The sequence below is a fragment of the Schistocerca americana genome, chromosome 3 (assembly GCF_021461395.2).
Source record: "Schistocerca americana isolate TAMUIC-IGC-003095 chromosome 3, iqSchAmer2.1, whole genome shotgun sequence".
In the NCBI taxonomy this organism is placed as follows: domain Eukaryota; kingdom Metazoa; phylum Arthropoda; class Insecta; order Orthoptera; family Acrididae; genus Schistocerca; species Schistocerca americana.
In genome coordinates this window covers 274,270,085-274,414,263 of record NC_060121.1, presented here as the reverse complement: position 1 = coordinate 274,414,263, position 144,179 = coordinate 274,270,085, and positions in this window count along the sequence as shown.

Sequence of the window (144,179 nt, the reverse complement as noted above, 5' to 3'; positions counted from 1 at the left end):
TCTAGGAACTTAAAGTAAGATTTTGGAACATATATTGTGTTCAAATACTACGAATCACCTCGAAGAAAACGATTTATTGACAAATAGCCAACACGATTTCAGAAAATATCGTTCTTGTGAAACACAACTTGCTCTTTATTCTGACGAAGTAATGAGTGCTGTCGACAGTGGACGCCAAATTCATTTGATATTTTTAGATTTCTAGAAGGCTTTTGGCACCGTTCCTCACAAGCGACTTCTAGTTAAATTGCATGCCTACGGAGTATCGTCTCAGTTGTGGGATTGGATTTGTAATTTACCCTCTGAAAGGTCATAGTTCGTAATAATTAGCTAAAGGTCATCGAGTAAAACAGAAGTAATATCTGGCGTTCCTCAAGCAAGTTTTATAGACCCTCTTTCCCTGATGTACATAAACGATTTAGGGACAATCTGAGCAGCTCTTTTAGATTGTTTGCAGATGATATTATTGTTTTCCGTCATGTAAAGTCATCAGATGATCAAAACAAATTGACAAATGATTTAGACAAGATGTCCGTATGGTGCAAAAAGTGGAAACTGACTCTATATAAAGAAAAGTGTGAAGTCATCCAGGTGAGCCCTAAAAGGAATCCGCTAAAATTTAGTTACACGGTAAGACTCACAAATCCAAAGGCTGTACTATCAATACTGTAAGATTACAATTACGAATAACTTTAATTGGGATACAGTTATTAAATACAATAATAATGTTGTTGGGAAAGCAAATCAAAGACGTCGATTTATTGGCAGAACACTTAGAAAATGTAGTAGTTCTACTTTCTGGATTACAGCTGAGCTGTGTGCGATCCTCATCAGGTAAGATTGACGGATGACATCGAAAAAGTTCAAAGAAGGGTAGCTCGTTTTGTATTATTGCGAAATAGGGGAGAAAATGCCAGGGATACGCTATGCGAATTGAGGAGCAGACATTAAAACAAAGGCGTTTTTGGCTGCGGCAGGACCTTCTCACGAAATTTCAATCTCCATCTTTCTCCTCTGAGTGTGAAAATATTTTGTTGGCAACCACCTACCTAGGAAGAAGTTATCATTATTATAAAATAAGAGAAATCAGAGCTCGCGCGGAAGTATTTGTGTGTTCGTTTTTCCCGTGAGCTGTTAGAGAGTGGAACCATAGAGAAGTAGCTTAAAGGTAGTACAACGAACCGTCTGTAACGCACTCTGCGGAGTAATCACGTAGATGTAGACACTATATACCAATCAAAAACGGATATCAAGCAAGTGATGTACAAAACCTTTATAAAAATAATACCAGTTAGAACATAAATTCCTCTACATCCAATAAAAATGGCCTTACTGTTAAGTTATACACTAAAATCCTACTTCTAGGTGACATTTCATAACGTGTTACAAATTTGTTTAAAAAATATTATATCACCAATAGTGTCACCAAGCCGCTCTTTGTACTTAATGAGAAACCTCCAGGTAACAAATTTCTGAAATCTGGGATGTATGAAATGCAATGTAATATACGTCCGTGTTTTTATACATGACATGCAGGAAGGGAATTTAAGACATTCTTTCGTGACCACTTGTACAACAAACATGTTGAGGATTCATATAAAACAGGTTTTGCAGAACATCTCAAAATCGAGAAATGCAACATCCCTCTCCTCCAACCTTGTTTAATACGGAAACAACTACAACAGCTATAATATGACTCCTTTAGGTGATTTTGAAATATCTTAACATATCTGCCTAAATTGAAAAGATTTGTTGAATGACCACCTTGCGTTGAAAAGTAGATACTGTTTTGATTGTAAAGCATCTCTTATGAAATATGAAAATTTGCTCATGACTTTCAGATATTAGAACTACGTGCCTTGCTTGTTTCAAATCTGTCGCATGTAATGTTCTTACATACCTTATATATAATCTGTTTATATACGTCTCCATATGTTTGCACATATGTTCCTTGCTACTGGCACAACAGTTGACACGTATATAGATGTGATTCATTTACTATAAATTATTAATCTGCCATTCTATGTATACAATACTCACATACAATATGTACAGTTTTGAACATACCATAGCATTCTTCTATGAAGGCGATATTGACATCTACTAAACCAGTACTATGTAAGTTTCTTTTATACGTTATATAAATGTATAGCCAAGGTCTACAGATCTACAATATTCCTAGTTTTGTAGGCTTCTGAAGATGACAGCTTAAGTCGTCGAAAAATGGTAAAGCAAAATAAAAATATCTGTGTAAATGACGACTGAATTTTATTTTGGAATACATACTACACTTGCCGAGAAATAACAGGTTAGAATAAAATAATTACGCTCTGTAAGCAATCTTAAAGGTTAATCGCAGCGAGGCTTAAAGTACAATAAGTATCCCAACACCAGAACAGCATCTAAAGAGTTTATTTTATTTCCACTAAACGTTAGAGCAACATTTTGTGTACGCTCATCATTCGGTGCAGGGGAAAGTCTCTTCAGGGATTCTGGATAGTATCGGGTATGATCCCAATAGGCATGATAAAACGCCAAAGCCGATATTAACTGAAATACCGAGGTTTTAATTTAGAAAGTAGCATTGGCCTCCTTTTTGCATAATGGCATGTACACTTTTGTTTCCGCCCGTACCTCAGACGAAAACAGGAGAGTGAAATCCGTGTAACACCGCCGCTAGTCTTGAAAATAGTGTCGTGAGGAGTGAAGTCTACAAGTTTCTTCAAGTATGACATACCCAGATAAGTAAGTCGCAACGAGTGAGATAACGCAGTGGGTAGCACACCTGGACTCACATTCGTGAGGACGACGGTTCAAATTCGTGCCTGACCCTCCAGATTAAGATCTTCCGTGATTTCCCTGAATCTCTCCAGACAGATGCTGGTATGCCTCCATTGAAATTGCACGGCCGATTTCCTTCTCCATCCTTGACTTAATCCGAGCTTGTGCTCCGTCCCTACTGACCTCGATGTCGACGGGAAGTTAAACCCAAACCCTCCTTCTTCCAGATGAATCCACACATTGATGATCTGATCTCGTAGGACTACCAAATTGCCTGGACGTTGATTTCTACGTCTGATCCGCGGTTCCAAATATTCCGAGATATTTCCTATGGTATTAAATTCGGGTGATTAGCGGGCCAGCTGAGATGCAGTGGGATGTCCCAGTCTTTGTCAAACCTGTAACTCATATGTTCCACCCAGTGAACACGGCTGTTGTCATCAGGGAAAACTAAAGTATCTACAGTTTTTTTTTTTTTTTTGGTCATTAGTCTACTGACTGGTTTGATGCGGCCCGCTACGAATTCCTTTCCTGTGCTAACCTCTTCATCTCAGAGTAGCACTTGCAACCTACGTCCTCAATTATTTGCTTGACGTATTCCAATCTCTGTCTTCCTCTACAGTTTTTGCCCTCTACAGCTCCCTCTAGTACCATGGAAGTCATTCCCTCATGTCTTAGCAGATGTCCTATCATCCTGTCCCTTCTCCTTATCAGTGTTTTCCACATATTCCTTTCCTCTCCGATTCTGCGTAGAACCTCCTCATTCCTTACCTTATCAGTCCACCTAATTTTCAACATTCGTCTATAGCACCACATCTCAAATGCTTCGATTCTCTTCTGTTCCTGTTTTCCCACAGTCCATGTTTCACTACCATACAATGCTGTACTCCAGACGTACACCCTCAGAAATTTCTTCCTCAAATTAAGGCCGGTATTTGATATTAGTAGACTTCTCTTGGCTGGAAATGCCTTTTTTGCCATAGCGAGTCTGCTTTTGATGTCCTCCTTGCTCCATCCGTCATTGGTTATTTTACTGCCTAGGTAGCAGAATTCCTTAACTTCATTGACTTCGTGACCATCAATCCTGATGTTAAGTTTCTCGCTGTTCTCATTTCTACTACTTCTCATTACCTACGTCTTTCTCCGATTTGCTCTCAAACCATACTGTGTACTCATTAGACTGTTCATTCCGTTCAGCAGATCATTTAATTCTTCTTCACTTTCACTCAGGATAGCAATGTCATCAGCGAATCGTATCATTGATATCCATTCACCTTGTATTTTAATTCCTCTCCTGAACCTTTCTTTTATTTCCATCATTGCTTCCTCGATGTACAGATTCAAGAGTAGGGGCGAAAGGCTACAGCCTTGTCTTGCACCCTTCTTAATACGAGCACTTCGTTCTTCATCGTCCACTCTTATTATTCCCTCTAGGTTGTTGTACGTATTGTATATGACCCGTCTCTCCCTGCAGCTTACCCCTACTTTTTTCAGAATCTCGAACAGCTTGCACCATTTTATATTGTCGAACGCTTTTTCTAGGTCGACAAATCCTATGAAAGTGTCTTGATTTTTCTTTAGCCTTGCTTCCATAATTAGCCGTAACGTCAGAATTGCCTCTCTCGTCCCTTTACTTTTCCTAAAGCCAAACTGATGGTCACTTAGCGCATTCTCAATTTTCTTTTACATTCTTCTGTATATTATTCTTGTAAGCAGCTTCGATGCATGAGCTGTTAAGCTGATTGTGCGATAATTCTCGCACTTGTCAGCTCTTGCCGTCTTCGGAATTGTGTGGATGATGCTTTTCCGAAAGTCAGATGGTATATCGCCAGACTCATATATTCTACACACCAACGTGAATAGTCGTTATGTTGCCACTTCCCCCAATGATTTTAGAAATTCTGATGGAATGTTATCTATCCCTTCTGCCTTATTTGACCGTAAGTCCTCCAAAGCTCTTTTAAATTCCGATTCTAATACTGGATCCCCTATCTCTTCTAAATCGACTCCTGTGTCTTCTTCTATCACATCAGACAAATCTTCACCCCCATAGAGGCTTTCAATGTATTCTTTCCACCTACCTGCTCTCTCCTCTGCATTTAACAGTGGAATTCGCGTTGCACTCTTACTGTTACCACCGTTGTTTTTAATGTTAATAAAGGTTGTTTTGACTCTCCTGTATGCTGAGTCTGTCCTTCCGACAATCATATCTTTTTCGATGTCTTCACATTTTTCCTGCAGTCATTTCGTCTTAGCTTCCCTGCACTTCCTATTTATTTCATTCCTCAGCGACATGTATTTCTGTATTCCTGATTTTCCCGGAACATGTTTGTACTTCCTCCTCTCATCAATCAACTGAAGTATTTCTTCTGTTACCCATGGTTTCTTCGCAGCTACCTTCTTTGTACCTATGTTTTCCTTCGAAACTTCTGTGATGGCCCTTTTTAAAGATGTCCATTCCTCTTCAACTGTACTGCCTACTGCGCTATTGCTTACTGCTGTATCTATAGCGTTAGAGAACTTCAAACGTATCCCGTCATTCCTTAGTACTTCCGTATCCCACTCCTTTGCGTATTGATTCTTCCTGACTAATATCTTGAACTTCAGCCTACTCTTCATCACTACTATATTGTGGTCTGAGTCTATATGTGCTCCTGGGTAAGCCTTACAATCCAGTATCTGATTTCGGAATCTCTGTCTGACCATGATGTAACCTAACTGAAATCTTCCCGTATCTCCCGGCCTTTTCCAAGTATACCTCCTCCTTTTGTGATTCTTGAACAGGGTATTCGCTATTACTAGCTGAAACTTGTTACAGAACTCAATTAGTCTTTCTCCTCTTTCATTCCTTGTCGCAAACCCATATTCTCCTGTAACCTTTTCTTCTACTCCTTCCCCTACAACTGCATTCCAGTTGCCCATGACTATTAGATTTTCGTCCCCCTTTACATACTGCATTACCCTTTCCATATCCTCATACACTTTCTCTATCTGTTTATCTTCAGCTTGCGACGTCGGCATGTATACCTGAACTATCGTTGTCGGTGTTGGTCTGCTGTCGATTCTGATTAGAACAACCCGGTCACTGAACTGTTTACAGTAACACACCCTCTGCCCTACCTTCCTATTCATAACGAATCCTACACCTGTTATACCATTTTCTGCTGCTGTTGATATTACCCGATACTCATCTGACCAGAAACCCTTGTCTTCCTTCCACTTCACTTCACTGACCCCTACTATATCTAGATTGAGCCTTTGCATTTCCCTTTTCAGATTTTCTAGTTTCCCTACCACGTTCAAGCTTCTGACATTCCACGCCCCGACTCGTAGAACGTTATCCTTTCGTTGATTATTCAATCTTTTTCTCATGGTAACTTCCCCCTTGGTAGTCCCCTCCCGGAGATCCGAATGGGGGACTATTCCAGAATCTTTTGCCAATGGAGAGATCATCATGACACTTCTTCAATTACAGGCCACATGTCCTGTGGATACACGTTACGTGTCTTTAATGCAGTGGTTTCCATTGCCCTCTGCATCCTCATGTCGTTGATCATTGCTGATTCTTCCGCCTTTAGGGGCAATTTCCCACCCCTAGGACAAAAGAGTGCCCTGAACCTCTATCCGCTCCTCCGCCCTCTTTGACAAGGCCGTTGGCAGAATGAGGCTGACTTCTTATGCCGGAAGTCTTCGGCCGCCAATGCTGATTATTTATCAAAATTTAGGCAGTGGCGGGGATCGAACCCGGGACCGAAGACGTTTTGATTATGAATCAAAGACGCTACCCTCTTTTTTTCATATTGTTCGTTATTGATCGTTGTGTTTGGTCGTTGCGGACGCCGCAAGACATCCTGTACAAGTTCTGTGGGTGAATGTTCCACTCAGTTTTTTTATTACAGAGGCCAACCGGCTCTCTGACCGAACACGCTGAGCTACCGTGCCGGCCCCCTAGACCACGGGTACAGAGTCGTATCTACAGTGCATACACTGAAGAGCTAAAGAAACTGGTACACCTGCCTAATATCGTGTAAGACCCTTGCGAACACGCAGAAGTGCCGCAGCACGACGTGGCATGGACTCGACTGATGCCTGAAGTACTGCTGGAGGGAACTGACACCATGAATCCTGCAGGGCAGTGCATAAATCCGTAAGGGTACGAAGGGGTGGAGATCTCATCTGAACAGCACGTTACAAGCCATCCCAGATATGCTCAATAATGTTCATGTTTTGGGAGTTAGGTAGCCAGCGGAAGCGCTTAAACTCAGAAGAGTGTTCCTGTAGCCACTCTGTAGTAATTATGGATGTATGGGGCGTCGCACTGTCCTGCTGGAATTGCTCAAGTCCGTCGGAATGCGCAACGAATGGGTGCAGCTGATGAGACAGTATGCTTATGTGTCACATGTTAGAGTCGTATCTAGACGTATTAGGGGTCCCATATCACTCCAATTCCACACGCCCCACACCATTACAGAGCCTCCACCAGCTTGAACTATCCCCTGTTCACATGCAGGGTCCATAGTTACATGAGATTGTCTCCATACCGTTACACGTCCATCCGCTCGGTACAATTTGTGGAAGGGTTGTACTTTTGTCGTCTAGAACCGAGCGACCGCTACGGTCGCACGTTCGAATCCTGCCTCGGGCATGAATGTGTGTGATGTCCTTAAGTCAGTTAGGTTTAAGTAGCTCCAAGTTCTAGGGGGCTAATGACCTCAGAAGTAAAGTCTCATAGTGCTCAGAACCATTTGAACCATTTTGCACTTCTGTCGCGTTGAACGATTCTCTTCAGCTGTCGTTGGTCCCATTCTTGCAGAATCTTTTCCCGGCCACAGCGATGTCGGAGATTTTCTGTTTTACTGGATTCCTGATATTTACGGCACACTCGTGAAATGGTTGTACAAGAAAATCCCCACTTAATCGCTGCCTCGGAGATGCTTCAAAGTCACTTAATTCTTGATAACCTGCCATTGTAGCAGCAGCAACAGATCTAACAACTATTCCAGGCACTTCTTGTGTTATATTGCCTTTGCCGACCTCAGAGCCCTATTCGCCTGTTTACATGCTTTCGGCTATTCCAGTTCAGTTTCTTTGGCGCTTCAATATATATCACAAACATGTAGAACAAAAAGGAAATACTTGGTCACCGAGACTGTTCAAATAAACTACCATGCTCATGCTTATAGTTTTGAGTAGATAGGTCTATGTCACGATACGGAAACACGCTAAAATCATCACAGAACCACTTCAGGTCTGAACCAAACTCCCCACAAACTACGGATTAAACACCACGTTGAGTGTCTGTATCCTTGACACCTTGTATCACTTGCAAAGAGCCAAAATCGTGACTCATCACACCGCACTAGAGGCATCCAATCAGCTGCTGCCGCGCGGAGTGGCCGCGTGGTTTGAGATGCCACGTAGCGGGTGCGCAGCCCCTCCCGCAGGGGTTCGAGTCCTCTGTCGGGCATGGGCGTGCGTGGTTGTTCTTAGCATAAGTTAGTTTACGTAGTGTGTAAGTCTAGGGACCGATGACCTCAGCAGTTTTGTCCCTTAGGAATTCACACACACGCAATCAACTGTTGTCGAGTTTCTGCGTTGTCTGGTCCTTCAATGATGTATCGCTTTATGTGCCACTGTCAACAGAGGTTGTTTAGGTGGTACCAAATGTCCATTGCACACAATTATCTTTTCAAAGCTCGATCTGAAATTGGTCGTGATTCGCTGACAGTTTGTAACTGATAGTCAATGACAGGTCGTGACACTAGTCACAGGTCCCTTTAACTCAGGTTCCTTTTACCGCCACTATTTGTAACCCATCTTAAAAGACTGTGAGTGATACACCATTTCTTGCAGACACACTGAACAGTCCACGTAGATATATTAACAAAATGGGCTAGTCTCATATTCACATCCAAACACCATGTCTCCCTTATGCCTTTCTGTCACGCCTCTGTTGCGCCCCAGTTTACTGTGCGGAGTCCATACACCCGACTGACACATACAAAGCACTTTGGAAAAACAGTCATCCTGGAGACGCCAATTATTGTTCTGTGGCTTCGTCAAAAATGGTTCAAATGGCTCTGAGCACTATGGGACTCAACTGCTGAGGTCATTAGTCCCCTAGAACTTAGAACTAGTTAAACCTAACTAACCTAAGGACATCACAAACATCCATGCCCGAGGCAGGATTCGAACCTGCGACCGTAGCGGTCTTGCGGTTCCAGACTGCAGCGCCTTTAACCGCACGGCCACTTCGGCCAGCTGTGGCTTCGTCCAAAGATCGCGGAGCCACACCAGAATCGGCAACGCACATCGGTACCGCAGACATTAGCCATGTCTTGCCGCAATCCGCATTGGCGAATGGGAGAGGCTGATGAGACACACCTTCTCTCCCAGTGCAGCAGCCCCGTAGCACGGAGTTCAATGTACAGCGGACCTTGGAAGCGCTCTGCCCCAGTTCGTTACCTCAGACGAAGCAGTAAACATCATCGACTAGTACTAAAGAGCTATTCAAGATTCAAGAGATGTACTTTTGGAAATGTTGAACATTGTATGTTGAACAGTTGTAAATTATCAAGCACTCGTGTGACAAAGGATTGTATCAAGTTAAGTAAATCTTTTTATCATTCATGTAATGACGTGAAGTAACATTTCATATGTTGTAGTTCTGATGAGCCATCTCCCTGAGCAGTCAAAGAACCCACAGTTGTGGCCAGACGACTGAAGTTTCTCTGGTCATAATATATTCATCGTCCACTTCCGAAATTAATTTATTTTCCGTCATAAGGACAACAATTTCATTACGAAATTATCGGTTTCGGTCGTACTGGCCATCTTCAAATCATTAGACAGATCCCATAATTCACTGCAACCGCTGAGGAAACAACACTGTCAATCAAAGAAAAAGTATGGCTACGATGAGGAAGAAAATTAGTCTTACTCTAATACCGAGCGAGGTAGCGCATTGGTTAGTTCACTGGATTCTCATTCGGAAGGACGATGGTTAAAATTCGCGTCGCGCCATGCTGATTTAGGATTTCCGTGATTTCCCTAAATCGCTTCAGCCAAATGCAGAGATGGTTCTTTTGAAAAGGCACGGATTATTTCCTTCTTCATCCTTCCTTAATACGAGCTTGTGTTCTGTGCCTAATGACCTAGTTGTCGACGGGACGTTAAACACTAATTTCCTCGTCTTACTCCTATAATAGAACCCTTCCTGAAGTGGCCTCAGTCGATTTAGCAAAACCTCACATAACTTAAATCTGATTAAGCGAACTTGGTTTTGAATCCTAGATATCTTGAGCGCAAGCCCATTATCTTCAGCATGGCGCTGTCTCGTTTGTGTGATTCGTAACGGGAAGAAAGACTGTCATACATTTCGGCCTGTGACAGGAGGTGTGTTTTACGATGCCAGACGCTGCTGGGACTTCTCATTTGTTGTAGTACGTCGTGAAGTAGCTTTCAGGGTGCAAAATCGCATGTGGAATAAGAGTTAGACAGTCTGGACGGAGATTATGAATCTGAATCGTGGTCAGTGGAGCAGCTGAATATGGGAAGTGAGCATTGCACTTTGCACATGAATTAAACAGTAGCAAATTTGGTAGCATTGCAATAGAGAGGGAAGCAACAATCATAGGAGGAGCGATGAAAAGTAATATTGGGTTCTGGAGAAGGTTGTAAGAAGAGATAATGGTAATGTGGAAGGGTGAATCACGTGCCAGAGATTTCACTGCGAATAGTGTTGTGCAAAATTATGCCAATTCGAGAGTTACTGTAAGTCTACCCGTTGATGGTGTTGTCATAAAAAAATCTTGCGCTCATCGTATAATGTGTGCTAAATGCCAGGATGTTGCTCGTCTATCTTATTTCTTGCATATAAAAAATGTATTGAAGCCTGTAATCGATCAACTGTTATCACAACTCTAATAGGAATAACTGCGCACCAGATGGAGAAACACAAGAGTAGTTCCTTATTCCTTTCTCATAGCTGCGTTTTATTTTATTTTGAACTTCATTTCCAAGTTTAGCTTCCATTACAAAAGGTACTTAATGAATGTGTGCAAACTGACCTCAATGTATCCGTGGAAAGAGTGAGTCTATTTGACTCAATATCCAAGATCTATTATGCTCATATAATCAGAAGCGTTATAATTATATGAAATAAAGCACTTGTGGATAAACGTTTGTTCTATCGGTGATCTCCGCGAAACTTAAGTTTCCCAATCAATAACTAAAAATTATACGGAAAATTATTAAACCTTGACAAGGTATATTATGAAATAAGTTGTAATCTGGGATGCTACAGTTAAAAGAGAAGTGATTTAGAGTTTAGTGTTGGTAATGGAAGGTTCACGTAACTCGTGAGGAGGTACTGAATAGAACTGGGAAGAAGCGGAATTTATAGCACAACTTGACTAGAAGAAGGGATCGGTTGGTAGGACATGTTCTGGGACATCGAGAGATCACCAATTTAGTACTGGAGAGAAGCCTGCATGGTAAAAATCGTAGAGGGAGACCAAGAGATGAAGACAGTAAGTAAAGTCAGAAGGATGTTGCTGTAGTTACTCGGAGATGAAGTGGCTTGCACAGGATAGAGTAGCTTGGAGAGCTGCATCGAATCAGTCTTCGGACTGAAGATCATAACAACAACAACAATAACAATAGAAAGTGGCTCTGAGCACTATGGGACTTAACATCTGATGTCATCAGTCCCCTAGAACTACTTAAACCTAATTAACCTAAGGACATCACACACATCCATGCCCGAGGCAGGATTCGAACCTGCGTCCGTAGCGGTCGCTCGGTTCCAGACTGTAGCGCCTAGAACCGCACGGCCATTCCGGCCGGCAATAACAATAGAAGGAAACATTAAGAAAACAACAAATACCTTCATAATAGTTGATAATCTTGTGCAATGTAAGCTGGAGCAGCAAGCCTCGAGAACAACTATTTGTGAAGAACAATATATACAAATCAGTGGAAAATGAATGAACAATAGTATGTGATAAGATCAGTGTAAGAAACAGTTTTAAATTTGTATCAGAAGACTATGGATGTGGCATATTATGAAGTGTTTCAATTTAATGTAAATTCCACTGTTTTTATAATTTTTCTAGAACTTGTATTTTTGTATAAGATAATTTTAAAGGAAATCTACAAATCAGAAGTGCCAGGACGTTGCTCGTCTATCTTATTTCTTGTATACACAAAAATGTATTGAAGCCTGTATTCGATCACCTGTTACCACATCTCTAATAGAACAGTTTCGTGTTGTTGCCAGTTATCAGTCAACTAATCAGTTTTGTAAGACTGTACACCAATGAAAGGCGAAAGGTTTTAAAGTTAAAAATTATAAACTAAGAAATGTTGTTTCAAATCATGAACGTAAAATATAATAATACATCAATTTTGTTATCTCAGATTGTGATCTAGTTACTTTTATAATTATAATTCGTAACCTTCCTAAAAGTGTCTATAGTAATTCAACCACTACTCAGTGTGTTTGATGGAATTATTGTTGTTAATGTAATCCCTTTCTGTATAATACTTGAGCTAAATTCTAGGGAAAATGGTAAGAAATGATTTGAGGAAATGACTGTATGGTTAAGGATGCAGAGGAAACCAATTTCATTTTATTCCAATTGTTTGATTTTCAGCTTTAAACATGAAATCTTTCTGCTAAAAAGTTCAGAAGAATTCATGAATAAGGATTTTAAATGGTTTGGAACAATTGCTGTAAAAACGAAGTCCGCGTGCCTTTACCCATTACAAGTGCCGCATGGGGTTTTTTAGCTTTAGTTGAGCTTTCTGCTGAGAGGTTGCATTCCCTTCTGCGTCCAAACTTTTCCCATAGCCTTAAAGCGATAAGCCGGGACTACGTTAGGTACAGCCGGGTGGGGCCGATTGCTTCTCCCAAGAGCTGTTTCGTTTGAGTAGCAGGTGTTCTGCTCGTTGGCGCAACCGGTCGCTCAGCTGTCCTCAGAACTTGTTTAAGCTCTCAGTGGGCACCAATCAGACGGTAGTTAAGTGTCCGTGACTTTTACGGGACGCTATCCTCCCTGCCCGTGCCGAAGTTTCGTAACCCAGTTTCAGTACAAAACTTGCAGCATCGAACGTCCTTCTGAGAAGTGTTCGGAGACATCTGTGAAGTACAGACCGAAGGCAGGGTGGAAGTTGCAGACTGAGGGGATTCCTCAATTTAAACTCAATTTTCGTTACGTAGTATATTAAATTAGCATTTATTTCATATAAATCTGCTGCGGAACTCGAAAGTGGGTGAGCGAGTCTCTCTCTCTGTCTCTCTCTCTCTATCTGTGTGTGTGTGTGTGTGTGGGTGTGTGTGTGAGAGAGAGAGAGAGAGAGAGAGAGAGAGTGAGAGAGAGAGAGAGAGAGAGAGAGAGAGATGGAGAGATGGCTATAAATTCACTTCTACACTTAGTACAGAAACATTTTCAGTATTCATGTTTTGCCGGCCGGTGTGGCAGAGCGTTTCTAGGCGCTGCAGTCTGGAACCGCGCGACCGCTACGGTCGCAGGTTCGAATCCTGCCTCGGGCATGGATGTGTGTGATGTCCTTAGGTTAGTTAGGTTTAAGTAGTTCTAAGTTCTACGGGACTGAAGACCTCAGAAGTTAAGTCCAATAATGCTCAGAGCCATTTGAACCTTTATTCATGTTGCAACTATTCAATGTAAATTATTTATTCCTCTTGTTATTGCCCAGTAGTGACTCAGAAAATTACTTTTAGGATGATACTAAACTAAACAGAACAATTTATACAAGAAAAGTGTGGCGTATGAGAATTCAAGACAGAAAATCCTAAAGGATGGAAATGGTAACTGACAAATACTGACAAGCGTAGGAAAATATTCCAAAAATTGCATGACCTATCAACTAATTTCGAAACATAAACTCCATAAATGAATTTGCATGATATCTCCAGTGTGTTCTAAATTCAGCAAAAAGCATACTTCTTTAGAAATGGTACACAGCACATATGTTGAATGAAAATAAAATAAAACGAGATTTTGTAAGATTGTGATAAGCATCACATTTCTCGAGAAGAATAACGTTCTTATTGCAAACACATTAAAAATGTCCACGATATTTCTCTAGATCAGAAATACCGCTAAGATTAATTCCTTCACCGAATTTGAATTTCAACAAAAATCTGAAAGAAATATGTGATTGCTATTCCACACAAAAAAGCGGGTAGGCTCTGATAACCTCCTCACTAAGTCTACGCATACAGAATTCTCGTTCTGAAATCTGAAGATAATGTAAATAAAGACAAACTCACGTGGAATTGCTGCCTCTAAGCAATCCAGAGGCGTGCTACTAGATGTGATACCGGCAGGTTCGCTCAGCACGCGAGTGTTCAGAACTCAGATCAGAATCTCTGGAGGAGAGACGACGCTTTTTCCGCTATTGAGAAAATCTAGAGAACCGACATCTGACTCTCACGTCAGAGCAATTCTACTGCCGCCAACGTATATTCACGTAAGGACCACGAAGATATAGAGACTTTAAGGTTCGTGCGGACGCAAATGAACAGTTGTTTTTCATTCGCTCTGTTTGCAAATGGAACAGGAAAGGAAATGACAGTGTTTAACATTTTTTTTAAATGTTAAGGATAATAAGTTGCCGTCTCTTCATCTAAGAATAGATGATGAATGCAGCTAGCCGCTAACTTTGTGTAATGTCTTGTCTATATAGACGTGTATCTGTTGCCTTTAAGATCCCTTCACCGTCACACATAAATCTATACAGTAAAGTAAGGGCTTCCCATTTCTTGGCTGATCCGTGATAAGACAGGCGAAAAGTTAGACTAATGGAGGATTATTAGTATTATCTCTATTTTCATTCGCTCTCTCTCTTTCTCTCCTTTATCTATGTACAGTTTTTAATATAATATTTCATTACGTGAAATCAGCCAAATAGAATCTTTGGTGGAGTCCTTCGTCTTGGTAATCAGCGGCTGGCTTGCTGTAAGAGATCTTTACATTTATTATTACTGTTAAACACTGCATTCAGTCGGGAGAATCAATCGTGTGGACAATTTGTTTCTTTTACGAAAGATTGCGAATTCCAGATGTGTACGAAGCCTTTTTGGACGATTTAACACAGACTCGGTGATTGCAGGCTCTCTTCGACACAGCTGAAACCTCCCCACTAATTACAGGGCCAACGTGATCATCAAATGATTCAGAAAAAAACCCATTCGTTCATTCACTCCAGCACAAAAAAGTCACAAATCTTATTTATGAAGGAAATTGTGTATTAAATCCATCTCCATTACATGTCCAGATCTCCGGTGATTCCATGTTTTAATTATTTTCCGTTTACAGTCTCTTTCTCTTCAAACAAACCGCTAGCGGCACAAATGTTAATTGTCTCGCTTTAGCAAGAAGAAAAGCAAAATATGTATCTCTCAGAAACACGTCAATCCCGCAACAGATACTCCAGAAGCTGTCCTAGTTACCACTCTCACAACCATGGAGAATGCATATATGCATCTCTGTTATTTCAAAGAATAAATGCACTAGAAAATACTTTGGCGTCGTCGAGCTGTCGCCTCATATGTTACGAGAAAATCGGATCAGATACTTTTCCAAAGTGAATGAATGTGGATGGTTTGATTGACTATGATTAATTGGTGCGTGGTAGAGGGTATTTTCTGCGGGGACATTACAAGTGGTAGAAGGTACCCTGCGCCATACACCATATGACGACTCACGGTGAATATAAGAACGTCTAGATGTGGGTGATATCTTCTTCCGCGCACAATGGCCACTTTCTACGAGGTGCCTGAGAGATGTGTGTTGAAGTGTATCTGTTGAGTGTAGGTGACTATAATGGGTGTGAGTATAGTATGGTGCTATATTTGTTGCTTGATGATGATGATGATGATGATGATGATCAGACAAGGGAGAGGGAGAAACCCATTGCCAGCACGTAGCCCATTCCTATCGAGTAACACGAAGGGGACAGCTCAGCTTAACAACCCCATCCAGATTCCCAGCAACATTGTGATAAGCCTTCATTTTATGACACACCTCGCAATGCATATAAATATTTATGTAAATCGGGAAAAAATTAAATATTTGCTCTCTGCATGATGTAAACATTTACGCTGCACTTAATAACTGTGCATTTGATAAACAAACGAAAATATATCCTTTGATTGTAATAGAGAATGAAACACTGCGAATGAAAGACGGTGTGAACTAAATGGCAAATGGTGTTCCTACATTTTGGCCGAATCCACGTGTAATTTGAAGCATTTTCCGTGTAAAAATGACAGGAACATAACACAAAAAGTCATTTACGAAAGGGCACCATTGCGCTTTCACCAGTGCGTCCTCTAAGATGTGAAATAATACTCTTGCATATAATTCTGGTTGAATGTGACTGCCGCTATAATTATATTTGCAACCGACTAAATAATGTATCAATAATGCATCCTGCTTATGCTGATTTATTTGTGAAACAAGATATAGATGATCACTGGAAAATATACTTGTACGTCTGTAAAATGGGACACCTGAATAATAAAGGTTACGTTTGTCTCTTACTATTGGTCGTTAGTACTAATTTGTTGCCGGCCGGAGTGGCCGAGTGGTGCTAGGCGCTTCAGTCAGGAACCGCGCGACCGCTACGGTCGCAGGTTCTAATCCTGCCTCGGGCATGGATGTGTGTGATGTCCTTAGGTTGGTTAGGTTTAAGTAGTTCTAAATGTAGGGGACTGATGACCTCAGATGTTAACTCCCATAGTGATCAGAGCCATTTGAGCCATATTAATTTGTTGCACTATTCCGAAGGTATAATTAAGGCAGTTTGTAGCTCATTTACTGTGTGCTCCAGTGTTTTGTGAGTGAGTATCTGTACTTACAAGGGGCCATCGCTTAGTAGTAACGTGACAGAAACGTATGTTAGCGGGTCTCATTAAATTTGTCGGTAACGCCATGCAATAACGTCTCCCCATTGTCCATACGTCCGCGACGGTAGTAGATATAGTGTTACACACTTCTAACTTTCAGACCCGGTGCTAATTTCGCAAAGAGAGATGTGAGAAGCTAGGTCGTCAAAGCATAATCCACTAGTCGAGTTCGCGCAGGCGGGCAGTTTGCTTTGTTAACGTCGTCCATTAAAGCCCGTCAACTTCGCTCATGTGTCTGAAAGTGTCAGCTGGGCGCACAAGCAAGCGGTTCTGTCAGCGCACGGCGCACTTGGCGTTATGGCGTCGCCCGCGGCCTTATCTCACAAGCGTTACATACGATACAAGTCGAGGTGTGTGCACAATTCCGCTCTGTACCGGCCGTATTCTGGGGTGTATGTGGACTGACGGCAGCAGAAATGAGGGAACACTCCCATTGCAGTTCTCTTCCAGAGGTGGACCAGGGAACAGGGCTGGAATGTTAGTCTGTGCTTTTACGGCGCGACGTGTCACTTTATCTCACTGTGGGATGTAGTGCGACAGGTCGGCAAGCGCTGGCCATTTTCGCATGAGGTACAGACACAATGCGCCAACTAATTTCGCTGTTGCAATTTTCCAGGGACTATTCGGAATCAGACGTGACGTATGTCTCCATTGTAGTCAGACGATTGACGACCAGTCGGAATTGTTTCCTTTTCTAGTATTTACGAGGTACTTTCTGCTCCCTGCACATTCAAGGTAAATTACTAACGCTGTTACGCTCTACAAGATAGAGAAGAATGTTGCACACTAAATCACTTCGTCTTTTACGTAGACGTGGAATCAGAACGTATTCTATTCATTATGAGACCTAATCGGTTGATATTTTGAAGAATCAGCCTCAGTTCTTCAAAATGTTAGTCTATCACAGCTGCTGACGGGGCTGCAATATGCTAAAAATTCCTAATCGGTTGACATTACAAGCACTCAGTGCATAGTTAAGGACTTCCCGGTTGTGAGAAGATCAGTAAACGTCCCACTCGTTAGAGAATCGAAATACAATGTATAAAGCAGACACAAACTTCTAATTACTTTACAAATGAGTTTGTGTGTAAATACTTGTCATTAAGCAGGTAAGCGAGAAAAACTTCGGAAAGGGTTTGAAATTACTCTTGTACTTTCTTGGAAGATGCTAAGTGCTCTCAGTATCAAACACTGGATGGGTAAATTCTAGGTAATTTCATTCTTGCTTTCTTTCACTGGTGCCATGTCCCGTGCAGACGCAGGGTCGGAATTGTGAGGAACGGATTTGGCAAGGTTAGTGGAAAGGGGTGGCCGGATGCCCTTCCTGCCCCACCCCGTACTCCCCAGAATGGAATTAGTGTACCCCTGCTGTCTGAGACTAGTGTAATTCATGGAATAGTGCGAACGTGTTCAGATGTCTGCAAGTCGTGTAACTGAGGTGGAACTTGGGGGCCAGCACGGTATTCACCTAGTGGGATGTGGAAAACCGCCTGAAAACCACATCCATGCTGGCCGGCACACCGACCAACATCGGTAAATCGCCGGGCGGATTCGATCCGGGGCCGGCGCGCCTACCCGAGTCCAGGAAGCAGCGCATTAACGCTCTCTGCTAACCTGGCGGGTGGGTAAATTCTGGGTAATCTGTGCTCCGTTTTAAGCAGAAGCTAGTTTTCAACGCATCTCCATGTTTGTTGCATAATATCTCCTGGACCATGTGTCGTAGAATGATACTGTTTTGCAGGCACATTTAGAGCTATATTTGGGTACTGCCTGCAAAAAGTTACGAATACAGTTAGTGGTAAAGAAGTAACAAATTAAAGCGTCGTTCCTGATGCGGCAGTTGAAGTGATGAAGGGCGAAAATGTAGAAATCGATAAATTTCTTCCCTTTCTTCATTTTGGGGGGAGTGCGAAAGATAAAATTTTCTTCAAGTTTCGGAATTATGTGTAACGTTTGTTGGAACTCACTAAGTGCTCTCATTCTCTAATAACGGTTGAATGTAGTACGGGTAATTGCGCGCGGTGACTTAAGCTGCCTCAAGACATATACACCGTTCATAACTGTAATATTGTCTCCCTAAACCGTTACACATGCAACCTGCAACTGTTCTGGTTTCGGTGCCCGAGAACAGTCGCTTAGTACTATAAATGCACCACACAATACAGCAGACTTATTTCTTTTCGTCTGCTTTGAGATTTCCCTCCATTTTGCCTGTCTCGTACTAATAATTTCATCTCTATGTAACCACATGTTCGATAGATGATTTGAACTATTCTTTTATCGAACTGCCATAGAACGAGTCAGTTTACACGATACGTACAGGGTGACAATTATTGAACTATATGAAAAAAACACGTAAATTAGCTACGAAGTACGGCACGCACGTACTTCATTCAACATGTAGACCTCACTACACATATTCGTATTTAGGTTATGATACGCTCTATATGTCTGCCATCATTGGCAATGATGTGGCGCAGACGAATAGCTAAATTCTGCATGACCTGCTGAAGTGTCGGAACATCGATGCTGTCGATGACCTCCTGAATGGCTACTTTCGGTTCAGCAATAGTTTTGGGGTTATTGCTGTCACCTTGTGTTTAGTACAGCCCCATAAAAAGGTGTCGCAGGTGTTCAGAGCCGGAGAATACGGCGACCAATCGACGCCCATGCCAATGTCCTCTGGGCAACCCGGTGCCAGAATGCGTTCCGTAGAGTGCTCCTGCAGGACACAAAACACACTCCTGCTTTGATGGGGTCGAGCTCCGTCTTGCATGAACCACATATTGTCAAAAACAGGGTCACTTTGGATAAAGGGAATGAAATCGTCTTCCAAAACCTTCACGTACCGTTGGGTAATCACAGTGTCATCAAGAAATATCGCTTCGATTATTCCATGACTGGACACCGCACAACACAGAGTCACCCGTTGGGGTTGAAGAGATTTCTCGATCGCGATATGCGGATTCTCAGTTCCCCAAATACGCCATTTTTGCTTACTGAGAAACCCATTCAAATGAAAGTGGCCTTCATTGCTAAATAGTACCAAGTGCATACTAATTCCCACCGTGCAGTTTGAACGTCTTAATGCAAGCCGTCCAGAAGTTATGACGATTTTGTTTTATTTAGTTCAATATTTATCACCCTGTATATATGTTTGGTGTTAACATTAATAAGCCGGCCGCAGTGATGGTGCTTCAGTCCGGAACCACGCGACTGCCACGGTCGCAGGTTCGAATCCTGCTTCGGGCATGGATGTGTGTGATGTCCTTAGGTTAGTTAGGTTTACGTAGTTCTAAGTTTAGGGGACTGATGACCTCAGCTGTTAAGTCCCATAGTGCTTAGAACCATTTTTTGGACTTTCAAAAAAAAAAAAATGTTCAAATGTGTGTGAAATCTTATGTGACTTAACTATGAAGGTCATCAGTCCCTAAGCGTACACACTACTTAGCCTAAATTATCCTAAGGACAAACACATACACCCATGCCCGAGGGAGGACTCGAACCTCCGCCGGGACCAGCCGTACAGTCCATGACTGCAGCGCCTTAGACCGTTTTTTAACATTAATAAATACTATATGAAGATGGTATCTGTTCTCGAAAGAACAGATACCATTGATAACCTGCAGCTTCTCTAGAATGAAATGATAATTGCATCGAAATCCTTAGCTGCCGACAGGTGTTGCTGATATACGTCAATAGGGACAGCTGAAAATGTGTGCCCCAACAGGGACTCGATACCGGGATTTCCTACTTACATGGCAGACGCTCTATCCATTTGAGCCACCGAGAGCACACAGGATAGTGCGACTGCAGGGACTTATCCCTTGCACGCTTCCCGTGCGAATGCGCACACTTGTACGAACTCTTACGGGACTCGTCAGCTTAGTCTGGCGCGAGTAATGAGTGAATGGTTAAAAATCTATTAGGAACACTACGAATGTAGGTTGTGGACAGTTGGGAATGTGGGTCCTATTCATGAAAATACACTTAACAACTGGGGATTTTTTACAGGCTACCAGTTTTTAAACAGGAATTCGTCGATCTTATAGGAGTTGCCATTAGAAATAATTTTAGGTTTTATTTAAAACTTGCTTTGCGATCTGCCAGACATTTTATGTTATTGACCAAACGATAAAAAATTTTTATTGCTGCGTATTGCACTCCTTTTGCGCCGCTAAAAGATTTAATACTGGTTAATAAAGGTAATTTTTACCTCTAGTGATGTAGTTGTGGATATCACTATTCTTCTTAAACTGCGATGGATTATTTACGACGAATTTCATTACTAGAGTTCTGACCTATAAAATTTTTGAACACGGTACACGCGCAGTGCAACTTTATTGTGAAACTAGTCCTTCCACGCTTGTGTCTTTCATGGGGTGAATTTGGTCCTGACTTCATATTGATTATGGATGACAATGGACAACCGCTTCGAAATCCCGCATGTGGAGGAGCTCTTGGAACAAGAGGATGTTCGGCGAATGGACGAACCTTCCAGTTCCCCCCTTTTTTAATCCCATGGAGCACGCGTGGAATGCGTTGGGTAGACATATTGCATCACGTAGACTTGGAACCAAAGACCATACAGCAGTCGCCAACCGCGCTCTTGGAGGAATGGAACGACCTACCACAAGAACTCCTTACCAACATTGTAGCCATCATGGACGCTCGTTTCAGAGTACGCAGTGCCGTCCGTGGCGATCGCACAAATGGTTCCAATGGCTCTGAGCTCCATGGAACTTAACATCTGCGGTCATCAGTCCCCTAGAACTTAGAACTACTTAAACCTAACTAACCTAAGGACATCACACACATCCATGCCCGAAGCAGGATTCAAACCTCCGACCGTAGCGGTCGCGCGATTCCAGACTGAAGCGCCTAGAACCGCTCGGCCACTCTGACTGACGCGATCGTACATCCAATTAACAACCATTCCCCGCCGTCAATAATGTACAGGAGACCACCATAAATCGTGGTGGTCTCAACTAGTTACTGTCTTTAAATAAAAGTGTCATTTCTGTTTGTCTCATTACGTATTTCTTTCAGTTACCTTCTGTTCTACACTGTAACACTTCTTTCTACCTAGGGTTCAAGTTCCGTGGAGCTATGTCACTTGGCGGTGACACATCATACCGAAAGCTGCCTTCGTCCTTAAGTTTTACACACCACTGTATTTCATTTTCAGCTTTCATAAATTTTCTACTTTCATAGATAGTCGAGAATATTTTCACAGTTATCAATGAATTTTGTATATTTGACATCACTGTACATGTGGTGTCATATCCTGCCTTCATTTGATTCATTATTATATTTCACTCGCCTTCTAGTGAACTAATTACAACGCTTTCACTTAGATCATTTGTACTTTCTGTGAGATTTCCACTTCGCCTCAACCTGTCATATATTTTCACTAATCCTGTTCTTCATATATTCTTTATCAATTCAATTTATGTTCTCCGCACATGTACATTTTTCACTCCTGTATTTGGTTTCTAGATATTGGTCTAAATATGGTGCAGGACAGTTGACGTCTTCCCCTACATACGACCGCAATGCAAGTAATTTATGTCTTGTGGTTTTTGTAATAGCATGAAACCTGTAAGAGGACACAGGGATGCTGTCTTACCCTCATTTCTCTGCACCCTACACGGTCTTCCCCAGCAATTGTACTGCAATGAATCCTGTTAGTACAAGATTTACTCTGAAGTATAACAAACAAATCTGTTTACATACGATCCATCCTCTGACAAAAATTACAGTCAGAACCAAAATTGTGTGATGTAAATGCATTTTTGTACAGAAGATATTTCGTGTATTATTTCCAACATTAACATCCGCTATAGCTCGTACATTTAGGTCTACCACATTTATAGATGGCATAATGCATGAATGGTTAATTAATCTGTGAATTTTTAACGTATGTTTTATGTAATCTTTGTCTTCGTTATGCATAATAGGCATAATGACGTCTATTTTTGTTCCTGATTTTAACAAAATGTTAACTGTTGTGGCACTACAGCTGAATCATTGAAATGAACGTATTTATTTGTAACTGTTACTGAAATACGAAAGGTAGTGGCCATGTAAACATCACTCTTCGCTTTACACGCAAAAAAGAACTTGTCCGATCCGTAGATCCTTTTGTGAGATGTTCCAAATTATTTGGGAATAAAACTGTGGAAGAAATTATCCGTTTACGTCACACGTATTCTTTGTGGAGTACAACCATGCAGTATATTATCACAGAACTCAGGAATCAAGCGAATATTAATTTATCTTCTCCCCTGAAAATCATTGATATCTGTTTCTATATTATGACCGTTCCATGAACCATACTGAACATGTCATTAAATGAATGGCAGAGTAGCAAGACAGACGGTGAAAATGATTCGCGGAAGAAATGTAATTAAAGATAACAGAATTCACTGAACTCTTCTGTTGCAACAGTTTCTTGGATACAAGAATTTTTTTCGTATTCGAGATGTACTCACTATCCGTGATGAAAGGCGCTTACTAAATTATGGAGTAGCTCCCAAAATACCTACGGAAGCCATTCAATATCGGAAATGAATTAACGGAGAGCGTCACGGCAAAGGGAGTTTTATGAATTCAGGGGACAATCTGCATGACAAACGGGTACGCCACACGGATGACCCCAAAAGTGCGCCGATTATTCCCGGGAAAGCAATATTGCAAAATGGAAAGCTCTTCGTTGCTCAAATTGTTTGCTGATGTTATCTGAAATGGAGAAAACTCATTTACCGCGTATTTGATCACAATAGCCGATTAACATTCATTCTCCCCAGAGATTTAGAAGCGTCGATTAACAATATTTAAAACTGAAACGTCTTTGTGCCATTGGTATTCAAGAAAATTCACTTGGATATGCAGCGTATTTTTTAAAAGTATGTCTTACCGTTACAAAAGACATCTGGGGTCTTTCTTTGTCATTTTTCACGTATTTCACCTCCAGCCGTGGTCTGAGTACATGAAAAAATTGAGTGCCACCAACATCCGAGGTTCACGTTGAACTGTAGGTTACCTAATCTACATAAATCCTCGTACATCCAACATATCTCAAAAGACAATCTAGCGTTAAAATAATCCCTTGGTTTGATGAAAACAATGCCTTAAACTCAGTAAAATTATATAATTTTACTAGGAATACCATGTATATCTATTTACCCTTCTGCGTTAAGTGATATATGTCTCATAATTTGACTCTGGAGATAGACTACACATGAAACATTCTTTAATATGGGCTTAAAGGTTAGTAAATAACGGAAATATGTTAAACTCATCGCAGACATCTTTGTTATTTTTGGGGACATTTTAAAGTGACGAGAGACATCGTTTTTAAAGAATCGAGTTATCTCCCCAACATCATATTCGAAACAACAGATAAAATTTCGATCCCGCTCCAACTTTCACCTTTGATTTAAATCAATGGCCACTGGCAGTTAATCTCATCAATTCCTGTGTGTCTTGAAATTACATTGCCTGATATGGAAAAATGAAGCACCCAAAAGACAGCGTCGGTTGTCAAAGTAACATCGGGCAGATACACATCACTGGCCGGTATGTATGTCATTGGAGATGCAAATCTCTGTAACAGAGAGAACGGCCACCAGAGTGCATTAGCCTTATTCGTGATTAGTGTTGTTACCAGGCCTGGTAGGGTGTGTAAGGAGGGTGAACAGAGTCAGATGTTGAGTGATCGCTGTGCAGGACACCGAGATCCAACGTATACCTGGGACAGAGCGTTATCAGTAGCTAAAAGAGTGTGAATGGGGCCTCACTGTAAGTCTCCTTCGACTGGCTGGTCGAATCATCCAATATCAAGATTTGGGAGCATTGAGACTTGGCAGTGACGCCATTTTGGACTCTATGGGAACATGAGGGTAGACATACTCGCCACAAAGATTCCGGTCGATCATGTCTGACCACCACAAGGCAGAATCGCTATATCTACTCCGTGCAACTTTCTGTATCAGCCCACACAACTGGTCGGAGAGTGGCAGTACCCAGACCGAGAAATTACCGCCCCATGTATAGGCTACCGTTAACAGTACAACAATAACGGCTACGTTTCGAGAGGTGCCGTAACCAGAAAGCATGGAGTTTTTTTTTTACTTGCTGCTTTATTTTATTGACCCACCGTCTGATTGTCTTATGGTGGGCATTTTTTATGTCTGTAATTTATTGCTATAGCCTCTTGGGCTCTGAGACAGGCTGCGAGGTTCGACTTGGTCCCTTTATGGTCCGCTGGCTCCCGCCCCTGTCGCACCGTTGCCTGTACCCTCTACGTTGAGCAGGCTGTTCTCACTTTGTTCTATTGTAAGTGTGCAGCATATTTGTCACTCTAAAATCTAAATACAATGGAAATAGAAAGTGAAATATAAAAATCTTGTTTCTTAAGAAGAACAGAAAAGAAGGATACGAAAGAATAGTGTTGAAGTTTCTGCCACCTGGTTGCGGGTGGTGGCTAGGGTCTTGGAATCCACTTCAAGTCACTGACCCCCACCCAATATTTCCTCTCTATGGCTATCTTTATAATACCTAATCAGATATAGGGCGAATCAAAAGTCCTTGGACACCTTCATAAGGTGGAAGATTAAAGGGAAAATTGAATTGTGATGATGGGAACATAGGCTTGATGAGGGGCCGCAACTTTTGAACTGAATGTCGTTCATGATCGCCATCTTGAAATCTATCATCTTGGATTCAAGTCATTTTTTTTAAATGGGAAGGGGGGTGTATGACGCATCAAATAACACTCGCTTGAGCTCTGGAATTTAGTGGTGCAATTTATTTTTGTCTATCTTGTACAGTTTAGAGGTTATTAATGTTCAAAGCTGGGAAATTACCTTTATACCGACTGCTACAACACATGTTCTACGTGTTGCCCATCCCGAGACATGAGTCGGTATCAAGGTAAATTTGAACATTAATATATATATACAGGGTGTTACAAAAAGGTACGGCCAAACTTTCAGGAAACATTCCTCACACATAAATAAAGAAAAGATGTTACGTGGACAAGTGTCCGGAAACGCTTAATTTCCATGTTAGAGCTCATTTTAGTTTCTTCCACCTACGCTCAATGGAGCACGTTATCATGATTTCATACGGGATACTCTACCTGTGCTGCTGGAACATATGGATTTACAAGTACGACACAACATGTGGTTCATGCACGATGGAGCTCCTGCACATTTCAGTCGAAGTGTTCGTACGCTTCTCAACAGCAGATTCGGTGACCGATGGATTGGTAGAGGCGGACCAATTCCATGGCCTCCACGCTCTCCTGGCCTCAACCCTCTTGACTTTCATTTATGGGGGCATTTGAAAGCTCTTGTCTACGCAACCCTGGTACCAAAGGTAGAGACTCTTCGTGCTCGTATTGTGGACGGCTGTGATATAATACGCCATTCTCCAGGGCTGCATCAGCGCATCAGGGATTCCATGCGACGGAGGGTGAATGCATGTATCCTCGCTAACGGAGGACATTTTGAACATTTCCTGTAACAAAGTGTTTGAAGTCACGCTGGTACGTTCTGTTGCTGTGTGTTTCCATTCCATGATTAATGTGATTTGAAGAGAAGTAATAAAATGAGCTCTAACATGGAAAGTAAGCGTTTCCGGACACATGTCCACATAACATATTTTCTTTCTTTGTGTGTGAGGAATGTTTCCTGAAAGTTTGGCCGTACCTTTTTGTAACACCCTGTATAGTTTGGTGCTAGATAATTGTTGATGTAATTGGCCTTCGCACCTTTCTTGACCTGTTCTGAGCTGAAAGAGTTGGTTGTGTTGCAGGCTGCCACTAAGGGTCATCACCGTGATATGTCTCTAGTTCCAGCTCGTTATCAGAGTCAGTTCCGATATTCGATACAGTTTCGGCGTCGTCGTGACTGCTGGTTTCAGCGCTTACGTCCATCCCGTGGGCACTGTGCAGTCTTTGTATACCATCTTGCCTTCTATATGGTCTGTTGCGGAGCTATTCTGCTTACATGATCTTCGACGTTTCGTCGGTCAGTATATTTAGTTGTGACCACTGGTCAGAATTATGTGGTGTGGGGTGCAGTATGTTGTTAACGTTGTACTGATTTACGGGTAAAGTGTACCTTCTGTTTGTGCGCTGCCGGTAGAAAAAGACAGTGTGTTAGGGTTAACTTTCTTTCCGCGCAGGCTTCTACTTGTCTGTTGCAGACTCAAGCGACTCAACTGCGTCGGATAGGGGCCTTGACCTGTAAGAAAATGCACCATACCGCGGCTGGGGTCGATATGTTTTAGTTTCTGACTTTCCCTGATATCAGGGAAGAAATCGTATACTCGGCGGTCCTTATCACTATTCTCCCACTCACCTTGCCAGCTATCCACTCGCCATGCTCTGAGTTGGCGTTTTGTCTGATGGGGTAGATCAGCGATCTGCCGAACCTGGTCTAGTCTCCCAATTCTAAGCCAGTACTTAGCCGCACCGTATTTAATAATTATGTCTATCGGAAGACTCCAGGCATGACGCATAGTGCATCGACCGACGTTGTGCTGAAGGCCCCCGATAGTCGAAGCAGTATGCCTCTTTTCTCACGACGTACGGTGGATTTAATGGTAGACGGACTTAGTCTGCAGGCCCATGTGCTAGCGGCGAAACATAGTACTGTTTCGAAGAGAGCGCAATGGCATGTTAGTGTGACAGACAAGGATAGCCTGTATTGATCCGAGTTTAATGTTACCAGTTAATGAAGTATCTTTTCTGCTTTGTCTGTGAATATTCTTATGTGTTCGTGTTCATGTTTGTGTCCCAAATTTTAACTGTTGGGTTCCTGTGGAGGATCCCCTTCAGCAATGTACACGTTGTTTTATTTTCTGCTGCCTTGAGTTTGTTGTTTGTGCACCACTGTGTTATCGTCTGCAGTGTTCCATTGGCTCTTTCTTCTAGCTGGATACAGTTATTTGCTGATACCGCCTCTAGCAGGTCGTCAGCAGATACGACAACCATCTGTCTGATTATGTTCTTCGAGTAACTGTAGGAGCGGTTCTCTCATTTTGTCCCAGAAGATGGAGGCCGCAGATCGATCCATGTGAGCAGCCTTTAGTAATTCGCTTGATTAATTTCTGGTTGTCCATGTGTCAAACGACTGTTCTATTTCTGCAAGAGTCGACAATAGCATGGACTGCTGATGAATGGTGTAAAATTGGGTCCAGCTATGATTCGCAGTTTTGCACACTACCCCAAACGATTATGAACGGTGAATATGGCGGCGACCTGGGGAGAAGCCCCGTTTTTGTAGCATTTTAGAAAGGCACTTCGGTGTTACTGCTGGTGTCCTGGTGTGGGCAGCCATACATATGGCTGGCTCTGAGCCCTATGGGACTCAACTTCTGAGGTCATTAGTCCCCTAGAACTTAGAACTAGTTAAACCTAACTAACCTAAGGACATCACACACAACCATGCCCGAGGCAGGATTCGAACCTGTGACCGTAGCGGTCTCGCGGTTCCAGACTGCAGCGCCTATAACCGCACGGCCACTTCGGGCGGCCCATAGATTTGACTTTTGGTCACGGCTAGTAGTGACTGAGGGAGCGCTAATGGCACAACGGTTCGTCACGATCATTGTGCGTCCTCGTGTTATCTTTCATGTGACAGTGTCGTGATACCATTGCTGCACAGGACAATGCTAGACCATACATGAGACTTCTCCCTATGTACTGTGTCTGTGAGGTTGAGTGTTTCTGTAACCAGTAAGATACCCAGATCCGCCCCCGATAGAATACCTGTGGAACCAGCTCAGAGGTCAATTCTCCCCAAGCATTAGCCGGCCGAAGTGGCCGTGCGGTTAAAGGCGCTGCAGTCTGGAACCGCAAGACCGCTACGGTCGCAGGTTCGAATCCTGCCTCGGGCATGGATGTTTGTGATGTCCTTAGGTTAGTTAGGTTTAACTAGTTCTAAGTTCTAGGGGACTAATGACCACAGCAGTTGAGTCCCATAGTGCTCAGAGCCATTTGAACCATTTTTTTTTCCCCAAGCATTAATGTCCAGATTATCAAGGACTAATTTCAACAGTTGTGGGCAGCTTGCCCCTGGAGTGGATACAGCAACTTTATAACACCCCTCTGAACAGAATCAATATGTGCAACCAGGCCAGACTGGGTGCGACATCGTAGTGATAAGTACACCGTAAGTAGAAGAGTAGCTCCTAGCACTTGGATGACAGAGTTTGGGTATTCCAGCCCAACTCTGTGAACAACACAAACTCCTCTTCAGCTTCTATACTGACTGATTCACCTCTCGCGACATCTAGTAGTCAATTCTGCATTACGTAGTGCTGTCTGGTTACCTTCGTTAAAGTAGTGTATGCTCTGGCCACAGATGATTGGCGGCGTTCTATAAACTGGTTCATCAAAAGGTTTGACTAAATAATAAAAAAATTAATTCAACTAGCCTTTACTGAAAACTACACACATGTACAAGTACAAAAAATGGTACATAATTTGGATGTAGCCAAGGACATCGCTCTACGTGAAATACACCATGCCGGAAAAAAAATTAGCACACCCGGAAAAACGACTTCGATTTCGATGTGATGACATTAGGTGCCAACTGGGGGATTGTAGATAATGGTTTCAAAGTCGTCGGACAACAGGTAAGCGTAGTTACATACCTACCAGAGTTTACAGTCTCAAAGGGAATGCTCACAGTCGGAAGATTGAGTGTGGTGCAAACATGGGAAGTAAGGGGGCAACCACGCCACGTTCACATTCGTGCTTCCTACAGCCAATTGAGCGAGTTTCAAAGAGGTCAGAGTGTGGTCTTCCAAGCGGGAAGGTGGTGCTTTCGGAGAAATACCACACAAGTTGAACGTGCTGCGTCAGTTGTGCAACGATGCTGATATCAGTGGTCACGTGAACATCCTCGCACCTGTAGATGCGATTTTGGACATCTGCGCAGCGCAGATGCCTACCAGGATCATCATACTATAAGGGCAGCAATGGCAGAAGGTTATTAGCAGTGGAACTGGGCATGCACAACTCTAGCCTGTCTTCTAGTCACACCACAGACCGACGTGCACGGTTCGACTGGCGCCGTAAGAGGATCACTTGAAAGACGGAATTGCACGCAGTGGTCTTCAGACGTGAAAGCAGATTCAACCTGTTAAATCCTACCTTGACGTCAAATACGTGGGGTCTGGGAAGCGTACCTTCTTGGATCACTAGACAACATTCAAACAAATCGTTTTATGAGTTTTATTACGAAATGAAAAATGACAATACTTAACTCTGACAATAACACAGAAATGGCACAAGCAAAGGGCGACATGCAAATAAGAAATCTCTTCAGTCTGTACAATCCCTAAGCCGCTGGTCTTGAAGTGCCTAATCTTGGTTCTGCTGTAGAAGAAGTCGCGACCAGTCGGGAGCGGAGCTTATGTTCACTTCACTTAGAGGACGCTGCTGTCGCGTTCTCGTCCTAGAGAGGACGATGATTGTTGCTCCTGTGAACGAGAGGCATGGTCGACAGGTAGCATGATTTGCCCATATCTCTACTGTAGACCTCTGCAATGTGAAATGTCCGATACGCGATGACGTCCCGGCTGTTAAAACTTTCTAGCCCTGGCACTTTGTCGACCTTATGTCCACGGACGATGGCCACAGTTACCCAGCCGTTATGATGCTGCAAGGTATCACTGTTGCTAATACTACTGTTCAAAACTCCACCATAGAACACTGATGGACCATGCAGGACGGCTTGTGCACCTACATAGTTCTCAGTATTAATAGCAATATTGTCTATTGGCTTTATAAACTGTAAGGCGCGTACGTCTTCTTCTCTTATAATATCGCGGCATCTTCGGTGTGAGCGGTACAATGCTGTTGCTGAGCGGCTGCAGGAAGACTGAAGGCTTCTTACCAAAATCATTACTTATATAGACAAAACTGTTGCCTCTTTGAGCCCCTGGTTCTCGGTGTAGGCTTGGCGGTTGTTGGCTGAGATACTGGTCAGAAATTTTCTAAGTCCGAAGAGTGGATATCCCGGACACGTGCTGTAGTCTCACTAGCAGCATGCGTCTCATTTGCCTCGTCATATTTGTAAAGACAGAGCGATAAGCGTTTGCGTAACGACCAAGGTCAACGCTCACACAGAGCGCCTGGTGTGCGATAAGTTAAAACTCTCCTTTCGTGTTTATAGAGAGGACGCTAACCAGCGATCGGTACGTGCAGAATGTTGTTAGACCCGCTTCTTTTGTAGTTCCTATAACAGGATGGTGATGTGTTGTTCCAACAGGATAATGCTCGCCCACACACTGCTTCTGAGACTCAACGTGCGCTGCCAGACACGCAGCAACTTCCATGACCAGCACGATCTTGTCTCCAATCGAGCACATGTGGGATACTGTGGTACGAGAAGTGACCTGTGCGACTCCTCAGCCAACAACTCTTACAGAACAACCGGAATACAGGTGTAACAGAAGTGGCATAACGTATACCAGGACAGTATTCGCCATCTATACTATCGACTAGATGCCAATCAACACCTGCATTGCCACCCATGGTGGCTGCACCATGTACCAATATCTTTCAGCATTGGTCGCTCCTGGTATTTCAGAATCGCTTATGCTATTGATATGTAAATGTTATTATTTCGTGTACTTCAGATACACTATTGCAACAATATATCCTGAGTGAATTGGAAAGCTCTAAAACGTTGTAAGTACTAAACTTTTTCGTGCAGTGTAGAATGCATTAACTGTTGGGTTATCAGAACCGATAAACAAAACAGACAAGTTAACAGTCCTTTACACGAGTTTAATGGTAACTCTAGGCAGTATGTCCCGGAAGAGTGAATGAAATGATTAATAAAGGGAAAAAAACGAGAATGGGATGTGTGACACCGGAATGTGGCGGTGGCGATATGATTTTTGTCAGCCTGTCAGCGACGTGTTTGTACGATGCATGTTTTTTAAGTAAGATCCGTTTAAACATAAGTACACAACGAAAGGTTATTTCAAAAAAAGTAAATTTATTTTCAGAAAGTACAACTTCACTCTATTTTTCAACATAGTTGCCAAGTTTGTTGAAACACGTATCATACCTCACAACCAATTTTAAAATACCTTCTTCATAAGAACTTGCCGCATGCTCCGATAACCAAGAGTTCACTGCCTTTTTCACGTTGTCATCATCGTTTTAACGGTTGCCACTGAGATGTTTGAGGTGGAGGAACAGATGGTAATCTCTCGGCGCAAGATCAGGACTGTAGGGTGGGTGATCTAAAACTTCCCTGCCAAAACTGTCCAATAAATTACTGGTCTCACCTGCAGTGTGACGTCTTGCATTCTCATGGAAAAGGACAATTTCCATTAGTCAGCATGCCGCACCTTTTCTTTCTGGATCGCTCTGCGTAGCTTTCTCAGGGTTCGGCAGTATGCTTCTGCATTAATAGTGGTTCCTCGTTACATGAAGTCGACCAACAAAACACCGTGCCTATCCCAAAACACCGACGCCATGATTTTGCGCTGGGGCAGAGTCTGTTTGGCCTTCACCTTCACAAGCGAGCCTGTGTGTGCCTCCATTCCACGCTCTGTTGCTTCGATTTGGGCGTGATATGCGAAACCCTTGTTTCGTCTCCACTTACGATCTGAACCAAGAAGCTGTCACCTTCTTCGTGATAAGGAGTCCTGAACTTCATCGCACACTCAAATCTTTGTTTTTTGTGGTCCCCTGTTAGGAGTTTCGGGACCCAACGGGAGCACAGTTTCCTAAACTTTGGGTGTTCAGAAACAACGTTGTAAAGCACTGATCTCGACACATCAGGAAACTTGTTTGAGAGGCCTGTTGTTGTGAGCCGCCTGTTCTCCGAATTCTCGCTTCAACTGAAGCCACCAAATCATCTGTAATCAAAGAAGGGCTGTAATGTAATAAAATAAAATTTTTTATTATTTTGTGACTATTAGTGTAATGTAATAAAATAAAAATGAGTCGTGACTTATTTAAAAAAGAAAACACATTAATGCAATGGCTCAGCATAAAAGAGAAATATCTAATCTAGGAATATTATTAACAGTTTAATATGTTGTTTAATTTAGCCCAACGTGTATAAGCACTCAGTAACTAGCTCAGTTCCCAGGGTATTTACATAACCGTCGATAATTAATTGTCTTTTATTATTTCCCAACACTACGGATATTATTCCAGGTTCGTGAGAAGTCGTGTGCTTATTGCACCAGAGAATATTTGCCAAGTCTGTTGGATGTATACTACTGTAATATGTAACTTAAAATCGTGGTTTTGTCTCGATTCCCCAATATAAGATAACAAGAGTAGCATCTACAAATGAAATCCTGTAATGGAACTGGAATCCTGTGACCAGACCTTTTCTGCCTGGGATGTTACATCGTTATATAAAGAAAATCTGTAAATAAAATTGTTAAATTATTAGTAGCTGCCTCCAGTCTCGTGGGATCTGAAATAAAGTTAATTGTCCTAACCGACAGCACATCTAGTAGATGAGCTAAAAGAAATATGTAACAATGAAAATTATTTGTTAAGGCACATATCTACTTAAAGCAACACAGGTAGCACACTCATAATGCATTAACCACATACACAAAATTCTTTTGACAAAATAACCATTACATTTTTCGGGTTTTAAGCACCACTTACATTATCAGCTGGTACAGGAAGATGTGGTTTACACAAGAACGTCCTCTTAGGTCCGAATCCAAGCCGATAAGATAAGCGAATGACAAAGGAAAGATAGTTCATGCATAGAAGCGCAAGAGTCCATGGAATAACAGGTCCATTGTAGTTCTATCTCTTCTGCTTTGGAGTACTTGTCGATTATTTATAAAATTTATCGTAAAATTTAGTTTACATTTTTTTAACGCCCAGTCCACTCAGGAGAAACAGTACAGGGCGGCCGGAGCGGACCTCACCATGGACCTTGTCACAGCCATCTTTGGATTCTCATACCAACTTACGCACTTTGCTTTCACTCATAACAGTATCACCGTACACTCCGCAAATCTGTCGATTAATTTCTGCACCAGACAGATCCATTGCTAACAAAAACCCTATCACTGAGCGAACCTCACATGCGGCGGGCGAGTTGATAGTCTTAAGCCTTTTGAAATCACAGAACAGAACCGTAGAGGTTAGGTACAGAGCTGAAACTGAGCACAGTTGTTCCCGAGGCACGCCGGTACACGACGCATGCGCTCGTTGCGGTATGCGCGCGAACATACAAATGTAATGTATTGCGAATACATAGAAAGAAGGATCCTTTATTGTATGATTATATGATAGCGGAACAAACACTGGTAGCAGTTACTTCTGTAAAATATCTGGGAGTATGCGTACGGAACGATTTGAAGTGGAATGATCATATAAAATTAATTGTTGGTAAGGCGGGTACCAGGTTGAGATTCATTGGGAGAGTGCTTAGAAAATGTAGTCCATCAACAAAGGAGGTGGCTTACAAAACACTCGTTCGACCTATACTTGAGTATTGCTCATCAGTGTGGGATCCGTACCAGGTCGGGTTGACGGAGGAGATAGAAAAGATCCAAAGAAGAGCGGCACGTTTCGTCACCGGGTTATTTGGTAACCGTGATAGCGTTACGGAGATGTTTAATAAACTCAAGTGGCAGACTCTGCAAGAGAGGCGCTCTGCATCGCGGTGTAGCTTGCTGTCCAGGTTTCGAGAGGGTGCGTTTCTGGATGAGGTATCGAATATATTGCTTCCCCCTACTTATACCTCCCGAGGAGATCACGAATGTAAAATTAGAGAGATTAGAGCGCGCACGGAGGCTTTCAGACAGTCGTTCTTCCCGCGAACCATACGCGACTGGAACAGGAAAGGGAGGTAATGACAGTGGCACGTAAAGTGCCCTCCGCCACACACCGTTGGGTGGCTTGCGGAGTATCAATGTAGATGTAGATGTAGATGTACTATAGTTCGTTTGTCTTGGCGGTTCGCGCATGCCCGCCCAGACGCGGGAGATCGCTGCGTTGCCAGTTGTACGCGCCAAGAGAAGCAGCGCGATAGTATAGTTTGCAAACTTACGTTTAGGGGGGAGCGCGCAGTTCATGAAGTAAAACCACCATGGCCGCATTAACCCTTTCGCTGCTACATAGACGTGCTCCCCGCATTCCGCGCTTTGCGCGATTTTGTCATCACTGCACTGCCCGCCTGCACAGACACATGGTGTTTCGACTGCTTTGACACAATTTATCATTCGATTTCATAAAAACTATTTGGCCCTAAAATTTGATTTTTACACATCTTCTTGACTGATACCTTCACCCCATAAATGACTTAATTTTGTTTCGATGTTCAACGCAGTTATTGTGCAGCATTACATGTAGTAAACCATTGCACGAAATTTTGAAGAGTTTGCAGAGGTAAAAGTCCATAGCGTAATCTTTCCGTATGGTCGATTTTACTTGCCACTACAAATTTCAAAAAATTATATCCAAACGAATAAAATTCATGAAGTAAGACACTCCGATATTTTTTTAAATAAAGAAAATATTAAGCACCGAACGACATTTGAACTTAAAAACCTTTCACTTAGCAGTCAAACACTTTAACCATTACGCCAACACAGCTCTTCACTCGGTGAACCTCCCAGATGACTTTAAAAGATAATGCAAAATACTGACAAACACTATTGGTATGACTATGAATTACTCACGTTTCGGCGAAATACAATAGGAAATAAACAATTACTGCTGTTCTTTATTGCGAAAAAGTGGTTAGTGAGAATGATACAATCACCTTTCCTTGATATCGCCTGAATTAGGAGGCTTATTGCTTGTTTCATTTAATTAATTAATAGACTATGAAGCAATTGGTATAAAGAATGCTTTTTCCAAACTTTCTATAAAAGAAAGTCTGCTATCAAGACATTGCTTTTGTTCAATTACTTTTTTATGACTGAACGTTTCTAAAACTGAAGACACTCGTCCGTCCTCTGCACTGAAGTCGAGCTCTGGCAACATCGTTCTCTGTTCATTTGCTAACTGTGTTTTGTGACGTCAGATGGGCGGAACGAACCTAAACCCGGCCGCCGTCGTAAATGACGCGCACTATAGTGTCTACAACAAAATGGACCTTACTTAAAAAACACGCCTCGTACAAGAATGGTGTAGTATGACGCAACTGTACAGAGGCGCGTAACGCTGCGGGCAGAGCGTAGTCCTCTCTATTTCCTTCCATTTCCCCTGAGCGCCGCGGTCGCAGATTTACGGCCATGACAGACGCGGCGGGCTGTGTTTTCGCCTGTCGCGCGCGCGCCGCGTATCTGGCAACGCATCTCCGCTGCGACAAGCGGAGGATTTATCTGGTGACAGCAGCGCCAGCTGCTGCCTCCGCCGCGCGTGGGGGCTCGCCTCGCGACTTACCGGCAGCCTGCGAGGCGCGTCCGCACCCCGCGCCGCCGAGATTACAGTCTGAGCAGCGGCTGCCGCACGCTTAACGCCCGCACACAAGCGTGTAGTTGCGAGGAGACGGCTCCACTCAGCCGGGAGCACGCACAGTGTATCTTTCATGACAGGACACCTAGTTACACGTCGCCTGTTTACCGCCTTACACAGACAACAAAAATTTGTTTTCCAGTGTTCCATATAAACAGTGGCCGAATTTTAAAAAATTTCAAACTTTGTACATGGCTGCATCACCACTGTAGAGTGAAATCTTCTTGTAGAATCAGTAAATTGCCAATCAGTTGCAAATTGTAAGGTTTATTAAAATCCTTTTACCACGGTTTCAACGTTTTTGTCAATATCTCGTTACAAATCCAAAAACTTGTTCAGACTTACTGCATTACATTGTTGTGACCACAGAAAATCTTAATTTTTATCTTGCTTTTGTGACCATAACAAGAGCCAAGGCTCTATAGGCAACCAGCCAGCCGACATTAAGAAATAGTCCACCAGGACGTAGGGACAAGATAAGAGTGTTTGACTTCCTGCCAGAGAAAGCATGAATCAAACTTGCGCAATGGAAGATGCAAACACCAGGGTAATAATACAGCAAGAGAGAGTGTCAGTCATGTGCGGAAAAGACTCGTGTGGAACCAAATTAAGTTGTGTGCAGCTAGAAACGAAAGTGTCATGTGGAACCGAAGGCATTCTTGCGCAAGCCGACCAATTAGAAACGAGAGTGTCGTGTGGAACCATAGGCATTCTTGTGGAATCCGATCACTTAGAAATTAAAGGGTCGTGTGAAACAAATTAACTCGTGTGCACCCAAGTACATGAGAAACGAAATGAAAGGCCAGGCAGCGGAATAGCTAGAGGCAGAGATTCAGATGCAGATTCAGAGGCAGTGCCGGAAGTTTGGAGATTCTGCAGCGAGACGCCAGCGGGGCCGAGTAGGCCCATAGCAGCCGATACAGATGATAAAGACTTCAGCTACAAGAAGACGGTGATAGACTCTGGTGGACGTTCAGGAACTGCAGGTCACGTAGGATTTTGAGAGTTTCGTTGGAATAGCGTTGAAAGAGGCTGTCAGTCTTTGTCTCAATTACGTAGAGAGATTTCAGTGCTAACCAATAACAGGTGATTGCTTTGTACTTGTTTCTTATATGTACTGGCAATTAGCTTTGAAGTAGCAAGTCTGAATAAAAATAAACAATCTTACTAAGGGGTTTAAGGTCCAACACCTCACATAAGTATATGTGAGAATAAACTTGATAGAAGCTATCCAATCTTTTCTGCCTATTGTAATTCTGCAACCTATTTTCAGAAAACTTATTTGCTTCAAACCAAGGAGATTCGCTCCCTCTCGTCTCTAGTATAAAGGTTGACAGCGATTTATAACTAACCCATTGTCGTTAACGTCCCGATTGCGCTACGCAGTTCGCCATAACTTCATTCTGGTATAGTGAGGCTGTGCCAGGACGCGACAACATGTTGTGGCAGAGTTACTTTGAAATATAGCTGATAGGCGTCAGTCAAATACAAAATTTCACCTCCATAATACATTAAAACAGGTGCAATATGGTTGTGATCGTATGGTACTTCCTAACCAATACACAGCCACGGTACTACTGACACACACACACACACACACACACACACACACACACAACGCTTGCGCTAAGGAAGGTTTCTGGTTAGAGAAGGCACCAGTAGTATGCGCAAGGAGGGTGTGCCACAGTGACAAACTATATCATGCTAAACTTGCTTCAGAGGTTAAAATTATGACATTAAAAACAAGAACATATTTAGCTGTGTACACATTTAAAATTAATAAAATCGCAACAAGCAATAAGTTACCATCTAAAAAGATCAATGTGGTAAAAATAAATTACATAAAACTGTTTTTATATTCCGACATAATTGTCGTAAAGGAGTGTAACTATAATATAAGTTAAGTGTTTATTTGAAGCTACAATAGTGAAGCCATAGTCACAATACACAAAATTTTCAAAGAAAAGGGATTACATTACCTGTTTCCACGAACTACATCGTCATTTTCAAATGTAAAACGTCAGTTGGAGAATATAAAGTCAGAATTCCCATTATATATATATTCTCCAACTGTTGTTTCACACTTGAAAATGACGACGTATTTGTTGAAACCGGTAATGTAACACTTTTTTAAGAAATGTTTTATGTACTGTGACTATGGTTTCACTATTGTAGTGTCAAATAAACATTTAACACAAAACTGTGACTAGTCGGGCTTGACCTCCTGCAAGAATCAGAGATTTTTACACATCTTCTCAAAGAGATGGATCCATTGTCAATGAACGTGTGCAGCTCAAAAATAGAAATTTGCGAGATTGTTTCAGACACCTGTTCACGTTATAGTAGCAGAGAAATTGCCCGATCTTGACTATAGGATATGTTACTTTTCTAGCCTTTTAATGCTAATGTGTTCCTTCTTTCTTATGATGTAACATACATTTCTGGAGTGTTGATGTTCACAGTTTTCGGTATATGTTGTGTCTTCTAGCCTCCCCTACTCACCACCACCATCTCCTTCCATCCCCCTCTTCCCTTCCCTTCGTTTCCTCTACCCCCTTTCCTCTCCCCTTTCACCGTCTTCACCCTCTCCTTTCTCCGCCCTGGTTCCTGATGATGTTTGGTTTGTGGGCCGCACAACTGCGCGGTTATCAGCGCCTGTACAAAGTTCCAATTTTTACACAGTCCAATATTTTTTACCCAATCCAATCTAGCCACTGTCACGTACGATGATGGTGCTGGTGATGATAATGAAATGATGAGGACAACACAAACTCCCAGTCCCTGGGCAGAGAAAATCCCCAACCGGCCGGAAATCGAACCCGGGACCCCGTGATCTAGAGGCAGCAACGCTCGCCACTAGACCGTGAGCTGCGGGCGACCTGGTTAATGTTGCCATTGTGTCTATTTACACTATTCACAGTTTGGTTCGTTCGTCCTTGAAAGATCTTCTCTAATGATTGCCGTCATCTTCATGACCACCAATAATTGCCCTCTGAGTCCCTGGCTCAAAACCACTTCTGTACAGAGACAATAATGTTGAGTCATTTCCGTCTCTCTCATGTCTGGGAGACATACAGAGAAAATCGGGAACCATGGGAGAGGGAGGGGGGAGGAGGATGGAGACAGAGTTTTTAATGTAGAGCTTAATTCCCTAATAAAACAACAGTAACAAACTATCCAAATCTATCTTTTTACTTATATTTGGTATACCAACTTTCTTCGTGCAGTTCAAGTTGTCGTATTTCGTGTGTCTCTTCGAGATTATCGTGAGGTGGGTTGGAAGTCAGAATCACCTCTTATTACCAATAACTTAATAGGCCTTCTAGCTAATTCTTCCCATAAACTAATGCTGCAAAGACAATTTGAAAACACTGCTCATCTTAATTTTAACTTTTTTTTTAGAAGATCCTTTTGAAGGCGTTGATGTATTTCAAATGAAGTACGATGTCAGAATACTTCTATTCTATTCGGGAGGACGACGGTTCAATCCCGCGTCCGGCCATCCTGCTTTAGGTTTTCCGTGATTTCCCTAAATCGCTCCAGGCAAATGCCGGGATGGTTCCTTTCAAAGGGCACGGCCGACTTCCTTCCCCGTCCTTCCCTAATCCGATGAGACCGATGACCTCGCTGTCTGGTCTCCTTCCCCGAAACAACCAACCAACCTACTTCTATTCTGGTAAGTAGTTTCAAGTAAGACGCTGTTTTAATAACACTATGGCCGGCCGGAGTGGCCGTGCGGTTCTAGGCACTACAGTCTGGAGTCGAGCGACCGCTACGGTCGCAGGTTCGAATCCTGCCTCGGGCATGGATGTGTGTGTTGTCCTTAGGTTAGTTAGGTTTAATTAGTTCTAAGTTCTAGGCGACTGATGACCTCAGAAGTTAAGTCGTATAGTGCTCAGAGCCAATAACACTAATTAATCAAAACTTCTATAAAGATATATCAATAGCTTTCGTAATAGAGGATAGTTGTAATTAAACCTCACTACTTGAGAAGGCCCCCATGAAAAACGAGTGATCGAACGACAATGAAACAGTCTGAATACCCATAAGGTTAATACTTTCCCGCAAGAAACGAAAGTTTAATTACATCCACCCTGTACTTCGCCTAGAGAAATTCAAATTTTAGTTTCATAATCCTCTGATCAAACAGAATCGTGTGATATATATATATAATGAATTGTTTTATCTAATGATTTTTGTTTTGTATGTTCTTGGTCCTTCCACCTCGTTTCCACCCAGATTAATCGATATATTACGAACAGTATTTGTGTACGCGTAGAACCGCCAATTTTGTAATGGACTGCCAATGTTATTTGGCTGCACTGAATTATCTGTGTAATTGGCCATCAGTATAGTTAAAAATTAACATTAAGTTTAATGTAATTTTAAACACTAGCACTAATTCTGACCCAGGACGTTTATGACCCCATAGGAATAACGTCACAAAGCACTAGAATAAAAGCGGCAGCCTCAGCTGAAGGCAGCGCTTGGCAGAAGTAGCTATTGTGGAGAGAGTCTTGGCATGCTATTGAATCTTTGACAGTTCCACATGTACGTAAGTGACCAAGGTGACGCTGTATTGTCCTACCATAGCATGAAGCTGTTAACACGGATGCAGCGAGATAGTTGAGTGCAGCTTAGTAGTTTTGTTTTTATTGTGGAAGCCAAATAGACGTACACTACATAAGCTTTTCTTCGTTATTAGAAGTTAAAAGAACCTCAGTCAACTAGCGAAGCCGCGCACTTTGAACACTACACAACAAAGGACTACAAGATAAGTATGTCCACGTTATTAATGAGGTCCCATATTAATGTCACTGAAAAGTAAACTATGAATTTATTTCATTTTCTTGCACACTGGCTGTTTCGTTTGCACGTGTTACCACTGGCGACTAGTTTTTCACGTCACTGGGTGGGATTAATTTAACCCGCTTGTGTCCAGAACGCCCCATCCCATGTTGTGGTTGCGGAGCCATGCAGGCAATAGGTCACATATTCGTGGAATGTCCTCTCTTCCTGATCTTTCTGATTCTTTGCCTCTAATACAGGCGGACGACTCACGGACGGGGGAATTAGTTGTTCGTTTTCTGCGTGAAAGTGGTTTTTACTGGAAGATATGTTTCAAACTAGTTTTATGGCGGGGGCGGGATAGACACTCTTGGGGATTCTCTCACTGCATACTGGGTTGACGACTGAGCTCTGTGTAATCTTGATTCCCTATTCTGCAAAGTCTTTCTTAAGAAAGGCAAATTAAGGCTTAGCTTCTGTAAGGTGCAATATTTTTGTAGTTTACTTATTCTAGGATTGAAGACAACTGTGTAAGCTGCAATGACATGTTTCATATCGCAATATTAGCACAAAAATACACGCTTTTACACAGTTTTCAATGTGACAGCAAAAAACAGTTGTCAGGATAACGCATCTCGTCAACACCAAAAAGTGAAATAATCCTAAACACAGCAATATTATTAACTCTCAGAAGGTTAAATTATCCGAAACACGACAATATTAAAGTTTAAGCAGAAGTTTCTTTACAAAATTGCTCCTACACTTACGTTACGATGTTGGTCAGCACCTCGAATATCTTCCGATCCCGGTTCAAAGTTCGGTACTATTTTTAGGATGAAAATCAAGTCTACGGTGGATGGTTAGCTACGTGACAAATTGAGCAAAAGATTAGCCAAGCTGGGGAACCAACAAGTTTACGCCTCTGCACGCGGTATTTACCTTAAGCTGCGATGAGCTGTCGTCTGCTAGGCCGATCTCTTCCATTGAAAATCCTATAAAACTAATTACACCTTTGCTGAGTTTTCCAGTCGAACTTTCCCTATGTTTCTCGTTATGCGAGAGAACATGTACTCATTCCTAGTCTTTGAATGTAGCGATATACACATACATGGCTGGAGCAGCGTGCATATTATAACGCCCTCTCAGTTCTCGCAAGAACAATTAACTAGTTGGCTGGTTCGTTTATCCACAGATAAACCATGCTACAGCTAATTTATAGCTGGATATTAGCCGCTGTGAACGCAGTGTTGACACAATTTACTCCTCTGCATCGTACAGAGCGTTATGTGCTCCATTCTGCGCTTGACGCCAGTTCAGAGAAAACTCCCCGAAAATTTCCCTCTTGTCTTACTCATAGCCGAACTGTCCCCCCACCTGGGTTCTTTTGTTCTGCACGTAATGGCTTCTTTCGACCAATAGGAGTGTTCCTCTTATTTTGTGGAAACTCTCTCTACCAATCGCAAGGTCCCTACCATTAAATTGCATAGAAACTTCGGCTCTTTTCTCCTTCCTAGCGCGTTTCCGCCAATCGGACGTTTTGTGCCTGTTCCAGAGACCTAAATATGTACATTCTCTCTCTCACGTGTGTACCACTCACTGGACACATGATCGAAAATGCGTCACTGATCTTGTTTCGTATCCATTTGAAATCCCGAAACACAGTTTTGTAAAAGCTTTCTTTCCTGTCCTCCCTCAGATGGGCCGTTATACTCGCTCTCCCCATCTGAGTCACCTGGTCGATCGTTGAATCTCCGCCTGGGACACCCCTTTAAGTAGTTTCCTTGCCTCTGCCCTCGTCCCTCTGAATTCCAAACTAAAACGCCTCCCGCTGCTTGTTTCACCTTCCACTCGAACATGCATTATAGGAACGGTGTGTTGATTACCGTCGATTGAGTGTCATCCCTTTTTGCATTACATACTGATAGCCAAATTTGCTCATTACCGCCGAATTAAGTTAGGTGTCATACTGACGTTCCCGTTGCGATGTTCAAATGGTTCAAATGGCTCTGAGCACTATGGGACTTAACACCTGAAGTCATCAGTCCCCAAGAACTTCAGCCTAACCGACCTAAAGACATCACACACATCCATGCCCGAGGCAGGATTCGAACCTGCGACTGTAGCATTGCGATGTATAAGGCTCTCATGGAAGGTGCAGATCTGACGTTCATTTATTCTGCCAGCTAAAACCTTTTGCAAGGGCTGTAGGAAAGGGCAAGCGAACTTTATAGGATAGGAGATGATAAACGAGATGAGAGTGGAAATAATTTTAGAGTACTTTTTGATCGTTTGTAGTTGTTGTTGTCAAGTCGGCATGATACCAGACACTGCACGAATTCGGGGTCACGCTGCTAGGATCATAATAGACGTCGTATGCGAAAATTTGACATAAATACTCTGTAAATGTACGTGGGAATCTTTGCAAGACAGGTGATACCGCTCTCGCAAGGTTTCGTTGAATACGTTTAGATAATTGATGTTTGAGAGTGACCTGTTTTCCAGACGATCTCTGTGAAAGGCGCAGATCAGAGCGCTGCAGCAGCGACAGAGTACAATTTGCAAACGATGAATCAAAATGAGCAGTGATCTCTCTATAACAACTGTATTAGCATAACCACAGAAAACATGAATATGAATGGTTGTAAAGTAATTTGAACGACGTTCGTTCAAAAACTAATTTAGTGTCTACACTGTCGCTATGCATAAATTTGTAAATCTTGTCCAGCAAATCTAATTTAGTTTTTCTGTCTTATGCTTAAGATGAATCATAGGCCGTACATCTGAGTACATCCTTGTCCAACAAATCTCGTGGTCTAATGATCTAGATGCCGGCGATCAGTTAACCTCTACACTGTATTCCTTATTTGGCTTCGATTGAAGCCATCTTCTCTCTAGAATATTTAGTATTAATCGCTTATGTGGCGTAGCAACGAGACAAATTGTTGTGAAATACGATCTGCAACGTAATTAAAAGATAAAATATGATATAATTAGAAAGGAGCTTCTTGCAGTATCATAGAAATCCTTTTTACTATTCAGATGTACTAGACAAAACATATTTCAGATTCCTAAAGAAATTACCGATAGAGAATAAAACTTACACAGAGCTGGCACATGGAAGCAGAACTACGCAGCATTTCAGGCGCCAACATAGAAACACACTATCCAAGCTGCATATACACTACTGGCCATTAAAATTGCAACACCAAGGAGAAATGCAGATGATAAAAGGGTATTCGTTGGACAGATATATTATACTAGAACTGACATGTGATTACATTTTCACGTAATTTGGGTGCATAGATCCTGAGAAATCAGTACCCAGAACAACCACCTCTGGTCGTAATAACGGCCTGATATGCCTGGGCATTGAGTCAAACAGAGCTTGGATGGCGTGTACAGGTACAGCTGCCCATGCAGCTTCAACACTATACCACAGTTCATCAAGAGTAATGACTGGCGTATTGTGACGAGCCAGTTGCTCGGCCACCATTGACCATACGTTTTCAATTGGTGAGAGATTTGGAGAATGTGCTGGCCAGGGCAGCAGTCGAACATTTACTGTATCCAGAAAGGCCCGTACAGGACCTGCAACATGCGGTCAAGCATTATCCAGCTGAAATGTAGGGTTTTGCAGGGATCGAATGAAGGGTAGAGCCACGGGTCGTAACACATCTGAAATATAACGTCCACTGCTCAAAGCGCCGTCAATCGGAACAAGAGGTGACCGAGACGTGTACCCATGGCACCCCATACCATTACGCCAGTATCACGATGACGAACACACGCTTCCTTTGTGCGTTCACCACGATGTTGCCAAACAGGGATCCAACCATCATGATGCTGTAAACAGAACCGGGATTCATCCGAAAAAATGAAGTTTTGCCATTCGTGCACCCAGGTTCGTTGTTGGGTACACCATCGCAGGCACTCCTGTCTGTGATGCAGTGCAAGGGTAACCGCAGCCATGGTCTCCAAGCTGATAGTCCATGCTGCTGCAAACGTCGTCGAACTGTTCGTGCAGATGGTTTTTGTCTTGCAAACGTCCCCATCTGTTGACTCAGGGATCGAGACGTGGTTGCACGATCCATTACAGCCATGCGGATAAGGTACCTGTCATCTCGACTGCTAGTGATAAGAGGCCGTTGGGATCCAGCACGGCGTTCCGTATTACCCTCCTGAACCCACCGATTCCATATTCTGCTAACAGTCATTGGGTCTCGACCAACGCGACCAGCAATGTCGCGGTACGATAAACCGCAATCGCGATAGGCTACAATCCGACCTTCATCAAAGCCGGAAACGTGATGGTACGCATTTCTCCTCCTTACACGAGGCATCACAACAACGTTTCACCAGGCAATGCCGGTGAACTGGTGTTTGTGTATGAGAAATTGGTTTGAAACTTCCCTCATGTCAGCACGTTGTAGGTGTCGTCACCGTCGCCAACCTTGTTTGAATGCTCTGGAAAGCTAATCATTTGCATATCACAGCATCTTCTTCCTGTCGGTTAAATTTCGCGTCCGTAGCACGTTATCTTCGTGGTGTAGCAATTTTAATGGCCAGTAGTGTAGATAACAACGCTTTCCATCTTCTGGATGTGGAACATACACTACCTCATCAAAACCAATCGGACATGCGAAATGGATGACTATATGTTACAAAACACGGACCCGCCGCCCGCATCTCGTGGTCGTGCGGTAGCGTTCTCGCTTCCCACGCCCGGGTTCCCGGGTTCGATTCCCGGCGGGGTCAGGGATTTTCTCTGCCTCGTGATGGCTGGGTGTTGTGTGCTGTCCTTAGGTTAGTTAGGTTTAAGTAGTTCTAAGTTCTAGGGGACTTATGACCACAGCAGTTGAGTCCCATAGTGCTCAGAGCCATTTTTTTTGAACGGACCCGCCGATGTGAAGAGAGGAGGGGGCGTATACTGTTGTCAGTATAAAGGCAGTAACAGCAGAATTCTGTGATTTCGAACATGGAGAAGTCATTCCATGTCAGCTGTGTAACATAGTCATCAGGGACATTTCAACCCTTCCAACGCTGCCCAAGTCGACTGTTGGTGGTGTGAATGTGCAGTGATAACGCGAAGTAACAACTTCAGATAAACCAAGAGCAGCCAGATGCCCTATACTGACGGACGTAGACCGTAGAGCGTTGCGCAGGATGGTTGTAAAAAAAAAAAAAAAAAAAAAAGTGAAATCAGCGGAAGGAATTACTCGTGGGGTGCAAAGTGTTACTAGCGGTGCAACGAGGACAACAGGTGTGCGTAGGGAGCTAACAAGAATGGGTTACAGTGATCGAGTAACTCCTCATAAGCCACACATTTCTATGGAAAGTGTCAAACAACGCTTGAGATGGTGTACAGAGAGTCGCGACTGGACGGTAAATGGAGTCATTGGAGTGATGAATCACACTATACCCTGTGGTAATCCGGTCGAAGGTTTTGTGTTTGAGGAATGCATGAAGAACGTTACCTGCCATCGTATGTAGTACCAGCAGTTATGTACGGAAGAGTTAATGTTTCGACCGGGGACGTTTCTCGTGGTTCGGGTGTGATCCCTATCTTACGCTTAAGAAAGCGCTGATGCGGAGGGATATGAAGACTTTTTCATCATAGTGTGTTGCATGCAGTAGAAAAACAGTTCGGAGGTGGTGACAACCTGTGAAGCAATTGTTTGTCGGAAATAATATTCCTTAAATAGGCTGGTCTGCTCATGGTCCCCCCATGAACGCTTTGGATGAGTCACAGCGTCAACTCTTCTCTTGACCGCAGCAGCCTACGTCATCCGGCTCTTGAAGAGGAATGGGCTGTCGGTTCCCCACAGACACTGAGACACCTTATTGAATGTGTCCACAGCAGACTTCAAGGCGTCATAAAGGCGAAGGCGAGGAGTGCACACACCTGATATTAATTTCCGCTAGTAGATGTCTGTATGCTTTTGATTTCATAGAATACAGTGGCGAACTCGGACGTAGCATATAAAAGAAACTGACGGACACTAATAAATATTTGCATACAGAATCGCACTATAACCTAGCGCATAAGAATGCATATTTTCCGACTTAAAAGTTGTTACTGTGCCTTTCGTGTATACGCTTTTGCCAATCTCTCCTACGAATGAAAATAGTTCGGTTTCGACGCTCGAAACAACACGATGTAATAATTCGTCGCCAGTTCCCATAGACTTTCATCTTCATGTATTTACAACACGTAGTAACAAATTGGTTCAAATGGCTCTGAGCACTATGGGACTTAAAAAAACATCTTAGATCATCAGTCCCCTGGAACTTAGAACTACTTATACCTAACTAACCTAAGGACATCGCACACATCCTTGCCCGAGGCTGGATTCGAACCTACGACCGTAGCAGTCTCGCGGATCCGAACTGCAGCGCCTAGAACCGCACGGCCATCGCGGCCGGCCACGGAGTAACTTCATTAACATCAACACCGTAACACAAAACACTTAATAACGTAAAACCTTTCGATCAACTTCTAGGTGTATGAGAACGTGTATCCAATATATAATCGTCAGCGTGCCAGGTGTCTTCATAAAACGGCCTGGCTGCAGATCGACTGCGAGACGTACATATTACGATGTCCCCGACGTAATCAGTATACTTCTTTTTGGTACCATGTCGACCTCGAAATTAACATATGATGGAAAAGGGAAAAAACAACGCCACAAGTAAGATGGTCCACTAAATTCATTACACTCCACGGTTTACAAACAAAATAACACAAACGGCTACAGATATCCATGAAGTTTAGTGCTGCCGGTTCATGGTTAGACCATACAGTAGTTAGATTGCGAACAAGGCATTTATTTTCCTGGCATCGTGTATTTTGACCTTACCTTGTTCGAATATTGTACGAGAGTTATTCTGAATGTCCAGTACAACCTTGGGTAACACATGGCTCAGATAACAGATCTTATTGAGAGCACGTGTGATTCATTAAAGCTGTTTTCCGATTGATATCAGTGGTTCTCCATAACGGTATGAAGCGTGTAAATAAAGTATGGTATGAAAAAGCAGTGGCACTATTAAGAGACGCATCAGGCCAGATCGGGAGCAATCATAAAACTCGTATGGGATGTCAATAAAAATTTCCAGTTGAGATCTAGACAATTAAAATCCTTTCAGGTGCATTAGGTCTGCAGACTCTTCTTTGTAACTTATTTCCTTTGCTAACAGAATATGATGTGCTACAGCCTCTTCTGTCTTCGATTACAATTGTGGTTACAAATACGCTGTTCAATGGAAACCTTATGACCACCTGTTTAATACCCTGTTGGTCGAGCCATGGAACGTAACACAGCAGTGATACTCTGTGGCAAGAATCCGAAAAGTCCTCGGTTTTCCGAGGCAATATGAAGAGCTTATTTCAATAGTGGTTTTCTGCCTATAATGCCTCTGACATTAATGATCCAAAGAAACAGAAAGAAAGGTTCGACTCTAGCAAGAAGCCATATTCAGAATGAGATTTTCACTCTGCAGCGGAGTGTGCGCTGAAATGAAACTTCCTGGCAGATTAAAACTGTGTGCCCGTCCGAGACCCGAACTCGGGACCTTTGCCTTTCGCGGGCAAAAGCTCTACCACCTCAGCTACCGAAGCACGACTCATGCCCGGTACTCACAGCTTTACTTCTGCCAGTACCTCGTCTCCTACCTTCCAAACTTTACAGAAGCTCTCCTGCGAACCTTGCACAACTAGCACTCCTGAAAGAAAGGGTATTGCGGAGACATGGCTTAGCCACAGCCTGGGGGATGTTTCCAGAATGAGATTTTCACTCTGCAGCGGAGTGTGCGGTGAAATGAAACTTCATGGCAGGTTAAACCTGTGTGCCCGACCGAGACCCGAACTCGGGTCTCGGTCGGGCGCACAGTTTTAATCTGCCAGGGAGTTTCAAGAAGCCATATGCTTGTATATTTCTGGTATCTCAGCTGCAGATTTTTCAGCACTCATTTACCTTTACGACTCTGTATCTCAATATGAACAAAAATGGACTTGTACCACTATTGAGATAAGCCCTTCATATGGCACTAGATGCCAACGCACAGGTCACGTAATTCCCGTAAACTTCTTGAATTTGGGCCATGGCACGGTTCTGGTGAGCGATACCTGCACAGATGTGCTCCATCGGGTTCGTATCAGGCAAATTCGGTGGCCAAGACATCAGTGTAAGTTCACTCCCGTACCATAATACTGGCCCCACCCGCATGCGACCGTGACGCAATGCATGTTTCCAGCAGCCATTCGCATGGATGACGATTTGGAAACGATTGTTGACCTGGAGTAACGAGATACGTGACTCATCTGTCCAGGCGACACACTTCCATTTATCAACGGCCGAATGGCGGTGATCCACTGCCCACAACAGTCATAACTGACTGTAACGCTGAGACAAAGCTGGCGCGTGTCCGTTGTACAGAGCCCAGTGCTCAACAATAAGCTCCGAAACACTCGTGCCTCCATTAGAATCGTATTCTGTTGTCAGATCTGCCACAGAGCTCCGCTTAACTTGCTTTACGGTATGGGCAAGCCCACACCCTCGACGTTCTGTGAAGACACGTGGACGCCCAACTCCATGTCGCTTAAATCGTGATTTCACTGTCTTTTAACCACATTCCATCGATGGAACTGTCAACCAGCTTAACGGTTTTGCAAGATGCACCTTCCCAGGTACTAGATCATAACAATCTGTCCTTTCCGAAGGCCGTTTATGGCAGTGAATTTTTGCCTTTTAATGCCCATCTCGTCGTTAGAATGATTCCCCAACATCTCTGCTTCTCCTATAAGCTATCCTTGTCACGTCTTCTAGGGACGGTAGTAATAATGTTTTGGCTTTTCAGTAGATATGCTGCCTGACAAAAATAGTGAGGCACCCAGAAGACACGGACGGATGTCAATATATTTTCGTATAAGTACACAGCGTTGGTGGGTATGTGTATAGGCTAATTAGATTTGTAATTCTCTGTGTCAGATAGAACGGTCAGCACAGTGTATTAGTGTTGTTTTTGTTTAGTATTGTTACAGGGTCTGTTAAGGCATATAAGGAGCGTAAGCAGCGTTACATGTTCAGTGATCACTGAACGCGAACATAACAACGTATACGTGTGAGACAGCGTTATCAGCACCTGACAGTGCACGTGTGAGATGGCGTTATCAGCACCTGACTGTGCCTCACTGTGTGTCTGGCTTTGGCAGGATGGCCGAATCGTACAGTGTCCGAATTTGTGCCTGGCGGAAAGGCTTTAGTATGTACAATGACCCTGCGATTGCATAGAAACGTAATGGCAGGCATACTGATCTTCAAAACTCTGTTACAAATTATGATGCAGTGTTATATGGCATTATGATGGCACTGAAGAAGATTCACAGACATCACCGTACAAGGTTTCTCGTCCGTTCCGACCCGCTTAATACACTAAAAGCACTTCACCTGACGTATCCAGTAGAGCATTTGATTCAGCTCATCCAGGACTCCTTACAACGACTCGAAGGCCGTGGCAAGGAGATGATCTTTTGCTGGGTATCTGGCCGCATCGGAATACAGGGAAACGACATGGTCGACAAAGAAGCCAAGGAAGAATGTTGGGATGGTGTTGTCCGTCAATGTCCCACCCTGTTGCACGCCATCATCTCATTTTCTTCTGGAAGCATCACGCGTCAGTGGGAGACTGAATGGTTGCAGGTGACAGAAAAAAAAAAGCGCTCAGATCGACCACACCGGATTGACGACTTCATGTCAGTCTCACTGCTCGACAGATGTTCTGCTTACCAGGCTGCGCATCGAACATAGCCCTTTAACTCACGGCTTCCTCCTCCGGCGGGAGGATCCGCCACTTTGTGATGCTTGTGGTGTGCCACTTTCAGTGCAGCATATTTTGGCGACGTGTGTCCTATATACTGATACTAGGGCAGCCCTCAGTCTCTATGGAGATCTGGCCACCATCCTCGCCAATACTGATTCCAGTGTTAGAAGAATGGTGAAATTTTATCAACTGTCAGGCCCCATCCCTAAATTGGTTCACATGTTGGGACAGCCTTCGTCTCCACCTATGATATTGGCATACTGACTTTTCGTCAAGGCGCTGATGACCATGATGGTGAGCGCCTCACACCTGAAATCATGATGATGATCATCATCAAAATTCTCTTCGACCACGTCTGACCGCCGGCCGGGGTGGCCGAGCGATTCTAGGCGCTACAGTCTGGAACCGCGCGACCGTTACGGTCGCAGGTTCGAATCCTGCCTCGGGCATGGATGTGTGTGATGTCCTTAGGTTAGTTAGGTTTAAGTAGTTCTAAGTTCTAGGGGACTCATGGCGTCACAAGTTGAGTCCCATAGTGCTCAGAGCCATTTGAACCACGTCTGACCACCTGAAGGGAGGAAAGCAGTACTGAGCATAAGAAACACTAGATACCATTCCGCCCTATTGGCAGAGAATACCGTCCCATGCACAGATTTATGTTAACACCACAACAAAATCGGCAGCCTTTGGAATGGTGCCGCGACCGGAGAGAACGGACTGCTGATGAATGACGTCACATTGGGTTCAACAACGATTCGCGGACCTGCCTTATCCCGGATGGCCGTCGTTGGCGAGCATGCCGTTGACCTGGCGAGAGATCCCATTTTTGCAATGTTTTGGGGAAGCACAGTGATATTACTCCTGGTGTTATGGTGTGTGGGGAACCGTCAGTTATGATTTCAGCTCGTGGCTGGTAGTGATTAAGGGAACTCTTGCAGCACACAGTACTGTGGTGCCATCTCTCAACAGGACAAAGGTCGTCCAAACATGGAACGCGTCTCTTTGAACCGTCTGCGTGAAACTGAGGTACTCCTTTGGCCAGCAAGATCACCGAATCTGTACCGGACAGAAAACGTGTGGGAGTAGCTCTGACGTCACTGCCGTCGCTTTGTGGCACCCTTCCCAACCGAATCAGCGCATGTATCAAGCCCAGAGGTGGTAGATAAGATGGTTCATGCTGCCAAAGCTCTTTATAAATCTGAGTGAAATAACGTGCACTTCGTAAATTTTTGACGTTAGCAAACAGCCAGACTCCCTTACAGCTTGTGGCACTTCAGCATCACTGTAGTATGTCAGAACCATTCCTAACTTGTACTTTTAAACATTTTCGCTTCAAAACAGTCGTGAACCAACGTTTTTGTGCGATGTAAGAATATCCCCCTCCACCTTCTCAGTTGTTTATTCCTCTACTGATTGTATAAGGGACGTATTTGACAACGTTGAACGTGCGCAAGAACGTTGTTCACCTGGACTAAGTGGGACCGGAAGTCCTCATAATTTGGAAATATTCCACTAAATGAAAAAATTCTAATTTGTATTACAATATATGTACAAACCTTTTATTCTGACAGTAACGAGAAACTCTAGCTACTGTACTGTACTCATGTTTATTTACTGGCTGATTAGAACAACTTTATTTACCAACAGGATGGGGCACCGCCACAATGTAGGTGCGGGAATTTTTAAATCGAAGGATTACTGAACGATGGATCGGTCGCACTGGACCAAATGATTCAGCTCATGCGATTTTTTCTCTTCTTTTTTATGGTGTTTTATTTTTTATATCAAGTTTTTGCATCTTCTGATGGTTATTTTCTTAAGGCATTACCGTGTCTGTTTTCATTCCAGTGTGATATTACGCCACTGAAGTTTCTTAAACCAATTGTGTGTAGGTTGTGTGGTTACCAAAAAAATAAAATGGGATGAAACAAGTAATAATTATTCTCATCTACAAGATATACAACATTGTAGTAGAAACTAAGGAATAAATCATAATATAATGAAAATCTGTTAAATCGCCCCCTTACAATAAGTTACCGTTTCGATTTTGAAAATACGTACGAACACTCTTTACTACGGTAGCTTCGAGCACAGTACAACCTCCAAGAAAAACTCGGTGCTATTACAGGAGGATCACAAAAGACGTTGTATTAAATATTCTGTTCCCAGCTCTATTTTGAGGCTTGTGGTACAATACTATATGGACTTGAGGTAGACTAGCTCTGCCATTTTATACAATAAAGACCATATAAAATTCTAGTGGTAAGTATTCAACGCTTCATGTTAAGTTTTCTAGAGTTTTGGGAATTTATTTTGAAAAAAATAAAAAAGAATTCGAATGCTCGCCACAGCATTCCTTTTTAAAGACTAATGTTTATTCAGACAAAACTGAATGTTTAAGAAATGTTCCTTCATTCCACACGGCAGTCGGTACCGTTTGTGTCTCCATCTGTTGTCAGTTTAAATCATTCGTTTGCGTTCTTTTATCAGCGAACGGCTTAGGGAACAAAGGATTGGAGTTTGCACCGGATAAAGGAGAAAAAGCGTCGCTGTGTCCGCGGCAGTTAATTTGCGGCGAACCAGGGTACCTTTTGTTACTGTCGCGTGCTGCAAAATTTTTGTGCTTCTTTGTAATTTTCCGTAAATATTTTCGAAAAATCGGAGGGGAGAAAATATTGGTTGTAGCGTTCTGCGCTTCTGATGAGGAATTGGGAGTAAAACGTGTGAATGTAATCTTAAACACGGCCACGTTTTCTGCAAACAGATGACAATATGATAGTGTGTTTTCAACTTGTCTCAAAATGAGAAAAGAATGCTTCCAGATTTCCATTCTTCAGTACTTCAGGATTAATTGTATGAGGTGGCGACCGTGCTTTTTTATGAGTGGTAGTACGGATTGATCTGATGCTCAAATAATCTGTGTTTCTTGTTGAAAATAGGCAAAAATGAAACGATAAAACGTGTAACTACTAGTCAGTATTATCCTTCAATCACATCCACTGATGGTGGTGCAATGGTCACACTTTGATTGATTAAGGTAGGAGGCATTTCTGTCCTGAAAACAACTAAAGTAACGTTTCTATCGTCACCCAACGATAACAACCAGAACAGTATAGCATTATTGAGATGAACACTATGTTTGTCGTGCCTCACATATTTTTCTTAATCTCTTAACTGAAACTTCTGAAAATGCCAACTGCGGCTTGAAATTATAGATAGAATTTAAACTTTTGGATTTATTACAGTTACTTTACATGAAGAAAATGGCAATGTGTAGCTAACAATATACTTAAATGGTACTGTCCCTTACTATATCCAGACTTGACAGTAACTTAGCTGACAAAGAGATCAGCATGGGGAGTTCTTTTATGGGAAGAAGGGAAAGGATTTTATAAGCTTGCGCGTTATACAAGAAGCTGCTAAGAGGTAAGCACTGCTGAGGGCACAGAATGAGAGAGAAAATTGCAATTAGTCATATTCAGAAATTTGCAGTGGTGATCAGCTTAAAATTTCGTTAACAGATTTGTACGGGACAAGAGAAAAATTGATGTTAATCACTGTCATCGAAGCAAGACAACGATCGCACCATTCAACCTAAAACAGGACGTTGGAAAGAATTGAACTTACAACACACGTGGCAAAACTTCAGCGATTTGTGTAGTGTTTGGTACGAAGAACTGTGTGGCGCTAAATCTATCGCCAGATTTTAATTCAACCGTCCTCAGCTTCTAACTCCAAAACCACAGCTGACTCCGTGAGCTCTCTATTGCGATTGCTGTCAGTGCAACACGACAGTGCTACAGCCGTCAGAAAAGTTACGTAACAACTAAAGGTGCTATAGAGAATGGCCAGCGGCTATCGCACAGTAATTAAAGGAGCAGAAGTTACGAAAACATACTCTCAAATTTATCATCCCACATTTTACAGGTTTCATTTTCCGAAGGACATCTAGCAGTTACCGCTTTGTGGGCAGACGCTTGATAGTGCTGTTATGTTTTCCTTATCTTTCCGTTTAAATCATTCTTTAGTTTTAAAATGTCCTATTTCGCCCTGGACAGTACGTAGAAATTACGTACAAGAAGAGTGTCTCCTCTGTGTCAGCCTGTAGGCAATTAAGTCGGAGTGTACCTGACAACACTTCAACACATGGTCTCAGAAACCAGGTAGAAAAGTCATCCTATTAATGACCCTAACCACACAAATAAGAATGAATTTAGCTAATGGCCCGTAGTGGAACCGTTGAGTGAGGTCCATGGTGAACACAACAGAGGGAGTATCTCCGAAGTGTCCATATAGTGAGAGTAAATCCAGGGTCTAAGTTAGCCATTCCCTCCCCCTATTCTCAGCAGGTTCCATGAAACCCATGACTCTCATCATACAGTGCTCGTATTGTGATGATCACTTTCACATCACTCGCTGTGGAGAACGCTCTTGTGTTCCCTCTAGTACTGGCACAGCATTACGTTAAGCTCACGCGAACGGCTGGGAAGTGCAGAGATGGCTTTAGGGGCGAAAGGAATGTGGTATGGATAGCCACAACCACAACTTCTTTGTCCTGTCACGAAGTCATGGACCCAAGTTGTCAAGAAGGCACTGTGCAAGCTGGTGGTGTCTCCATAATGGCGTGGGCTGTTTTTCCATGGAATGGACTGGGTCTTCTGGTTCAACTGACTGGAAATGGTTATGGGAACGAAGTTTCTCGCGGCGGCACTTATGTATAAAATATTCTCGGTATTCTTGCCGCGTCAGTTCTAGATAAAATCTCGAGCTTTCGACGATTACCTCCATCGTCAGGAGCTGACTGTCTCCACTGCTGCTATGGTAGCCTCTATATAGCCCGAAGACGGCTTCTGATTGGTCGGCTTCTGATTGGTCGGCGATTACGTGCTGCTGTCTCAGACGGTGTCACTGTGTGCGCCGGTGGCGCCACCGCTTCCGTTTGAACGTAAACCTTGGAAGGAACGTCTCTGCTGCTTCTCTGCATCAAGCGCTCGTTTCCACGCACAGCTCAGATGGTATCCGCTATCGCGGTTAAAGTTCTTTTGGCTCATTCTTATTTCAACAGCCTCCTTAATAACAGAATCCCAGTACGTGGAGGCATGGGACAGAATTTTAGTTTCATCGAACAATATTTTGTGTTTGTTCGTGAGGCTGTGCTCCGCAATTGCCGATTTCTCCAGCTCTCTATTTTTAATATGGCGTTGGTGTTCTGCACAGCGGTCGGAAACGGTACGGATGGTCTGACCTATGTAATTGCTTCCACACTCACAGGCTATATTATAAACTCCAGGGACCCTGAGGCCGAGATTGTCCTTAACAGGGCGCATCATCTCCTTAATTCTCTTAGGAGGACGAAAAATCGGTCTTATACCACGTCTACGCAGGACTCTTTCTATTTTGCTGGAAATTGCGCCACAAAAAAAGGAAGAACCGCAATCGGTGTTTCATCCTGTGAACTTGCAGCATTATCACGTTTCCTTCTTTTGGAAAACGCTGCCTTTATATCGAGTGCACTATAGCCGTTCTTTCGGAACACGTTCTTCAGGTGATTAATCTCGGACCTTAAGTGGTCCTCGTCAGAAACAGTTTTGGCTCTATATACCAACGTGTTCAAAACGGCTCTCTTCTGAGCGGGATGATGGAAACTCTGTGCGTTCAGGTATAAATCGGTATGCGTCGGCTTACGGTATACAGAGTTGTACTAAAACGTGTAAGAAATGGTTATGTTCGACTGCTTGGAGACCATTTTCCGCCAATAATGGACTTCATGTTCCGAAACAACGATGGCATCGGGCCACAGTTGTTAGGGATTGGTCAGAAGAACATTCTGGACAGTTCGGGCGAATGATTTGGCCACCCAGATCGCCACGATCGAACACTTATGAGACATAACCGAAAGGTCAGTTCGTGCACAAAGTCTTCCACCAGCAACACTTTCGCAATATTTCTGCAGGGAACTTCCAACAACTTGTGGAGTCCAAGCCACGTCGAGTTGCTGCACTACGACCGGCAGATGCTGGTACGACACGATATTAGGAGGAATCCCGTGACACCAGTTACCTCACTGTCTATGGCCTTGAGATGTTTGGAAAGTGCGAAGGATACGGGTCACTTAATCTAACTAACGTGTAACCATTTTCACGTGCACGGCAATAAAAAGTCTTATACATTACTTAGATCGCGTACTAGACAATTTAGCCATGTGAAGTTTCACGAAATTATTTGTTTGCTTCAGTGATGTAGTCCGCTGCATCTTATGTCTCCTTTACTTAGATAGACTTGCTTCTTGCGGTGGACGTTTGTTTGATTGTTTGTGCAATGACTTTTCTCGGTATTACTGTGCGAGTTTACTGATTTTGATCCTTTGTATCTGAAGTGTAATTGGATGCCTTCTCCGTTCGTCTAGTTCCTCGAGCATGGAACCACAATGAGTGCGCAGTCTTATTGAGACACTTAGCAGAAACTGTGACGCCCTATAAAGTCAAGACGCCTTGCGTTGATGTCGGACAAAATCATCTCGTGTCACGATGGCGGCCCTCCTCACACTGACAATCGGACGAAAGATACACTTCAGTGATTTGCTTGGGAAGCACTGCAACATCCTCCGTGGAGCCCGGATTTTTCAACTTGTGATTTTCACGTGCTTAGCTTCCTGAAGAAGGGTACGCGTGGATGTCGGTTTCAGTCAGACGAGCATAAGAAAGAGTGTTCAAATGTGCGTGAAATCTTATGGGACTTAACTGCTAAGGTGATCAGTCCCTAAGCTTACACACTACTCAACCTAAATTATTCTAAGGACAAACACACACATCCATGCCCGAGGGAGGACTCGAACCTCCGCCGGGACCAGCCGCACAGTGAAAGAGTGGAGGCGGCTGCGGATCCGTCAGCGGCAGACCGCTTTCTACGAAACAGGAATTGGATAAATATCTCAACGCGTGTCATATCGACTTTTGAATGGAACCTTTCCATGGTTCCGCTGTGTCAGGTGCTCGGTTTTCATTCTGCTTCCCCTAATACGTAAACTGTTGTATGTGATATGCACAGTGTACTAGCACGCTCGACTGAAAAAACAATTTTTTTGTGAGTGAATGCAGTGAACGTACGGCGACAACGCCCAGCTCTGTGCCTACCGCACACAGCGGCCAGTAGCCGTTGACCAGTGTGTTTATACGTGGCTGTTTGGAAAGGTACACACACACACACACACACACACACACACACACACAGGAGAGCAGCTTACTAAGCTGCCTGCCACGCTGGGAAACACATGAAAGGGCAAGTGCTGGTAAACAGTGCGTCACTCTGCTCTCTTTTTTCCCCTTATTTCATAGCCAGACAGGTGCGCGGTGCGGCGCGGTGTCGCCATCGTTCCACACGGCGGGCGTCCCGCAGGTGTTTGCGGAGCAAATGTTGTGAGGGTAGGGTAGCGGCGGCGGCGGCGGCCACGCGCTGATATGACGCGGACAGGGTGGGAGTGGGGGTGGGGGTGGCGGCGGGGGATGGCCCGCACATCGATCCGGCGCGCCTGACCTTAAGTGCGCTCGCAGCAATAGTCCGGATTCCGCAGCTCCCGCCCCCTGACCCGGTGCCCTTCTCGCGATATGCAGCGCCCCTGCCCCGCTGCAGCCGTCTCTCTACTGCCGACACCCCTTGTCCGTCACAGTCCTCTTATCTTTCACCTAGTTAATCTTTATTCAGCTGCTCCTCTCTTTTGGTGAGACAGGTAAAGCTGGGGAACATCAGTTTAGTTGAGTATAAACTACTCCGACCAGTCACTCACGAAACAATCATTTTCGTTAACTAGTTTTCTGGCCTTTCTAGGTTCAGCTTCAGATGAGACATGCAGATATTTACATATTCATGCTTACAGCTGATGCCAGGTAGTGGAAGTCGCTCGATCAGACATTACGAGCGGTATTATGCAAACTGAAGGTGCAGGGAGGAGAAAGGAAAGGAAAGGGCAGGGAAGGAACTATTGATATCAGCTTCATCGGGACTTTATCCGTTATCAGTGAAAATATATGCCAGATCGGGATTCGAACCCAGGACGACTTGCTTCCTAGGCAGTTGCGTTAACCGCTGCGGCACCCGGACACAGTATTTACTGCAAATGCGCGCACTATCTTGGCATGCTCACCAGCTGCCCCACACTCCCACCTACAGCCAGCTATCTGCATTCCTCATCTATATCCTCTAGGTTTGCTAATTTTGGATTCCTGCTACATCTACATGATTACTCTGCAATTCACATTTAAGTGCTTGGCAGAGGGTTCATCGAACCACAATCATACTTCCCTCTACCATTCCACTCCCGAACAGCGCGCAGGGAAAACGAACACCTAAACCTTGAAAGGTGGCTACACTGAGCCACAGCGCCAGAGATTGCGCCAAAGAGTATTACTCAGCCGCCTCCACTGGCAGTTCTTGTCGAGAAGTCGTGGTGGAGAGTGCTTGTCGAGATGTGACAGTAGTCAGTGCTTATCGAGATGTGGTAGCAGTGAGTCGGTGTTGAGATGTTGTAGTAGGGAGTGCTTATTCCATGTTTTATGCAGTTGTTTGATGGGCTAAACAGCAGATGTTGTTCGAATGGAGATATAGTAATGATTAGAGTGCTTTTCGTCAATATATATGAAGGTAAAAAAAATTCCCTTTTCTTTTTATTACTTCAATGTCTTGAATAATGCGTCATAAAGCATCTGGCTTGTGTTCTTGTATTAGAGTGTAATTCTGGTTTTCTTGCGCAATTATAGTATTTTTTTTAATTACTTCAGTATAAATGGTATTTAAAATTTCTTGTCTTATTGAAGAAGAACCGTGCCAGATGTGTACGTTAAATCACACTTCCACACCCAGAACAGTTACACTTGTGCTTTGGTTTCGTACGTTTTATAGTTGCTGGGGACTTAATTAATTAATTGTGTTAACGGAAATTTTCTTTCATTCTTTGTCGTTATTCTATGCAGTCAGCTTGCGTACAAAAACTAGTCAGGGCCAACCGTTTACGAGACTTCGTAATCGGACATACAGCGACTAAAAATTAAAAAGTATTTGCATTTCATATTTATATAATTAAGCCCCCATGCAACCTTTCTATTCGAGCTCTGATTTCTCTTATTTTATTTTGATGATCATTCCTACCTATGTAGGTTGGGCTCAACAAAATATTTTCGCATTCGGAAGAGATAGTTGGTGACTGAAATTTCGTAAATAGATCTCGCCGCGACGAAAAACGTCTTTGCTTTAATGACTTCCATCCCAACTCGCGTATCATATCTGTCACACTCTCTCCCCTGTTACGTGATAATACAAAACGAGCTGCCCTTTTTTGCACCCTTTCGATGTCCTCCGTCAATCTCACCCAAACCGCGCAGCAATATTCTAACAGTGGACGAACGAGTGTAGTGTAAGCTGTCTCTTTAGTGGACTTGTGGCATCTTCTAAGTGTCCTGCCAATGAAACGCAACCTTTGGCTCGCCTTCCCCACAATATTATCTATGTGGTCTTTCCAACTGAAGTTGTTCGTGATTTTAACACCCCTGCTGGGGTCGAAAGTAAAGCTGCATTAAAGATTGTGGATTCATTGCCCATCGGGGCCAATCAGTTATACGAATGCGCGGCGTCTGTTCTTTTGGACGTGTCCAATGTTCATATAATTGATTCGCCTTGATGAGCAATGAACTTCACTGAGGATGCACATTTACCGTGTCATAATCCACCTTGCAATCGCCGGCCGGAGTGGCCGAGCAGTTCTAGGCGCTACAGTCTGGAACCGCGCGACCGTTACTGTCGCAGGTTCGAATCCTGCCTCGGGCATGCATGTGTGTGATGTCCTTAGGTTACATACATCTAAGCAGTTCTAAGTTCTAGGGGACTGATGACCTCAGAAGTTAAGTCCCATAGTGCTCAGAGCCATTTGAACCAGCTGGCAATTTCCATTTTTATTGTCTATCGGACACATAGCTATACACCAGGCAGTCCAAACACCGTCATTAAGCCCAGTATCATCCGGTTTGTGCTGTACTTCTACCTAGTTACTGTTTTACATCTACTCTATACTCTGCAATGGCGTTCCGGCAACTCCCAGGGAATTTTTTTAACCCACTACAACCGATTGGGACCCGAGATTAAAATATTACGAGAAGAGCTAGTTGGCATAGATTTTGGTTCTTGATTATTTTTGTTGTGTCGTGCAATGTTTGGGGAGGCTTTGGTACATGTAGTGGACAGCGTAACCTTTTAGCTACAAAACAATTTTGAACCCATTAATTAAATACCTGTTGAAGTAACCGCAAAAATTCCTTTAGTAAATTCTGAGTTTTTAAACATCATAATAGTTTTCCTTGTCTTGAAAACGGAAATGTGCGTCAGCTGCCAACAGCATCTACTTTAAACCTGTTTTGATTTGTAACTGATTTTTGATAACACTCCTTCTTACTGACTGTTGGTGTATAGTAGAGTAATGACGTAACACACAGGCTACTGAATACTGTACTGACAGGATTCTCTCGATCACAACACTTTTAAATTTCAATGTAATATTTGTTCCTGGGAACATGACCGTGTTGCACCTTGAGACAAGTTTTTCTATTTGGAAAAAACTTAATTTTCCGGGATGATTTTTTTTTTAATTTAAAAAAAGTCTGCAACGTGCATAAAGTGAATACGATCATTTCAAAACAGAATAAGAAAATATAGTGAACTATTTTTACTGCGCTGGTGAGAAGCGAAAGTCTGGAAAGTGTTCCCTACAGACAGACCGCGGCCGTAGAGCATTGCGGAATAGTTGTAATACATGTATCAAATCAGCGGGAGGAATTACTCGTGAGTTCCAAAGTGCTACCAGTCGTCCATGTAGTACGATGACTGTGCCTAAGGAGTTAAAAAGAATGTGGTACAGTGGTCGCGCAGCTCCTCGTAAGCCACACAATTTTGTAGTCAGTGCTAAGCTACGCTTGAGGTGGTGTCAAGGATGATGCGACTGTTGTGGATGATTGGTAAGAGGTGCTTTGGAGTGATGAGTCACCCTATACCCTGCGACAACCACGTGGAAGAGTTTGGAATTGGCGAATGCGTAGTGCCAACACCTAAGTACGAAAGAGATGGTGTTATGGTGAGTGGGTAGTTTTCGTGGATAGGGTGTGCTCGACTTACTACGTTAAAAAAAAAACTCTATATGTGAAACGATGTGAACACTGATTACGGCATTGTGTACTGCGTGCAAAATTGCTCAAATGGCTCTGAGCACTATGGGACTTAACATCGGAGGTCATCAGTCCCCTAGAACTAAGAACTACTTAAACCTAACTAACCTAAGGACATCCCACACATCCATGCCCGAGGCAGGATTCGAACCTGCGACCGTAGCGGTCGCGAAGTTCCAGACTGAAGCGCCTAGAACCACTCGGCCACACCGACCGGCGTACTGCCTGCAGTAAATGAACAATTCGATAACGATGATTGTATCAACATGACAATGTAGCATCTGTGAGGCAATGAGTTATGGACAGTAACATTTCTGATATATACCACCATGACCATAGTCCCGACGTGGACGCAGTAGGACACGTTTGAAATGAGTTAGGACGTTGACCTTCCTCCAGATCCCAGCGTCCAACACCACGACGTTCTCTGTTTCCCTTCTTGAGGAAACATGTGCTGTTATTTCTCCGCAGACATTGAGACATCCCAAACAGAATTCAAACCGCCTTGAGAATCAAGGATGGACACACCTTATATTAATTTGGACTAATGGGAGTTCGAATACCTTTGATCGGATAGTGTATATTGTAACATTACATTTGAAACTGGAGATGGCGCAATGATAACGAGTGCAACGAAACAATACCGGCATTTCTCTCCATCAAGAGAAGCTTGCAAGTGCAACATCTTTGTAGTGATTATTGAGCTAGAGTATGACCAGTGGGTCGCTGTTGGCAAAATAAGTCAGTGCTGAAAGTGTTGTTATTGTTGTGGTATTCAGTCCAGAGACTGGTTTGATGCAGCTCTCCATGTTACTCTATCCCGTACAAGCTTGTTATAACAACGTCCTCCTGAGTAGTCCCCACTCGGAGATCCGAATGGGGGACTATTTTACCTCCGGAATATTTTACCCAAGGACACCATTATCATTTAACCATACAGTAAAGTTGCATGCCCTCGGGAAGAATTACGGCTGTAGTTTCCCCTTGCTTTCAGCCGTTCGCAGTACCAGCACAGCAAGGCCGTTTTGGTTAGTGTTACAAGGCCAGATCAGTCAATCATCCAGACTGTTGGCCCTGCAACTACTGAAAAGGCTGCTGCCCTCTTCAGGAATCACACGTTTGTCTGGCCTCTCAACAGATGCCCCTCCGTTGTGGTTGCACCTACGGTATGTCTACCTGTATCGTTGAGGCACGCAAGCCTCCCCATCAACGGCTAGGTCTATGGTTCATGGCGTGTGTGTGTGTTTGGGGGGGGGGGAGGGGGGAGGGGGGAGGGGTTGAGAGTGACTGTTGCAATGTTAAAGAAAGAAAATTAGGTTTGGTTGAGTTCTGACCATTTACCATTGCAGAAAGACCACGTCGTCAACAATGAAACCTTTGGACACAATGAACCGACAGCGTACCCTTGGAGTGTTCTAGCAACTAACACACCAGGAGAAACTGAAGAATAGCAATGAAACTATATACCAAACGCCCCAAAAGTGTCGATTTATATGCTGTTCAGTCACATGAATGTGACCACTTTTCAAAAGCCTGAATAACTGTCTTTTGAAGTGCTGATTCTGGCGAGAGGCGCAGGAAGGGCCTCGATAAGTTTCGGGAATGTATCGATTGAAAGATTTGGAGGCACGTAGACTCCAGTGCCGTGGAAAGCTGCGCTAGATTCTCGGTTCAAGGTCCATGGCGCAAATAGCCCCATCGAGATGGTCCATTGGATTTAAATAGGGAGGGTCTGGTGACTAGGGGAGTACGGTAATCTACGGTCCTTGGTGCACCACAATTGCCTCTGCGCTGGTTTGGATAGCTCCATTTTGCCATGCGCGGTATGCTTCAACAAGGCGGCACGCGAACAGCTTACAAACATAGCTGTTGCGGAAATGCTTTCACTCTTGAATCGAAACCAGTGATCACGCCGTTTTGAACGTCAGATAAATTGCTCAGTCTCCACGTCACAACTGCTGCTCGCGTCTTCCCAACGCGCTTTATATATCCGCCAATGCTAGTGCTGCCACCTGACGTCTGGGAATGCTTACTCCACGTTGACGTCGAACATAGGCTGTGGTCACATTAGTGTGAATGGACCGTGTATTTGTGTTTACGCCTCAACAGCTAGTTACCTGTACCGTTTACGTTGTGAAGTCGAAATGGCTAGCTTGTGACTCAGTTTGTGAGCTTTGTTGCGAAAAATCCTAGAGAGAAGTGCGTGCGTTTGTCAGTGTTTGTACAGTTTACAGTCGTGCTTGTGAGCCTGTCTTGTAGGACGGCACTAAAATTTCTGTAATGGCGAAACAAATTTAGGTGGGTAGTTAAAAAGAAGGCATTAACCCAACTGTAGCCATTGTCCGCTTACATGACGGCCGTGACAAGTCTTCATATTAACATAACTATAATTGTTATTACTATTACAACAGCTTCTATTGCTACTATCATAGTTGCTATTACGTGTTTTCACAAATCTCGCTATATGCTTCAAATGCATCAAATTTAATGTAATACTTTTTCTGTCTTTCAGGTAACAACATTTCCTTGTGATGGTGAAGTGCTGTGGAGAAACAAACTGAGTGAGTAACTTCCGTAGTTATTGTTAGTAATACTCCGTACAAGGCGGCTGCCGTTGCTGTTCTGACTCGGGTCCTCTGTGACAAAACGAACTATACTCGTCTTACTGTGAACTTATGCTATAAATTTAAGTGACTAGCTGGACTACCTGGCTTCGCTCAGGGACGTAGTAATCGAATGTTTTCATTCATGCAACAGAATCCTGGAGTTTCTCTCTTCTTGCGCGGTGCAAACTTGGCAGATGTTCTCAATTTTTCTAATTATGATGTGTTGTGTTGGCTGAAGAGCCAACACCGTGTTACAAGAGGAGGCCGAAATGCACAAGAACTATACTGACGTGAGGTCTGGAACATGACAAGGAATGAGAATTCAGAAAGCGGTCGTAATTATTTTGATACTTAACTTTAATCCATTAATGATGAACGTCGCTCTTGACGGTACATGATTCACAATATCAATATCAATAGTAACTGAATATGGCGCCTTGCTAGGTCATAGCAAATGACGTAGCTGAAGGTCATGCTGAACTGTCGTCTCTGCAAATGAGAGCGGATGCAGGCAGTGAACCATCGCTAGCAAAGTCGGCTGTACAACTGGGGCGAGTGCTAGTGAGTCTCTCTAGACCGGCCTTGTGGTGGCGCTCGGTCTGCAATCACTGATAGTGGCGACACGCGGGTCCGACGTATACTAACGGACCGCGGCCGATTTAAAGGCTACCACCTAGCAAGTATGGTGTCTGGCGGTGACACCACATGATGTGTTGTGTTTCTTATTTTGTTTCGTCGGGTCGTTGTGGATTGCTCCATTTATTAGGTTATTCTGTTTATTTCTCCTCGCCAGCGATTCTCGTAGAGTGATATTTTCGTGGCTGACTTTGAGTTCGCAGTCTTTTATTATAATATTGTGTCGTATTTCTTGATTCTTCAATCCGTTCATTTCATTGCCCTTCGGTTTCTCTGCTTCTCACGGTGATCATTCTTGGTCGTCGGGAACTGAAACGTGCTTCGCGCTCTTCGTAAGCTTCGTTTTCTCGCTGTTCTTCTTGTATTCACCCTTTAGCTACAGAACCAGCAAGACCTACTCCTCTTTTATGTTTGGACTCTGTGTAACATATGAATCAAATCAGCTTTTTTATTACCAAGTACAGTAAGTACACTTTGTACACTTTATTTTTGATTTACATTCGGTCACTGTATCACTTTGTCTGCTCACACTTCAATGTTTGTTTTTAATCACTCACTGTACTACTTTTTCGGTTCCTCCCTTCGACACTGATAAGAAACTGACGTTCGAACCCTCGTCGGGTCTTGATTGATATACCCATACCAATGGGTAGCTCCACCAGTGGCGAATTCCAGAACATACAAAAAGGCTTCGAATGCTCCTCAGTGTTCCAGAACATACCACAACATTCGAGAGTATATTGGAATATTCCACAATGTTCTGGGATGTTCCTGGATGTTCCCGAACATTCTGGAATCTTTCCGAATGTTCCAGACTACTTCCGAATAGTCCAGAGAACCCGGGATCATTGTGGAACATTCCGCAACATTCTGGAATGTTGTGGAATGCTGTCGAATACTCTCGGGTGTTCTGGAATGTTCACGAATACTCTCTAATGTTCTGCAAATTTCTAGAAGGCGAAACATTCAACCGTTATATCTTCAAAAGCACGCCCTATAGGTAAAAATAGTTCAAATGGCTCTGACCTCTATGGGACCCAACTTCTGATGTCATTAGTCCCCCCCTACAGGTAAAAACAGGAACCTTCTTCATGATAGATGACAGAACGTTACCACACCTTATAACAGGGACTCGTTTTTGAGTTTTTGGCGTCACGCACATTGTACACTTACTTTTATAACACATACTGTTTAATAGGAATTTGTGTTCAGAATCAGTATACCGTCTTATTGCGCAGGAAACATATCATTTAACCACGCCTATTCCTACGGATTTAGATCATGTCTCTTGCTTCCTTTTTATAAAAACCCTTAAAATATAAGGACGAATCGATGGTTTTATTCGTCGGCTTAGATTAATGCACGTGTTGCCATGCAGTACTTGTGCTATTTGCTATCTAGCTGTTTCAGATGATGCACGCCACTTAACAAGAGGTAAATATCTCGTTCAGGGTAAACTGACATTTCATTAGCAGCTTAATCATTCCATTTTGTCTTCAGTTGTTTACAGATTATCAGAGTTTATTATACTGCTTACAGTCCTAATCACTGTAAAAATTAGTACATTGGACATCGAAGCCCTTGCTTTAACTCATCTTCAAATATCCAAATGTCTAAATCCTTGTACGAAAGCTATATTTGCTCGATGTTCTCATATTCGTGAAATATTATTTAGAGAAACATTGTTTCGTCCACCGTCTTCACAGTAGGCTTCACAGCCTTAAATCTTCTCTGTTGTATGAAAGCGACATTTTCCACTATGCTGCACATTAATTCAAACCTTCTTATATTAATATTAGGTCGGTGCATAACTTCATAGCGTTTTTGTTTTGCGTGTCGGTATTCCGGTTGCTATGGGTTTATTTATCGATTCTCATTTTTTATTTCTCGTTCAGTCTTGCTATCCGAGTTTACATATTGTCATTTTGTCATTTCCAGATAGTGAAGGAGATGTGAACTCTAGAAAATGGAGCGTCGAGTGGAGAAATCGAAACATTTCCGGCATATTCTTCTGTTTGAGTTCAGAGCAGGCAATCAGAAATATCACCCCGTGTATGAGTAAAATGGCACTCGACAGAGCAGGAAAAGGAAGTTGTTTTGTTATTTTAAGGAGAACCGATTTGACATTAAGTGACTCTCCACGTTCAAATGGCTCTGAGCACTATGGGACGTAACTTCTGATGTCATCAGTTCCCTAGAACTTAGAACTACTTAAACCTAACTAACCTAAGGACATCACACTCATCCATGCCCGAGGCAGGATTCGAACCTGCGACCGTAGCAGTCGAGCGGTTCCAGACTGTAGCGCCCAGAATCGCTCGGCCACTCCGGCCGGCGCCTCCACGTTCAGGAAGACTTTCGAACTTTGATGAACACCATTTACATGCATTAATCCACAATGATCCACGTCACTCTACTTGATAATTCGCAAATGTGATGAACAGTGCTCATTTCACCATCGTGTGACCTTTGAATGCAGTGGGCAATGTTTAAAAATCAGGCGTGTGCATACCGCATGCTCTAAGCCAAAATCAAAAAATCAGCTGTTGGCCATATGTGCCTCTCTGCTTGCTCGTTATCAATTGGCTCGTGAATGGCGTGTGCATACCGCATGCTCTAAACCAAAATCAAAAAATCAGCTGTTGGCCATAAGTGCCTCTCTGCTTGCTCGTTATCAATTGGCTCGTGAATAGCACAGACTATTCCTGTTCTGTATCGTTAATGATGACGAGAAATGGTGTCTTTATGCTAATATAAGGAAAGTAAATGAATGGGTGTGTCGAAAAAGCAGCAACTCCGCGTGCAAAGACATGCGCGAATTTACGAAAGATAATGTTATGCATCTGTTGGAACAGGGACAGTGAGGTGAACTAAGAATTGCTTCACCTAGATGTAACCATCACTGCTGACGTTTATTGTCAACAATTGAGACGTCTTGAAGATGCAGTCAAAGAACAACGACCATGAAGACTCCGTGAAGTCATGCTACCACAACTCCCGCCCACGTTCTGCTCGATTGACAAAAATCATTCTAAAGGAGTTTGGTTTGGAAGTCGCTCCTCAGTCGCCTTATTCACCCGCTCTTGCACCCTCAGATTACCACCTTTTTCCGCTTTGCATCGAACAACCTTCGATGACTAAATCTCCATTATGTGTATCTGTTGTGTTTATTAAACTTGCGGAAAAACGCTACGAACTTACGCACCAACCTAAGACAACTAGTTTCGATCCAAAAGGGATTTACGAGTGTTTACCCAAAGCCCATTTGGTCCTGAGTGTGAACAGGAATTTGGATTCAAGAGGGAGGCGTTCTAGGGTATGCTGTGCAGTTGTGGAAAGCCACTGTGCCAGGATGCCTTAGTGGATAGTGCATCTGTCTAATGAGCAGGAGGCCTCGGTTCGAATCCTGGTCTTAGTACAAATTTTCATTCGTTGATTCAGTATGCGTATTTACATCATAGATGTTCGATACTTGGAAAGGTCTCTGGAAAAATATAGTTTCATTATGTAAATTTTAACAAGTTTTTATTATTAGTCAGTGATTTAATCGACAACCTTTTGGCATCTAGTGCGCAAATTTTCAATGCCGATCGATAAAAATCAGTTAGTCTGGAGATGGCACTCTGAACATCATCCACACTTTCAAATATTTTTGCCAGTTAGAAAATGTTATACCAACTGGAATATATAGAAATCCAATGGCTCAATAAAGGGCAAGTATTGCGGGTGAGGCACTACCTCCCACCCTAATTTATTAATTTTTTTCGAGTGTTCATCCTGCACAGTACGGTCGTGCATTACCGTGCTGCGCAATGACGCTTTTTCCGTTGACAGCAGCTGAGAACTTTTCAATTAATGATTGATTTACTAGATCCAGTTGTTTAAAGCAAATGTCCGCATTCACAATTTGTCCAGCTTTCAGCACATCAAAATGAACTTAATGGCGAATACCACATCAAACACACACAAAGTGCCTCTTAGGGGTGTAAACCTGGCTTCGCTGTACTTTCCTAGCGTCTCATTCGGAGAGAGCCACTGCCTTTAGCGTTTTGTATTATCACTGAAGTCCCGTTTGTCACCTCCAGTAACCAAGCGATGAAAATCCGATTCTGTATTGTGTCAGTGAAACCATAAGATGGATAGATTAGCTTTGTCTTTATCAATCTACTGCACTTGTTCTAGAATGCCCGACCGAGGTTGGTTAAGAGTATTTGGTAGTTCCTCGATTGTCTGAGACGGATTTGCTTCCACTACTGCCTTTAACATTACACTGTCTGAAGTGTTCGCCTTGTAGTAAAATAGTAATTGATTTCGTAGGAACTGTTGCGTTCGTACCATAGCGAAACTCAAAAACACATATGATGCTTAATTTGCTCGTTCCACACCTCCTGTTAGACTTTTTTTTTTGTTTTATTTTTAAATGGACTTGTAGTCCGGGGTGATATGTTACAATACAGCTTCACCGGTCTATTGCGGTCTAACTGTGTTGGTGAGGCAGTAAATTCCCACAGCGCAGTGACTGCGTCATTGCAATTCACTTTCCAGGTGTGGCGGTGGGACCTATAATTCCGTACCACTCTCTGACGGTGATAGTACTACATGAGTCACGCAGAAAATTTAGCCTCGCATGGGCAGGTGAAGGTGTCCTGTCATGCTTTTTTTTTTTTTTTTTTTTTTTTTTTTTTTTAATGGACTTGTAGTCCGGGGTGATATGTTACAATACAGCGTCACCGGTCTATTGCGGTCTAACTGTGTTGGTGAGGCAGTAAATTTCCACAGGGCAGTGACTCCGTCACTGCAATTCGCTTTGGAGGTGTGGCGGTGGGACTTGTAGTCCCGTACCACCCTCTGACGGTGATAGTACTACATGAGTCAGGCAGAAAAATTTTGCCTAACATGGGCAGGTGAAGGTGTGGCGGTGGGACTTGTAGTCCCGTACGCCAGGGCAGGGGTGGGATGTACGTAAAAATAAATATACAAACTTTTTGTAAATATAGCTGCGAGTGTGTAAACCACTTTAAATAAAAGATGGTTAATATAGAGACGGATACTAGTAATAAAACGCTTTAAAGCAGTTGAAAAATGAGAACGAAGACCCAGCTTCATGCACGGCAAGTCTACACAGAAAAACAATGCTAAAAGGACATAGTTGTACCTAATTTCAATACCATCGCGACCTCCAATTATGTGGAAGCAACCGCAATGGTTGTTGCTGTTGGAAGTTGCTAGTTGAATACGCCCATGCCAAATACAAAACAAGAGTCTGAATACGTCTGCTATGCCGTGCTGCCCATGTCGAGAGACGAGATGAGAGTTTCTTCGTGCTTCAAAATTACATGAGCAAACCAGAGCCTAACGTTCTGATTAGCCTACTCGACTCAAAGCTGCAGTAAAAGATTCCTGCTCTCACGGACAGGAACGTCTAGTTACTTGACTGTCTATGAGTCAACAAGTGACTCAAGCAGAGCACGGGTCCTCGATGTCTAAAAGGCGCTCTCTACGAAACGGTTGGTTGGTTTGGAGAGAAAAGGGACCAAACGCTACGAAACGGCCCTAGGCTATTTCATACCCAAAATGAGCAGCCTACCAAACAGGAAGTGCGTAGGAGTAACGGATGTAAACTTGAGAGGTAACGAGAATCGGTTTCTTTCCCTTTAAACATGGAACCAAACAGTACGCAAATACCTACTACTTCTTCACCAAAACATATAGAAGCAGTTTATTTATTCATTTACTTTTGTGGGGTGGGGAAAGGGGGTGGTGGCACGTTTTAATTTGCTTTAGGTCACCATCCAAAACTCAGCTTTCCCTTTTCTCACATGATGTCCTATAAAACATAAGACAGCACACAGATCCCATATTCCTAGATTTCTCTGAGAGTTTGACGTGGTGCCCTACTGCAGACTGTTGACGAAGGTCGGAACATAAGGATTAGGTTCCCAGATATGTGAATAGATCGGAAACTTTGTAAGTAATAGAATTCAGTAAGTTGCCGTCGACGGCGAGTATCCATCAGAGACAAGGGTATCGACAGGTGAGACCCAGGCAAATGTGATAGGACCAGTCTTATTGTCTATATACATAGATGATATGCTGCAGATGGTGAGTAGCAATCTACGGCTGTTTGCTGATAACGCTTTGGTGTACGGGTAGGAGTCGGCGTTGAGTGAACGTAAAGGGTTAGAAGATTAATTAGAATTTATAGTTGGTGTGATGAATAGCAGCTTGCTCCAAACGTAGAAAAATGTAAATTAATACAAATGATTACGGAAAACAGTCCTATAACATTCGAATACACCATTAGTAGGATGCTGCTTGGCCCAGTCACTTCGATTAAATGTATAGACGTAACGTTCCAAAGGGACATTTAGCTTAATGAGCACATCTGGTTGATTGTGCGAGGGTAATCCCAAAAGTAAAGTCTCCCATTTTTTTTATAAGTGCATAGACCTACTTATTTCTACAATGGTTTACATCAGTATACAGCTTGAACATTTGGCTATTTTTCGACATAATCACCATTTCTGTCGGTACATTTTTGTAGACGCTGTGGCAGTTTTTGTATGCCCATGTCCCACCAGCTCGCAGCCTAGCTGTTCAGAAAGTTATGAACCTCTTCTTTCACCTAGTCGTCGGAGCTGAATCGCTGGGGCCACAATTACCGATGACAAAACTTAAGCGGGTAATTCAGAACCGGAGAAGAGGAATGTTGAGCGAGGGCGTACACGTTCTCCATGACAACGCTCGCTCGGACATCGCTCGGCAAACCGTTGCTCTCCTGCAATAGTTTCAGTGGAACATAATCACTCACCCACCCTATAGTCCTGACTTGGCCCCCAGTGACTATCACCTGTTCTCTAGGTTAAAAGAACATTTGGCCGGAAAGCGATTCAGTTCCGATGACGAGGTGAAAGAAGAGGTTCACAACTTTCTGAAGAGCATGGCGGCGAGCTGGTATGACAAGGACATACAAAAATTGCCACAGCGTCTACAAAAATGCATCGACAGAAATGGTGATTATGTCGAAAAATAGCTAAATGTTCAAGCTGTAAACTGATGTAAACCATTGTAGAAATAAACAGTTCCATGTACATAGAAAAGAGTAGGAGACCTTACTTTTGGGATTACCCTCGTAGGTAAGGCAAACACTTGGATGCATTTTGGGAAAGTGAAGCTCATGTACAGGGCTATTACAAATGATTGAAGCGATTTCATAAATTCACTGTAGCTCCATTCATTGACATATGGTCACGACGCACTACAGATACGTAGAAAAACTCATAAAGTTTTGTTCGGCTGAAGCCGCACTTCAGGTTTCTGCCGCCAGAGCGCTCGAGAGCGCAGTGAGACAAAATGGCGACAGGAGCCCATAAAGCGTATGTCGTGCTTGAAATGCACTCACATCAGTCATAACAGTGCAACGACACTTCAGGACGAAGTTCAACAAAGATCCATCAACTGCTAACTCCATTCGGCGATGGTACGCGCAGTTTAAAGCTTCTGGATGCCTCTGTAAGGGGAAATCAACGGGTCGGCCTGCAGTGAGCGAAGAAACGGTTGAACGTGTGCGGGCAAGTTTCACGCATAGTGATGTGAAAGATTCAGTGTTTAAACCTCCTCTACCAAGAAACGTGCCAGAACTGCGAGCTCGCATCAACAATGCTTTCGAACTCATTGATAGGGACATGCTGCGCCGAGTGTGGGAGGAACTTGACTATCGGCTTGATGTCTGCCGAATCACTAAAGGGGCACATATCGAACATTTGTGAATGCCTAAAAAAACTTTTTTTTGTATGTGTGTGCAAAGCATTGTGAAAATATCTCAAATAATAAAGTTATTGTAGAGATGTGAAATCGCTTCAATCATTTGTAATAACCCTGTAATAAAGGAGACGGCTTACAGAACGCTAGGGTCGCCCATCTTTGCGTACTGATCGAGTGTTTGTGATCCCCATCAGGTCGGACTGAAGGAAGAAATCAAAGAAACTCAGCATCGTTATGCTAGATTTGTTACGGGTAGGTTCGATCAACACGCAAATATTACGGAGATGTTTCATGAACGACGCTCTTTCCGCGAGTCACAGTGGAGAAATTCAGAGAACAGGCATTTGAAGCTGGCTGCAGACTGCTGACTACCGCCAACGTACATTTCACGTAAGGACGACGAAGATAAGGTCAGAGAAATTAGGGGTCGTATGGAGGCTCGTATACAGTCATATCTGCCTCGTTCTATTTGCGAGTGGAACAGCAAAGGAAATGGGCCGGCCGCGAAGCCCTGACGAGTAGAAAGGTCTCGGCGTGAGCCTGCCTGGAGCCGCCGTCGGTGTAGATCTTGGTGGTAGTACCAAATACTCCAGCAAGGCCCTGGAGGGCTGACGCGGAGAAGGGTTTCATGTGAACAGCCGTTACACACGAGTCAGTTGATCCTAGGACCCAGGAGAAATCCGATGTTTATGGTGGCCGTCATAGCATGATGCACTTTGTGCTGGCCCCCGTTGGGCGAAAGGGAATTCGGTTCCTACTCCGGAACACGGCAACAGAACCGATACAAGTCGGGCCCCACTTTTAGAGATGCTCGTCGGGGTAACCCAAAAGGACCCGGAGACGCCGTCGGGAGATCGGGGAAGAATTTTCTTTTCTGCTTGAGCGTTCGAGTTCCCTGAAATCCTCTAGCAGGTACCTGCTATTCTCAATCATGCACCGTACGTTGCTTTGCGGAGTATTTATTAGAAGTAAATGTTAAGTGATGAGATGCGGCAGTAACGACGTGGGTCTCACTGTTGGGTTTACACGCAGCATAACTTCGCGAAGACGAAAAGCGTTTTTCGTTGACGATTTAAGAAGCTTAGGCTCTTATCAATTTTGCTAACTAGGTCAAATATAGGTTTTCTGATTATCAGTTGCTATACGTGGACGATTCTGGTTTGTAATTTGGTCACCTCGATGGCTATTCTCAATTAAAAATAGGTGCTCGATAGCCTTTTGGTTAGTCAAACATTTCACCATCTCCTCGCTGCACAAAAAGTCACTCCGTCAACATATTTTGCAACATTTTTAATAGCAAGAAGGGATCTGACCACTCAAACGCGTTTCCAGAAAGATAGAGCGTTCACGTGGGAGCGAACGCCGATTATGGCAAAGGAAATCTAACAGCCAGAAGAACATTTGAACATTTCGATAGTCGATATTGGAGTGTGTACATGCCGACCAGATGCGTTATTGAGTAACCGCTTACGGAAAACCGGATTTGGTAGCACCATGTAAGCCTAGTGAATATTTTATCCCTCGCTCCTCTGTTCACTAGCGCTCCAGAATCTCTGACCTCTCTTGGAGCTCTCACAGATAATTTGCTCCGTTCAGTCTCACGGCTTACTTCTCTGTTAATCCGGCGCTGTTGTCTCCGTTTGTGAGGGCGGGCTAGGAACTGTGGCAGAACACGAGTCTGTTGGCGTGTCCCTAAGTGAGGCCGTCAAGTTCTCGGGAGCCACGCCCTGCCCTGCTTTCCCGTGGAGTGTCTGCGCTGCCTCGCACAACCCCCGCCACGCTACGCCGTCGGCTTCCTGTCGTAGAACGGGCGTTGCCCCTACCAGCATGCCAGCTCACTCCGCGGGCGAACACCGTTCCTAAGGTCACGTGTGCGTCGAGAGGTCGTGGTCCCAGCAGCGTCAGTCCAGTGGAGGCGTATCTACACTCTGGAAATTGCTTAACACTAGAAGGGCCGCACCAGTCATTTTAACGGGTGCTCTGCTTCAGCAGACTTACTTTTTGTAAATTCTTTATTCTACAGTTCCCATTTTCTGTGACTTGCAATAAATACTTATGATGTACACTCCTGCGAAGTAGGAGCTTTCTGAGAAGTGAGGCAGTGAACTGTTACCAGAAGGACCGTCATTCATCATTTTGACGGGACCTGACGTGTAAATAATAGCTTTCGGTCCTGTCGACAGACGTTGTTGTTTGTTTTCATGACTAGGTCACGGCTGTCGTTGCCAGCCTGTTCCTCTCGCCCCGTAGTGCGCGTTCCAGCCTTCTGATGGATAGTAGACGATGTGGATTCTAAAGAGATTTTGATTACGCTTTCATGAAATTTTGACGAAGTATTTGTAGGCTACTACTGTTTCTTGCTGTATCTCTGCTTTATAAATTTTATAAAGTGAAGTTATCTTCCAGCCTTATAAATGTGTTACAAAATGCCGGCCGGTGTGGCTGAGCGGTTCTAGGCGCTTCAGTCTGGAACCGCGCGACCGCTACGGTCGCAGGTTCGAATCCTGCCTCGGGCGTGGATGTGTGTGATGTCCTTAGGTTAGTTAGGTTTAAGTAGTTCTAAGTTCTAAGGGACTGATGACCTAAGATGTTAAGTCCCATAGTGCTCAGAACCATTTGAACCATTTGTTAGAAAATTTTAGTACGGAAAGAAACACAAAAGTGGACGGCAGGTAAAAAAGGTTGACTACCCTTGGTTTATGGTACTCTGCAGGCCTTTTGTAGATGAGGAAGGAAGACTTAGCGCTCAAGAGGCGCATTTTGTGTTGGTAACATTACAGTTGCTTCATAATGGCGTTTCGAAGACGTGGCTTCTCTAAGAAATTCTAAAATTTATTTCAGAGTCAAATGATGAATTCATTCAATATATGAACAATAAACTAGACAAATTTGGAACAATGTTTTAACTCGCAGGTGATACAAATTCGACGTATCCGGCAAAGTTGAACAGCAGCCCACATTTTATACAGCCGCAGGAAGAAATATTACATTTAACAGTTTTCACAGACAAGTGTCTTGCAGAAAGTTTGAAACGTAAGATTACTAGCATTGTAAGTATAGTGTAGAAATCTGGAACAGAAGTCCATCAACAAGCAAAACCTGCTGTAGCACCTTTGCACGCAATTATACTTTATGAGTGAGGTGACTGGCAAAGCTTTATTTGAGTACAATGCAAGTCAATGAACGACATCCTAAAAAGCTTCCAGAATGAGTGACTTACTACAGTAACAACAAGTACGGCGTTGAAGTAATTGACCAAATGTGTCGATTTTACAACGTGAAGTATGGATGTCACAGATAGCCCACGCATGTTTTTTCAATGTATACCGCAACATAGCAACATTCGCCGGACTAGAAGGATGTATAGAGGAAAAATAGGAGGAAGCATTTACGCACAAAGTGCCGCAAGTATGTTTGTGGACCTTGTTTAGGCAACGCTCAATGCTAATGTGTTAGGTGTCACCATGCAACAGGTAGATTTGAATGAGCGAAATCAGGGTTACAAATATTTTCTCTACAATATATTTTAGTATTCAAAATTTTTACAAAGGGAGTTGTCCATTTCACATTTTTATCATATACATCTGGATTAATTATTAGGTACACAGCATACCTATGCCGGCCGGAGTGGCCGAGCGGTTCTAGGCGCTACAGTCTGGAACCGCGCGACCGCTACGGTCGCAGGTTCGAATCCTGTCTCGGGCATGGATGTGTGTGATGTCCTTAGGTTAGTGAGGTTTAAGTAGTTCTAAGTTCTAAGGGACTGATGACCTAAGATGTTAAGCCCCATAGTGCTCAGAGCCATTTCTGAACAGCATACATACAATTTTAAAAACGGCAAATGAAACTGCACCCACCTGAGTGACAGTTTGACCGTCCTAGGTGTACCATAATGCCCGGTCCTTCTAGTGTCAAGATTCAGGCCTGGAATAGCGTGGCTCGCGAGTTATTCCTCTCCAGCGAGTGCTTCCTACCCCAGTTCGACTCGTGCGGTGCCGTCGCGGCCCCGCCAATACAAAATCCGTATAAGTAAACACCACTTCTAAAACATGGATTTTTGTTCACTAATTTGTCTAAAACTCTTATACTCGCTTTAATGAGATATTAAAATATTTAGATTAGGATTATTTAAGTTAGGGTTATTTAGGTTAGTATTATTTAACTCGGTCTTGAAAAGTTCTGCAGCAATTCGATTTCAGTTTTCGTTGTTGCGAAACGAATCACATGTTCCAACGACTTATGGGACATTGCATTATGTAGAGCAGATTTAAAGCACTTCGTTGAAGAAACTTTATTTTCACAAATGGATGTTGATCAGAAAAAAGATTTCATTTTAAGAGTTAAATTTGTGACTTTTTGGATACGTCTGTGACCCTGTGGCATAACCGGTGCGGGCAAAGAAGTTTCGCATCTCAGTATTCTCAGTATATGACGGCACATGCGGAACGTGCTCGTGGTCGTGCGGTAGCGTTCTCGCTTCCCACGCCCGGGTTTCCGGGTTCGATTCCCGGCGGGGTCAGGGATTTTCTCTGCCTCGTGATGGCTGGGTGTTGTGTGATGTCCTTAGGTTAGTTAGGTTTAAGTAGTTCTAAGTTCTAGGGGACTGATGACCATAGATGTTAAGTCCCATAGTGCTCAGAGCCATCTGCGGAACGTGCACGTCGCGCCGTAAATATCGTGTCGCTTCACATGTGCTAAATGCGTCTCACTTTGCGCTTAGGCTTACTATAGTTTTGTGGTGGTAGAAAGAACGTGTAGTAAGAGCATTTCTGCAATATTATATTTTAATAAGTGCTACGAATAAATAATTAATACATACATCTTCATGAATGTGTGAGTTACACGGTCTCTTCAGTTTCCTTAATAACAAGCTGTAATTGTGAAGAATAAATAAATTAATTAAATAACTGGACGATTGACGAATGGCCGGGGGGTAGAGTTGTAATGTAGGACGCCGAATGTAACGTCTCCTTCCGCAAATCACAGTGAGACTCCAAATGAATCAAGTGAATAGACGTATTATTATTATTATTATTATTATTATGTTCTATTACATAGAGTAATACTACACGTGCCTGCTATTGTTGTAAACAGGGAATATATTTTAAATACCTTGTAATTTCTCTTAAAAGGTATACCGTCTTAAAATTAGTACAAAGGTTGTTTTGCAAATGGCAACTGAAATCCAAAAATTTTAAAATTCCATTGCATTTGTAGAAGTATTTTAAAAAGGAGCTGTCCCGGTTCATTATTGCTAGCTGATCAGTTTAGCCTTTCATTTTTATACTTTTCAATGGTATGTTTCTCTCTCTGTCCAAGTTACTTCATTCTAGTAACATGTGGTACACAGTTTGGTTGCCTTCAGTACATGGATACATGGAGTCGTTGATTATTGTGGATCGATGAAAGTAAACCTTCAGTATTCTGTGTCCCGTAAACATTGCCATGATGGTTCAAATGGCTCTGAGCACTATGGGACTCAACTGCTGAGGTCATTAGTCCCCTAGAACTTAGAACTACTTAAACCTAACTAACCTAAGGACAGCACACAACACCCAGCCATCACGAGGCAGAGACATTGCCATGATATCACGAGAGATCGCCCTCAGGGCGAGACCCAGCTCTTGCTTACGAAAACAGATACATTTACGTTACTAAATCTTGTAAAGAACATACACTATGTGATCAAAGGTATCCGGACAACTGGCTGAAAATGTCTTAAAAGTTCGTGGCACCCTCCGTCGGTAATGCTGGAATTCAATATGGTGTTGGCCTACTCTTAGCCTTGATGACAGCTTCCACTCTAGCAGGCATACGTTCAATCAGGTGCTGCAAGGTGTCTTGGGGAACGGCAGCCCATTATTCACGGAGTGAAGGACTGAGGAGAGGTATCGATGTCAGTCGGTAAGACCTGGAACGAAGTCGGCGTTGCAAAACATGCCAAAGATGTCCTATCGGATTCAGGTCAGGGCTCTGTGCAGGCCAGTCCATTACAGGGATGTTACCGTCGTGTAACCACTCCGCCAGAGGCCGTGCATTATGAACAGGTGCTCGATCATGTTGAAAGATGCATCATCATCCCCGAATTGCTCTTCAACATTGGGAAGCAAGAAGGTGCTTAAAACGTCAATGTTGGCCTGTGCTGTGATAGTGCCACGCAAAACAACAAGGGGTGCAAGCCCCCTCCATGAAAAACACGACTACACCATAGCACCAACGCCTCCGAATTTTACTGTCGGCACTACACACGCTGGCAGATGATGTACACTGGGCATTCGCCATACCCACACCCTGCCATCGGATCGCCACATTGTGTACCGTGATTCGTCCACCCACACAACGTTTTTCCACTGTTCAATCGTCCAATATTTACGCTCCTTACACCAAGCAAAGCGTCGTTTGTCATTTGCCAGCGTGATGTGTTGCTTATGAGCAGCCATTCGACCATGAAATTCAAGTTTCCTCAACTACCGCCTAACTGTCATAGTACTTGCAGTGGATTCTGATGCAGTTTGGAATTCCTGTGTGGTGGTCTGGATAGATGTCTGCCTTTTACACATTACGACCCTCCTCAAATGTCCGCGGTCTCTGTCAGTCGTCAAACCACGTCGGCCTGTGCTGTACGTCTCCCTTCGCGTTTCCACTTCACTATCACATCGGAAACAGTGGACCTAGGGATGTTTAGGAGTGTGGAAATTTCGCGTACAGACTTATGTCACAAGTGACATCCAATCACCTGACCACGTTCGAAGTCTGTGTTCCGCGGAGCGCCCCATTCTGCTCTCTCACGACGTCTGATGGATACTGAGGTCGCAGATATGGAGTAGCCTACCTGGCAGTAGATGGCAGCACAATGAACCTAATATGAAAAACATATGTTTCTGGGAGCGTCAGGATACTTTTGATCACATAGTGTATCTAGGAATGAACTTAAACAAGTTTCGAATAGTAAAACAAATGGTGGAGAGGTCTGCATAGATGTCAGTAGTACCGAAGATGAAAATGTGACTGCCGCGATGCGACGTGCGGGTGAGAGCGGCCACGGCGAATAATTCCGTTGATATGAAATCACAAGTAGATAAGAGAACTGTCTGATTAGTAAAGTTTTGTCCTTATTACGTAGTAGCATAATTACGTAATTTAGATAAATATAAATGCATTGGTAACAGGTAATAGAAAAATGTTTTCATCTGTGAAAGATTGTGATTACTTAATGTTTTTCTGCGTCTCTCAATAACTGCAACCAAGACCGTTTTTAACCAATACTGTTAAGCACTTGTTTGCTGTATGCCACATATGGATTGGAAGAATTTCTATAGTATGCTGCCTAGTCGGTCAGAAAAACGTGTGGCTTCATCTCTGCATAACCTCAAAAACAATATTATGAAAGCCTCTATGAACATTACATTTAACAAGGAGTGTTTAGCGTGTAAGATGATTCCTGCATATGTGTATAAGTTTCTTAGAATAGCAAAAGGTAGTGTTATGCTCAAGTGTACACGCTCAATTATGTCAGGAGAAATTAAACGCTGGTACGCTGTAAAAGATAGATTGAATGTGTTGGCATACGATTTGTATTTTTCTGCGTCGGCAATATTGGAGTCGTTCACTTTTCATTTGTGTATGCAACTCACAAATGCCGTCATATGGGAAGAGAAGCAACTCATTCTGCAGAGGCATGCTCGTAAATTTGAAATACTTCGGTTGCGATGTCCAACTGCCATTTCACAGCCAAATATTACTCCTAGAAATGCCTTCACTTTCGCTAAAAGAGTGATTAACCTCACCCAACTTACATTCGATGAAAAACAATCTCGACTTCTGGATAAAGGCTTAAAATATAGTATTCAGCCTAAGCTTGATGGTAGAAAGATCGCCACTTTAGTAGCAGATATAAAAATAGCTATCGACGCTTCGAAGTGTACTAAAGAAGAAAATGTCAAATTGGCCTGTAGGGCGAGTGATATAATAACTAAGGCAGTAAAAAGGCAAGTCCATAATGAGATGTCAGTTCTGAGATCTAGAAACAAAAAACTCGAGGATGAGGAAGCCCTTGTTATTCACGTAGATAAAGGGAACAGCCGTTATTATATATCGACAAGTATATGTGGATAAGGTTCTTTCATTCTTCGAAGGAAATAACATTCGCCGGTTAGACCACGATCCATCGGAGACTTATGCGAGGGAACTTAAAGATTGTCTTGAACGATGTTTATTTATCATTCCCCCTAACAGTTTGTCAAGATTGCATGTTATGAATCCTAAAATTCCTGCATTGAGGGCCCAAATTAAGATTCCTAAGGAAGGTTTCCCTATCCGCCCGTTAATTAATGCAAGAGGGAATTAGGTGTACCTGCGCAAAGATTTCTCTTGCAGATTTTGAAAAAAGAATTTGTTTTTGAGCAGACTTTGACGTTAACGAGTCGGAAAGAACAGTTTACGTTGTTAGAGGATCAGGTCTTCCCGACAGGCTGTCGTCTGTTATCCCGTGACATAAAGAATTTGTACACAAATGTGCCGATAGAAGAAACCATTATAATTATCCAGGAGAATCTCTTTCATAATAAGCGATTGATAACAGATGAAATTATCGCGATTATCTCTTTTCTTAGAATTCTTACGGCATATATTTATTTCTCGTTTAGTGACAACATGTACAGTCAGAGAGATGGCCTGGCTAAGGGCAGCGTTGTGGCTGTTTTTTAGCTAATGTCTTAGTTAACTACATTGAGCTCCAGGTGTTTAAACGCAATTCCTACTTTTGTAAAAAAAATTTATTTTACCGGCGTTATTTCGACGACATTCTGGTTGTGTTTAATGGCGATGAATCAGAAATTTCGGGTTTGGTTGATGAATTTAATGCCCTTCACCCAAAGATGATTTTCACACATGAGGATATGAATACTAACGGAGTCCTCAATTACCTAGATCTGCGGTTACAGCTACGTGATAACAAAGTATCAATAGATACGTTTAGGAAACCCATGAACACCGATGCTATTATTCATGCTTCTTCCTGCCATTCTCGCCAGCATAAGATTAGTTTTTTTAGAGCTATGATCACGCGTCTATGCGAATTGCCATTATCTGAGGACACAGTTAATAGAGTACTTGACAATCTAAAGTATATCGCCCGTAATAATGGCTACAGTGTTGCGCCCGTTGGTAAGATATACCAAGACAAAACAACGATGCCCCTTCGGAGTTCACCCAATGCACCTTCTGCCGTGGAGCACAATTACATTTCTCTGCCATTTATGTGCAATTTTAGTTATGAACTGGAAAAACTTTTCCGGGGAGTGGGCTCTCGTATAATGTTTTCCGCGGCTACCTATCTCCAGTTTATGCACATGCATAATGAATCGCCTAAAAAGAACAACCTTTTGGCATCGGGGGTATATCTGCTGGAGTGTCACGATTGTAATGCAGGATATGTTGGACAAATAGGCAAACCTTCAAAATTAGATTGCAAGAACATCTTCTTAATAGATGGGGGCAGGTAAAACAGAGCTCTGCCTTTGGCCAACACCTTAAAGCCAGTGGCCACAGTCCTCTGCAAGTACAAAATCTTAAGATTTTGCATTTTGCACAAAATGGTAAGAAGTTAAACATTTTGGAAGAAATTGAAATATTTAGGCATATGGAATACAAAGATTTATCTCTCCTTGACGGCCAAATATTTGGCGCCAATCAGGCCTTTCTAGAAGTTATGAAATCGGTGTTATTAATGTAATCCCGGAGCTCTCGTAGTTCTGCCTAAATATGAGCCCTGTTCCTCTCTGGTCTTATGTCGTCTTCTTAGCTAAGCCATTAGGGTTTTTTTTGGCTCAAATAGGATACTTGCGAGTTTGTCGCTTTAAATGATGACGCATTTTACACATTTCGATTAGCTATAAAAAAATGTGGGGGGGGGGGGGGGGGGAGGGAATTTACCCGCACAATGTCCGTCTTCAACGTTGGTGTGTATTTTTTAAGACTAATAATTTTACTTGTATTTTATTAAAAAAAGTTTTCTTGCTAGACGTTCTAGCTCAGAATGACGCAGTTTTGAGTGTTATATGGGCGGCCTCTTTATCTGAAATTACGGTCCTGTGTTTTTAATGTTCTCGTTCTAATGGTATTTGATACGAAAAATCTGTTTATGTACTGCATCGTGTGTTGTATTATACACCTTGTTTTCTCATTTTAAATTTACCACCTTCATTTATATTTTACTTCGTCAAAGTTTTAGGATAAGTTAAGCACAGGTGTTGCCCCTAGTAATTCCATCTTATCAATGTTTTATGTGCATTAGGCCTACATTTATAAAGTTTTAGTGGTTATGTATATCCAGTATACGATCTCTCATTTTTAATCACTGCTGCGTCGCAGCACCACCTCTTGAGGTGATTCTGTATTAGGCTTCAGTACTGGCACACGACGCTGTGGCGCATTATGCTTACTACCTGAGTCCCCATCTTACTGTTACTCGCTCCTGTGAACGGGAACGCGTTATGCAGATCTTGGTGCCTCTCGCGTCCATCTAGAAAAGGTAATGATTTTGCTATTTTATATTTCTAGTTTTTACTGAGTTTAACGAAGGCGATGTTGGCCTGAAATATTCGACGATGCCCTTTGGCTACACTGACTAAAGGATTCTTCTAAGAAATATCAAATTAAGGTATTTGCTCTTTCAATAGGTGATCTGTTTATACATACTTATAGGTTATCAAAGTCTGCACAACGCGATCGCGATTCTTAAATAGATGTATTTGTTCTCTGTTTTCTATGTAGATAACCTGAAGATGCCTAAATAAGGCGAAACGCGTCATTGAAAGTAAAAAAACTAAAATTGCAATCAAGACTGTTTTTAACGAATACAAAACTGGACGGTTTGTTATAGTCACGATACTAAACGTTTATTGCTAGGTAAGAAGAATCAATGTCTGAAGCAAGTGTTGTGGTGATTCGACAATTACCAAGCCACACACTGACCGAAGGGCTGCTCATACTATACGACCAGTGTAAGTTGCTCCTCATTTTGGTTAAGCTATCTCCCGTGCTGTAGAAGTCTGAGTTGTAATAGGCATCCAGACTTGTTGGTTACGACTACATGGAGGTCGAAATTACGTCCAAGGTACAAACGCCAGTTTGAGAATGTTCTTTACCGTGTGCCTGCTGGCACGTGGCCTGTCCACAGTCCCCGTAATTTAAATCCAAAATAATATTATTAATATGACTAGATCAAATGACGTTTACACTGACCTTACACACACGGTTTATTGTACAATGTGAGGTAAATAAAAACGTCGCGGACGAGCGGATACGATTAGACGTGAAAGTACGCAGATAACCACACCCGTGTTGCACACACCATGTGTACGTCCACCACATGATCCACACCTGATCAGAAGTTAGTGAGAGCAGTGTCTGCGTAAGTGGAGCAGAGGAAAGGGGATGATGGTACTCTCAGTGGAGCAGCGTGTATTTGTTGTGGAAAGTTAACTGCCAACAAAGTTGTCAGTTGTTTGCTCGTAAATTTAATGGTGTCGAAGTGCCAGCAAAGACTGCCATGCAACGCTTAGTCCGAAAATGGTGTCGGACGGTATTTGTTTTTGACAAGTCAAAAAATATTTCGAAACCTACCCAAAAGTGGCAAAAATGAATGGTGGTCACTTTCAACATCTGCTATAGTCAGGTTAATACTGCACTTCTTTTCCTCTGCTGTTTTTCTTGGTACCCTGAAACACTGTTCTCCGGGCCATTTTTAATTGTTCCACCCTCCACTATAATTCAAGCAACATTATCCCTATGAATTTAATCACAATCGCAGTGCAAACGCATTATGCACCTCAGAACGTTTGCAACGAATTTTCCATTGCTGGTAAGTTCCTTATGCTCGGTCTTAATTTAAAAATCATTCCCAGATGAAAGAAAGAACTCCATTTCCACAAATTAATGCCCTTCCTTCCCGATCATGTACAGCGAGCACACTCTCTACCCCCTCTTTACGAAGGCTCAGCCGTACTGTCTCATCTACGCGCCAAAGCACCCTTCTAGTACAATTACGATACTAAAAGATTAATGCTAGATGTGGAGACTTTAATAGGTTATGTACGAAAATCTTATAAACGTATGCTGGATCGAGACTTAGCGAACCACATACTTACGGAGCACTTCTCGTACTATACAATACAAATAGGCTATGTTGGGATAATATTTGCAGTAAATGCACAGCTGGCTATCAGTGTAGAAGGATTTTCCAGTCCGTGCAGGCAAAGCTCATAGAGGTATTTGGTAACCACAAACAGAAGGGCAGCGCAAAAATCCTAATTAATTATGATTTTTTCTGTATATTTTCAGAAAACAGTAAATAAAGAAATAAATTAAGTACCCTGATACAACATTTGTAGAACTCAGTGCGTGGCGTTTCTGCCCTTTCGCTAGGTAGCTCTTAGGTAACCGTCGGCGTCGTCGTGTAATACAGGAAGTGATACAACTATACCGACAACATTCGAGGGATTGCAAAAGGAAAAAAAAAACTGAGTGTAGGAGCCTCTGTCCGTTAGCGTATTCCAACCCTACCACTCACTCGGAGGCAACTGTGGCTTGGTAAGCTGAAAACGATATCGCTACTGTGCTTAGCGGTCTCTGCTGTGTTACTGTGAAAGGAGCGGACGTTTTCCTCGTTACATAAACTGCTGAACTCTGTCATGCACACAGCATACAAAGTCACATTTGTTGCCAGAGGGAAGTCTAGCCGCAGTTGTTGTTCCCTGTTTCCCTGAGGCTCTGTAGCGATTTTGGATGGCGTCTCTATTTCTTCCTCAAGATATTTTCTACAAAACCTAAAAGCCTGTCGGTATCGTTTTGTTGCAATTCATGTTCTCCATTCGCCACCACAAATCTCAAATATGTTGTGTATGTACGAGTATTTGACAAGAATGGTCATAGTTGAGATGTAGTTAGGATTATTAATGTTCAGCGTGAATACCAGTTATATAAACTGATACGACATTCGATTAACGTAAATAAACATTTGATTAACGTAAATAAGTAGATACAGTAACTGTTCAAGATGAAGATCAATTTACGATTATCACGATAAAGAAATTGAGTCTCTCGTGATGAGAAAATTGTGTGCTAGGTTTTCAAGATCTCGTCAATAAACGTAAGGGACGATTCGCCGTACACGAAAGACACTTTTTTTCTTAAAGAACATATCCCTGTTAATCACTCATTTCATGAATAGTATTGGAGTAAGTGCGTTAAATGATCTGTTTACACCAGTTCCATGATTTATTTACTCTTATTGTTTCTGTAAATATAAATAAATGTTAAGTTCCTCGTTTACGAGTTACATGCATGAATGAGGAGCGTTAGTCATTGCATGCAAGGACACGTACAAATTCTAATTAGTTGTTGCGTTGCCTCTAAACCTATACCTTTTCTTAGGAAGTATTTTCGGTTGCCTGTTGCATTTCGTATCCGGCATGGACTAGGTTAATTTGAGGGAGCTGACTTTGTGGAAGCTGACCTGATTGCCTGTATAATAATGGAAGAGATGCTCATCCATTTGCCAAAAGTTAAAAAGAGTCAGCTAATTCCAGCTGAGGTTGCCTATCAAATGATTTGGAGGGAGAAAAATTGGTTTTCAGTCTTTTATATAATTACTGATAGGATTTAAAAATTTGAAATGCTATTTATTAAGAGGTATAATCTTACTTGAGAAGTGTATCTCAATAAGTCGAGTATTGAAATCTGAAACTGTGTTTATGTATTGCCAGTGTTACTGCCGCAGCGCAATTAAACCATATTGCACGGCCCAGTCAAAAGCATGAATAGCCACCGTAAGTAGGCTGTTTAGGTTTTTATATTGATAACGCCACGTAGCGCTCTGTGTGAAAATCATTAGCTGTGCTGTGTGCAATCTGTGGCTGGTTTGCATTGTTGGAATTTGCTATTGTAGTGTTGGGCAGTTGGCTGTTAACAGCTCGTGGCGTTGGGCAGTTGGAGGTGAGCCGCCAGCAGTGGTGGATATGGGGGGAGAGATGGCGGAGTTCTGAGAGCGGATGATCTGGACGTGTGTCCATCAGAGACAGTAAATTTGTAAGACTGGATGTCATGAACTGATATATATAATGACTTTTGAACACTATTAAGGTAAATACATTGTTTGTTCTCTATCAAAATCTTTCATTTGCTAACTATGCCTATCAGTAGTTAGTGCCTTCAGTAGTTAGAATCTTTTATTCAGTTGGCAGTATTGGCGCACGCTGTATTGCATTAGTTTGAGTAATGAAGATTTTTGTGAGGTAACTGATTCATGAAAGGTTTAGGTTATTGTTAGTCAGGGCCATTCTTTTGTAGGGATTTTTGAAAGTCAGAATGCGTTGCGCTAAAAATATTGTGTGTCAGTTTAAGCACAGTCATTCATAATTTTTCTAAGGGGACGTTTCACCACCTTTTGCAGCACGGACGTACATGAAGTGTCAGCGAGGCTGTGGAAGGCACCGACAGGGATGTGGGAGGGCTTCAGTCACGTAGGCAGGTCGAGCGAACAGCCCGATCGAAGTGGCCCCACAGATTATAGATTGTGTTTAAATCCGCCGATTTTGGTAGCCAGGGAGTGTGATAAAATCATCTTGGTGCTCTTCGAACCACGCACGTCCACTGGGAACTGTGTGATACATAGCATTGTCCAGCCAGTAGATGCCATCGTGCAGAGGAAAAACAAACTGCATGTAGCGATGGACATGGTCCCCAAGAACTGATGCACAGTTGTGTTGATCCATTGTGCCCTCCAAAAAGACGAAATCATCGAAGGAATGCCACGAAAACATTCCCCAGACCATGACGCTCCGTCCTTCAAATGTTCAGATGTGTGTAAATTCCTAAGGGACGAAACTGCTTAGGTCATCAGTCCCTAGACTTACACACTACTTAAACTAACTTAATGTAACTTATGCTAAGTACAACAAACATACACACCCGAGGGAGGAGTCCAACCTCCAGTGTGAGGGGGCCACGCAGTCTGTGACATGACGCCTCAAACCGCGCCACTCCGCGCGGCGCTCCCTCCTGGCCCCCTACCGATTATTGTTGCAGGGTGTTCGCTTTCTGTCCGACAAGGCATAAAACGTGATTCATCAGAAAACTACATCTGTCACCATTCAGTAGACGTCCAGTTGCGATATTGGCGCACAAATTCCAACCTTTGTCGACCATCAACAGCAGTCGGCATGCGCGCATGAACCAGGCGCCTTTGGCGGAGACCAATAGGGTGTGGCGTTCGCTGAACGGCCGTGGAGGAGACCGTTGGTAACCCCTAGGCTCATCTTGGTGTTCAGTTGTTCAACAGGTGCAGTGTCGAGAATGAGATTTTCACTCTGCAGCGGAGTGTGCGCCGATATGAAACTTCCTGGCAGATTAAAACTGTGTGCCGGACCGAGACTCGAACTCGGGACCTTTGCCTTTCGCGGGCAAGAGCTCTCCCAACTGGGCTACCCAAGCACAACTCACGGCCCGTCCTCACAACTTTACTTCTGCCATTACCTCGTCTCCTACCTTCTAAACTTTACAGAAGCTCTCCTGCGGATGTTGCAGAACTAGCACTTCTGAAAGAAAGGATATTGCAGAGACATGGCTTAGCCACAGCCTGGTGGATGTTTCCAGAATGAGAAACCCATACTGGGTTCTACTACTTAAAAAGTCGTCGTGCCACTCACTTATTCCGTATGCTTCGGTAAAAGCCTACAATGGGGCACCGTGGCAAATGTTTTACGGGAATCTGGAAATACGGAACCTGCCTGTTGCCCTTCATCCATAGTTCACAGGATATCATTTGAAATAAAAAAAAGGGCAAGCCGAGTTTCGCACTAGCGATGCTAACTAAAACCATGCTGATTCGTGGACGTAAGCTTCTCAGTATCATGGAGATTTATTGTATTCGAACTGAGAATGAGTTCATGGATTCTGCAGGGAACCGATGTTAGGAATATTGGTTTACAGTTTTGTCGGTCCGTTCTTTTGCCCTTCTTATACTCAGGGCTCATCTGTATTTTCTTCTAGTCACTTGGGCTTATCGCTGAACAAGTGATTCGTGATAAGCGAAAGCTAGGTAAGGGGCCAATGCCATAGGATACTCTTTGTAAAACCGAATCTGGATTCCATCCGCACTTGGAAACTTATTCGTTTTGAACAGGAATGCTTATTACTATCTAATACGGGTCTGTCTGATGCTCAAAAGACGCTATGTTTAAACGATTCTCCTGCGTGAACGATTTATTAAAAGCGAAATTTAAAACTTCGACTTTCGTTCTGCTGTCTTCAACTGCCACACCATATTGGTCAACGAGTGACTGGACTCGAACTCGGGACCTTTGACTTTAGCGGGCAAGTGCTCTACCAACTGAGCGACCCAAGCACGACTCACGCCCCGTCCTCACTGCTTTACTTCTGCCAGTACCTCGTCTCCTACCTTCCAAACTTTACAGAAGCTCTCCTGGAGCGAACAGCCACATGTTCGCAGGAGAGCTTCTGTAAAGTTTGGAAGGTAGGAGACGAGGTACTGGCTGAAGTAAAGCTATGAGATCGGGGTAGCTGAGTTGGTAGAGCACTTGCCCGCGAAAGGCAAAGGCCCCGAGTTAAAGTCTCGGTCCGGCACACAGTTTTAATCTGTCAGGAAGTTTCAGGTGCAGTCTGTTCGCCCGTACACATCTCCGCAGGTGTCGGTCACCCCTGTCATCTCTGGCCCAAGGTGCACCACAACTGCCTCGGCGTCGGTTTTAGATACCGGCATTTTGCCATCCACGATAAACATTAACCACGGTGGCGCAAGAGCAGGTTCGGAAATGCTGCCGGCCGCTGTGACCGAGCGATTCTAGGCGCTTCAGTCCGGAACCACGAGGCTGCTACGGTCGCAGGTTCGTATCCTGCCTTTGGGATGGATGTGTGTGATGTCCTTAGGTTGGTTAGGTTTAAGTAGTTCTATGTCTTGGGGACTGATGACCTCACATGTTAAGTCCCATAGTCCTTAGACCCATTTTTTAATGATCATGCTCTTCTGGATGCGAGATATAAGGCTCCGTGTCTGCATTACGCATTCCCCCTATGCGCTTAGCATACCCTTCAGTGCTAGCGCTCCTATCTGCAGTATGAGAGTGGTTATTGACATTGACGTCGTACATAGGCGGTGGTCACGGTAATGTGGCTGTATCATGTACATTGAACCAGTATTTGAGAACGAGAGCACTTAGTGACTTCCGGCAAACTTTATATATAATTTGAAACGTCTTCGAAACTCCTCGCGGACATCCCCACAAAATATTGATAGTAAAAATTTTATCGCTTACTTCGTTCTCGCTGTTGATGCAGTAAAATGTCAGCATCAGGCATAAGTTTTTCATTTCTTACTTCTTTATTACCAATCACATTCGCAACACATATCGCAGATCAGTTCATATATCTGCAGAATTATGCCATTCAATGACACATAGTTCAGGAGTTATGCTGTCTTAAACATTGAGATACGTTTTAATTATGGTAATTTCGATTCTTTAAACATCAGTTGCGGGGGGGGGGGGGGGGGGAGGGTGTTTACTGGTTATATTTAGGGCATTAGTTTCGTAACAGAAAACATTTTATTCCTGTCAGATCTCATCAACAAAGATTTCCCGAGACCACCTAGTCCACAATGGTTAGTAGCCACCTACACAACTGCCCATTAAAATTGCTACACCATGAAGATGCGGTGCTACAGACGCGAAATTTAACCTACAGGAAGAAGATGCTGTGATATGCAAATGATTACATTTTCATCAGAGCATTCACACAAGGTTGGCGCCGGTGGCGACACCTACAACAGGAAAGTTTCCAACCGATTTCTCATGGACAAACAGCAACTGACCGTCGTTGCCTGGTGAAACGTTGTTGTGTAAGGAGAAGAAATGCGTACCATCGCGTTTCCGACTTTGATAAAGGTCGGATTGTAGCCTATCGCGATTGCGGTTTATCGTATCGTGACACTGCTGCTCGCGTTGGTCGAGATCCAATGACTGTTAGCAGAATACGGTATCGGTGGGTTCAGGAGGGTAATACGGATCGCCGTGCTGGACCCCAACGGCCTCGTAACACTAGCAGTCGAGATGACAGGCATCTTATCCGCATGGCTGTAACTGATCGTGCAGCCACGTCTCGATACCTGAGTCAACAGATGGGGACTTTTGCAAGACAACAACCATCTGCACGAACAGTTCGACGACGTTTGCAGCAGCATGAACTATCAGCTCGGAGACCATGGCTGCGGTTACCCTTGACTCTGCATCACAGATAGGAGCGCCTGGGATGGTGTACTCAACGACGAGCCTGGGTGCACGAATGGCAAAACGTCATTGTTTCGGATGAATCCAGGTTCTGTTTACAGCATCATGATGGTCGCATCCGTGTTTCGCGACATCGCGGTGAACGCACATTGGAAGCGTGTATTCGTCATCGCCATACTGGCGTATCACCCGGCCTGATGGTATGGGATGCCATTGGTTACACATCTCGGTCACCTTTGTTCGCATTGACGGCACTTTGAACAGTGGACGTTACATTTCAGATGTGTTACGACCCGTGACTCTACCCTTCATTCGATCCCTGCAAAACCCTACATTTCAGCAGGATAATGCAGGACTGCATGTTGCAGGTCCTGTACGGGCCTTTCTGGTTACAGGAAAGGTTCGACTGCCGCCCTGGCCCGCACATTCTCCAGATCCCTCACCAACTGAAAACGTCTGGTCAATGGCGGCCGAGCAACTAACTCGTCACAATACGCCAGTCACTACTCACTGTTGAAGCGGCATGGGCACCTGTACCTGTACACGCCATCCAAGCTCTGTTTGACTCAATGCACAGGCGTGTCAAGGCCGTTATTACGGCCAGAGGTGGTTGTTCTGGGTACTGATTTCTCGGAATTTATGCACCCAAATTGCGTGAAAATGTAATCACATGTCAGTTCTAGTATAATGAATACCCGCTTATCATCTGTATTTCTTCTTGGTGTGCCAATTTTAATGGCCAGTATTGTAATAAAATTTCTGTCCTGAATCTGTGATAAGTATTTTATCTCATCCATTGCATGATTAGGAGGTCAAACCACCATCATGAAGTGAACACTATTCGCGTGAAATTTTAATTTTTGCTAAACTGACGTAATATTAACAATAACGAATGATAAATACCACTATCCAATAGCACCTGCTAGTGATATTTGTTGGCCCTCGTAGAGGTTGGAGGGTAATGAAAAGGAGAGGAGGAACTAGAAATGCTGTTCAAAACGACGCTTTGCACTCCTTTAACACGTTACTGAATTTTAAATTGTTTTGCTTTATCATTTGTATGCTGTCCTTACACTCTAAAGAAATGTGAATAGAATTTAACTTTGCAGTATAGTTATGGTTGATTCTTAACTCGTTGTTAGTGAGAGCCATACTCGTTCAGGGACAGCTGTTCACTCGAGAACAGCCCCATCCAGCACTAGCATTATTCTGTACAGTGAAAGGTGGTTGAAACGTTCTCCACACGCCGCCTCCACACTTCGCGGTCTTATAGTATGAAAGTTGAACTTTGCAAGAAGGTATTGACCTCTTCAGTGGCGTAGTTAAGTGCAAAATTTGCTCTGTGTTTCATAAAATTTTCGGAATTACCACATGTTATGAAGCAGGAATAATGTATAGAACAGATAATAATCTTAAAAGAAAACAATATCTAACATAAGAATACTAAAGTTAATGGTGAAAGTTATCTAAATAAATAGAAATAATAGCCTGAAGTACTCTGTGCCTGATTGTAAAGCTGAGCTGTTGCAAGGTGTCCGCATTTTTCGAACATTACATGAGCTTCATAATTACAATACAGAAAAAAATCCCCAGAAAATAACTCAGCGTGATGTCTGCTCCCAGCTTCAGGCAGTGTTGGCTTCAGTCACACAGCTTGAGGCTGTTGCCAATGGGCATCACTGTAGGGTTCCGGATGGGGAGTTTGTCGGGGACGGCCAGCTCGTCCCACGCATCCCCTGATCGGACTACGACTGTGGTTGCCCGGGATACTGCCCGCATTGAGGCTGATCCCTCGCCTGTGGTAGAGTCGGAGGTCGTCTCGAGGTGTGGCAGGGGGCGAAAGACATTCCGGAGGGCTGAACGGAAGGCCTCTCCAGTTTGTATGACGAACCGGTTTCAGGCTCTGTCTCAGGCTGATACTGATCTTCGGCCTGACATGGCTGCTTGTCCTGTTATAGAGGTTGCCCCTCAGTCTGCAAGATCCGGGCGGTCGCAGAGGGTGGGCTTACTGGTAGTTGGGAGCTCCAACGTCAGGCGCGTAATGGGGCCCCTTAGGGATATGTCAGCAAGAGAGGGGAAGAAAACCAATGTGCACTCCGTGTGCATACCGGGGGCAGTCATTCCAGATGTGGAAAGGGTCCTTCCGGATGCCATGAAGGGTACAGGGTGCACCCATCTGCAGGTGGTCGCTCATGTCGGCACCAATGATGTGTGTCGCTATGGATCCGAGGAAATCCTCTCTGGCTTCCGGCGGCTATCTGATTTGGTGAAGACTGCCAGTGTCGCCTGCGGGATAAAAGCAGAGCTCACCATCTGCAGCATCGTCGACAGGACTGACTGAGGACCTTTGGTACAGAGCCGAGTGGAGGGTCTGAATCAGAGGCTGAGACGGTTCTGCGACCGTGTGGGCTGCAGATTCCTCGACTTGCGCCATAGGGTGGTGGGGTTTCGGGTTCCGCTGGATAGGTCAGGAGTCCACTACACGCAACAAGCGGCTACACGGGTAGCAGGGGTTGTGTGGCGTGGGCTGGGCGGTTTTTTAGGTTAGATGGCCTTGGGCAAGTACAGAAAGGGCAACAACCTCAACGGGTGCAGGGCAAAGTCAGGACATGCGGGGACCAAGCAGCAATCGGTATTGTAATTGTAAACCGTCGAAGCTGCGTTGGTAAAGTACCGGAACTTCAAGCGCTGATAGAAAGCACCGAAGCCGAAATCGTTACAGGTACAGAAAACTGGTTGATGCCAGAGATAAAGTCTGCCGAAATTTTTACAAAGGTACAGACGGTGTTTAGAAAGGATAGATTGCATGCAACAGGTGGTGGAGTGTTCGTCGCTGTTAGTAGTAGTTTATCCTGTAGTGAAATAGAAGTGGATAGTTCCTGTGAATTATTATGGGTGGAGGTTACGCTCAACAACCGAACTAGGTTAATAATTGGCTCCTTTTACCGACCTCCCGACTCAGCAGCATTACTGGCAGAACCACTGAGAGAAAATTTGGAATACATTTCACATAAATTTTCTCAGCATGTTATAGTCTTAGGTGGAGATTTCAATTTACCAGATATAGACTGGGACACTCAGATGTTTAGGACGGGTGGTAAGGACAGAACATCGAGTGACATTATACTGAGTGCACTATCAGAAAATTACCTCGAGCAATTAAACAGAGAACCGACTCGTGGAGATAACATCTTAGACCTACTGATCGACTCTGTATGTACAGAACAGGGAATCAGTGATCACAAGGCCGTTGCAGCATCCCTGAATATGGAAGTTAGTAGGAATATAAAAAAAGGGAGGAAGGTTTATCTGTTTAGCAAGAGTAATAGAAGGCAGATTTCAGACTACCTAACAGATCAAAACGAAAATTTCTGTTCCGACACTGACAATGTTGAGTGTTTATGGAAAAAGTTCAAGGCAATCGTAAAATGCGTTTTAGACAGGTACGCGCCGAGTAAAACTGTGAGGGACGGGAAAAACCCACCGTGGTACAACAACAAAGTTAGGAAACTACTGTGAAAGCAAAGAGAGCTTCACTATAAGTTTAAACGCAGCCAAAACCTCTCAGACAAACAGAAGCTAAACGACGTCAAAGTTTCCGTAAGGAGGGCTATGCGTGAAGCGTTCAGTGAATTCGAAAGTAAAATTCTATGTACCGACTTGACAGAAAATCCTAGGAAGTTCTGCTCTTACGTTAAATCAGTAAGTGGCTCGAAACAGCATATCCAGACACTCCGGAATGATGATGGCATTGAAACAGAGGATGACACGCGTAAAGCTGAAATACTAAACACCTTTTTCCAAAGCTGTTTCGCAAAGGAAGACCGCACTGCAGTTCCTTCTCTAAATCCTCGCACAAACGAAAAAATGGCTGACATCGAAATAAGTGTCCAAGAAATAGAAAAGGAACTGGAATCACTCAACAGAGGAAAGTCCACTGGACCTGACGGGATACCAATTCGATTCTACACAGAGTACGCGAAAGAACTTGCCCCTCTTCTAACAGCCGTGTACCGCAAGTCTCTAGAGGAACGGAAGGTTCCAAATGATTGGAAAAGAGCACAGGTAGTCCCAGTCTTCAAGAACGGTCGTCGAGCAGATGCGCAAAACTATAGACCTATATCTCTGACGTCGATCGGTTGTAGAAATTTAGAACATGTTTTATGCTCGAGTATCATGTCGTTTTCTGAAACCCAGAATCTACTATGTAGGAATCAACATGGATTCCGGAAACAGCGATCGTGTGAGACCCAACTCGCTTTATTTGTTCATGAGACCCAGAAAATATTAGATACAGGCTCCCAGGTAGATGCTATTTTTCTTGACTTCCGGAAGGCGTTCGATACAGTTCCGAACTGTCGCCTGATAAACAAAGTAAGAGCCTACGGAATATCAGACCAGCTGTGTGGCTGGATTGAAGAGTTTTTAGCGAACAGAACACAGCATGTTGTTATCAATGGAGAGACGCCTACAGACGTTAAAGTAACCTCTGGCGTGCCACAGGGGAGTGTTATGGGACCATTGCTTTTCACAATATATATAAATGACCTAGTAGATAGTGTCGGAAGTCCCATGCGGCTTTTCGCGAATGATGCTGTAGTATACAGAGAAGTTGCAGCATTAGAAAATTGTAGCGAAATGCAGGAAGATCTGCAGCGGATAGGCACTTGGTGCAGGGAGTGGCAACTGACCCTTAACATAGACAAATGTAATGTATTGCGAATACATAGAAAGAAGGATCCTTTATTGTATGATTATATGATAGCAGAACAAACACTGGTAGCAGTTACTTCTGTAAAATATCTGGGAGTATGCGTGCGGAACGATTTGAAGTGGAACGATCATATAAAATTAATTGTTGATAAGGCGGGTACCAGGTTGAGATTCATTGGGAGAGTCCTTAGAAAATGTAGTCCATCAACAAAGGAGGTGGCTTACAAAACACGCGTTCGACCTATACTTGAGTACTGCTCATCAGTATGGGGTCCGTACCAGATCGGGTTGACGGAGGAGATAGAGAAGATCCAAAGAAGAGCGGCGCGTTTCGTCACAGGGTTATTTGGTAAGCATGATAGCGTTACGGAGATGTTTAACAAACTCAAGTGGCAAACTCTGCAAGAGAGGCGCTCTGCATCGCGGTGTAGCTTGCTCGCCAGGTTTCGAGAGGGTGCGTTTCTGGATGAGGTATCGAATATATTGCTTCCCCCTGCTTATACCTCCCGAGGAGACCACGAATGTAAAATTAGAGAGATTAGAGCGCGCACGGAGGCTTTCAGACAGTCGTTCTTCCCGCGAACCATACGCGACTGGAACAGGAAAGGGAGGTAATGAGAGTGGCACGTAAAGTGCCCTGCGCCACACACCGTTGGGTGGCTTGCGGAGTATAAATGTAGATGTAGATGTCCCAAAGAACAAACACAGCGCATTCATACAAATATTTTTCTATAATTCCATAACTTCCTACGAGTATTTTCCGGTAGAGGGCGTATCCGCTAATTTGTTGTTGCACCGGTAGCGAGCATACTTCGCTATTCAGTTGTAATAGCTGTTTCACATTCACATTTATTTGTATATCCCTTCTCAGTACAGCTCTTGTTTACTGATGGAGCAATGTACCTGGAGTAAGTACACTTCCATAATTGGTGCTTTATACGTGACGATCCACACTGCTGTGTATTAGGGTCTGCGTAAGACCAGGTCATTTGGCAGTATAGCCGGACAGGCGTGAAGTCTCACAGTACAAACACTACAAGTTCAGAAAACTGTCCTGCAATATGTGGAGCAAGATCCTCCTTCCATCAGCTATCGTGCAACTGCGGGATACATGAGGATGAAGAAGACAAATATAAGGAGCAATTGTTACTTCCATTACACTTACAGCTTATGCATAACCTGGTACCCAATCAGTATCCAGTCAGAGCCCAGTTTTCGTATTGGAACCTGTAACAATGTTAAATTCATCCTAAATTTCCATCCTCTATGCTGTTTACACATGAAGCAACGTTCGGACGTGACGGACTGAAGGGGATAATTTGCACATTTGAGGTGAGATTAAACCACATGCCAGATTTACTCGCACTCCATCAAGTGCGGTTCTGCGTGCATGTGTGGGCAGACGTGTTTGTGACTGTTTGATTTAGCCATATCTGGGCCATTAAATGACAGGCATTATTACAAGTTCCTCGTCACCAGAGCATTGCCAGAACAGCGCCGGCACGTTTCAGTAACTTTGGTGTTAGTTTTTGAACCAACAGTTTACGGAAAGTGGATTGTCTGAGGTGCTCATGTACCATGGCGTACTTTATCCCCTGAGTTTACGCCTCTGGACATTCTGTTTACAAAACCCCTGTTGAATCAGAAGCGGCTCTGATCGCAGAGACAGTTGCAGCAGCAGAAGAAATTAAGAACACTCCTGCAGTCTTTCACCGTTTTAGACAGAACATAACGTACCAGTGTAACATTCGTTTACAAGTCAATGGAGGCAGTTTTGAACCTATATTGTAATTGGAGTATGTTGTGTTAATGTTTTTGTCTCTTGATAATGAAGATTTGAAATTCTTTGTGTCACTTTATGCCTGCTGCAAGTCTAAGTAAGATTTGAGATATCTGAGAAAGGGTGCCTCGCAGGATAGCGCTACCAGAGTTGTGCTGTGCTAGAGTGCGACTCGAACTGCTCAAGCTGTTTCCTTCATTGCTTGAGAAATCTTGTGTTCTGCTCGATCAGCCTACGATCTAGGGAGTTTTGTTGATACTACCGCCACAACTTCTCTTAGTTTTATAGTGTACTAACGATCCTAATAATAAAAACAACTGTTAAGCATGGACTGAAACATATTCTAGGGTGTAGGTTATATGTAATAGTTGCAAATGGTAAGTAAACAAAAGACTGCAATCACGCTTATACCCAATTCTCAAGCTTCCGCTCGTCTTTTGATCTAGTGACACCTGATGGTACTATCTCCAAGAAGTGTCATGTCGCTGTAATATATTATCGCTATAGCAATTATAGTCAGTTAACACTGAGGTGACAAAAGTCGTGGGATACCTCCTAATTGTGGTGTCACCGCCAGACACCACACTTGCTAGGTGGTAGCTTTTAAATCGGCCGCGGTCCGCTACTATACGTCGGACCCGCGTGTCGCCACTGTCAGTAATTGCAGACCGAGCGCCGCCACACGGCAGGGCTAGAGAGACGTACTAGACTCGCCCCAGTTGTACAGCCGACGTTGCTAGCCATGGTTCACTGAGAATTACGCTCTCATTAGCCGAGACGATAATTAGCATAGCCTTCAGCTTAGTCAATTGCTACGACCTAGCAAGGCGCCATTTATCCTTTGCTATGTATCTAATGAAGCATGTACAGTAACAAGACCAATGTTCACCAGTTGTGGATTAAAGTTAAGTATTCCAGCAGCTACGTACTTTTCTTTATAGCATTCATTACGTATCCTGTTTCAGACCTCACGCCAGCCTGCGTGAGTTTAAGCGCGTGCCTTTCGGTTACCCGTCACTGTGGACTGGCTGTCTTGTCAGTCCACAACACTAATATCGTGTCGGACCTCCTTTCGCCGGCGTATTGACTCAACAAGTCGTTAGAAGTTTGGTGCAGAAATATTGAGCCATGCTACCTTCGAAACCGTCCGTAATTGAGCAAATGTTGCACGAAATGACCTCTCGATTATGTCCCACAAATGTTCTGTGGGACTGATATCAGGGGATCTGCAGTCTGGAGCCGAGCGACCGCTACGGTCGCAGGTTCGAATCCTGCCTCGAGCATGGATGTGTGTGATGTCCTTAGGTTAGTTAGGTTTAATTAGTTCTAAGTTCTAGGTGACTGATGACCTCAGAAGTTAAGTCGCATAGTGCTCAGAGCCATTTTGAACCATGAGGGGATCTGGGTGGCCAAATCATTCGCTAGAAATGCCCAGAATGCTATTAAATCCAATCGCGAACAGCTGTGGTCCGGTGACACGTCGCATTGTCATCCGTAAAAATTTTTTCGTTGTTTGGAAACATGGTTCAAAAATGGCTCTGAGCACTATGGGACTCAACATCTTAGGTCATCAGTCCCCTAGACTTAGAACTACTTAAACCTAAGGACATCACCCACATCCATGCCCGAGGCAGGATTCGAACCTGCGACTGTAGCAGCAGCGCGATTCCGGACTGCAGCGCCTAGAACCGCTTAGCCACCGCGGCCGGCGTTTGGAAACATGAAGCCCATAAATGACTGCAAATGAAGTAGTCGAACATAGCGATTTCCAGTCAATGACCGGTCTAGTTGGACCAGAGGACCCAGTCCATTCCATGTAAGCTGAGCCCACACCATTACCCAGCCACCACCAGCTTGGACAAAGCCTTGTTGACAAATTGGGTCCATGGCTTCGTGGGATATGCGCCACACTCGATACCTACCGTCAGCTCTTACCGACCGAATTCGGGACTCATGTGACGAGGCCACAGTTTTCCACAGTTATCTATAGTCCAACCGATATGGCCACGAGCCCAGGGGAGACGCTGCAGGCGATGTCGCGCCGTTGGCGAGGACGTTTGCGTTGGTCGTTTGCTGCCATAGAACATTTAACGCCAAATTTCGCCGGACTCTATTAACGGTACGTTCGTTGTACGACACACACAGATTTCTGCGGTTACTTCACGCAGTGTAGCTTGTCGGTCAGCACTCAACCTAGGCAAACAGCCTCTGCTCTCGGTCGTTAGGTAAAGGTCGTCGGCTACTTCTCTGTCTGTGTTGAGAGGTAATGCCTGACATATAGTATTCTCAGCACACTTTCGACACTGTGGATCACGGAATATTGAATTCTCTAACAATTTCCGAAATGGAATGTCCCACACGTCTAGCGCTAACTACCATTCCCTGTTCAGAGTTCGTTAGTCCCCGTCTGCTGCTATAATCGCGTCCGAGGACTTGAATCACCTGTGTACAAATGACAGCTCCGCCAACGCACTGCTCATTTATACCTTGTGTACGCGATACTACTGCCATCTGTATATGTGCTTGTCTCTATTCCATGACTTTATTCACCTCAGTGCATAGCGATGTACAGGGTGGTTGGTTGGTTGGGTGTTTGGGGGAAGAGACCAAACGGCGAGGTTATCGGTCTCATAGGATTAGGGAAGGATGGGGAAGGAAGTCGGCCGCGCCCTTTCAAAGAAACCATCCCGGCATTTGCCTGGAGCGATTTAGGGAAATCACGGAAAACCTAAATCAGGATGGCCGGACGCGGGATTGAACCGTTGTCCTTCCGATTGCGACTCCAGTGTGCTGACCATTGCACCACCTCGCTCGGTCCTGTACAGGGTGTTGAGAACGTTTGCTGCACAGTCATAACATATGTTGGAAATTACGTTTATGGGAGGCTGTACAAGTTTGAATGCACTTAATTTTGTTTGGGAACACTTCCTGCAGATCGAATTGCGATAGCCATGTTTCTCACGATGCAGCTATATCTGTTTTCCATGCGTGCGTCGGCGATTGCGACACACTACGGATTTTGCTACTCCCGAAAGGAAAACGTTTGGTAGAATTACGCCCGCTGAGCGAGGGGCCTACAGGTTTTTGAGATGACACGTTCCCAAAAAACTCCCGCGGTGTAACTAGCTGTGTGCGTAGCTGAAACCATGAGTAGTTGACTTCGCTGTCCTTTAGCTCGTGAATGAAATTGTGGCTCATTAAACAATACTGTATACTGTTCAAGGTATTTTCAAAAAAATAAAGTTCCAGTAATGCGCCCCCTGCATATTACTGCTCACATTCCAAATGGCGTTTCAAGCGCAGCACGAGGATTCTCCATCGACCACAGTGGTATGTTTGGTGTGTTAAAGTGACCACAGATATAGAACTAGACCTCGTCTGCATATGATGGAAGGTGACCTCAAAAATATCAATCGTATTCCTCTACCAAAAGATGTAAACCATTTGCAGTAACGAATTTGCTCATCTTGTTCAACATCTGCCAGTTCTTGCACTGCTGTTACTTTATATGGGACCAATTTCGATGTCTGCCTCATCACTTTACACGCGGTTGCTAGTTCGATATATGCTTCTTGTGCCGCCTTGAGCAATGGTTCTGGGAAGTTCTACTGCATAGTCAGAAATATAAAACAACCAGTGCTCGTTTCACTTAGGTGGCCTTTCAGGCTGTTCGGCAGCCTGTCTCAAATTTTCTCAGTACGTCGACGAATCACATTACGATGAGATACAGCTGTTGCCTAATATTTACCAGTAAATATCTCCAGCACTAAATCTATGTATTTGTTGCCTTGTCTAAAAACATGTTTAGCAAGAAAAACACTTTCGTTAGTTGAAAGCTCCGTAATTTAAGAACAAATTGAAGATATAATCAGTACACTACGTATCCAACAGCTTTCATCAACTGAACCAGGAAGTTAAATGTTACTCAACAGTAGAACGAATTAAAAAGCAATAACATATCTATGAAAAAACAGTTCTGTCAACTTTGTTTCGAACATCCAAAGCAATTTACTTCTCTAGTACGTAGTCCACTGCACAGCGACTTTCCGAATGCACTGTATTTCGGGAGTTAGGCATATCATTCGTAATTAATTTTCTTTTTTGCTTCTTCTAAATGTTTCCATCGTCCTTACAAATTGGTTATACTAATATGTGAACTTGGCAACCCACTCCGTAAATCATTACTGTCACTCACAAACAAATAAAATGTTATACTGGGTCCAGACAAGTCATATTTTTTGGAGGGCAACATTTTCGCTTTTGCCTGTTACCTTTACTTAAAAATGAGCATAAATGTTTAAATATCAATATACAGGGTGTCGCAGGGGCAATGGTCAATATTCAGGGATATGACAGGAACGATAATTCGAAGTAAAAAGGTCTAGTAATCATGAGCTGTAAAATAGACAGTTTAAGGACTGTGATCACTTGTTCATCTTCGCTATTGTGAAACATCTTTTCTACTGAAAAAAGTGCCTTTACCTCTTAAGGTATGAATTTTAGAAGCCATGTTTACTAGGCAGTTTTGCTCCATGCTACCTCCTCCAAAATATGGGAAGCAAAGAGCTTACATTAGACGAGATTAGTTTCGCAGTATCTAAGATGAAGTGCTCATAGTTCTCAAGGCATATTAGAGCTCATGTTTACTGGACTCCTTGGCTTCAGATGATGGTTTGTTACATCCCGGAGTACTGATCACGCCTCTTGAGACACCATTTTATCGGTACCCGTACTTACTGCAAATTTGTTCAGATAAGAACAGGAGTTTGTGCAGTGGTAGGACTCAATGCTATTTCTCCTGCATTTCAGTGAATTGTCAAATTATAAGTTGCGACATCACTTGTTGTGGCTCGTCCACAGTTTCTCGCATCTACCTTGCACCCTCGCTGCGTGCGACAAATGTCATGTGATTGTTCGAGTAGCCTCGATAATGTACCGTGAAATCTCGTGCCCGTTCGAACGCGAGTATTGTTTGCCCAGCCGTAGACATGTGTTTCGAATGAGTATGGACGTGTAGTTAAGTGAGCTATGCACGTTGTAACAGGGTTCATAATGAGAGTAGACGATTCTTAAGGTTCGTTGATGAAACGATGCATGGAGTTTCATCAATGAGCCGCTGCAGTAAGTGTGCTGTGTGTCATCGTTCAACTCAGGACTCACTCGTGTTGCGGAACGCAACATACAGTAGTAGTAGTATGGTATTCTGCCTTACGGCAGGTCTTGTCATGGGTTAAGCCTCTTCCACTTTTGTCTGTCCAGAGCCAGTCTTTTCATTTCTGAATATTTGTCTCCTTTGATACTTGCTTTTTCCTCTTCTCCTCCGCCATTCCTTCTATTCCTTCCTTCAATTAACAGTCTCTCCTCAAACAATGTCCAACCCAGTTCCGTTTTCTCTTTCTGATGACTTTCGGCATATTTCTTTCTTGTCCAACTCATCTTAATACTTCTTCATTCCTTGCTCGGTCTTCCCATTTTTTCCATTCTTCTCCATATCCACATCTCTAGTGCCTCCAATCTCCTTTCATCTTCCTTCCTCAATGTGTAGATCTCCGCACCATATAGTGCAACTTTCTGTTTTCTCTTGAATCCTTCTTTTGCCATTGCAATTCTCTTCCTAACTTCTGTTGAGCAATACATATCATCCATTATTACACTTCCCAAAATTAGAAGAATATGGAATGAAGATTAACAATAAGAAAACGAAAAACATGGAAATTGGAGGAAAGGGGAGAATATGCCGTATGAAAATAGGGGGAGCGGAAATAGAGCAAGTGAATAACTTCAATTACTTGAGAAGCAACATATAAACAGACGATAAACAGGTAATATTTCAGCAAATCAGATCAAATCAGCAGGTGGTCAAAACAACCATTTTGCCATTGCGTAATTGTTTAACATTCGATTAAATATTATGTTTTATCGTCAGGTGTATTTCAGTGATATAGTGATAGTAACAATCATAACTATTGAACTGGTGTTAAAATCTCTGTTGAACTTCCTTTGTAATCTTTGTAATTTTTACATCTTTCATTCCCTATCCATTAGAACAAGCAAGACTAAGGCAGATCTTGGTCCTTTTCAGCTAAATTTCTTAGTACTCCATGTGTCCATAATAAATGCTATACGTTAAAGGCATTTCGGCGGTAACTTCGCGCGTGCCTATTCGTCAGTTATACCATGATCTCCAACATTGATTATTAAATACACCTCTGATATACGCAGTGATCAGCCCTTTCAACTACTTTAATAAATTTACTTTAGATTACACAGTGTGCATATCAATGATGTGAAATAACCTTCAAAATATAGTATTTGATTACTTTAAGCAACTGCGAGAATAATCATTTCCTTTATTATCTAAATATAAATTTTGTCCAAATTAATATTAACATATTTCAAGGAATTTATCTTTATTAAATTTGTTTTGTGCGCGATGGTACAGATTCTCAGTTTTCATGAAGCAGGACTGTGAGCCAATTGATTCAAATATATTCGGATCAAGTACTTCCTCATCTCTTGTTGACCATGCTGCTGCGACTGGTGTTTGAATATATCCGCCTCGCTCGCTGTCTTTGACAAGATAACGTATCACCTTCCATGATCTTATGCGAATATACACTTATCTATTACTATTGCCCTTAGATGACATAATGACTCGAATCGAACATCGCTTCTCAAAATTACAAATAAATTTGGAGCAGTGTATGTAAGAATGTTCAATCGGAACAAATATTTTCTTACTCACAAATAACTATTTTCATTTCACATTTGATCGGAACGCGTTACACAATTGCCGGAGCTGGAACACAAAGAGAGTAAATAATTTATATTCACTAGCCTCTTACTAAATTATTGTGGGATAAATTAAATCTTATTCACTGTTATTAAAAGTTATCTCTGTTTATAGCTCATGGAAGACAATGTTGTACCGTCTCTTCGTCCTTGTCTCCTCCAACTGTCCTCCTCCCATGACTGCTCTTCCTAAGCATAGAGTTCCACATTGGACATTATATACAGTATGGTAAGTTCGTCTGAATCGAGTAAAAACTTATTTAAATATAAACAAAAGACATAGTTTCACGTGAAAAGATTTTCGTTGTAGAGAAGAACTCTGTCATTTTGGCTACAAATTCTAATATGTAACATTACATAAATGGTATTCACACTCCCTCAAAATTAATCTGATCGATGAGCTGCGTGACCGTATTCACCTTCCCCAAGTAAGGCGAACCGGTTTATAAGTCCAGCGAATAGGGTCAGTACAAAAGATGTATATATCACACTAAAATAACATATTTTCAAAAATAAACCTTTTGTTCCCCACTGTAGCAACACATTTCTCATGAGGCTGTTCCCTGCTGTTGCCTTGATACTCAATGCGGTCACCAAGTTTCGCTGATAAGGGATCGCAGTATTAAACCTTGAAGAGTTCACAGGATGTGTCATTATCTTCATACTCTTTTGGAGCATTTTGATCAATCCGACACCGTTAATTCATCTGGTACATGTAATCCTCCTTGCCCCGTCGTTTCTTCGAACTGTCTAACTGAGAGCTTTATCTTCTTTTTCTCCCGATCTTCTTTTGTTTTTATTTATATTTTTGGGGGATGTAAGATGTAGTGATTTCTGTTTCCCGACATTTACCCACAAGATAAGCTTTAATTTAATTTTTATAACATTTTCGGCCCAAAAGTAGTTTTGCTTTTTTATTTTCCCATCTGCAACAGAGACAAAAAACAAAATAATTACATCAATAAAGTAATATAAAACATATCGAACCGTTTCAATTGCGTTGTACTGACCGGATTCGGTGGAACTATAAAATATTTTTTTATTCTTAAGTCGGTTGTACAGTGCAAGTATATCAATCCGCCTTTCACACCATAAGCTCTTTTCCAGAATATAAAATTGTGGGACAATTTTACAAAACAAGAATATTTTCAGAAAAACAAACAAAATAATCTTCCAGAAGCTTTGTCCCAGCAATGAACACCGCTTGCAATGTCCTCAACATTCCAGCGTACACTTTGAGTTCCAACTGTTACCACCATATGGCAACGCTTCATTATCATTTAGTACGTGAGGATCATGAAGAAATTTCTGGGGTTGACTCGATTCACTGTCCATCCGATTCTACGAACCTTACCCTATTTCGTACAGAAGTTTACACATGCAGAAGTATTTACAAAATTTATCGTTATTCGTGTTTGCATTTGCTCGGGAATGAAATAAACCGTTATGGTCTTCAGGCTAAAGACTGGTTTGATGCAGCTCTCCATGCTTCTTTATCCTGCACAAGTCTCTTCATCCTCGAGTAATTACTGCATCCTACATCCTTCTGAATCTCATCTCTTGATCTGCCTCTCAGATTTTTATTCTCCAAGCTTCCCTCCAATATTGAACTGGTGATCCTTTGATGCCTTCTTCTAGTCAAGTAGTGCGACAAATTCCTCTTCTCCCCAATTCTATTCAGTACTTCCTCGTTGTTGTATGATCTACCCATCAAATTTTCAGCACTCTTCTCTAGCAGCGCATTTCAAAAGCTTCTATTCTTTTATCGTCTAAACCGTTTATCGTCCATGTTTCACTTGCATACATGGCTATACTCCATACAAATACCTTCAGAAAAGACTTCCTGACAAATCTATACTCGGTGTTAACAAATTTTTCTTCAGAAAGGCTTTCCTTGCCATTGCCAGTCTACATTTTATATCCTCTCTACTTCGACCATCATCAGTTATTTTGCTCCCAAAATAGCGGAACTCGTCTACTATTTTAAGTTTCTCATGCGCTAGTCTAATTCCCTCAGGAACCCCCCAATTAATTCGACTACATTCCATTGTCATTGTTTTGCTTTTGTTGGTGTTAATCTTATATCCTCCTTTCAAGACACTGTTCATTTCATTCAACTGCTCTTTCTAGTCCTTTGCTTTCTCTGACAGATTTACAATGTCGTCGGCAAACCTCAAGGTTTCTATTTCTCCCTGAATTTTGATTCCTAATCCACATTTTTGTTTTGTTTCCTTTACTGCTTGCTCAGTATACAGATTGAATAACATCGGGGATAGGCTACAACCCTGTCTCAATCCCTTCCCAACCACTACTTCCCTTTCGTGCTCATCGATTCTCATAATTGCCATCTGGTTTCTGTACAAATTATAAATAGTGTTTCGCTCCTTGCATTTTACACGAGACACCTTCATAATTTGAAAGAGAGTATTCCAGTCATCACTGTCGAACCCTTTCTTCATATCTACAAAAGCTAATAGTGTAGGTTTTTCTTTCCTTAACGTCTCTTCTAAGATAAGTTGTGGGTTCAGTATAGCCTTTCGTGTTCCTACATTTCTATGGAATCCAAACTGGTCTTCCCCGAGTTCGGCTTATTCCACTTTTTCCATTCGTCTGTATAGATTTCTTGTTAGTATTTTGCAACCGGGGCTTATTAAACTGATAGTTCGGGAATTCTAAACCTGTCAGCATCTGCTTTGTTCAGAATTGGAATTATTATGTTCTTCATGAAGTCTGAGGGCATTTCACCTGTCTCATATATCTTGCTCAGCAGATGGAAGAATTTGGTCAAGGCTGGCTCTCCCAAGGCTATGAGGAGCTCTAACGGAATATTCCTGGGGCCTTGCTCTTTCAGTGCTCTGTCAAATTTTTCACGCAGTATTGTACCTCCAATCTCGTCTTCATCTATGTCCTCTTCCATTTCTGTAACATAGCCCTCAAGTACATCACCCTTGTTTAGACACTCTATATAATCCTTCCACCTTTCTGCTTTCCCTTCTTTGTTTAGAACTGGTTTTCCCTCTGAGCTCTTTACATTCATACAGGTGGTTATCTTTTCTCCAAAGGTCTCTTTAATTTTCCTGTAGGAAGCATCTGTCTTACCCCTAGCGAAATATGCTTCTACATCTTCCTGCTCCGAAAGAATCCCATGACGCTACAAGAGCTGATTCAAGGGACTACATCAGCGAGAAAACTGACAGAACAGGTAGGGAGGAATTGCGTCGAGGAATTGCGTCAATCAGTTGATCCAGGAAAGCTTTTGCAGTCTCGAGTTGGAAAGTTGACCAGTTGTACTGTACGTCACCAACACTGCTTTATATGGACTCGTGGCTAGACTGAGGAACTTTTATGGAGCTTTAGTACTTTCAACTTGTACGTTAATAATTCACAAGGGTATAGTATTTAACAGCGCATGGGGATCTATAACGGCAATTTTTCGAGTTTTGTATAGAACTGCGCGATACGCTTCAGTAAATATTAGGCGGACCTGAAGTAATGTCGTAACTGCGCATGTGGATATTCGTTTGTCATTTATCAGCTCATCGTGACTTCATAGTTGTGCCGAAGACATTTTATGGTTACAGTGACTTGTTTGCTCGTAAATCATGCCAATTGATGGTGAAATTACCAGCCAAATACCAGAGGAGCTACATATCTGGCATCAGTAGCTTTTTGAAATTCGCAGTGGTAGTAACGGAACAATGCTACTAAAAAGCTTTGCGATGTTTATCGAGGTGCATTAGATACGCATAAATGCCAAAGATTGTTTTCTAAAATTCAGATCCGGTAATTTTGATCTTTCGTAGTCGTATCAATCAGGAAGACCAAGAAGTTTAGACAGCGATTTGAGCGTTTGCAGCTATCTGGTAAACACAAATAAAGCTAAACTATATAGAAGCGTTTTTTGACCGCTTGATCATTAGAGATGACAAATGGGCCCTCTGTTATAATTCAGAGTGCAAAAGGCAGCCGCTCTCTCCGAATGAATTGCTACGAAGTACGACTGGGCCAGGTTTACACCCCTAAAAGGCGCTTTTGATATTTGGTGGAGTATTCACGGGGTCGTTCATTTTCAGGTGGCGAAAGCAAGACAAACTGTGAATGTGAACAAATGGATCGAGTAATTCGGTCTTTAATTGAAAATTGCCCAGCGACTGTCAACAGAGAAGGCATTATTCTGCAACACGATAATGCAAGACCGCACTGCGCGAAACCAACCCTCCACAAAATTAATGAGTTGTGATGGGAGGTATTGTCGCACCCAGCATAACACTCACCCCTCACTACCGCCACTGCATTTATTCCAATCGCCACAACATTTTCTCAGTGGCAAAATATTTGAAAAGTACATGATATCCACAATGCTAACTCCAGATTTTGGTCGAAAACCAACTCTTATCGATCCAGCATTGAAAATATGCACTCTAGATAGAGGACTATTACATCACTGATTAAAAGTAAAAACATGTTAACAGTTTATCTCTCTGAATTCAATGTAAAATTTGGCCAGTTGCGAGTAAGACTCGCGAACTGAGGGCGTTGTACAAACTTAATTACCTGTATGGACACTTCGTACAGTCTGGGAATGGCGAATCTCAACAATTTATGCCAGTTATCGACGTTGTCAGTGGCAAGACATCAGTCCCCAAGATTCCAAGATTTTGGAGAATGTTGTAATTTCAGTAATACAATTGTGGCATAAAATAATGCAGGAAGCAGGCGACCATTCTTATAATAATCAGTTCTGCATTTAAGCCGACTGGATCGCAATGGTAAAAGTCAAAAATCAGCAAAGGAATGACTTTATTGCTCATTGTCGCGTTTCGGAATTTATCCATCAACAGATAGGGTATTTCCGGGATAGATGGACCACAGGTACAGACGGAACAGACTCATATTTGGCTGGCCTGCCACAGCAGCGCTGCAGTCGGAGTCTGTGGTTGTTTTTCTTGAGCAGAAGGACCCACGTTTAGTTTTACTCGCGAGTTTCATGTGTGTTTTAGAAGAAAATTTCGTTTATTTCTTTCGGTGAGTTGAAAAATATTTTATGCTAGATTTCTTTGTTATGTGGTTAAGCCATTTTAATAGATTTCGACGTAAGGTCAGTACTATAACTTTCTTGGGTACACTGTTAACCTAAAATGGTCTACCGGTAGCGTTGTTTGCATCAAAGGGATGATGCCCAACAATTAGAACAGCTATACTAGTGAAAATCAAGATAATTGGCCCAGTTAAAAAAGCTTGGGATAATCAGACCTTATCTCCTACTATGGCTTCACTTTCTATATAAATGAAATAATACTTAAGCATAATTTAGTTTAAATATAAATGTGCATCATGGTAAGTTGGAGTTTTTGTCTGTTACGGAAAAATGCCTACTCTTTGTAAAAGAAAAGCCACGTTTGGGAGAGGAGAGTGGTCTGAAGACAGTTTGAAAAGTGCCGTCAAAGCTGTTGAGAATGAGGAAATGGAAGTTAATGCCGTAGCAAAAGCGTTCGCCATACCGAAAACCCCTTTTGAAAAGGCGTCTCACATCACATAGTTCTAATAAAGGTTTCACAGAGAAAACTCTTTGTTAAGATCTGAAAACGAGAAAAAAAATCGTCGGACACTTTAAAAAAATTAGAATCAGGAGGATTTCCTACAACTGCAGATACTGTTCGTTCCATGGCTTACTATTTAGCGGAAAGCCTGCAATCAAAACATAATTTTAATCATGAAACCAAACAAGCAGGCTACGATTGGCATTCTTCTTTCCTTGTACGCAATCTTGAACGTTCCATCTGGCAGTCTGAACAGGTATCTGTTGTATGAGCGGACGGCCTTAATAAAATAGCTGGCAAAGAGTACTTTTATCTCTTAAAAATGTTTCGGAGAAAAAATGACCTTTTATATAAACATGGAAACATTTCAACGTGGATGATACAGATATGCAACTGAACAAGAACTGGAAATGTAGTTGCCTTAAAAGGTCCTAAGAACATGACTTCCTGTTGCTCCGGGAGAAAAGGTGAAACTATCTCACCACTGACGCGTGTAAAGGAAGAGGGTACATTCTTGCCACCTTTTTTACGGAAAGAGAAGAATCTAAAGCAGGAGTTTTCTGACGGTTTTCCACCTCATGCTGAAGTAAGAATGTCTCCAAAGTCTGGCTACGTAAATGCTGAGTTATTTTTTGGTTCGATGAATCCCTATTTTACTCCAAGAAAACCGGCAGGAAAGCAGGATGGACACACATCGCATGCTGGTTGCGTTGAATGCTGGAGTTGGCAGATAATAATGAAATAATTTTGATGGGTGTTCGTCAACCCACCAGGCATTACTTCAGCCATTATATCGTGCTTTCTTTAAGCCTTTAAAACTGAGCTACTAGTCTGCTTGCTCCAACTACATGACCAATAATCACTCAAGGAAGATTACCCGGCTGGAATTTAGTACGCTTCTTAGCTTAGCTTGAGGGAAGTCAGGAAACGTCGATAATGGAATTAGTGGTGTTAGAACCTGTGAAATCATTCCTTTTGAACCCGATGAGCTACCAGACTACGCTTTTCTGTCAGAATATACAGACTCCAGGCCTCTAGACATATCGTTTGTTTCCCAAAAGGATATGAATGAATCTGCTGTTGCTGGTTTAAGTAGTTCAAGAAATGATGTCACTGTTGCTGATCCTAACAGTTCGAGAGATGATGTCGCTGTTGCTGGTCCCAGTTGCTCGAGAAACGATAGTAATGCTAGTACTTCAAGAAGCCATGAAGATGTTACAATGCCTGTACCCTCTGAACAGTACGAGGATATATCTGAAAATGTAGCCCACTCGAAGTCATTGGACAATATCCAGTGCGTTGTCTTAATACAGTTCAAACTCTGAAAAGAAGGGTTCAAACTAAATGAACACTTTTGAGCTCTCCGGAAAATGTAATTGCCCCCATAAAGAAACAAGGTGAAAAAGTGTTGACATTAAGATAAAAAGAATAAAAGATACAAGAACGTGAAGAAAAGAAGAAAGACAACGAAGAAGAGAAGAAAGACAGACAGTAAAAAAAGGGAGAAAAAGAAATTAGAGGGAGAAAGTGAGAAACTGAAGCAAACTACGATTAATAAAAGGGAGAGAACTTGCGTCAGCCTGAGCATCTGAAGATACTGATATTAATACAATTCGCAACGAAATCCTTATGAAAGTGACTAGAATGAGGAGTATTATGTTTGATTTAAGGAGAACTATGGCGAAACAAAACGAGATGACGATTGGATTATGTGTGTGTCATGCTCTTGCTGGACATATGAAGGCTGCACAAGATTCGAAAATAAGTGAGGTTGGTGTGGTAAGCGAGATTTTGGTATGAAGAAGGCTGAGGAATGTTTAAATGTTCTGAATCATATGAAAATAAATTACTGTACCTATATTTTGTAAGTGTACTGACTATGCAATTTACTTATCCTGTTACAAATAGTTCGTAACTCTACACTTACCAGTTTTCAAGCAGTTTATACCTGAAAATAAAAAATGTTTTTGCGTTTGATTACGTGTATATCATGCGTTACGCTCTGATTCAGTTACGTATACCAGAGGTGCATCAATTCCAGGAGGTGGTCCATTTAACCCGAGTACCACCAGGATAGATGGACCACCCAGTAGAAACGTGAAAAAAATCATAACTTCAAGTGTGATTAATGTAACAGCTGAAGAGGAGCACACAATTGTTCGAGGTCATATATACGTGTTACAAAAATGTATACCAAATCGTAGACACTGTGAAGTTTTGGAAAAATGACTTTAAAGCAACATGGTGCAACAATCCCGGACTTACCGTATCCAGGAGCGATTACTGCACTTAGATATGGCGTTTCAGGTTGTATGTGAAACAAACAAACAAATAAAGAAAACACCATATCTACGTGCAACAATCTCTCCTGGACATCTAATGATGGATAAATTCCGAAACGCGTCACATGAGCAATAAAGCCCTTCCTTGCCTGATGTTTGACTTTTACCATTGGGTCCCAGTCAGTCTCAATGCAGAACGACCTACTGTTTTAATTTCAAGTAAGACGTCGGATAACAAATTACAAAAGAATTTTTTTTTGACTGATACAATTACAAATTAACAACTTTCGGATTTTTTTCCTTTGGTTGTGCTGTGAAACCCTGCTTGCTGCCAAATTCCGTGATTGTAGGCCAACGCGAAGTACCCTATAGGTTTTTATGTGTGACTTTAGGAGTATCCAAATATGTGACCTAAATGTCTGTATCTTTTGGTCGCATGGACTTAGAAGCTTAAAATTTTTACACTGCCGAGGGACATAAATTTCAACTTGATAAGTCTACGCGTTCCTGAGAAAAATGTTTTCTAACAGTCGCTCAGACAGACGGACAACAAAGCGATAGTATAAGGGTTTCGTTTTATCGACTGAGGCACCGAACCCAAAAACATTACTTTCCGGTCCCACTAATAAATCTCCAGGCGCTGAGGCTCAAGTCTTGCGAGTAGAAGAAGCTGGAAGTGGACCTGACCGTAAGGTCCCCTTGTCAACATACACTGAAGAGCCAAATATCGTGTAGGGCCCCCACGAGCATGCAATAACGCTGCAACACGACGTGGCATGGACTCGACTCATCTGAAGTAGTACTGCAGGGAACTGTCACTATGAATCCTGCAGCGCTGTCCATAAATCCGTAAGAGTACGACGGGGTGGTGATCTCTTCTGAAGTGCACGTTGCAAGGCATCCTAGATATGAATAATAATGCTCAAGTCTGGGGAGTTTGGTGGCCAACGGAAGTATTTCAACTCGGAATAGTGCTCTCAGAGCCACTTTGTATCAATTCTGGACGCTTGCCGTGTCTGGACGCTTGTCCTGCTGAAATTGCCCAAGTCCGTCAATTGACATGAATGAATGCAGGTGATCAGACGTACGTGTCACCTGTCAGAGTGTTATCTAGGCGTATCAAGGGTCCCATATCACACCAACTGCAGATGTCCCACACCATTACAGAGCTTTCACCAGCTTGAACAGTTGCCTGCTGACATGCAGGGTTCATGAGGTCGTCTCCGTACACGTACACCTCCATCCACTGGATACAGTTTGAAATGAGACTCATCCTGCTAGGCAACATGTTTCCAGACATCAAAGGTCCAATGTCGGCGTTGACTGTCCCAGGCGAGTCGTAAAGCTTCGTGTCGTGGAATCATCAAGAGTACAGGAGCGGGCCTTCCGCTCCGAAAGCCCATATCCATGATGATCCGTTGAATGGTTTGCACGTTGACAACTGTTGATGGCCTAGCATTGAAATCTGTAGCATCTTGCGGAAGGATTGCACTTCTGTCACGTTGAACGCTTCTCTTCAGTCATCGTTGGTCCCGTTCTTGCAGGATTTTTTACGGCCGCAGTGATGTGGGAAATTTGATTTTTTATCGGATTGCTGATATTCAGGGTACACTCTTGAAATAGTCATAACGGGAAATCCCTACTTCATCGATGTGCCTATTGCTCGTGCGCCAACTATTACTCACGCGCAATTTCTCTTAAATCTTAATAACCTGACATTGTAGGGGCAGTAAACGATCTAACAACTGCGCCACATACTTGTTACACTACTGGCCATTAAAATTGCTACACCACGAAAATGACGTGCAACAGACGTGAAATTTAACCGACAGGAAGAAGATGCTGTAATATGCAAATAATTAGCTTTTCAGAGGATTCACACAATGTTGGCTCCGCTGGCGACACCTACAACGTGGTGACGTGAGGAAAGTTTCCAACCGATTTCTCATACACAAACAGCAGTTGACCGGCGTTGCTTGGTGAAACGTTGTTGTGATGCCTCGTGTAAGGAGGAGAAATGCGTACCATCACGTTTCCGACTTTGATAAGGGTCGGATTGTAGCCTATCGCGATTGTGGTTTATCGTATCGCAACATTGCTGCTCGCGTTGGTCGAAATCCAATGACTGTTAGCAGAATATTGAATCGGTGGGTTCAGGAGGATAATACGGAACGCCGTGCTGGATCCCAACGACCTCGTATCACTAGCAGTCGAGATGACAGGCATCTTATCCGACGGCTGTAACGGATCACGCAGCCACATCTCGATCCCTGAGTCAACAGACGGGGACAACAACCATCTGCACGAACAGTTCGACGACGTTTGCAGCAGCATGTACTATCAGCGCGGAGACCATGGCTGCGGTTACCATTGACGCTGCATCACAGACAGGAGCGCCTGCTATGGTGTGCTCAACGACGAACCTGGGTGCACGAATGGCAAAACGTCATTTTTTCGGATGAATCCAGGTTATGTTTACAGCGTCATGATGGTCGCATCCGTGTTTGGCGACATTGCGCTGAACGCACGTTGGGAGTATGTATTCATCATCGCAATACTGGCGTATCACCCGGAGTGATGGTATCTGGTGGCACTGGATACACGTCTCGATCAACTCTCTTTCGCATTGACGCACTGTGAACAGTGGACGTTACATTTCATGTGTGTTACGGCCTGTTGCTCTACCCTTCATTCGATCCCTGCGAAAATCTACATTTCAGCAGGATAATGCACGACCGCATGTTGCAGGTCCTGTACGGGCGTTTCTGGATACGGCTCGGTCACCTCTCTTTCGCATGACGGTACTTTGAAATGTGGACGTTAGATTTCAGATATGTTACGACCCGTGGCTCTACCCTTCATTCGATCCCTGCGAAACCCTATATTTCAACAGGATAATGCACAACCGAATGTTGCAGGTCCTGTACGGGTCTTTCTGGATACAGAAAATGTTCGACTGCTGCCCTGGCGAGCACATTCTGCAGATCTCTCACCAACTGAAAACGTCTGGTCAATGGCGGCCGAGCAACTGGCTCGTCACAATACGCCAGTCACTACTCTTGATGAACTGTGGTATCTTGTTGAACCTGCATGGGCAACTGTACCTGTACACGGCATCCAAGCTCTGTTTCACTGAATGCCCAGGCGTATCAAGGCCGTTATTACGGCCAGAGGTGGTTGTTCTGGGTACTGATTTCTCAGGATCTGTGCACCCAAATTGCGTGAAAATGTAATCACATGTCAGTTCTAGTATAATATATTTGTCGAATGAATACCCGTTTATCATCTGCACTTCTTCTCGGTGTAGCAATTTCAATGGCCAGTAGGGTCTCTTAAATAGGCGTTGCTGACCGCAGCGTCGTATTCTCCCTGTTTACATCTCTTTATTTGGATACGCATGCCTATACCAGTTTCTTTGGAGCTTCAGTATATTTGGAGCTAGATGACAGTGCACTGACGGTAATTCCCCAGCGTGGCTGTGGTGGAGGGGAGTGTTGGCGCAGCCTCAGAGCCGGTGTGGGGCTGGTGCCCGGGCTGGGGCCGCACGGCGCGTGGCGGGGAATTATCCGGCGGATAATCTGCAGCGTGGCGAGAGATTTATACGGGCCCGCGGGGATTACGCGCCGCCACATGGGGCCGGGCCGGCCCGCGGCACAGGCGGCGGCAGCGGCTGCCTGCTATCGACCGCCCACTCCGCCGCCGCCGCAGGAGGCGAAAAATCCACTCCGCAGACACACCTGCCGCCGTCTGCTGCGGGCCCGCCTCTTCCCACGCTAAAGTACTACCAGCTGTGGCGGCCCCTGCCCTGGGACAAGGGGTGGGAGCGCCCCCTCCCTAGCTCTCACGAGAAATAAAAAAATATTCAAATGTGTTTCTTTCAAGAAAATGATTTAAAAGCCGGTATTACGTAGGTTTTTAACAGAGTCGGAAATCAAACTTCCTTACTACCTCTTATGAGTCGCCATTCGTCTTCCAAAATATAAAAAGTACTCAATACCCTCAGGTCTAGCCCCACCCCCTATAAACTTTCGAACTGGAGCTTTTGCTACTAGTTGCAGCGGTCCTTGCTGTTATTGGTGAGCATTTCTGCTTTACAGCTTGCTCTGACCGTTTCACATCCGTGCTGAAGTATTATATCTCATGGATTGACTTTGAAAATGGGGTACAGTATTTTACGGACTATAAAGACGCTACGGACCATAGGGCGCACCTTAATTTTTAGCAGTTTCTTAAAAAAATTATTGGATTGCATCGCCAGACTAAAAAAAGTTCTCAGTTTATAAAACCGAATTGACTTCAAAAATCCTGAAAATTGTGACCTTCTAGTTTTGGTCTTTTTGAATTCAGTCCTCTAAAAAAATGGTTCAAAAGGCTCTAAGCACTACGGGACTTAACATCTGAGGTCATCAGTCCCCTAGAACTTAGAACTACTTAAACCTAACTAACGTAAGGACATCACACACATTCACGCCCGAGGCAGGATTCGAACCTGCGACCGTAGCGGTCGCGCGGTTCCAGCCTGAAGCGCCTAGAACCGCTTGGCCACCCCGGCCGGCTTTTTTGTAACTCTACTATACCATGTATCTCAAATTAATTACAAAGAAGGTGAAAACAAGCGTATCCGCATTTAATGTCGAAAGGAGAAATTGAGAAAGCATTTCTTCACGATGTCGGCATCTATGGTTCAGAACTAACCATAACATCATGTACAGAACTGTTCAGAGAAAGCGACTTACATTGAGATTCGAAATAAGAAATACACGAAATATGCATTTAGCATACTGACCAGCAAACCCTTTGCTGCCCGTTAGTACTTTAGAACGTTTGAAGTTTCATAGTGATAGTACACGCATCAAAAAAAAGGTTAGCATCAACCCGGTTCCCAGAACACCTGAAGACAGACTTTGATTGTAGGTAGACAGAATCCCTTTGACTGTTCAGAGATGTCACTAAACCCGCCCAAATATACTCCTTCCCCATGTGCGTATTTTGTGGGCATTATTCGGTCCTGACTTCTTTTACAGGAATGACAACGCTCGACCGTATGAAACAGCGCAGGTCTGAGTGTTTTTGGAACGAGATGATATTTGGCGAATGGCCTGTCATGCCCTTTCCACGATTTAAAACTCGAGTAATGCGACAAGTCCACATGCCCAACAACCACAGAGCAGTAGTCATCCGTTCTGAAGGAGGAATGGAACGCACTAACGCAGGCACTCCCTACTAACTTTGTGGACAGTGTGGGAGCATGTTCCAGAGCAAGTATTGCCGTTCGTGGTGATCACATAGTCTATTAAGACTCATGTCCCGCCGCTTCTGATGTCCAGGGAACCGCCACGAACCGCGGTGACTTCAGTGTAATTATTGTCTTCGAATATAAATGTCATTTACGTTCGTCTCTCTGTGTCTTTCAGACAGTTACCTTCTGTACTGTAGAGTATCACTTCCTTCTATGCACTGCCCAAGTTTCATCGAGCTTCGTTACCTCGCAGTGGCTTCTCATGCCAACGTAACTTTATTCTTTAAGTTTTGAACAACGGTGCTGGACAGTAGCCGAGGTCTTATGGACATTTCTTTCACGAGTGGTTTGTGCCATTGCATGACAGGGCGATTCTTAATACGGAGAAAACAAAAGTGATTCTGAGGACGTGCACATTGAAAGCGCTACAGAATTCTTCGCATCGAGTGAGAATGTTCTTCGATTCAGATGCTGAACATCTATCCGTGTTACAGTTTACGCAAGTCCCAGCTGAGAAACCCTAATTTAGGTATTTAGTAAATTCGTTGAAAAATCTCATGTGAATGCATGGATGGGTCTTTGCCGACGATACCTGAGCAGTCGACGACGGACAAATGCGTTGTGAACATGGTTGTACGTCGCACAGTAACAGACTTTGAACATGGGATGATAATCGATGTAAGACGTATGGGCCATTGCATACCAGAGAACACAAGAGAGTTCGGATTTCCGAGGTCAGAAGTGTCTAGAGCAGGTCTTCAGTATCGCAGACACAATAGTTCGACAAGCGTAAACTGCCGCACTGGATGATCACGAATGTTTGACGAACGGATGGCAAGTCGCCTCTGCGTTGACATACGCGGCGACCGAGGGTCTGATGTTAGCCAGAGCGCCGTAGACTTGAATGTGAGGCGGCAGGAATTCATTACTACGACGACTGTACGGAGACAAACGCACTGCATAGACTCCGGCAGCAAGGAGCACTGTTATCATGACATACTGCGCCTTCCCATGACATTTAGCCACTCAGTGTGTAAGTTTTATTTTCATTAACAATTAACTATCATAGTCGAATAAAAGTATGTTCTTTAGAAACATAAGAGAACAACAACAAAACTTGGTGTAAGGAAGCTTTTCATTTAGCCTTATTTTTTCGGTATTTAACCAAGATCACATGCGAGGGTTATTCGGAAAGTAAGGCCCGATTGATTGCGAAATGGAAACCGGAGTGAAAATCTAAAATGTTTTATTTGTAACAGTGAGCTACAGTTTCGAGCCACATCTCTACATACTCGCCGCTCAGACTTTAACAATTCTCGTAGAGTAGCACAAACTTTCCAATGCCCTCGTCATAGAAGACAGCCTCGTGCACTTTCCGCCACTTCTCTGCGATGGCCTGCAGTTCGTTGTCTGTGCCAAAACGTTGTCTTCATAACCGGCGGTTAATGTGAGAAGAGATGGAGGGTGATCAAATGCATCCTATCGTAAACGCTGCAGTGGTATTCTCGTTGCCCTTGCAGTTTGTGCCCGAGAATTCTCATGAAGAAGGAAATGCGCGACAGTTAGGTTATATAGGGTTGCATGAAATCAAGTGAAATCGCTCAGCAGGCACTCTTACTTGGCTGGAGATACTATTTTCTAAGCGTTATTTACGTGCTCACTTTGCGCTCAGAATTGAAAAGAGCGACTTAACATTATCCATGGGCGTACTAGAGACACATTCGTGTAAGGCTTCGCCGGATTTTCAATGTGGTTTAAATTTTGCAACTCTGTTCCGTTACTATAATAAAACTTTTGATGGCAACAGTGACTTATTTTGTGAGTGAAGCATACCAATATGCACCTTTAGGCAGGGATTTTGTTACGTAAGGTGCACGTGTCGTCCCCGAATTAGGTCCCATGCGTGACAAGAGTAACACGTTGTCAGAAGAAAGTACATGTTCCGGGGTTATTGTACACACATGTCTGCTGCGGTACGAAGAAAAGATGTATCACAGTGTGCGGGTGAAATGGTGCCGCAAATGGAAACGGACGCGAAAGATTTTTTTTATTTTTTAAATTGGTTTTCAGAACTTGTCCATACATCAAGTTAACCACAGGGAATTTCATATTACTTTTTTGACTGTTCATGGGGCAGACATTATTTAAGTCGTACCCTAGTACGATGTAACATAAGTTTTATGAACTCTGTTTCGACATAAGATTTACTGTCAGAGTATACGAAAACGAGTAAACAGGTTCGAAAGTTGACTTACGAGAGATGGTAAGACTCCTGCGGGCCAATCGTCAAAATTGTACACAGATTCACCGTGAAACCTTGGCAGTTATGGACCAGATGCACCGTCGTGATGTCGTCGTGATGTGCACCAACAATTTGACCAGGGCCGCACAAACATCGGTGACTGACTCACCATACCTTGCAGGTCTTGCACAATACGATTTGCTTATTTCATGGAAGCTGAAAGAACGTCTTGGGATAAAGAGATTTTCCAACGATAAAGACATTCACAAGTGGTTCTCGAATGGCACCGCTACAAAGGAGCGTATTTCTGAGGAACTTAACGATTGGTAGAACGTTTAGACCATTCTTTACAGAGACTTGATGATTATGTTGAAAAGTAGTGTGTATTTGGCACTTAAAGCGTTCAATAAAAGTTAACTGGCCTGCGGTGATAGTGCGTAACTTAGTCCATTTGTACTCTACGATCGAGAGAGGTGGCGCTGTAGTTAGCACATTGGAGTCGCATTCGGGAGGACGACGAGTCAAACCTGTGTCTGGATACTAATATTTAGGTTTTCCGTATGTTGGTGTTGAGGCAGCTACCAGCCACAAATTTATTTTCAGTTCCTTTATTCAAAGGGTACCGTTACCGGTTTCGAATCGTTATAATTCATCTTCAGACGGTTTTCATGCTTTCATTACATGTGGTGCTCTTTTTTACAGATTAATTGTTCTAAAATATAAATAATGCATAATTATAAGCACGCCACACAGAAGGTTGCGTTACAGATTTTCATTGGATGTGACTTACGTGAAATGTCGGTTTGGTGTGTTTGTTTTCATTACATTCGTCCAACAGATGTGAATACATTCCCACTGCATTCTTATCGTTGCACACGTAAATTTTTCTCACTGAACACTTTAGATTTGTCACAGGCGAGATTCTAACGCTTACCACATGTTTTGATACATACAAAGTGCTTAAAAATATATGAGTGTCAAAGATGTTATGATGTATCGTAACATTATGAAGATGTCCGATGTTTGGAAAAAGATCATATATTCACTTATGCAACTGAAACGCCTTTTACACTAGTACAGAGATACATTGATTTTGTGAGCTTTAGAGCGAATACTGTTACGTTAATCACATAGTTGTTCAATTTTTTTTGTACTGTACAGGTAAGACAGTACATTATTTATTTACATTTAGCATCATGAGAATTGTAGTTACATATAAATTTGCTACTTGATCTGCAGATGGACGTAGGAGTATTATTTGCTTTGGAGGGTGGAAAAAATTTTTTGGAAATTTTTCAGGAAAGGGTTGTTGGCTAATTCAACGATGGTTCGAATACTCGTCAGTTTATTTTTTTTATTTTTTCGGCATCTGTTCCCTAGTTCTCGTAGGTTACAAACACGACACTATTTTGTCACATGACAACAGCCTATAACATGAAAGTGGGACAGATCCAACTGTATGCATGTGTCTACTAAATACGTAGTGCACAACCGTAACTGGTCGTGTCAAGTTCATTTAGGGCGGTTTCCCGATGGAATACGCAAACGATGAATACGTCGATATGCTTTTGGTGATTCATCCGATAACTAATATGCTTATGCCCCTCATGAGAATGGCTCACGGTACCCTCAAATGCGCCAACCTTATACTGTAAGAATGTTCTTCGCTGTCTAGAGCAACAGCTTCGGGAAACCGATAACTTTCCTCCACAAGTAATGAACAGAGGTTGTCTAATGACTAGACGTAGTCCACAAACGTAGGACGCAATTCTTGAAAGCGTTAATCAGTGACCTCGAAGAAGTACCTGTGATATTGCAAGGCAGTTCCACATATCTCAAATACTGGTTATTGAAATAGTGCACGATGATGAACTGCATCCATATCATTACACGTTAACTCAGCAGGGACTGTCAGAAGATCACATTCGACGAGTACAATTTTGTGAATGGCTTTGAAGATAATGAACATTTCATAAATAACGTCATATGGACTGACGAATCTGGCTTCACTCGTGAAGGCATTTCCAACTCCGACAACAGCCATTATTAGTCGTAACAGAACCCCCACGTCACCTCTGAACATAGCTTTCAGGCACGATTTGGCATAAACCTGTGGGCTGGAACCGCTTTGGCGCCCTTAATTGTTTCTGGCCAAGGTGATTACGCCACTGTATCGTACGTTTCTTTGTAGTAATTTGACTGACGCATTTGAAAACTTTCAACTAGTATTAAGCGAAAGTTGTGCTTTCAGCGTGATGGTACACCGCCACACTTTGGGATGAATGTGCGTAACTATTTAAACGAAGCGTTTCCATGGAAACGGATTGCTCGTGGAAGTCCAGTGCCCTGGGCTCCACGTTCCCCGGTCCTTAATGGACTACACTTTTGTTTGTGGGGACACTTCAAGGAATAAGATTACAGGATTCCACCCATGGATGGGCACGATCTAACAGCTCGCATGCATGCCGCTTCGGCAGTGATGATGCAGGTATGTTACGTTAAGGTCCAAGAAAGTATAATCTAGTGAGTGGCGAATTGTTTTCAAATGAAAGGTGGTAGTTTTTAAAATCTTCTTTAAAGTTAGCGTTTCTCGTACATACACATCCCGGTTCTCTGAAGATAAGACTATTCGTCAAAAGTGCAGGATGGAATTACTGTGCGTAGCATTATGTGCAATATAGTGTAGCGTTCCTATTGTCTTTTTTGTACCTCATTGGATACAGACGATATTACTGTATCTACTGTTATTTGTTGTTGGCTTTATTTGTGTCGCTGACGAAACAGTGTGGATGTTTACGTCTGTAGAAAGTTCATATTAATTCTTAATGTTTAAATAAAGGTAACGGTAACAAAGAAATACACAAGATACCACACTGTGGAAATATAAATCGTATACAATTTGATGTCCTAACTGAAAAAAAGTTTGGGGCGAACGCAACTCCGACATCGGCGAGTCTGTGTAACCGTTCACCATGGCTCTGACTTGTCTCACTGAGTTAATAGGATAGTTCCAGCACAGTGCAGAGTTCATGGTACGTATTCTTGGACACGATGCACGCAGAAACATCATTACCAGACCTTCATGTTTTTAATTGAATTTCTGTTAAACCTGTTGGCTGGATAAGGTTTTGCTAGATACACTTTTGTTTTGAACTGGGATTAGGAATCGCTTGCAGACCGTCAAGTGTGGCATTTTTTTCTCCCTGTATGTGCTGTTCTATAAAGCTATATTAGACGACAAGAGATCATACGACTGCTAGATTGAGGCTAGAGACTGATTAAAAGTAAAACAGCTTACTCGGTGTAACTTCCACGTATAATGAATACATGTTACGACAGGCGCATGTAAGTATGGCTATAAGCAGGAAATTGTGTGGTGTCGTCATTAACTATAGGAGATGAGCGAGGTAGCACTTTCACGAGAAACCATCATAATAATTGTACCAAACCCATAGTTACAACAGTTGTAGACGTTGTGTCTCGGATGCAGAGGAACTGTCTCAACATGATGACGGTATGGATGAAAGGCGACACTGGGATATTGTAATGTCGTAGCGGCCCCTTAATTTTAGAGGGCCCGCAGAACCGACACGCAAGATGGATTGCTAACCCCCTTTCAGCAGCGCAGGCAGAAACATTGCCAGCGGACGGAAACTATAACAGACTTTCCAAATAAACACTGTACTACTTCGCGAGACAACATGCGACAGTGTTCCACCAATCGGAACTCATATGACTGATGTAGCACTCCACCGACCTGTCTTTATAAGCACGCCTAGACCGTCAGACCGGCAGTGTTTACCAACCGCTAGGAACAGCTCCGCCGAGTACTTACGCCGGCCGTAGCCTTGTATTTACTCGCCGCGTTCTTGTAGTAGCACGGTGTATTTTGTAGAGTAGTTTGTGGTCATTATTTTCTTCCATTGTCTTGCTTCCTTATCTGTTTTGCTACCACGGAGCTGTGAGTTTTTTTCTGTTTGTTCTATGTTTAAAACTTAGTGTATGCCAAGAAGGCGTCTTTTCTTTAATTTTGATAAAGTGTGTTCAGATGGACTGTTGGTTCTTTCCTGCCAACCGCAGGACCCTACAGTAGACGCCCTAGCAAAGCAGGCATCTCTGCTTGGAATTGTCAGATATGATAGACTCCCTCTCACAGATAGGATACCCATGCTCAGAAAGCAAGTGTCCTCGGGTTGGCAAGAGGAATCGTCGCGTACATCTCAAATCAAAGAGAGTCCCACGCTTCCAAGAGTATCATCGTATAATGAGGCACAAACATCAAGGAGTTTCATGATAAATATAGCGCAGCTAAAATTTAACCACTGGAAGTTCAACAAACCCCTCTATGTGCTTATTGGAGAGAAGAAGTATCCAAACCATATGTATCTACTACGCCCTCGGAACACGTATCACATAAACGTCCTTGTGAAAGTAATCTGCTGGCTCTTGACCATCAGTTGGCAAGATGCCTCCAAAACTTGTTGGCATCCAATGATGTGGCAACGTAGGAGCTACTGTGCGAATTCGTCAACAGTGCCAACATCAATGTAGCGTCCTACACTGCTAATTTAACTCGGCTGATGCTCTGAGTGCCGGGGGAAGATCAAAGCTCATTTAACAGCCATATCCCTACGTGCTACTCTACAGAATATGGAACACTCAGCCTCTACATGTATGTCACTATGTATCTTCTATGTGTGTGTGTGTCTGAATACTGGTGCGCCTGTACGTGTGGCTGTAATACACAACTCTGGTTATTTTAAACTGTTCTCCTGAAACTTCCTGGCAGATTAAAACAGTGTGCCGGACCGCGACTCGAACTCGGGTTCTTTGCCTTTCGAGGGCAAGTGCTCTACCATCTGAGCTACCCAAGCACGACTCACGACCCGTCATCACAGCTACAATTCTGCCAGGACCTCCTCTCCTACCTTCCAAACTTCACAGAAGCTCTTCTGCGAACCTTGCCGAACTAGCACTCCTGGAAGAAAGGATATTGCGGGGACATGGCTTAGCCACAGCCTCGGGGGTGTTTCCAGAATGAGAATTTCACTCTGCAGCGGAGTGAGCGTTGATATGAAACTTCCTGGCAGATTAAAACCTTGTGCCGGATCGAGACTCGAACAAGGGACCTTTGCCTTTCGCCAGTAAGTGCACTACCAACTGAGCTACTCAAGCAAAACTCAGACCGGTCCTCACAGCGTCAGTTCTGCCAGTATCTCGTTTCGTACCCTGCCCGCGAAAGGCGAAGTTTCCGAGTGCGAGTCTCGGTCCGACACACAGTTTTAAAAAATGGTTCAAATGGCTCTGAGCACTATGCGACTTAACTTCTGAGGTCATCAGTCGCCTAGAACTATGTATATATATATATATATATATTTATTTATTTCGTATGGCTAATAGAAGTAAGTAAGTAGTAACACAAACAACGTATAAAAACAATGAATGGTCAATGTTACAGGCAACAAACAATTATTAGATCTAAAAAAGGAAGTAAAACACAAAATACACAAAAATACATAGAAATTATAGTAATAGTATATAGTAATAGGTTTTTCAGAAGGAGAAGAGTAGACCAGACTCATGGTTGTATGTCCAAGTCCCTCAGCCAGCCAGAAGCATCTGCCTCCAGGAGGTGCAGCTCCTGCATTGTGCCAGGGAATCTCCTCGTAGGGCAGTCCATTGCGATATGATGTAGAGTTTGTGGATTCCCACAGTCGCAGTTGGGTGAGTCAGTCTGTCCCCATTTGTGCTTCCAGTAATTACATCTACCATAGCCTGTTCGGATACGATTTAAAGTTGTCCAAGATTTTCTGGAAAGACCGAAGCCCTCGGGCCGTACGGTTGGGTCCGAGACTAAGGTAATCAGCGTTAGACATATCCCATTCCCGACGCCAGGCTTCGTCGATATCATAATTGTCCTCGATCAGCTGTTGCCCTAATCTCCATGATGGCTTACGGGACTTGAGCCTGTGGCTGGGATTCTTGCAGTCTTCGTGTAAGGGTAGGTCACGGTTGTTAGCGCACTTTTGCCATTCCCTTTTCAGTGCAGATCTTCGCCTTAGATGAGGTGGGGCTGTGTTAGCCAATACCGGGAGCCATTGGTGGGGCGTCGGTTTAATAGTGCCTGAGATGGGCCTCATGGTGTCGTTTAGCTGGCTAGAACTAATTAAACCTAACTAACCTAAGGACATCACACACATCCATGCCCAAGGCAGGATTCGAAACTGCGACCGTAGCGGTAGCTCGGCTTCAGACTGTAGCGCCTAGAACCGCACGGCCACTCCGGCCGGCCACAGTTTTAATCTGCCAGGAAGTTTCAAAGAACATTTTATTGTTAATTTCGATATACAGTCATTAATGTGGACTGAATTTGGAATATTCCAAATGTGTACTATTCATGATTTCATCATTTCTTATTGTGTTCCAAATAGGAATTTTATAGTATATTACCATTGTGTATCCTGTGTTCCACTTTCGTCTTGTTCACTGGTTTTCGAATACTTTGACGATAAATCGTGTTTTATGTCGAATCAGTCCTTCGTTAATCCTATGTTACATCGTATCGGGGTACGTCTTAAAATAATATCTACTATGAATTGTCGAAATGAATTGTAATCTAACATTTCCTGTGCTTTGATGGCTATATTGGACATTCTGAAGCAAAACAGACTCTGTTAGGACGCTGCAGATTAATTCTTTCGTTTTCTCATAATTTGTAATAACGATTCGGCACATCTCGTGTCGTTTAAGTGATTTCTTGTCCCTTCTGTTATGCCTCCTAGTCTTCCCAAACACTTTATAGGAAGACAAACAGATATTTACGTTTCTGTTACAAATAATTGTGATGTTTTAATGGATGAAAAGAAGAAGGAAAATCCTGAGGAAACTTTTAAGCCACGTTGTATTCACTAAATAATTCTGGCGCCCATTATAAGGAAAGCAGGAAGCGAAGCCCCTGCCACAAACGATAATCTAAGGATTGACGTGACATGCTTGCACCTTGCAGTTAGTCTCGTCATACAGCACAAATGAACTGCAACTAAAATAATGTTGATAATTAAGTCACTTATCAAATAATACATTTCTCAACTTTAGTTTGATGATGAAGCGAAAGCATCGGACTTATGTTAAAGTTCTGAACACTGGTATACACCTAGCTCAGTAAAAGATAACTAACTTAATAGTATATTCAGTGAGGTATTGCTGTCAGTGACAATATCTAAGTTGTGGTTCTATTAATACACGCACATTGAGACATTCTGTGGACACTTCGACACTGACCGATGACTACGCCAACTAGGGAACTGACCGATGTCAACTGATGTCAAATGGTGGCAGCTGCTGGCAGCTGACCGAGTAGAAGCTGTGCGTCCGCTTAAATGCACGATCGGTAGATCAATGATCGTTTGTGGAAGCAGGATACTGTTCCGCATTTTGAACGCGCTCTGCGGCGTCAGAGCGTTCCTGTGGCGGACGGTGGAAGTATAATATGGTCCGAGTTATGTGCACTATCTGTGTGAGGCTGCGCTGCACACTAGATCTGCTGTGTGGTGCTTTCGGTGTACCTGAAACAATAAAAGATGAAACAATAGCGGATGAATGTCACCAGGCTGACCAAAAAAAAGGAGATATTTTCAGTAGGAAATGTTAAATCGAGGAGTATTCCAAGACAGAAATGCGAGAACAGAAGGGTGGGTTGGTTGAATTTTGTGTGTGTGTGGGGGGGGGGGGGGGGGGGGGCAGGCAAACAGCTAGGTCATATCCCGTCGAATTAGGGGAGAATGGGGAAGGAAGTCGGTCGTGCCCTTTCAAAGGAACCATCTCGGCATTTGCCTGAAGCGATTTAGGGAAAGCACGAAGATCTAAATCAGGATGGCTGGAAGCGGGTGTGAATCGTCATCCTCCCGAATGCGAGTCCAGTGTGCTAACCACTGCGCCACCTCGCTCGGTACAGCAGAAGGGTGAAGTGATATGAAAAAAGAAAAAAGCGATCTGAAGAAGAGGTAAATGAATATAGAACAACAAGAGACGGGCAGATGAGCAGAAATTGAAATTGCCACGTGGTCATTAGCTGGCCAAAACAGATGTATGTGATGATAATGCATGGCTACCAATCTCCCACATTTCCGTTATTGCGTTCCACACACGGGAAAGCTGTAGACGACATATTTCCTGTTCGCTACTACACGGACGTGGCCCTGGCGCCCCCGTCGATGTTGACGCTCAGCTCACGTGCGCCAACAGCCAGAGTGCGATACGCATGTGCCACCGCGGCAGCCGACCTCTTACTTAGAGTGCAGCTCCGCTCAGCGCCCGGCCGTAAAACTCAAACGTGAAAATGTTATGAGCACACAAGAGTCCCGCTTGGTCACAAACCACGAGTCCTGTGTCTCAAGTTCCCTCCCACGTCTGACGTAGTCGAGCTGAAGAGCTGGGAGAAGAAAACAACTCGTGGCCATTTTTAGGGAACGACTCGCAAGGATGGAAAACACGAGCATTAGCATCTAATCCGGAATGTATATTCGGGTCTTCGTTTTTCTGTCTCGATTCCTGTTAGTACGATTGCACGTCACGGTTCATTTGTTGCTGCTGTTTATAGTTCTCCACCCTATTCGTGTGTTTATGTCTTACAAGAATGTCCCATAATTTTTTTGTAATAATTGTGACTATCACATGAGAAACACGAAAACAAGTGAGAAGCTACTTTTATGACTGCGCAGCAAAGTACTATAATACAAAACACAACATGTAGAAGCTATACTGCCTGACAGAAAAGTGAAGCACCCGGAACGAGAGAAGGAACGAAATTGAAACTTCACGGTATGTCATGTTGTTTCAGAGATTACAAATTTCTGTAAAATTTACACAGAACTTAGCAGTATGCGCCCAGTGATCATTATAGTGTTACATTCCGCTCTGACCTGGATACATGCATTGATTCGGTTATGAAGAATGTCATGAAGCTGCTGTGGCATCATGATGCAGGGAGCGATCCGGCTTGTAAGTCACAGTCGGTAGTGGATGGGGGAACTCTGGCGGAACGACAGTACGTCACGGACATCCTCATGTGTTACCTCACATGCGACAGTAACTTGCTGCTATTTTTAAAGAGAAAAATGCTCGTCCACTTATGGTAGTGCCCTCACGAACAATCTGTGTGATATTAAGGTACTATTACGTCCGGCAGAATCCCCAGATTTGTCCCTGATAAAAATTGTGTGGGATGAGCTACGAAATCGACTCTATCCCAATGCTGCTGTATCCTGTCCTAACTGGTCCTTGATCTCCTTGGATGCTGGAATTGGGATAGAGTCGATGTCGTAGCTCATCCCACACGTACTTTATCAGGGACAAATCTGAGGATTCTGCTGGACGTAAGAGTACCGTAACATCATGCAGATAGTTCGTGGAGGCACGTACCATAAGTGGACGAGCATTTTTCTCTTGAAAAATTGCAGAAAGATACTGTCGCATGTGAGGTAACACATGAGGATGCCAGTGACGTACTACCGTTCCGTCAGATTTCCCCCATTCACTACCGACTGTGACTTACAAGCTTGATGGCTCCCAGCATCATGATACCATGACAAACACCGCTGTGCCTCTCCAAAACAATAGAAGAATGGAAGCTCTTCCCAGGCAGCCATCATACGCCTCCACTATGGTTACTGGGTCAGTGCAGACGTATGATTCATCTTTGAACAGATGTCTTGCATGAGAAGCACAAGCTTCTCGGGTACGGAACCACTCCAAAAGCAGCTGTTTGTGTTGTGGTGTAACGGCAGCCTGCACATGCGTCGGCAATTCTCTAGCCCAACTGCTGGCAGTCACCGACCAATAGCGCTAGACGACACAGAATGTTTCAGGGAGCGAATGTTCTCGGAAGGCATTCGCAGATATGAAGAACGTAGAATATGCTTCGTGGACAGTAGCTCGATCCTCCACTGTGGTGGTCATGGTCAGATGTGGTCTATAGGAGCCTTCACCGAAGTATGCCTGTCCTCAGACTCCCATACGGTCCAACATGGGGCTACTTTTTTATATCCAAATACCCAACGTACATTGCTCGATTCGGCCAGCTGGCCAAATATAGACCCACAATGAGGCCTCTTTCGAGCTCTCTTACACGAGTACGCAACATCTCTGTCCCTCACAATGATCACTCAACATCTAAAGCAGTACACTCCCATTGGATACCTCCGATTCAAGGTAACAACACTAAACACGAACAAAACTAAAGCACCGTATGGGCCGTTCAACCTTCACAGAGAGTTGCAGTTCTCGTCATTTACATTCTCCCGCATTGTGTGTACGTGTACGAAGTTACAGCTACGTAGGTGCTTCACTTTTTTTCGTCAGGCGCAGCACTTTTTTCGAGCTTTATAAAGATGCCCACAATCGACGTCAAAACAGACATCAAATGTTCCAATGTGTGTGAAATCTTATGGGGCTCAACTGCTAAGGTCATCAGTCCCTAAGCTTACACACCACTTAACCTAATGTATCCTAATCACAAACACACACACTCATGCCCGAGGGAGGACTCGAACCTCTGCCGGGACCAGCCGACAGACATCGAAATGTCAAGGCTATGACTGATGACTACATATTGCTTTCGTTTTCGTAACTTGCCAAAAACTCTCAGCATGCCCATTTACCAGCTTAATTTTCCTCCAGCCTTCATAAGATAATTTCGGTACTTAGATAAACTGGACAAGGTGGAAGCTTCCGAAAGACTTCTGTGTGCAACAAACCACTTTCATTCTCTATCTAAGGTGACATTAGATCCCAGACTCCGACTATGATGTGACCAGCCCGCAACTCTGCCATTCATTAATGTCAGTGGTTATGGGTGCAACCGCTACCTTCTCCGCAAGTTGCACTTTCATTGTTCTTTCGATGCTGAGTGACGTCAGTTTCAGTCCAACAACCATAATAACTTCTTTATCGGTTACTCCAAACGCGTCACGCTTAGAGCAGTCAGATGCACATAACAAATGACAGCTCTTTTTCCTATTTAATTCCACAAACCTTATTTCAAGTGGTCTGTTGACGGCAGTCCGCTAGACGCAGACTTAATATGCATATTGATTCAAACCTCCCTAATATTCAATTCTGATTTAATTAAGGCTCCCAGTGGAGAATAGGGTAACAAATGGAATCATACGCATAGGTAAGACATGTAAAATTTTACAGCGATCTCCGACATGGGTATAGTTTGCAATCCTGGAATACGCTGAAAATCTTTATGCCATGTTTCCCTTTGTATATTTTAACATCATTCCGACGAAGGCAATGTAAGCCAGACATTATCCAGTCGGTGAACAGTCCCTGGAAGTTTGTGGAGAGTTTATAAATTGCTTTCCGTCCTCTGAACTCTGTAGTCCATAAGGCACCGGTGTTACTGTATTGGATGGTTCGGTGCCAATTCTCCACGACCCCCCCCCCCCCTCCCAACCCCATTTTGCTGGTTTTTAATCCTAAAAATACAAAGGCTTTATCCATAACGCCCATTACCAAGCGGTACGGGGGCGGTGCTTTATGCCCACACAAAAAAAGTATCAAAAATCCTAAATACCTTAAATGTTGCTGAATTATTTTAACAACATACTCTTTAAAGAGGTACTGATGGGTAAGTAGGGTCCAGAATCTGAAAATATCTTTCAGCACACACATACCAACATCAATGCACCTTTGGTAACGTGTTCACGGACTTCCTGATCCCGCACAAAAAACTTAAAAATGTAAATTTCGCACATTGTTGTTGACTTTGTCTCAACGTATTTTTTAATGATGATTTCATGTGTAAGTAAGGCCCCAAAGCTGGAAATAATGACTACGACGTTCACTGCGTAAAGTAACATCAGCTATGGAGACTTAAATTTTTGGGTTGAGTTTAACTGAAAAATTTTGAAATATGTATGGAATCTGGTACAAGAATTCATTAAAAACAACTAACATTTTTTTCAAAATTTTAAAATGTAAAGTAACTGAATAGATTACAAGTTTTTAGAACGGTGTGCATGAAGTACACCCCTCGGTACTGCGAGGGTTAATGGCAATTTTTAGATGCATTTGTTCCAGAATGACTTAACTCGAAAAGCCAGAGGACATTTTCTACCGCATCCTAAGAAACAGAATTTTTCTCATAAACAAGTCCAGAAAAAAATTAAAGTAGACAAATCTGTCGAAAATCTGTCTTGTAGAAAGAATGTTGGAGCAGATTACGGTATACAAAATTTGAATTTCCTGAAACATTTTTTCTTGGTAGATTCGTCACTTTTCAAATTATCTCTTCATATGTAACCCAGCCCTTCACTGTTTGGAAAATGTGTTGTTGATAACTGGGTCATCCGGTAACAGGACGACAGTGGCAGAGCGCAGCTGAGCGAGAGGCAGTTAACCGGGTCACAGAGGGCGCCGGGCGCACCAACACTAGCGTACGAGCGAGGCACAGCCTCATTAGCAGCATTAGCGGTCGCCACACTGCAGCGTCCGTGCGCTGGCCACAGAAGGCCACTGCTGTGCCACTGACCTTTCCACCGCGCTGCGGGGGGCTACTCTCCCTTCTACCTGCGTTTGTAACACGGTAAACGGGCGTATTTTGCTACCCCCATACGAGGACTGTAAGGGAAGGAATACCTTTATACGGTGTGTGTGTCGCGTGCCCCCGGACTCCAACCGCGTGCTGATGTAGTCGACGCCGTAGAGCTGCTACTGCCACAGCTCTCGCGGCAGAGTAGAGACACGATGCGATATAACGTCAGTCCCCGTAGATTAACGGAAAAAAACCTGAAAAACTTCCGAAAAGGCGTTACTCGCGTAGTCGTTGTATCTCAATTACAAGTCCGCAGCGTTTCCACTTATGCGAACTCGTATAATTGATGCTTTTTATTATTAGTGTTGTATTGTTAATTGCCCGGATTTTCAGTAGTTATTAATTCTTCTCTCGTTCGCATAGCACACACCACTGATTGCGAGGAAATACTTTATTTAAGTTTTTTCTTACGCTGTTGGCTCGTTGCTATGGAATTGTTGTGCTGGTATGCACCGAGATCCAGAGATACTCTTTTATTCAGTCTTTGTAAGATTGCGTCGTAATACGAAAATATTTTAAAGTTCACTTCTCAACTAATGACGTGAATATTTGCACTTCAATGAAATAGTCTTTCATGAGTAGTCGTTGATTTAGTCATTTATCAGACTATTTAATGATGTAGTCCACACCGGGTATTTAACTGGTAACGAACAGTTTATTGTTATTTTGTCACTAAATACTTAATACTCCCGCACCACACGCATACGGAATAGTTTAGTTAAGTCAGTCCGATTGAGTTATAGTTTCTTGGCAATTACCACAACTCAACACTTTAGCGTAATTGTTTTATCTTCATGATGTCGTGTACTTGGGTCCTACTCAAGAATAATTGCGTGTATTCTTTCATAGAATGTTCACTTCTCCTTAAAGTCAAGTCCAATTTTCACTAATTCCATTATTAGATTTCAATTAACCCGTAGTGCACGGTAAAATGAGTCTATCTGTTCCTGTCTCAGTTCATAATATCAGTTTCTTAAGGCGTGAATCCCGTCACGCAACAAACACTTCTAAACTCGAAAACTATCTCGTCACGATTCGCAGTCTCAGTAATTCAGATCAGAACTGCTCTCGTACGTCTGCACTGGATGAGTTCTAGCAAGGGGCTTCTTCTGTGGAAGAACATTGTAGGCGCATTGAATTTCTTCGTTGCACTTACAACTCTCTTCCACATAAAAGTTATCTCTGATGACATTACTTTGGACTTAACTTTTGAGATATTAATTTCACATTTGTCACATGGATATTTGTCCATTGCTGAAATACGGTGTTTCTTCTTTCTCTTTCGCTAACAAATATGCTCAGTGGTGTACAATGTAGTTGTTGACATAAATCTTTCGTGTTAGCTCATCGGCAAAGATGTCGTAACAGCCAAGATAATTTTCCCTACTTCATGTTCTTTCTTAATTGACTTTAAGGTGGTCGTTGGGGCGTTACAACGGGTCATGATCTATGGTTAAGTTTAATTTACTAACGTCCGAAGAAATCCAGACACGTCATCTTGGGCACGAAATATAGGGTGAGACACCTAAGACAGGCCACCAAACATACAACCGGAAAGAATTAATACACTCCTGGAAATTGAAATAAGAACACCGTGAATTCATTGTCCCAGGAAGGGGAAACTTTATTGACACATTCCTGGGGTCAGATACATCACATGATCACACTGACAGAACCACAGGCACATTGACACAGGCAACAGAGCATGCACAATGTCGGCACTAGTACAGTGTATACCCACCTTTCGCAGCAATGCAGGCTGCTATTCTCCCATGGAGACGATCGTAGAGATGCTGGATGTAGTCCTGTGGAACGGCTTGCCATGCCATTTCCACCTGGCGCCTCAGTTGGACCAGCGTTCGTGCTGGACGTGCAGACCGCGTGAGACGACGCTTCATCCAGTCCCAAACATGCTCAATGGGGGACAGATCCGGAGATCTTGCTGGCCAGGGTAGTTGACTTACACCTTCTAGAGCACGTTGGGTGGCACGGGATACATGCGGACGTGCATTGTCCTGTTGGAACAGCAAGTTCCCTTGCCGGTCTAGGAATGGGAGGACGATGGGTTCGATGACGGTTTGGATGTACCGTGCACTATTCAGTGTCCCGTCGACGATCACCAGTGGTGTACGGCCAGTGTAGGAGATCGCTCCCCACACCATTATGCCGGGTGTTGGCCCTGTGTGCCTCGGTCGTATGCAGTCCTGATTGTGGCGCTCACCTGCACGGCGCCAAACACGCATACGACCATCATTGGCACCAAGGCAGAAGTGACTCTCATCGCTGAAGACGACACGTCTCCATTCGTCCCTCCATTCACGCCTGTCGCGACACCACTGGAGGCGGGCTGCACGATGTTGGGGCGTGAGCGGAAGACGGCCTAACGGTGTGCGGGACCATAGCCCAGCTTCATGGAGACGGTTGCGAATGGTCCTTGCCGATACCCCAGGAGCAACAGTGTCCCTAATTTGCTGGGAAGTGGCGGTGCGGTCCCCTACGGCACTGCGTAGGATCCTACGGTCTTGGCGTGCATCCGTGCGTCGCTGCGGTCCGGTCCCAGGTCGACGGGCACGTGCACCTTCCGCCGACCACTGGCGACAACATCGATGTACTGTGGAGACCTCACGCCCCACGTGTTGAGCAATTCGGCGGTACGTCCACCCGGCCTCCCGCATGCCCACTATACGCCCTCGCTCAAAGTCCGTCAACTGCACATACGGTTCACGTCCACGCTGTCGCGGCATGCTACCAGTGTTAAAGACTGCGATGGAGCTCCGTATGCCACGGCAAACTGGCTGACACCGACGGCGGCGGTACAGAAATGCTGCGCAGCTAGCGCCATTCGACGGCCAACACCGCGGTTCCTGGTGTGTCCGCTGTGCCGCGCGTGTGATCATTGCTTGTACAGCCCTGTCGCAGTGTCCGGAGCAAGTATGGTGGGTCTGACACACCGGTGTCAATGTGTTCTTTTTTCCATTTCCAGGAGTGTATATCGAGGTGAGGTCTGCACCAAGGTACAGCGAAAAATTTGGTAAATTTTCGTGGCGAACGTAAGTAATTTTTAACACTTATACCTGCGAAATTATCAAATATTCAGATGTGAGGTCCTTAGCAAGAACTGTACGTCATCACTTTGACAGCATTCCGTAAACTGCTACTACAGAATTACCCTTACAAGGAGACGGCACGACCGTGGGGTCAGGGATTTGTCCTAAATTTTGTGTGGTGAAGGAGGACCCCTAACACCTCAAATGGTTAAAATATTAGGAAGCACTACCCGGAAAATCCCGGGAAAAATCGATCCAAAGTTTCTTAAGTGCCATATGAGTATAAAATGTTAGTGCATTGCCGAGGCGCCGTCTGGCAAAGGCGATTTTAGCTGAAAGACGGAAACATGAAAGGAAAAATAACATAGAAACCAAATATGCTGGAATAGCATGGAATGTGGTCTGGAAAAACATCAGTAGTGATGTTCTTTCTTCTGACGTGAGAACAGCGTGGTACAAGATAGTCAATAACATCATCAGCACTAACGAGCGTCTCTTTGCCATCGGTTTAAGTGACACAAACCTCTGCAGCAAATGCAACCTCTTTGATAGTGTGCCTCATCGTTACACTTGTGGAGATCGGATTATCAACTGGAGGTGGACCAGGGAGAAAATTGCTCAAATAACAAGAAATTCAGCAAACAATGTACCGACTAACATTTTCTTCAGACCAGAGGGAAGTTACTACCCTCAGGCAAAAAATAACGCAGTGATTTGGTTAATGGGCAAATATACAAGTTATGTTTTTAACAATATTGGGAGCGATGAACATATTGAATACAAGATGTATATGGAAAATGAATTCGAGAAAATACTCAAATATCAGAATCACAATAAGAAATATGGTAAAATGCTCCGAATTGTCTTCAACCGAATGGGTATAGGTTAGGAACTGGATTCCTAGTAGAGAGGGAATGGATTGGGTCATGTTCCCGACCCAAACCTCACCTGCAAGTCACACATGAAAAATAAATCAGCAGTACAGCAGATACAAGAATATGGCGAGAAACATCTGGTGTCTGATATAAAGGAAGATTTTGAACTCCCTGTAGATGCGTTTAGAAGGCTGGAACAGACAAAAATAACAAGGCAGTGAAAATTTTGCGATGTCGCTGTTCGGGACTTCTCTTCTGTCCATGTAATTTACCCTGGAAGGAACACACATCAAGGATTTACTGAATGATTAATTTTGGTCTGGGAAATGATGATGAGGAACCTCAGGCTCCAGAAGGAGAAAATGTGTGTGCTGAACTGCCACCAGTTGAAGGTGACAGTGAAGGTGCTGCTGCTAAAGACTCATTTCTTGAGTGCTGTAATTTATGACTGCAATTATCTGTCACCTTATTTATGTCATTTCATTGTAGCCATTTTCGTTACTGTTTTTGGTGAATAAAAATAAAAAAAAGATTTTTAGGACTCGGGCTCTTACGCCAATAGTTTTTGCGACATCTTGCGCAACATATGAAAGCGGATTGTTTTACAATCACAAGGCGTTTGCAATAAATCTGTACAAAAACATGCCCCATTAACATTTACGAAAATGTTTTGAGTTTCTGATAATTTTGAGGCAAACCAGGAATACTGAATCATGTCTCGGAATATTGGTGACGATCATTGATGGAGAATTATAGAATGAATTTTTATACAATCTTCCCGGATATTAATTTCACGATTCTCCTGTAACAATGCGCTGCAATTTTGCAAGCAACAAAAGAAAAAAAAAATTGCTGGAGGTGGAATCGAACCCGAGACCTCTGGCATAAGTGTCCGAACGCTAATCATGTACGCCAAATGGCGGCTCGGCAATGGACTAACATTTTATACTCATACGGCAGCTAAGAAACTTTGGATCGATTTTTCTCGATATTTTCCGAGTAATGCGTCCTAATATTTTAACCACGTGAGGTGTTAGGGGCCCTGTTTCACCACACAAAATTGCGGAAAAATCCCCGTCCCCACGGTCGTGGCGTCTCCTTGTTAGACTTGGGTACGACTGGAGGTTAGAAATACCCTGTCAAAAAGCAATAATAGTACACCTAAAAAGACGACGTCGATTATGACCCGATAGCGACATATGCCACCTGGAGCATAGTTGATGTACTGACAATGGTTTCAACGTATTCTGGCAACAGATAGCATCGTGGCATAGCTACCAGAGCGCCATCTGTGACTGCTATTTAATAGGGAACGCGTACAGCCAGAAGGCTCACTATGGTGCAAACGTGTGAAACATGCAGGCAGCCATGTCCCGGAAATGCACGCGTGCTTCCTCCTATAGCCAACTGAGCGATGTTGCAAGGGGTCAAGCCGGCCGTGGTGGCCGAGCGGTTCTAGGCACTTCAGTCCCGAACCGCGCGATTGCTACCTTCGAATCCTGCCTCGGGCATGGATGTGTGTGATGTCCTTAGGTTAGTTAGGTTTAAGTAGTTCTAAGTTCCAGGGGACTGATGCCCTCAGATGTTAAGTCCCATAGTGCTCAGAACCATTTGAACCATTTTTTGCAAGAGGTCAAATTGTGACCTTCTGAGTGGCAGGATTGTCCTTTCAGATAATTTCCACACAATTCTGGCGTCCTGCATCAGTTATGCAACGACGCTATTATCTGCGGTCGCGTGATCATTGTCACGTGCGTAGACTCAGTTTTGGACGTCCACGCAGCGCAGATGCCCGCAGGAACGTCGTATAGTAAGGGCAACAGTGGCAGATCATACAACTACAACACTGATAAGAACGCTTGTGAGCCCAGAGGTGTCAACACGAACTGTTGATAATCGGTTATTAGCAGTGGGATTATGGGCACGCACACCTCTAGCCCATCTTCTACTCACGCCATAGTATCGACGTGCACGGCTCAACTAGTGCCGTCAGAATGCGGATTCTGCCTGCACGCAACTGATGGTCGTTTGCGCGTATGACATAGACCTGGCGAACGTTGTCTCGTAGAGTGCATTTGTCGAAGATATGTCCCCACCCGAGGTCTTACCGTCTGGGATGCGATAAGACACAACTATCGTTCTCCTTTGCTGTTTCTGAATAGAATGATAACCAGCGCTCATCAAGTGCAGAATGTTTTTAGATCCCTCCTTTTTTCGTTATTGCAACAGGAAGATTGTGTGTAGTTCCAACAGGAGAATGTTCGTCCCCACACTGCTCGTGTACCACAACTGCTCTAGAAGATGTGCAGCAGTTCCCCGGGCAGCACACACTCTGGGCGTGTGGAATATGATAGAACGAGAACGGACGGTTATAGGCGCTACAGTCTGGAACCGCGTGACCGCTACGGCCGCAGGTTCGAATCCTGCCTCGGGCATGGATGTGTGTGAAGTCCTTAGGTTAGTTAGGTTTAAGTAGTTATAAGTTCTAGGGGACTGATGACCACAGATGTTAAGTCCCATAGTACTCAGAGCCATTTGAACCATTTTTTGAACGAGAACGGACGCGTCATTCAACAATTATCACAGAACTGCATTAAGAGGTCAGCAGGCGTGGCATAACGTATCCCAGGACACTATTCGCCATCTGTACGATCGATTGGATGCTAGTCAACGCCTGCATTACTGCCCCTGGAGGCTACACCAATGCTAGAGTGGCTGTTTCAGCATGGGTCGATACATCAGAAGCGCTTGTGATGTTGACCTGTAAATGTAGCCATTTCATGTACTCCATATGTACTGTTGCAACAACAAATCTTGAGTGAATTTGAAAGGGTTTACTAATTTTTTGTTCCGAATTGTATTAAGCGAACTTTTTAAGGCAAGAAAATTGTGACTTTCGTTCAACGTCCTATGATTTCATTACAGTTTCACTGAATAGGATTGCAGATGGTAATTGCGTTAGAGAGAAAACAGAAACAGTGGAATACTAGAAGGATGAAACGGTACTACCTTGCCGCTCAAAATAAAATTACGTGCTGTCTGTTTAATGAAGCTGTGCAACAGTCGAAATAGAAATAAATAGTCTTAAATCCATCCTCATAGAGTGTACAAGATATTCAACTAAAAACAAAGTATACAAGTGCCTTCATTACGAACTAACGGATCTTTCGATTAGACTATTGGAAGTGATAGTAATTTCTGAGGATGTGTATATGAAGCAGTGAAAATCTTTGAGTCATCACCATTATCGTAATCAACCGGATAAAAATTTATCCAAAATTTTACACTCTATATATACAGAGTGAGCAAAATAAAACTGGCCTTGTAAATAGTTCATGCAATTTAAGATAAGAATCCGAACTTCCATCATCGATGTGAGCTGGGTTGCATCTCTAAAGGTGCGTGAATTATTTACCAGGCCAGTTTTATTTTTTGCAACGTATTTAAGTCTATATTTGTGATTACGAACACTGCATTTAATTATTTCTATCTAGACAGTTACGTTGTTTAAGGCTAACTGAACTAGCTGTAGCTGATTAACTCTTTTGATGTACGTGCAAAGCCTCCGTGAGAGGTAAGTTAGGAGAATCTGTGAAAGCAGAGTGAAAATTGCTTTTGTTCCTCGAATTTAGAGTTCATGCAAAGTTACGCCATTAGCCACTGGCCTCCAGCAATTTCGAGGGTGGGGGATGGTTCGAGGCAGGGACAGGCAGTGTGGCTGGTGATGGATGCAGTCTGATAATCCGGACGGGCCGGAAAACTTGCTCTCGAGCACCTGGTGGGGAAGAGTGGGCTGGAGGAACGTTCCGTCAAGGAACTTTTAGGATTACAGTTCTCGGAGTGAAACTAATTAACATTTTGGATTGGCTTTTGTGTATTAAATTTCAATTTAGGAACTATCGTACCCTAAAATAATAGAAAAATAATTAGTTCATAGTCATTGTATTCTATTTACAAAGACTCTCTGCCATGAGTACTCAACTGTTTCATTGTACAAAACAGAAATTGATCGAATGGTACAAAAATTGTATACGCAATTCTTCCAGTGTCACGTTTAAATAACGACAGAACTGTCTTTCTGTAATGCAAATATGAAACACATACAATAGTTTGTAAGTATTAATCGTATGCTTTTGGTAACTGGTGTTCTGCAGATGTCATCAATAAGTAATTTTTCACTCGCTAAGAATGTGTAAATCGATTGTATACATAATTCGTCAGTAACTTTTTAACTATTTCTTGCTATTGATAATTATTGCTCTTTAGTTTCTACACTACTACAGAAAGGACGATCCTACAACAATCACTCAATATACGAGTGTTAAACAAATATCCTTTAGTGAGTATGTGAAAATAAAATACATCACATAATTTTCATCTGAGTTTTACGTAGCTGAAATCAAAGTCTTCTTTGAAATCACAGAGTGCTTTAAATTCTTTTTGTCCATTCCGTTCATCTGGTACGTATCAAAATTGCCTCAAAGTTATGTTACATATGTAATATTACAGTTAAGTTTGCAAGTTTGCAAATATTAATTAAAATGATTAGCAACACGGTCGTATTCATCTACATCTTTGTTTGTGGAAATGAGGCTGGCACGTTCTCTGGTTTGAATAGTCCACCAACTCATACGTGTGAAGCCTATTCAGGTGACTCCCTATGCAAGCATAGGGACGAAATTAATACTGCTACAGTTGACAGAGTTTTATCAAATCCACGACTTACTTCCTTGTAAGACTACTTTGTCCTGAATGATACAGGAAATTAATCAGCAATCGATCATACCTAAATTTAACATGTTATCTTTAGTGTACATTTTAATTTCAACTTCACATCATTATCAATTAAATTAATATATTAATATTCATAATTAAAATCACTAAAATGTTTACTTTTTATTTATTTATTTGTCTTAAATATTGATGGGTAAATGTAAGAAATGGGGGGTGTTAAACTTACTCATCGTCGCATTAAGATTCAGCACATTAAAAACTACAAGAATAGGACACATTAATTTAATATTTTTTTCTTTGTTGGCCTTTGTTAGAATGGCTGGTAAAAGCGATGACTCATGCGTGAATTTTTACACTTATTGTGGAAAATAAAGTTCCATGAGACTTTCGGAGGAACACGTCAGAGACCACTCGTCTCTCATTCGTGAAGTGTGTACGGCTAGAAGGGAAGCCCCTGGTGCGGGGTTTTGTTAGCATTCAGCAACCACCTACTTGTAGTATTTTTTCTTAATAATCATAAAACAACTATACTTCAAAGCGGGCAATTATGCGTGCATTTCCTTCAGAAAGAGGCATATGTTTTGATTTATTTCAGTCATTTACAACACCTTGTAATAAATAATAACTGTGTGCTACGACTCAACTCTGAAATGGATGGAAAACACTACAGGAGTTCCCTAAGAAACTTTCTCTCAACACATTTCCCATTTGCAGTTGATATCTACACGGAGAAAGTGGCGTAGTCGGGATACTCCAGAAATGCATCAATGTTCCTATACCAAAGAAGGCAGCAGCTACAAAACGTGAACAGTAACGAACTTTAAGCCTCATATCACATGCATCAAAAATTCTTATAAAAATAATTCTGAAAAGAATTAAAGTGGAAGAGATGCTGAGTGAAGATCAGTTTGGTTTCAGAAGGCGGTTGGGAACAATAGAAGCGATTCTGACACTGACACTCCTTATTGAAAAGCAATTACAGAAAAATAAACCAACTTATGATGCCTTTGTAGACCTGGAAAAGATATCTGATAACGTTATCGGGCAAGAGATGGTTAGAGTGCTGAGGAAAAGTGGAATGAAGTACAAAGGCATCCGTGTGATAGTTTCTGTAAGAATGAGGTGGCAGTGATTAGGAACTGTTAGCAGGAAGAAGAAGCAAATATCGGAAAAGGGGTAAGACAAGGATGTTCTCAGTCTCGTCTTATATTCAACACTTACATCCAGGAAGCAACAGACCAAGTTCGAGAAATTACTGAGGTTGGGATCAAATTTAATGGGCAGAAGGTAGGCATGCTACGTTATACAAATGATATTGCTATAGTCATGGAGACAAAAGATGATCTAGAGGAAGTTCTCAGAACAACAGAAAGGATTCTATGCAATCAGTATGGAATGATAACAAGAAAAAGTCTAAAGTAATGGTGTGCAGTACACAAGCAGATTATGAACCTCTGAGAATGAGAATTGGAAGAGAGGAGCTGGAAGTGATAGAGGAATTTACCTACCTGGGAAACAAAGTCACAAGGGATGGTAGAAGCCGGAAAGAAATTGTGAACAGACTACAACAGGCATTTAAGCTGAGGAGGAACTTAATCACCAGCAAGAACATCAGTCTAAAAATAATGGAACGTATCGTGAAACCTTTCGTTTGGAGTGTGGACCTATACGAATTTGGAGCTTGGACAATGGAAAGAGAAGAGAGAAGACGGCTAGAGGCACTGAAGGTGTAGTGGTATGAAAGGATAATGAAGGTCGACTGAACAAAGTAACAAATGAAGAGGTGCTTAGAAGAGTGAAGGAAACCATATCTCTGTGGAGGCACATCCAAACAAGAAGAGACATACTTGTAGGGCACATCCTAATACACAACAGCATCGTTGGAACAATAGCAGAAGGAGCTACTGAGGGAAGGAATCGGCGGTGACGACCAAGGATTTCATACATGCATGAATGATGCTGGATGCAACACGTATGTGGAAATAAAGAGGAAGGCAGACGAGAGGAATGGCGATCTGCTGGAAACCAACCTCAGGGTGGAACACTAAAAGAAGAAAGAAGAAGAAATGTAATCTGTAGTTTGTGGTACTACGTAAATTTGATTTCTGTTGCACGACCGTTTGATTTAATTGATCCTCCAGTTGTCTTGATGGTGTTAGTTAAGGTGTATTAAGGTTTTGAAGTGTCTTTCCCTTTTAGATAAGTTTTAAAGTTACCTTGCGCATGGTATGGATTTAGTATAAGTGTTTTATAATTGTGAGGGGTGTTAAAGTTGTGCTTATTCTGTTTTAGATATCCAGCTGGTTAGTGTTTTCAATGTTATTTGCCTGAGGGCGGCCACTGTTGGCGTCATCTTGGCGCTGGGGCATGTTGCACCAGTTTGTAAGAAAAGAAATATCCGAATTTTAAATTTAATTCTTACATACATGTGAATGTGGACTGATTATTAAGTGCATTATAATCTTGTAATAAATAGCGTAATTTGTTAAGCTTATGACCTATAGATTGTCGTCCTGGCATCTCTTGATTTGAACAATTTGTCCTATTTTTTTAACTGTTTACTTAAGTGTCTTTACAATACTCAGTAGTTGTTAATTAATTTTACCTGTGTCGTTTAAGTTGTAAGGACTATTTTACTTCATTTCTTGGGAAACACAGGGGGAGGGGGGCGCAATCTCAAGAACACACCATAAATGATCGTAATCGTCAATGAATGACTTACAAAAATGAAAATGAGAAACAGCAAAACCAACTGAATGATAAGTTGACTACAAATCAAATGAAGAGAGGACACAAGTTATTTAGCATTCAAGATACAGATTCAAAGGAAGTCGACGATTACATGAACCGAAAAGTCTTAGAGAAACATAGAATGATTTACACTGAAAACGACTGTGACGAAATTTACCGCGGAATGTTTCGGATTGAATCACAAGAACACGATCTTGTAACAATTTTAAACCTCACCAAAAGCTGTCTTAAGTTCTTAATACCACGACTTAATTTCATCTTACCTTT